Source organism: Pholis gunnellus (assembly GCF_910591455.1).
Source record: "Pholis gunnellus genome assembly, chromosome: 5".
Lineage (NCBI taxonomy): Eukaryota > Metazoa > Chordata > Actinopteri > Perciformes > Pholidae > Pholis > Pholis gunnellus.
Window position 1 is genome coordinate 3136688 of NC_136531.1, and position 141714 is coordinate 3278401.

General features: G+C 42.7%; 11 protein-coding genes across 13 annotated transcripts in view; 4 read left to right on the forward strand and 7 right to left on the reverse strand.

Moving 5' to 3' along the window:
- The first annotated feature begins 2991 nt into the window (after positions 1–2991).
- Positions 2992–5941, forward strand: LOC306696104 (uncharacterized protein). The gene is made up of 3 exons (XM_079159616.1): positions 2992–3163; positions 5245–5454; positions 5856–5941. Exons 1-2 carry the CDS (start codon positions 3125–3127, stop codon positions 5338–5340), a joined length of 135 nt encoding a protein of 44 aa, XP_079015742.1. The 5' UTR covers positions 2992–3124; the 3' UTR covers positions 5341–5454; positions 5856–5941.
- On the forward strand, positions 5325–9437 carry ptp4a1 (protein tyrosine phosphatase 4A1). Of its 2 annotated transcripts, XM_079159615.1 has the most exons (6): positions 5325–5454; positions 5856–5943; positions 6189–6281; positions 6407–6537; positions 7348–7422; positions 8984–9437. In XM_079159615.1, exons 1-6 carry the CDS (start codon positions 5450–5452, stop codon positions 9099–9101), a joined length of 510 nt encoding a protein of 169 aa, XP_079015741.1. In that variant the 5' UTR covers positions 5325–5449; the 3' UTR covers positions 9102–9437. The 2 variants fall into 2 exon arrangements, with proteins under 2 accessions (XP_079015741.1, XP_079015740.1); XM_079159614.1 differs by lacking the exon at positions 5325–5454 and having other exon boundaries at positions 5812–5943.
- A 1916-nt stretch (positions 9438–11353) lies between these two features.
- On the reverse strand, positions 11354–28500 carry col9a1a (collagen, type IX, alpha 1a; the record flags this gene model as incomplete). The annotated part of the gene is made up of 32 exons (XM_079159687.1): positions 11354–11559; positions 12911–12988; positions 13719–13907; positions 14013–14067; positions 14259–14405; positions 14711–14743; positions 15004–15048; positions 15157–15192; positions 16230–16301; positions 18581–18634; positions 19207–19260; positions 19494–19547; positions 19663–19707; positions 19799–19852; positions 19965–20018; positions 20296–20349; positions 20479–20532; positions 20619–20672; positions 21354–21407; positions 21533–21586; positions 21853–21906; positions 22479–22535; positions 23090–23122; positions 23311–23364; positions 23549–23602; positions 24209–24232; positions 24866–24901; positions 24999–25052; positions 26605–26667; positions 26760–26798; positions 27455–27529; positions 28426–28500. 32 exons carry the CDS (start codon positions 28498–28500, stop codon positions 11354–11356), a joined length of 2064 nt encoding a protein of 687 aa, XP_079015813.1.
- A 1448-nt stretch (positions 28501–29948) lies between these two features.
- Positions 29949–33232, reverse strand: mrpl4 (mitochondrial ribosomal protein L4). The gene is made up of 9 exons (XM_079159850.1): positions 33069–33232; positions 32749–32830; positions 32129–32300; positions 31964–32015; positions 31456–31573; positions 31082–31188; positions 30589–30698; positions 30422–30495; positions 29949–30173 (listed from the first exon to the last, which is right to left on the reverse strand). Exons 1-9 carry the CDS (start codon positions 33114–33116, stop codon positions 30028–30030), a joined length of 909 nt encoding a protein of 302 aa, XP_079015976.1. The 5' UTR covers positions 33117–33232; the 3' UTR covers positions 29949–30027.
- A 623-nt stretch (positions 33233–33855) lies between these two features.
- On the reverse strand, positions 33856–45366 carry LOC306695652 (uncharacterized protein). The gene is made up of 5 exons (XM_079158954.1): positions 45227–45366; positions 42726–42777; positions 42479–42593; positions 41734–41903; positions 33856–41636 (listed from the first exon to the last, which is right to left on the reverse strand). Exons 2-5 carry the CDS (start codon positions 42726–42728, stop codon positions 34629–34631), a joined length of 7296 nt encoding a protein of 2431 aa, XP_079015080.1. The 5' UTR covers positions 42729–42777; positions 45227–45366; the 3' UTR covers positions 33856–34628.
- A 1061-nt stretch (positions 45367–46427) lies between these two features.
- On the reverse strand, positions 46428–62383 carry abcc10 (ATP-binding cassette, sub-family C (CFTR/MRP), member 10). The gene is made up of 22 exons (XM_079158728.1): positions 62182–62383; positions 61329–61542; positions 59686–61057; positions 58836–59063; positions 58548–58704; positions 58101–58243; positions 57691–57770; positions 57084–57255; positions 56711–56809; positions 55867–56056; positions 55576–55653; positions 54620–54832; positions 53972–54113; positions 53351–53543; positions 52424–52767; positions 51411–51580; positions 51157–51317; positions 50708–50961; positions 49616–49761; positions 48894–48991; positions 47837–47949; positions 46428–47690 (listed from the first exon to the last, which is right to left on the reverse strand). The coding sequence occupies exons 2-22, from the start codon at positions 61502–61504 to the stop codon at positions 47537–47539; spliced, it is 4683 nt and encodes a 1560-aa protein (XP_079014854.1). The 5' UTR covers positions 61505–61542; positions 62182–62383; the 3' UTR covers positions 46428–47536.
- A 1432-nt stretch (positions 62384–63815) lies between these two features.
- sp2 (sp2 transcription factor) lies at positions 63816–77284 on the reverse strand. Of its 2 annotated transcripts, none has more exons than XM_079159526.1 (8): positions 77245–77284; positions 73248–73324; positions 71622–72356; positions 70199–70402; positions 69408–69693; positions 68265–68442; positions 67542–67735; positions 63816–66875 (listed from the first exon to the last, which is right to left on the reverse strand). In XM_079159526.1, the coding sequence occupies exons 1-8, from the start codon at positions 77249–77251 to the stop codon at positions 66775–66777; spliced, it is 1782 nt and encodes a 593-aa protein (XP_079015652.1). In that variant the 5' UTR covers positions 77252–77284; the 3' UTR covers positions 63816–66774. The 2 variants fall into 2 exon arrangements, with proteins under 2 accessions (XP_079015652.1, XP_079015651.1); XM_079159525.1 differs by having other exon boundaries at positions 77241–77277.
- A 6414-nt stretch (positions 77285–83698) lies between these two features.
- socs7 (suppressor of cytokine signaling 7) lies at positions 83699–96056 on the reverse strand (the record flags this gene model as incomplete). Its single annotated transcript, XM_079159987.1, has 9 exons — positions 83699–83819; positions 84240–84375; positions 84723–84851; positions 87506–87674; positions 88513–88658; positions 89349–89483; positions 91015–91119; positions 93658–93737; positions 94489–96056. 9 exons carry the CDS (start codon positions 96054–96056, stop codon positions 83699–83701), a joined length of 2589 nt encoding a protein of 862 aa, XP_079016113.1.
- Positions 96057–103676: 7620 nt separating this feature from the next.
- Positions 103677–124646, forward strand: gpr179 (G protein-coupled receptor 179; the record flags this gene model as incomplete). Its single annotated transcript, XM_079159359.1, has 12 exons — positions 103677–104593; positions 106499–106607; positions 110970–111066; positions 112824–113041; positions 113964–114032; positions 117706–117815; positions 118085–118323; positions 118951–119089; positions 119240–119342; positions 120657–120806; positions 121194–123611; positions 123990–124646. 12 exons carry the CDS (start codon positions 103677–103679, stop codon positions 124644–124646), a joined length of 5226 nt encoding a protein of 1741 aa, XP_079015485.1.
- Positions 124647–126577: 1931 nt separating this feature from the next.
- Positions 126578–132631, reverse strand: mrpl45 (mitochondrial ribosomal protein L45). The gene is made up of 8 exons (XM_079160299.1): positions 132551–132631; positions 131404–131599; positions 130800–130917; positions 130566–130664; positions 129917–129965; positions 129668–129817; positions 129335–129508; positions 126578–127003 (listed from the first exon to the last, which is right to left on the reverse strand). Exons 1-8 carry the CDS (start codon positions 132611–132613, stop codon positions 126905–126907), a joined length of 948 nt encoding a protein of 315 aa, XP_079016425.1. The 5' UTR covers positions 132614–132631; the 3' UTR covers positions 126578–126904.
- A 474-nt stretch (positions 132632–133105) lies between these two features.
- npepps (aminopeptidase puromycin sensitive) overlaps positions 133106–141714 on the forward strand; it is an 18130-nt gene continuing 9521 nt past the window's right edge. Inside the window, exons 1-10 of the mRNA XM_079159505.1 lie at positions 133106–133427; positions 136606–136690; positions 136835–136912; positions 137049–137170; positions 138866–138973; positions 139838–140038; positions 140242–140338; positions 140431–140464; positions 140878–140992; positions 141475–141639. Coding sequence (XP_079015631.1) covers positions 133305–133427; positions 136606–136690; positions 136835–136912; positions 137049–137170; positions 138866–138973; positions 139838–140038; positions 140242–140338; positions 140431–140464; positions 140878–140992; positions 141475–141639 — 1128 coding nt within the window. The 5' untranslated portion in view covers positions 133106–133304. The remainder of the gene's footprint in view (positions 133428–136605; positions 136691–136834; positions 136913–137048; positions 137171–138865; positions 138974–139837; positions 140039–140241; positions 140339–140430; positions 140465–140877; positions 140993–141474; positions 141640–141714) is intronic.

A 141714-nucleotide genomic window follows, 5' to 3' on the forward strand; every position in this document is an offset into this window, starting at 1 on the left:
AATGGCTCCGGCCGATGTTGTTTATCCTCACGGAATTACATTGGTACCGCTTTCTACAAGACAATTTCACCAAAAGGGTCCATTAAGTATTCTTGAGCTTTCTATTGTGTTGCACAGTCTTCATCAGGAAGTGTTTAAATCTCAAAGTTTAAGCCAACGTGAAAGAAGTTAAGCTCTCAGAAAAATGCATGACGACTGATTAAACTCCATCTGATGATGAAGATTTTGCGATACTGTCGAAAGTGTAAAAAATGAGGTTATGCTGAAAGCAGATAAACGCCTGAACAAAGGATCGGTGACTTTGTTTTACTGGTCCTGAGTATCCGTTTGGAGATAATTATGCAGAAATCTGAATTCCCTCAAAAAGAACAGCTTCCTTGAAAGCCAAATAAATATTCATGTATTATTCCCTCATAACTGGAAGCTGCTATATCGTCATGTGTGTTGAATGAGCTCTTTGCTTTTATAGCTGAAAAGACTCACTAACTGGAGCTGATCTACTGGAGGTGAAGATACTAAATGACTGCTGTCTCTATTAAACACACATCTCTTCAGGAACCTTTATGGAAAATATAAAAATGAAAGTGTTATATAAGGACTTTTTTTTACAACCCAACAGTTCTTAATGGTTTGTTGCTGATGTATTAGCAACATAAATCAATTATTCATTCATCTTTAATTAAGTCATAAGTTATAACTTACAACCGTAAGAAATGCCTTTTTTGGAAAGCGGTTCCAATACAATTCAAGTTTTACTTGAAATTCCTTAAATACTTTTATGTATTTAACAAACTACTACCACTGCTAATAGTCTCCTCATACTACTTTTGCTTTGCCTCTATTACAATTCCCCTTCTGGATCGGCTACCGTCCTCGACCTCTGTGCGCTGCTACAGGCCTCCCGTTGTAACGACTTGTGACTCAGCATCGGTGACTCAGAAATTAGACACGGACGACTTGGGAAATCAGACATCGAGTGTCCTGACAAAGTGCACTTAATTGGGAGTAAATCGCCCCAGAAACCCTCCTCACGTCTGCTCAGCCTCAACTATAATGTGCTGCTTTTAATGATATAGAAGGCTCCGTTCACACACGTTGAAAAACAAATCTCCTGTGGGTTCTGACAATGCAGAGAGTTTTAATTTGAGTAGGCAACATGATGACCTGCTGTATATACAATGTAAGTATATCTAATACCATTTGTCTCTCTGTATCATCTCTGGGTGTTTGAATTTTTTTTTTATCAATGTGATGATTTGTGAGGGATTTTATTTCCTGGATGCCAAAATAGACATTTCTGCCATTTCATTTTTTTTTTTTAATTATCCACAGTGTGTTGATTTGTCAAGAAAATGCATTATACTGTGAAATACTTAAAACAAAATATTGCATACAGGCTATACACAATATAACATGATGTATATCATAATTTAAGATGTTATCTACGTCTCTCACTCATACAGCTTGAAGCAGTGAGGAATTGCATCATGACAACTTAACAGGATGCGTATATGGCTAGATACAGCAACACGATTAGACTTATTTATCTTTATTTTGTGAACTGAGCCTCTAAACTGTGAAAATACAACAAGCCTTATAATATGTGTTGCCCTATTTTTCAATTAACTCCATAAATGTAAATGTTGAGATCCGCCAGAGTGGATGTTCAGTGAGTTCTGGTACTTTCCTCTCGTGAGTAAACTACTCGAACCTTTGCTTTAGTTTATAGTTCTAGATGTTTTCTGGAGCCCACGTGGTGGGTGCAGAAGGGCAGTCCGAGCCCTCACCACCTGACCGGTGCAGCACGGAGGCAGAAAGATGTCTGGGTAGAACACCTCGCGTTTTTCAGGGTGGGGTTTCAAAGAGCTGCATCAAGCTCGAGACAATTCAATATAGTACGGGACCGGAAGTTACCTGGGTTCCTCTTCAAAATAAGCTTAAGGTGTGTCATTCATGGGTACAACAATACATGCAAGAAATACAAAAAAAAAACATGAAAAGCATAATATATTACAGTAGAATTGTTGTGAGTCAAGCAGTAGTTTAGTCATGTGTAAAGTCACGGCTAACAATTGATGTATTTATAGCTGACGTTTCTTCTTAAAAGAACATGCACGTGCTTTAAAGCAGGAGTCAAGACTAACATAATGTTGTTGTTGTAAGGAGCAAACCCTGAGATTCCAGTTTGAACGTCGGTGAAGAAATCATGTGCAGCTTTCTGGATTCAGATCATTCTGATCAGACTGGTCGGACAGACTCTAGTGTGTCAAGATGAAACTAGAAGAGAAGACAGTTTCTCTTTTGTCTGATAACTGACGTGTTGACACGTTGGGTGACAGTTAAGTCACTTACCTGTCATGCAGCAGTGTGTTTAGTGACATATTGGCACGAACATTATGTTTCTTTCTCCTGTGGACTACACTGTCACACATTCACAAAAGTCCCCAAAGAGTTTATGAACGCCTGTTATTCTTCATCTTCAGTATCATTCTAATCATTCAGAGTCACCGAGGACACTGAGGTCACGTCCTTTTGTGGGATGTTGCAGTCATTATATTGAACAACTAGAAACGTACAAATGGTGAGTATTTCATAAACTGTTTCCAGTATTTATGCTCAGTTATTTTAAATTTACTGACTGGGCAAATTGGGCAACTGTCTAAGTGGCCCCAATACTGCAGGGCCACAATGACCACACAATAAACAGGAGTATGTATGTGTGCAGCATGGACACGATGTACACACATGGCAACAGGATGTGGGTTAGAGGCCCAAGAAGTACTCACATCTCTAAGAAACAGAAGTAATGAGTAGAAGTCTTGCATTCAAATGTTTGCATAAAATAATAGAAGAAACGTATTGGCATCACAATGTAGTAAATAATGTCTTGTCTCAATCCATAATAATTTATTTGTTGACTATCTGCAAAAACAATCGGCAACTGTTGTCAAACTTTGTGTTTTATTTTGAAAGTATTGACAGGAAGTCGGCTGCGTCTCTCTCAACATCGTGACGGTGTCGTCGCAGCGGATCCAGGAGACTTCGGCTCCGCTCGGAGAAACACACAGGACTGTATGGTGGAGAAACCGATTCATATCTTTACCTTTTTCTGAGGACCGGCTGTATGATTAAGCTACAATCTTCAATGAGTAAGCATATCCCAGTAAGTAACGTATTGTATTTTTTTGTGGCCGCCATGTTGTTTTTGTATTGCATCGGGTTTGTGTCTTGTCTGTGTAAAATCAGAATGTTATGGTCACCAGCTGGCCTTTCTTCTTCTTCGTTAAAATCACGGCCTGCTCAGCGTTTGATAACGGCCGGTGCGATGTTCGTCACGGTTTAAAAGGAAGCGACTGTCGCGAGGATGCGCAGCAACGAGCTGGTCTCACGAGCTACTCACTCGGAAGTTACTAACGGTTAAAAAAAAAAATCGACGCATTTTTTTTTCTTTCTTCTTCTTTACGTGAAATAAGTCAACACGTATAAATGTCGTCTTCTTCGCGGTTTCCCCACACATGCTGCCCGCCCGCTGCTTTTACGAGGCGTCGTATGTGTCGCCTTTGAAGCAGCGTAATGTAGATCGTCCACCTAAAGGCCTCTAACGTTAGATGATGGCGCCCGGTCTATCCTTCCTTCCTCACACAAAGGACACTTTACAGCCTCCTAGTGTCATGTCATCCGTTTAAAACACTACTTTTACGCTTCTCACCTCCTCTACACTTTTATATCACCTTCCTCTTTGTCATTTTAGAGCTCTCTTTTTATTCGCTTTGTCATAATTTTCTACCCAAAATGCTGCTTTTTCAGCCGGAAAATACCGGATTAACAAAGCACTGAAAAGCTTAGTGTTGTTGTTGTTGTAGTTTTTAGTATTTGGAGCATAAACTGCAGAGATACATGACATGTCAGTGGTTTAAAGGGGAAAAAAACATTACAACAGTAAAACATATGTGCAATATAAATACACTGTGCAATACTACAATTATTCTGTCTGGATATATATTTGAGTTATTGTGGATTGTTTACTTATTTAACATAATTTACTGTTTTATTACTTATTTATAATACCTGTTTTGATCTTGTTTTTTACTATGTCTCTTGTTTGCACTATCCACTATATATGTATATATGCATATATACACACACACTGTATGCTGCTGTAATCCTGTAAATGTCCCCGCTGTGGGACCAATGCAGGATTATCTTATCTCAGCACTGAGTGGTATTGAGTCAGATTTATGATGATAATAATAATAAGAGCGTCCATGTTTAAAGCCTGCTGAAGGCCTCGTGGTGAGCTCACAGTTATGACCTAGATGTCAGATATGACACATCCTTCCGATTGTACACCATCAGCCGTTAGGTAAGATATTACATGGTGTCACTTTATGTAACACACTCGTGTGTTGCCCTTTTTTATTTTGTCATCTTTATTTCTCCATCATATTTTGTTGGAGGCTCCTTTTTAAAAATAAAATAAAAATAAACAATCTGTCCAGTGTGGGAATCGAACCCGCGGCACCCTGGCAGTGATTAGTGCCTTGCTTATCGACATTTAGGGTTTCAATACAACACACATTCATTCAGCTTCACAAGTTGTTTCAGTGCAACAGTTAATAAAATAAAGACAGCTTTAAATGAGTTCAATATTATTACTTTACATTTTGTTTCTGGCAGGGCTGTGTTGCAAGAAACTAAATATATATTTAATATATATATATGGAAGCATAAATAGAAAACAGTAGACAAAGACATGTCACATGTCTGCATTGAACTCGTGTGTTTGGTTTTGTTGCTTCTTGTGAGAAACTAACATTGATTTGAAATTGACGCTTTTGGAAAGAAGTGATTTTTGTTCTCGTCTTAAATTTGACTGTAGACTGTGTGGCAACACAGAGGTGTCAATATACATAAATATATATATACATATATATATACACTCTCCAGCGTGAATATTTAGAACTTTATATTTCCGTCAACTCAATGAACGGATCCCTCAGAATGTTCTTACTTTACTGCTCGTGGTGTTGCTCAAATAAAATGCCTGAACTGAACCGAGGACGCCGCTCACTCAAAGATCTGACGTCAAACAAGTCTAATCATGGACGCGTTTATGACAACAACACAAAGAATACAAAACCACCAATTCAGCATTATTTTTGGCCGAATGAAGCCGTTTCCGTGGGCCTGTGTTAAGGCGCGGAGCCCTCTGTGAGTTTAAACCTGTGTTCTTGTCTCCTGCAGCAGTTCTGTGGTGTTCTGGGTCACACATTTATGGAGTTTCTGAAGGGCAGTGGGGACTACTGCCAGGCTCAGCACGCTGCCTATGCAGACGAGTGAACGGCCGAACTCGCCCTCGATCCGACGCACTTGAGCCACACAGGAAGGGGAACCCCGGAAAGTTGGCAGCACCGGGACGCCTCCCAGAACCAGCGACAACTCGGCCTGGATGGGGTAACTTCACCCGCTGCACACTGCCCTCGTCGGCTCTCCGCCTGGCCAGGACCAAGGTGGAACCAGCCTTGTTCTCCCTCTTCCTTTTCTTTTCTTTTGTTCCAAAGGAGGGGGTTCTCACCCGCTTTTCTGATTGTCCGCCCTTTTTTTCGGCCGAAATCTCCCTAAATTTGCCCGTTGCAGCCTTCGTTTTTCCCTCTTTTTTTTAAAGTTTTTAGCCGACCTGGAAGAAGACCGGAGGACTTGTGTCTCTGGGTGTCCGGAGGCTCGTTGGACATTTGTGTTCTGACATTCCCTCCGACTTTAACCGAGTGTTTACATTAGTGTTTTTACTCTGTGGAGGCTTTTGGCTTTTTGTTATCTTCTTCTTTTTACGTTGTCACAATGGCTCGTATGAACAGGCCGGCCCCTGTGGAGATCACCTACAAAAACATGAGGTTCCTCATTACCCACAATCCCACCAACGCCACCCTGAACAAGTTCATCGAGGTGAGCCTCAGTGTCATCGGTTCAAAGGGTTCACGGGGCGGCTGTAGTCTACAAGTAGTCTGTTCACATTACGGGGCTCTTTAAGACGATGGAGAATAACGGAAGATAATAAAACAATGTGTCAGCCGAAGTTTCCCTGTAATAACGGACACATTTCAGACTTAGAATCAAGTTGCATTGCTCGTGCACATTCGTGTTGCCTGAGAGAGCTTTCTAATAAACCCTGTGATGCATTTCTTTTACAGGAGCTGAAGAAATATGGAGTGACCACCGTGGTGAGGGTCTGTGAGGCCACCTATGATGCCGCTCTGGTGGTGAAAGAAGGGATCCAGGTTCTGGTGAGTTCAGGCCTCCGGACCCCCCCCCCCGCCCACCCCCCCCTTGCAGCTGGTTCACACTCCTTTTGTTTTGGTCTCCAAGAAACTGGATAGATGACATCATCCCCCCCCCTCTTCTCTTTCAGGATTGGCCGTTTGACGACGGGGCTCCTCCCTCTAACCAGATCGTGGACGATTGGCTGAACCTGCTGAAGCTGAAGTTCAGGGAGGAGCCGGGCTGCTGCGTGGCGGTGCACTGTGTGGCCGGGCTGGGGAGGTGAGCCCTTAAAGGGTTGTGTTTTATACAAGTATTATGAGTATTACGTTGTGTTTTATACAAGTATTATGAGTATTACGTTCTTATCATGCGGGACCTCTGCTGTGGCTTTTCCTTCTGTTTCTACGTTCTGCGACACAAACGGTTGTAATCTGTCAGAAATCAATCAAAAGTGTCAAACGTTCTGCTTCTCTCTGCTAAACAAACACGTTTAAGACATTAAAACATATATATGTATATATATATACATATATATGTATATATATATATATATATATATATATATATATATTCTATTGTTGAATAATCTGTTAAAATAATCTAAAAACAATAGAAAATATGGAGGAAAGCCTCTTACATGTTATTACATGTTATACATGTTATGATTCCCTCTTTAATTCCCTCTTTAATATCGATGTTGTTGTGAAATACAAGATGACGTGTGAACACATCATGATAATGTTATAACGTACCTTCAGCCAGTACTCTGTTCACTGAGCAGAGCCTGAAGGCATCGTGATGTAACCGTTGGTTAGCCGTTAGCGGTGCTGCTAACGTCACTAGCTCTCCTCCTGTTGGTTTAAACACTGATTGGTTGTTTACAATGAAACATGATCAGAGACCTAGAAACTCGTGTTCTACTGAATACTGGAGGACACCGATCGGCAGTAAAACTTTATTCACACTGTGACGGTGAACGTTGATCGCGGATCGCCGGCGGTCCGTTACACCGCGAGTGATAACCGGTGAAACCAGACGAGTGGCGTTGAATGAACACAATGTAAACCTGCTTTCTTGTGTCTCCCTCAGAGCTCCGGTTCTGGTCGCGCTCGCCCTGATTGAATGTGGGATGAAGTATGAAGACGCTGTTCAGTTCATTCGACAGTAAGTGAGACACGTGACCAGAACCTCTCCTCCTCCATGCAAACGAGAGAGAAAACGCTCAATAATCAAAGTTAAAGATTAACTTTCAGATCGCGTCATTATTATTTTACGCTAACTTTTTTTATAGATATATAATTTTGCCCACGATAATCCTGTTTTAAGCCCCGATTTTTGCCTTTTATTCAGAAAAAAACAAAACAATATTTATACTAAGCTGTTAACTTGGCTGTTTAACGTTAAACACCGCGGTCCTACGGCTATTTGTAAATTAATAAATGCTTATATCCAAGTCTTATATAATGTTTAAAAGCTTCTCCTTTGGACCAGATATGTGAGCAACAGAATAAGCCGTAAACATGACCTACAACACATTCATAATATTGTCATATTCATAATATTAGTGTGTAGACGTTGGACGGGGCTGCACGGTCGCTCAGAAGAGGAGCGTTTTATTTTGAAAGGCTGATACAGTCTCCTGGTGTTAAACAACATTCTGAGGTGAAACTAGACGTTTGAGGCTGATAACATAGCAGACATGACAGTATAGACGTTACACAAACACACAGTTACACAAACACACAAAGATTTCTTGAAGATCCTTTTAATTTGGATGTGTTGGGTCGTTGTGACCAGGATGTGAGCGTCGGGGCCCTCTGGTGGTCAAACTGTGTAATAGACCGTTCGCCCTCAGACAAGCTGTGTTTCTGGCATCGTACACACGTACACGCACGCACGTATATCTGTGACGAACACTCTGTGACTTCCTCACATGATACGTGTTAGTGTTACATAACGTCACATCTGTAAATAGCTGCGATATCAAGTGTGTGATGCGTCATCGCTTGAAATGTATTTTCAGGTCTCAACATTGCGCAAGAGTAATATTGAAGAATGCTGACATTCATCACAATATATGTAGTTTTATATTTAATATTCAACGTTTATCTTCATGTAATAAATATTCTAACAAATCAAACTGAGAAACTATTACTTTTATAATGAATCATTTTGACAAATTCAGGATATTGAATGCCTGACAACCCAAACTACTTTCATCACACGAAAACAAAATTAATACAAAAAAATCAAAAGTTGCCTTAAAGTTGTCTAACAGAAATAGGACGTGCGTGGTGTAATGTGTTTAACATTGTCTGTCTGTAAATATTAGTACGACTCGCCACTAATCACCATGTAGAAACGGTTAAAGAGCTGCTTAACGTCTCTGAACGTTTTCACTGTGGCTCTTCTCACAGCGCTGCACAGACATTAAAGAACATTAAAGGACATTAAAGGACATTAAAGGACATTAAAGGACCTGCTCATCACATCCACACATCAGGTTTTCACTTTACGAAATTTGTCGAAATTTAGAAAAACATGAAATTCATGTTAATCTTAGTTTTTTTTGTTTCCTTTGTTTGAAGACAAATGAATTAGACTCAAAATACGAGTGTAGGGAGGTGGAGCGGCATCATCCGCGTGTATTTTTTTTAAATATCTCGGTTGTAGATCCGGTAAAACTCTGTTGATGTTGAGCTGAACTTTGGTTTGTTTCCTCCAGGAAGCGTCGAGGAGCGTTCAACAGCAAGCAGCTGTTCTACCTGGAGAAATATCGTCCAAAGATGCGCCTGCGCTTCAAAGATTCCAACGGCCATCGCAATACCTGCTGCATCCAGTAGAGCCAACCCCCCCCCCCCCTCCTTCATTTTTAACCCGGCCAGCTGATTACCTGGCAGGCTCGTGTTCTTAGTCATTGTGTTGAAGTATTTTATTTTGGGAAACCTTGTCAAGCTGTCCCTTTCCTCTCCAGGTTCAAAATCAAGTGTCAAAAAAAAGAAAGAAATGAGTTGTGTGAACTGGAACCCCCCCCCCCCCTAACAAAAGAACCCCATAGAGCGGGTCAGCGCTGAGTCGTGTATCGTTGTAAAGATGTTGGATTAATTGTTTGCCCAAAGATTCTCGATTCGTACGTTTACATCTTCCTGAGAATGTGCTAAAAAAAAAAAAACTTAAAATGTGAGCAAATTTCTACCCGTTAAATTCTTTCCGGTCCCGTTTTCCAGGCTGAGGAGAAAGAGGAGAACGCCTTCCTTCAAATCAGATGGTTCATCCATAAATGCCTTACAATCGAAGTGGAGCGAAGGCAATGGAGGCGGGAGTCGAACCGCCCGCTTGGCGTTTGGGAAAAGGTTTCATTTTTCTACTCGGAACAACAACAAAAAAACACAAAAAAACAAACCTAGAAATCGTTGCCTTTGTCTTGTGCAGGAAGTCTTACACTCACTTACGCCCTTTCAGTAACTACTTTTTAATATACGATGCTTAGTTGTTGCAATATTTGTCAATTGAAAGTCTGGAATGTTATTTCTTTTCTCTTATCAAACCTTCTGTTTACTAATTAACTGCCATGTCCAAAATGTTTTATTTTCATTTTTTAAAAATCTTTTTTGCTTCAAACTGGACTTCCAACGTCTGCGATATTTTGTACGCCTTTTTATTTGATGTCTGTAACTTAAGACTTGGATACTTGATGATTTTATGTATTTGAAAATGTGTACTATTATTATTATTATTATTATTATTATTATTAGGTTGGCTATTTATACTATCAATGGATGTGTGATTTAGTACCGTGAGCGACAAAGTTGTACCTGTTCACCAGCCTGTGAGAGTACATTAAATGATACACTGAAAGCAAAGAGGTGACGGCTGCTCATTGGTCCTCATGAGTTATTATCAGGCTTCATTCGTCGAATAGTAAAAACATCTCGACTCAAAGTCCACTTACCAGCTCCAATCACATCACATTTATCAGCCACATACACAATAACCATAAAAACATGATGAGATAATAAATCATTCGAGCTGTAAACTGTCAGATCGACGCGTTGAACCTCTCGGGTTGATGTTTGTCTGTTTCAGACTGAATCACTTCACCTGCTTTCTTTTACATATTTTGGAAATGAAATGTTTCCTCTCAAATCAAATCATAATTTCTGTATCATTAAATTATTACAGCAGGAAGAAAAATGTTCTTTAAAGACTTTTTAAAGACCTTATTTCATACGAATCGTCTCATGTTATCGATGAGTCAAAGGTCTGAAGTTGAGAATGAATCGTGTTTTCTTAAGTATCATCATCATCATCATGATGAAGAATATCTATTTGACATTAATTATCTGTCAAAATGTTTTGGTGCAGTTTAGTTTGACTTTGTGTCTAAAACTGGTTCTGGTCTTGTTCTCTAAATGATGTCATTTCATTTATGCAGACAGAATAATAAGTATTTAGTGTTTCTTAGTGTATTCCTGGTTGTTTTTGTCCGCATGCTCGTCGATACAAAACATGCGAGAAGTTATCAAAACGTGTTTATTTCCTCCTCTGTACAACTCGAAGATGTCGCCTTGAACCTTGATATAATAAATAAGAAGTCATATAAAACTGCCAGAGAGGTTTCCACAAAAACATCGGTCGTCATGACAGAGCAATCATCAAACACATCCTACATGTGAGGGGGGGGGGGGGGGACAAACAACAGAAATACTCACAAACAAAACGAACGTCTTCCAGCTGTATAATTTGCATATTGACACATTTACATAAACGTACAGAAACTCTTTCAGACTCAGTTGTTTGGAGAGAAATGTGTCCAGTTTGTACAAACAGTGAGTTCTTCTTTCCTCTAATCTTACAGAGATGCCAACAACAACAACAACAACAACAACAAAGTGAGGTCAAATAACACTTTTATGTAAAGGAGTTTCAAAAGCTGATGTTTGCTTGTCAGTGTCCACCTTCATGTCAGTTTACAACCACAAAGATTCTGCTTCAAGAGGACTAAACGACTTCTCCAGACGAGCTCACACGATACACACTAAAGAGACGAACACGGACAGATGTTCCACGGTTCTCCGGTTCCTCCTCCGGCTCCTCACATGTCACCGGGGCCCTTCATGCCCGAGTCCTTTGCAGAAACCGGCGACGCCACCATGGCCAGGATGCACTGTGACGACTCGCAGTAGCCGTTCGCGCCGGTGGTGCCGGGAGGCCCGGGGACCCCCGGGACGCCGGGAACGCCGCGGGGCCCCCGCTCTCCGTCACGGCCTTCTGCGCCGTAAGCCGCTCGCCCGGCATTGCCTGAGAGAGGAGCAGAACGTTCAAACGGACTCCTCTAAAAACACACAGTGGTTCCCAAACACTGGGTCGAGACCCATCCGGTGGGTCGCAGGAGATTTTATTTGGGTCGCAGAATAAATTTGCAGAATTTCTTCCGTATTATTTTACTTATTTATCTGCAGTTCACTTTTTGTCCACATGAGGGGGCCTGAGTAGAATTGCAGCCGACATTGAATCTAATATGAAAGGCGAGCGTACGTTACGTTTGTAAAACCTTGTCATTTTTTTTAAAGCGTGTCCCCAGAAAACAATAAACATCCATAATGCATCAGTGACACGGAGCTTCAGACGTCTGCCCGTATAAAATGATAAATGGTGTCAGTATAGAGTTTTATAGGACATTTAAAGGACATAATCATGGTTGAATTATGGAGATATTAAAGCGTTTACTGTCACAATATCAGATTTTCATTACACGATTATCACGGCAAAAAAACTTCACTTTAACGATGTTATCGCGATATTTATAGAAACATTAGTATCTATAGTTTTGGTAAATTAATTAATTACACGAAATACGAGTGTAGGGAGGCGGAGAAAGAGTCTGTAACCATTTAAGAGGCGCTGAATAATTCACACGATATTATCATATGTGCATTATTAACACAATATCAATATCTCATTTCCTTTTAAATATCGTCAGTATGGGTTTATTAAGCGTTTGTCAGAATGAAAATTCATCCATTATATTCTAAATTATATATATGTTTTATTTTATTGTTTTTTCCTGTAAAGCACTTTGTGCATTTTGAAAAGTGATATATAAATAAAATAAAATAATTAGTGATTGTAATTATTATCATTATTACTACTGTTATAATTTATATATAATGTAAAATAATAGCTATAAATATAAATATTAATTAACTTATTTTGTATCATTGTTAAGCAAAGTGCTAAACATAATTCAGTCTATCTCTGTAATTATTATTTTAATGTCTTTATATAATAATAATAGTAATTAATAGTAATTAATTATAATAATAAGTATAAGTATTATAGTTATCATTATTATTATTATTGTTGTTGTTATTATTATTATTAATAATATTATTATCCCAGACCTAACTATTTTCATTTTTGATTTTGATGTTATTTGTTTGATGTTGTTTTTTGTTTTCTTTTTTTAATGACATCACTTGAACTTGTATTCAAAACCAGAAAGAGGGATTTTATAGTCGGGTCAGACGATAACATTTTGTACGATAAACACCGACTTGGCCTTAGTTGAATAATGCTGAGTGTGCACAGAGTCTAATATTGAGGACGTTTGTTCTAAAGTCGTGTTTCTTCGTCACGATGAGTCTTTTACCTGGTTGACCGGGGACACCTGGCGCTCCTTTGGGTCCTCTCGCTGTGGGTCCTCTGTCCCCTCTGTCCCCCAAGTCACCTGCACAGAGGAAACACAATCATCACCGAGAGCGAGACACATAATTGAATTTGACAAATTTAGCCGAGAGTTCGAGCTCAGACGTCACACCTCATCTGTTCCCTCGTTAACATTGAGATGAACCTGATTGATCCCTGAGGAGGAAGTGGGTCAGAACAGGATATAAATAAGAACACACAAGATAAAATAAAACATCTTTGGCTCCGGGCCAGAAGAAACACTTCCAACTCAAACAAATGATTCTTTCAAAGATGAACAGATGATGAAAGGTTTGACTTCCACAGGATCAGATCTGCAAACAGCTTATTCTTCCTGCAGATGCACCAATCAATATTACACTAAATTATATTCGTACTATATTCGTATATTATTAACTTGATTCAAGTTGAAATGTGTCTGTTTATCGCTATGAAACAGGTCTGTCAATCACAGTAAGCCCCGCCCCTAAAGCATCCCCTGCTTTATGGTCTGTGTGACTCTAAATGGACCATCATGTACTAAATGAGCATCATGCTGTATTGAAGAAGACTTGAAACTAGAGATTGAGACCATAAACTCATGTTTACAATGTTTACTGAGGTAATAAATCAAGAGAGAAGTAGAGTCATTTTCTCATAGACTTCTATACAACCAGAGGAGTCGCCCCCTGGTGGACACTAGAGAGAATGCAGCTTTAATACACAACCTTAAAGTCACATATCACACGCAGACCTTCCGGTCTAAAACTCACCTTTGTGTCCTTTGCGACCTAATAGCCCAGCCGGACCCTTCAGACCGGGCAGTCCTCGAGATCCGGTGTGTCCGGGGAAACCGTTCTCTCCGGAGGGGCCCGGAGGTCCGGGCGGGCCGGGGGGGCCGGGTATCCCAGAGATGCCGGACTCAGGCCTGCTCAGGCTAGCTGCTAGCTGGGCCAGCTGCTCTGTGACACAGGAGGAAAACGTCGGACGTTCGTATTTGAACGCACCGCTGACTAACGATCAAACATTTCAAAATAGAGTTTGGTGAAAAGGTGACAAACACTTACCTTGCATTACTCTCATGCAGACTTGTTTGATGTGTGTGTCTGTTGGGGATTTTCCCTGAACAAGAAAAAAAAAAAGATTGTTGACAGCGATGAGCCATTTGGTCACTTTTATTGGCAAACGTGGCCCTGAGCTGTTGCCTCTGCAAACCAAATGTATCTCATCTCATCCAGAAGAATCCATTTGAGTCCTCGGTCGAGGGAACATGTCGCACAAACTGAACATTTTGGAGATAAAACACGTCTCACCGCTGGTCCCTGCGTCCCCGGCAGGCCCGGTACCCCCATGTCGCCCTGCATGCCGCGTGATCCCGGTTGGCCCAACTTGCCCTCTTTCCCCTGCTGACCTCTGCCGCCCTCGCTTCCTTTATTCCCCGTCTGTCCCGGTGGGCCCGTCTGTAATCAACAGATTAAACGATGGGGAGGGATTATAAACACGAGGGAAGAGGTGTCGTTCAGGAGTTTGCTGTTGTTTAAAACAGATCCCGACACTAAATGTACCGAGAAGCGTCAGCTTTTCATGGCAAACTCAGGATGTCCTGCAGCAACAAACTGCAGTAAAGCGACAGATTTAAGCTCTTTACACAGTTGCAGGATGTAAACAACAATGATATCATGAAACAAACAAGCATCTTATGAGAATCATTCAGTCAGCTGAAGCGCTGTGATGTGGTTGTGATGGTTTCTTTCGGTGAACATACCGATCCTTTCTCTCCTGGTTCTCCTTGATCACCCTGTGAGGGAAGATATTTGTAGTTTATTGAGGAAAGTTGCGAGTAAAATGAAAAAATGATGCGTTCATACACGTTTTCCATCGCAAAGTACGAGACTTTTTTCATATCTTAATGAGTATTATTCCTCACAACAACACATTTGAGACTCTTTAGACTTTCCAGAACTACACGCTCTGATATCTGATATCGGCTGATGTTTCTGCTGACTGCGTGAAAACAGTCAAAGCAAAAAGCAGGTGTTTCAGTCGTCGATCACTCACCAGTTCTCCGACATCTCCTGGGGTTCCTTCAGCACCTGCAGACCCCTAAAATGGAAATGCATGACAGAATATTTTGGCATTTAATGTGCCACAACTCAACACTGCAATATTACGCCTGTTATTAAAACTCTGATTACAATCTGTGAAACACACCTGGTCTCCTTTTGGACCGTCGAGACCGACCGCCCCCTGAGGAAAAAGAACATAAGGAGTATTTCATTATGTGATACGACTTAATATTCTTCAAACAAAGACATCAACAGCATCTGTTCTTACAGATATATTATGATATCACATGTTAAAAATATCGGGTCTCATCACGCTGCTTCTGTGCGCTCGTGAAGCATCTGCTCTCAGATTCATCCTCTGCTCTTGGATTTTATTTTGTGTGTGCGATAAGCCTTTAAAAATCCCCCGACCAATAGAATGCCGGGTGTAGCGTTGACCAATAAATGATCCGCGCCTCGTTGCGGGTGCGTTCACTTTACTTCTTAGAGCGTCCCTGAGCTCACCGAGGCTTTATCATGTAGCCTACTGCCCTTGCTTTCTTTATGACTTTTGGAATAAAATGACAGTTTGTACTTTTTCTTTTACTATAATCACTAACGTTGCACCAGCTACTATTGCTGGAACTAGCTTTTGTGGCAGCGTGGATCTATTAAGAGGAAGGGGAAGTTGGCTGATTGACTTCTCTACTCTATGTGTCTGAAAACAGTCTTTTAAAGCTTATATGTATGACTCTTTTCATGTTGACATCTATAAATTCCCACCCGTGTGGCAACCGGGTCAGAAACGTAGAAGCCAATTAAGTGTCTCAAAGCTGCATTCTCTCTAATGTCCACCAGGGGGCGACTCCTCTGGTTGTATAGAAGTCTATGAGAAAATGACTCTACTTCTCTCTTGATTTATTACCTCAGTAAACATTGTAAACATGAGTTTATGGTCTCAATCTCTAGTTTCAAGTCTTCTTCAATACAGCATGATGTTCATTTAGTAAATGATGGTCCATTTAGAGTCAAACAGACCATAAAGCAGGGGATGCTTTAGAATATAACCATAGACTGTTCTATCCAGCAGAAACAACGAAGGATGGGGAGTTTGAACGAGACAATATGAGTCAGGGTACATCTGAAAACAAACCTCATGTGATAGAAATGATCGAGCACCTATTGACTCTCACATGGCTTCACCTTTGTGTTCGTGATGTGTCATTGTGCGTCTCTTACCCGGCCGCCCTTCTGGCCAAAATAACCAGCAGGGCCAGGAAGTCCGGGAAGGCCTGGGTCCCCTTTACCTCCCTGTAAAAATACACACACACACACACACACACACACACACACACATAAAAACAGTTAAATACACAGAATGTACCCACACTCAAATTCATAACACAAGACCGACTGTGTGACGCTGAGAAGAGTCACCTCCCCCGTCTTAACCTGAGCACATCCACAGAAAAAACATGTCCAGCTTCACATCATCTGATCTGTGAGGCTGGAAGGACCTGAACAGCCCCCCCCCCCCCCCAGTCATCAAACCATTCCCCCTCCCTCACATGTTTCTGGGTGTGTGTGGGTTCTGATTGTGGTGTACAGTGGGCCAACGGGTTTCAAGCATTCCTGGGGAACAGAGAGCTCTTTCAGGGCTTCTCAGCTTCTAGTCCTGCTCTGACCCCCCCCCCCCCCCCCCCCCCCGAGCTGCAGAAACAAGCCTTTGGCCCTCGGGTTTTCTGTAACAAGAGGCCATTCATGCCCGCTCACCGGCGGATTACAGACTTAACTGCAGCCTTAACTGCAGCCACATAAAGTTCATAAAAGACCTGCCACTCTTTAATAGAAGCATGGCACGAGGCTTCAGTTCCCAGATACAAGGTTTGTCTTGGTGAACGGTCCTCGTGTTTAATAATACGTTCAGGAGAGGAGTTGGTATTCATGAACACTGGTTGTATTTCGGGGCCCTGATCTCTTAGTTTGATATAGAGACGAGTTTCAGCGGGCACTTCAGCCCTATGCTGTCAATCCCGTCGATGGGATTATTATGTTTTGAGTTTAGCCTAAAAATACATATTTTTAACTGCTTCATGATCCATCGATGGTCTAATCTTCTCCTATAACAGTATTACTATAATCCGGTTGTTTTCCTCTCAGGTTTAATGAGTTCTTCCAAAAAAAGGAATGTTGTTGACGCCCATAGTTTGTTCGCCATCTCAGAAACGTTGTGGACAGACAGGAGTCGACCAGTTGATTATATCTTTATAATTATAACAATACCCTTCTCTTCATATTCGTGATTCAGGTTTTTTTATCCATGTGTCATTTATAACATTCATATTTATGAACAAACAGAGAAAGAGAGTTTCTAAATCCTGTGTCTGCAGGTTTAAGACATTAATTTATCTTAAGATGTACGTGTGTGATAGATACCAGCCCATAATGAATGGTATCACAGTAAATAGACAAGCTTGTCTTGACTTCATGAACATCATGAACAGCCTTTTTCTTTGTTTTAACATAACATAAGCCATCATTTCACATGACGACTTATAACTAATGTTTGGAGTACCACAGGGTTCTGTGCTAGAGCCACACTATTGTTCTGTGCACTTGATTAGAGTCAAATTTGTTGTAACTAAGGATGTAGTTAATTGCCAATATTGTATAGAGCAAAATGTGTCTTTTATCTACATTATGACTTGATAAAGATAAGCTGATTTTACACCTGGTTTTATGCATCTGATGGAGACTTACTTTCATGCAGCGCACTTGCTCTTGTAATTATGTATTTTTTTTCCCAAGAGTTTTCCGCCTCTCGCCCTACTGCTCTGTGATTGGCTAGTACTGTCTAATATCTCTGTGCTGTGATTGGCTAGTACTGTCTAATACCACTGTGCTGTGATTGGCTAGTACTGTCTAATATCACTGTGCTGTGATTGGCTAGTACTGTCTAATATCACTGTGCTGTGATTGGCTAGTACTGTCTAATATCTCTGTGCTGTGATTGGCTAGTACTGTCTAATATCTCTGTGCTGTGATTGGCTAGTACTGTCTAATATCTGTGCTGTGATTGGCTAGTACTGTCTAATATCTCTGTGCTGTGATTGGCTAGTACTGTCTAATACCACTGTGCTGTGATTGGTGGATTATCTGTGCTTCCACACGCTGCGACAAGATCATGGACAACCCTCTTTGGTGCGGATGAAGTTGTTAAATTTCCCCCATTTAACGGTTGGCTAGTTAGCTAGCTAGCTTGCAAACTCCACCATGCTTTCATGCTACACTGGTTACTGAAAATTAGTTGTACAAAGTTATCCCTCATCTGGCGATTGCAACGTGCTCACCTACGCTGTGACAGAAGTATTTGTATAATCACGCGGAACACTGTTTGACTCCGTTCTTCTGGGAAACCCACTCCGTATCATCTCTGATTCCAGCTGTTGTTGTTGTTACTTCTGTAAAACCTCTACGGTCACGTCCTGCTGTGCAGTGATTTCATCCTCTGACACGATGTCATTGGTGTGGTGTTCAGGCGTAGGAGGAGATCTTATCCCTGACACTAGACAGACGCTATAAGGTCTTACCCTGGGTCCTGATGATCCTAGAGGCCCGTCATGCCCTCTCTCTCCTCGTCCACCCTGGAGGAGAGAAAAGAAAATTACAATGCGGATAGAAAACACAAATACATGCCTAACTGTATCAAATCACAATGGAAAGAAATATTTAGTTTATCTGTTTTCTGTGCTCAGCTTTGGCAAACTGAACTTCCTCATTTGTTTGCATTGTGTCGTATTAGATGGTGCAGAAGTATAAGATGATAGAGTGTGGAATCTGCAAAATGAGAACACTGCACATCGATCCGGTTGATCCTCGAGTCAGTTTTACTTTCGATCTTCGAGACGATGGATAAATCATGTCAATAATCACGCGTGATCTACAAAATGCAACCTTCTGACACCGAACCGTCGTCAGTCTGTGTCCTGTGAGCGTGTGATGATCGAGCTACTGGACACACAGCAGGAAATCAGTGTTTGTGTTAGAAACACTGGAGGACATTCAGATCTTTTTGCCTCGGAGGCCTCTGGGACACCCGGTGCCTCATCGGGATGAGTGACGGGTGCCGAAGGCAGGAAGTGAAACCTGTTTCCTGTCCCAGGAAGATAAACCGCGTCTCGCAGATTTAAGTGAAACGTAGATGCAGCCGACTCACTGGTCCTCCTCGGGCTCCGACTGGTCCCACTTCTCCCTGATCGCCTCGCTCGCCCTGGAAGCAAAGACAGCATCGAATCAGATGATTACCATGAAAACAAAATACATGTCAGTGACATCACTTTGTGCTTCAAGTGAAGCTTGAGATGAGGAACGTATACAAATCTTAAAATATCTTAAACCAGTTCAAAATCCAAAGACCACATTTTGTTTTCGTCAGGTTTTATAATGTGCTTTTAAACTTACTCTGAGGCTCGTGTTTAAAAGTTAAAGTAGTTTTAAACGTACTTGTTTCCCCGGAGACCCCATCAGTCCCACAACACCTGGATCACCTGTGGTACCCTGGGGACAAAAAGAGAAAAACTTTTTAAAAAATCGTACAATCTAGAAATAGTCATAAGTAAAAGTTGTTGTGTTGGAAATCTCAGTTATTAATCAATATAAAATGGGATCGTACCCCTGCACCACTGACTCCTTTTTGTCCGTAAGCGCCTGGCAAACCCTGCATGAAGACAATGATATCCAACATCAACAGATCGCTGACACTGTTAATGATGAATCAGGGAAGCTTTTGGGTCAAAGGTCACACTTACAGGAAGTCCTTGTGGGCCGGCATCACCTGGAGCCCCGTTCTTTGCTGTAAGACCCTAAAAAAAACAAAAACAGAAACAAACGTTCAAATGATCTAAAAGCACATTTCACAAACAAACAAATAAGATCGACTGCTGTAAAAGGTATAAATGAATGGTCGGTTGTTGCCTTGGATCCAGGCAGACCAGGTATTCCCTCACGGGCATCTGGACCAGCGAGGCCCTGTGGACCAGAGAGAAGTGAGGTTTACGTAGAGAATTACACAAAAGTGTCTCTTTGAATGAAGGAACGTCGAGAACAAAAGAGGTAGAACCGTATAATAACAGAACAGCATTTAATATAAGATACTGTTCATAAGGTGGCATTATGGGAAGATAAATAAGTTATTATGTTGCAAAAAATGGTTGTAGCGTAAAAGAAAGAAAGAGGATGAGTGAATAGGAAAGCAGCAGGACAGTCGTTAGTGATCGATCGATTGATTAGATGAAGCGGTGCTCACAGGATCTCCTTCTGGCCCCGGCACTCCTCTGATTCCAGACGGACCTCCATCCCCCTATGAAGAATAAAACCAAAGAAGGAAGCGGAAACATATTGAATTCATGACATAAAACAGTAAAACATTGGTTCAGAGATCTTTACAGCAGCTCAACGACGTCACCGTTTGGTGTGCGTGAGATCTTACCTGCACTCCCGCCGGTCCGGGCTCACCGATGGCTCCTCTTTGACCCAGGTCGCCCTAAAAGATGTCATCAGTTGTTTTTTATTCAGCGTCAGTATTTATGTCTTAATAACAACAGAGCTGAGACAAAGACGGGGACTCACTAGGCCTCCCTGGATCCCCCGAGGACCTCCATCACCTGGTTTCCCACGAGCTCCCTGATTGTGGAGACGGAAACATTTGTTGTAGTCAGAAAAAGGTTGAATTTGTCTTGGAAGTTTTAACAATCCTTTTTCTTCAATTAAAAGATATATTGAGTCAAGATATCAGGATTGGATTTATGTGGATGTGGAGCTGTGACATAACGACTAGTTTCATTATCGGTTAATCTGCCGAACAGATTCTCGATTTATTGATTCATCGTTTGGTCTGTGAAGTGATCCATCCCAGTTTCTCAAAGTCCAAGGTGATGAAATGTCTTTAAATGTTTAAAACTGAGGAAAGCAGATAATCTTCCCATTTGAAAGGCTGAAAAAAAATTACTTTAACGATTAATCGAGTATCAAAAAAGCTGCCGATCGACTAATCAAATGGTGAAATAATCGTTGCAGCTTCTATCCACGTGTTTCTTATATGACGTTATATCACGTTGAATGCATTCTATTACGAGCTTTTATTTTGAAATGTCTCGGTGTCCTTGGTGTGTGTGTGTGTGTGTGTGTGTGTGTGTGTGTGTGTGTGTGTGTGTGTGTGTGTGTGTGTGTGTGTGTGTGTGTGTGTATAAACTGTGCTGGTCGTATAGAGTTTAGACTCTTCTTGTAAATCCTTCTGTTGGATGAAGCATAATGAACGTTCTCTGTATTGTTTCATGACTCCATGTGACCGTGTTGGACTCTTACCCTGTCTCCTTTGGAGCCACTTATTCCTTGGAGACCTCTTGATCCACCTTGGCCCTAAAAATCAGTCAGCGGGGTAGAAGGAGAAGAGACAGAAAAAAGCCCCATGTTGATGTGTTTGACTGTGAGGAGGAGACATCTCATTGTGAAGCATGTGGAGAGAGAGCGGTGGAATATTTTACTGGTAGTCCTTGAGCTCCAACGTCACCCAGCAGTCCTTGTTCTCCTTCCTCTCCCTGAAAGAGAACGTGAGTTATGTCATGCTGGGACAAACACGAATCCATGTTTTCATCTGCTCTCTTTTACTTCAGCGTCCTTCACTTTTGCAAAAGCTGCAGAGAAGCTGCAGAGAAGCTGCAGAGAAGCTGCAGAGAAGCTGCCTCATACCTTTCTAGAAACATATTCTAGAAATGTTATCTCTGCAGCATCTCACTTGTGAGAAACATCTTTGTTATCTGTTGCAGGAATAGATGATAGAGGCTGTGAGAGGAAAGGATGTTACCTTGTGTCCTTGTCTTCCGGGCTCACCAGATTCCCCTTTGACCCCCTTGTGGCCCTGCAGACAGACAGACAGACAGGAATCCAATCATCGTTTTGCAAAGTCACGAGAAGGTCTTTGCACTTAAGTCCCAAGTCCTGAACTACGAGTTTAGAGTCTTAAACAAGTCATAATGCGCCATTCACCAAATGTAAAGAGCGCAATTTTATCTTTGGTATCTTTTTTTCCAACTGGTCTTCAGTAAAGTAAGGTAAGTCCTTCGTGGTTTGTCTCCTGACACTTGATTGGATGCTGTCGGATTGGATCTGGGGAATTTTTTTTTGTCTTTGGGCTTTGAGGAAGAAGTATTTTCAAATCAACATTCCAAAGTGAAGTCACTGTCAGTTAATGTCCAAGTCTAGTTACGAGTCTTTTTTTGTTACATTACATTACATTACAGCAGCCGCTTTTATCCAAAGCGACTTACAATTCAGATTCTATTACATTTTCTAAATGTTACGGGAGCAATTTTAGGGTTAAGTGTCACATCGGCATGCGACTAGCGGAGGGCAAACGGGACGATGAGAAGGTGCTAATGAGCGGTTGAAATGGGACCAAAATGAAATCAGCCTCCGGGACGTTTCACTCACTTTCATGCCGGGGAGACCAGAATGTCCATTGAGTCCAGCGGGGCAGGCGTTGGGACACTGAAAAACACAACAGCCTACTTGAGGTCATGGAAGAGCCCCGCCACTAGGGGGCTCCACGGTCCAGTGAGTGAACCCCCCCCCATGAGCTCGCAGAGAAAGCAAACGAACAAACGCTTCTGATGGTTTACTACAATGTGTTTGTGCTTTACTTTATTGTTGATGATTCTAAGACGTTCAATTTAACAAAGGTTAGTTTGAGTTCAGGCGTTGATGACGATGAAGATTCTTGATTTAAATGAGTTGCTGGTTTAGTCTCAGATGTCCGAGCTTTCTACGAGCACTTGAACACATCACTCTGTCAGTTATATTACAACTCAACAATTATAGAACTTTGACCTAAAAAAAAAAGGTCTTTTAAAATGATGAAATCAGATAAATATCACACGCTGACTTTGTGGTACTATGTCAGCCGTGTTTTTAGGTTTTATTCTTCTTCCTGTCGACTGTGACTCATCCAGAATAGTCTTAATAGTGTACAGCATGTTGAACATTACACCAGGTGCTTTTATTTTTGACGAAATGGTTGTAAAAGAATCTGCTTTGGATCTTACCAGGTCCTCGCCTTGATACACACCCGGAGGACCCTACGACAGAAAACGAGCTCACATCAACTTTAAATCATTCATTCCGGTGATTTTCATCTTGTTAACAAATAAGAAACACATTACTCAGAAACTTGCATGAGTGGTTCACCGACCTTTAACCTCCCACAGTGTTACGCCCGCTCATTGACGGTCAGTGTTCATCTTTATAATATTTTAATAATATTTACCCGCGGCCCAGCAGCACCAGGAAGACCCACTTGACCTCTCTTGCCTCTGGCTCCCTGCGAGAGATTTTAAAAAAGATAAAAAGATTTGAAAATATCAACAGATTATTTCCATCTTCTGTTCTTTTACCGAATGTTTAAGTTCGTAGGACCTTTTATAAAATGTGTGTATTGCTTACCTTTGTGTAGTGTGAATATAAACATGACAGACTTTACATACTAACATCATACGTGTACTCACAAGTGTTCCGACTTTGCCCAGTTCACCCGGCAGCCCGTCGGTACCCGGGATGCCCTGTGAGCACACAGCACAACACCAACGTCTGAACAATGTGATGCAATGAAGCCTCGAAAACACTCTTTAAGATGTGTTAAGTATTAATACAGTGGTAATACCACAGTGTAGTAATACTCAGCTACTATATACATTTGGACTTAATGATACAAACATATAATCAACAAAATAATGATTTATTATTATAGGATGAAATAAGATTAAGATTACCAGCTGCATGATTAATCCGTCAATAGTTATATATAAATACATTATATATGTTATTCTGCATAGTGAGTACTTTAACTTTAAGAGTATTTCTACACTGTGGTGTTACTTCTTCTACTGAAGTAGCTCTGAATGCTTCTTCCAGCACCGCTGCCTTCCTATCAATGTGACCAATAAACAGATTAAAGGACCAGCGACACGTGTTTTAGGAAAATTCAGATCACATCTCACAAAAAAGGACTTTTACGGTATTTTTTTACTGCTCAGCCCGTCGTTTGCAGGAGACGACGTACATGCTGCTGTGGTTCAGTGATAATATCAGCAGCTGTGGAACAACCTGTGGAAGTGAACTGAGCTGAGTAACCCTGACAACACTGAATATGTTGTGTATATACTCACATCCAGCCCGTCGGGTCCAACACCCTGAGAGAGAGAGAGGTCAGAGATTCACGGTGTCAGATGTTGTTCAAATGAACGCAGCCTATTTCTTTGATTGTATTACTTCAGTGTGTAGCTTAACAATTTCACATACATTTGGCTTATTGTGACATATTTATAGATCTCAGAAAACATCCTTTTAATATCATGACAGTGATTCAAACCCAGCTGTGATAATATGTACGGGTTATTTAAAACACAAACGTAAGCAGTTACAAGAGAACAAAAAGACTAATAAAGAAGTTTACGTCTGCAGATCAGACCAGTTCTTCAACTTGCTGTTTATCATCAATTAAATTACATTTTCTGTTTATTGTCTCATGTATCCAAACTCTCCCACAGTTTGCACTAGTGATGGAAATAGGGCTGCGACTAATGATTCATTTCATTATTGATTAATCTGCCGATTACTTTCTTGATTCATCCAGAAAATACGACAAATGTTCGTCCCAGTTTCTCAGAGTCCAAAGAGTCTCTTTGAACCAGCTACGTTCAGTTTATATGATACAAAACTGCATAATTTGAGTCGCTGAAAACTTAATTTTCTGACATCTTTTGCATAGAAAATGACTCTGATGATTATTATAGAGAGTAATTCCGGTTTATATTCGTGCTTACCGTTTCTCCAGCAGGCCCATGTGGCCCAGAATCTCCCTGAAAACAAACAAACAACAAAACCGTTAAATTTGAACAACATCCATTTATTCAACAGAAAGATGAATCCAACAGAATGCTGCAATAATAATCGTACTTTTGGTCCCTTGAGGCCCACTGAGCCTGGATCTCCAGGAGGTCCAACGGGTCCCTACAAAGATGAAAACAAAACGCTTTAAATACGACATTCAACAATGTGAACGCTGAACACTAATACGTGATTTCTGTTGTGAAAACACTTTAAGTTCTGTGTCTGGTAATTCACACATTGTGATGTCGACTGTATTACAGGTAAATAATATAATGTTGCTGCCTGCAGAAGAACACTACAGTTGAACTATGTCATTCGTTTTGACTGCGAAGGGTTAAAACCAAAGAACCGAACACCGGGGACGGAGCGGGAACTTAAAGGAAATCTGTTTATCACAGCTGCTTTTAGTCGGTTATAATACTTTGTTGTTGTTGTAACAGTTTATCTGGATTATCTGAACTTCTTCTCCTCAACCTGAACCCAACGGATCCTGATAAAGTATCTGGTTTTGGGTCATGTTCAGGTTTCGGGTGGCGGGTTCTTGTTGTTCTATATTCAAATGTAATTTTATTATGAATCTCTGATTGAGCCGGTCGTCTGTGTCCGTGTGTGTGTAACGCTGGCAGCGCCGGTAAACTTCCTTCAGACCCGCTCACATTCCTATTTTATTTGCAGGTTTATCTGGAAAGCGAGTGCAGCCAAAATGTTGTTAAGAATTCCTAAATATCAAAAGAAAACTGCCCGATCTGCCCCGGAGTTCATTTTCTAACTGGACTTTGAATATGTTGGGCTAACCTGGGAGTTTCATCACAGGATTCCCAGATCTCTGCATCTAATGTGGTGAGAAGCTTGTCATAATTATTGGCTTGAACTATGGAAATAAAACGTAAAATACAACAAGAAATGATCCTCTTGAATCAAGACATGAGTTCAAAGTTTGGAAACTTCCTCTGATTACTTCCTCTGCCTGCGTTCATCTTTGGAGACTAAAAAGATATGATATCAGGAGGAGGCGTGGCCTTCCTTCCATTAGCTCCTCCCCTCACCTGCCTCCCCCCATAAATAACTCTCAACAACACTCCCCACCTGGTCAGAGGCCTCAGCAAGGACAGGAAACAGCAAGAGAAGCAAACAATCAGCCAGAGACCACAGTAACGAAGCCGTGTGCTTATCTCCTCATGGCAGTCTGGTGTATGTGATGCTACTGTAGGTGTAGAAAACTCCTCCACGTCTTCTCACCAAGTATACGTTTGTAAGCTCAACGCATTCTTTTTGGGGCATTTTCCACAAGTTTCAATCCACATGAAGCTCTGAATCTGTCACCGCCGCAGACACACTGAGTCCATTCTGCACCAGCTTCTCCCAGCATGCGGCCCCGTACTTGTCTCTGGTGCAGCCTCCCCCCCCCCCCCCCCCCCCCCCCCCCCCCACCTCCCTGGATCTCACACAGAAAGGACCCCTGTTCCTCGAGACTCTCCCCTTAAATAGCCAGATTGGTTTATTCAAGGAACTCTCAGTGGAAGCCAAGACAAGCTGCTCACACAGCAGCAGATCTGAACCGCTGCAGGTCTTACAGAGATTCAATACGTCCTCTTGTTTAACCTGCAGATCCAAAATAAACGTGTCTGGTATACATTTCTAAACCAGGTACCAGTCTGTGCTCTTCACTTACATCTGCGCCCGGAACGCCTGCAGCTCCTGCAGCTCCGTCTCTGCCGTTGTCACCATCGGGACCCTGGAAGCAGAAAGTTCACCTCACGTCTGGCACCGTTCCATCATCTCACACTTTGTGCATGTTGAAGAGAGAAAATGAAAAAGTCCACTCACTGGTCCTCCGTTCACCGTGGAGTCGTCTCCTCTGTCGCCCTGGAGATGCACGAGGAACACAATCAGATGAGGAGGAGAGAGTGAAGAACCTTTTGAAGACTATTTGCTTGGTGCAAAGAGGGCCCATCTGTTTTTCTTTGAATAAAGGGTTCTTTTAACCCGGCATGTGTTCAATTCTGCTATTTAATAAAACACACGCATGCTTCATATTTCAGCTTGATTCCAATATTTCTATTTTGTAATCTTCTCCACTGAAATGTGATCGCTGGACGTGTGAAAAGGACTTTGAAGACCTTCGTGTTGATAATAAGAATATGCAAAAATAAAACAAACCTTATACGAACTTTTAGTTTTTGGGGCATTGGGGGTATTTTAACTCATGAAACCCTGATTATGGTTTTGTTGTTTTATATTCAGGGATGAATGATACACATGTGAGACTGAATCTGTCTGTAGTTTCATAAAGCAAGAGCTTGTTATGTCGATTCATCTCGGAGCAGAACGTGACTCTGTTGGTATCATGATGAAGTCACGTGACGACCTTTTTCATTTCTAAAGGACTTCATCGTTAAAACAACTCAACAATAGAAACCTGCTTCACTGCTCGCTGAGCTGATTAACCCAGAAACACACTGATCCACAGCTTCAGCCCCACGTCTAAGAAGGACGTCTGTGCGACTGAAACGGCGACTCACATCAATGCCGTCCACTCCGGGCACGCCTGCTACTCCGATCGGCCCCGGGGGGCCTCTGGGACCGACCGGGCCCCTCTGCAGAACAAACACACACACATTAAAAAAAAAGAAGAAAAATTCACTTTTTACTCTCGCTGAAATTCATCTCTAAATATCTTCCAGTGCTGCCGCTCACACAGAGTCTCATTGTTCGGGTGAAGTGAGGGGAAAGGTCAGGAAACTAAACCCGGTTCATTAGAGTCCCATTACACCGGCTGAGGAGCGGCATGTGTTCAGATTACTGGTGCTGACTGGAGCCCGATTGGTTCCAGCTGTGGACACTGGGGATGAATGGAGCCCAGTTTGCACCACTTCTTAGATAAACTTCAGAAAGTAATTGAAGTGTTTTTGTAAAGAATGCTGCTTTTTTTTCCTGAAAAAACACCTCGAAGTCCCAAATTCAACATTCAGGTTCACGTGTCACTGAGTGATTTTATAAAATGGCTCGTCATGAAATCAACAAACATGGTGAAAGAAAATCCAAAACCTAACCCATAAATTAATTAAAGTAGACCTGAGCCCCTAAAACAATGTTCTCAACACGAGTCAGAAAGATTTAATAAAGATGGATTTTAAGTAAAAGCACGACAGCAACACACACGGGTCAGTTTAACAAAGAGTATATAGTGAAGAACAGGAGGAAATAAGTTCAATAAAGTACATTAAAGTCTACTTTGAATAGCAAAAATAAGCTTTAAGTGCCAACAGGAATGTAAACTATGATGCCGCAAGAGATTCACAGTAATGTCACATTTACAAACTCACTTTTTAAGGATCATACGTTGGCCTCAGATTCTCAAGTTGTTAAATTATTCGTACACTTCAGAAGTAAAGGACTATAAAGTAGAATAAGCGCTCTATAAACGCCCCCACTGGAAGGAATAACACAGCAGTATATGCGATGGAAAGAAAGAGCACCTATAGCTTCTCACCTGAGCCGAGCAAATCAGCACGATCTGCAGCAAAATCACCAGCAAAGCCTCTCGACAGATCCCGGAGAGAGCCATGGTCTTCCCAGGGCCGAAGGAAGACGCGAAAAAGTCCCTTTTTCCCAGATTAGACGGGGCTCACGGACGGTCCACCTGTCAGTCTGAAACCCCTCCGCCTGCTGGAAGGGGAGGACGTTAGGACGTCCTGATTATTCATAAGAAGCTGAGGCTCAGCAGGAGTAGGGGGGGGGGGCTCTCTATACAGGGTGGAGTGTACTTTACTTTGAAATTAAACTGATTTTGATGCCCTAGTCAGTAGAAAGCGACCATGACAATGAAACGTTTTGATATCGTCCTTTCATGGCTTCAAGATTTAAACCTAAACTTTTGTTAAAAACTGTTTTAAAAAAGGTGATTTAGAGGAGAAACAGGGGGGCTGGAGTAATTAAGTTATTGTGTCACATGTTCAGTCATTTTTAGGGTTTATTATCATCATCCAGGATCCAGCTGACAGCCGATCCACGAGACATCAGGACAGAGATCAGGACTGAGGGGGACCAGAGGAGGACTCTGTGTTCACAAACAGTCAGAGTTGATGCGTTTTCCTCTTTTTCATTTTTAATGTGAAGACGTCGGCCACGTTATCTGACCAGAGAATTGTTTTTGTTGCTGTTGTTTACATTCCTTATGATGCAAATTAAATAGAAAATGCACTTCAGGAATGTACAGTTTTTCTTTTTTTTGTTGTGTTACTAATAAGCTACAACTGAACTCATTTTACAACTTTTAAACTTTCAAAGTTCGTTAACCGAGTTGGTCTCACGGCTGTTGTCTTGGTGCCGTGTTCCACCTCTAGTTACTAACAGCTAAACACCTTATCCAGTGATGTCATCGTCATGAATACACCACAACAGCCGCTAAAGGCCTCACACTAGCTAACATTGTTTATATTTACTGCCAACTGTTAGCCTAGCTCGCTTCCCTTTGATACAAATCTTTAAAGGTCGGCTTGCTCATCAACTGTTGAATTAGATTGTTGCAGCAGCTCAAGTTGGTAGTCAGAAGTTCCTTCAAAATATTTTCTTGAACAAATTTACTTTTTGGTTTTTTTAGGAACGACTTGCACATCGAGCTGCACCAGCAAGTAGCTTCCCAAATATTCTAAGTAACGGTGCAACATGTTCAGTCTCAATTCTGCACCCAAACAATAACTCGTTAAAGAAATGTTAACGAGACACGTCGTCACCATCTGAACAGTGTGAGCCGCAGCGTTTACAGACAACTTCACATGATAGACATCAGTACAGCGTCTGTCCCGCCAGCTTCATCTCACACAGTGAGGCTTAGAAAGATAACCTTTCATAAGAGTTCATCATTCATCATTCTTGTTCTGAGCTGCGGCCTAAACCTCGGAGGGTTTACGTTCATCGTGCCGACAGAGAAGAAGCGCTCGACCGTCTGTGTGAAGACCAGGAACGATGAACTTTAGAAACTTGTATCGATTGTTTTTTTTTATAAATGGTGTTATTTATTGATGATTTCTTCTTTAAACATTTCACATAATAAAAACACATACAGAATATATTACAGGTGCTCTCGTGTGGTCTACGGGGTGTCGGAGTAGGGCAGCTTGTACGGGTACAGAGGGCTGTAGCGCTCGTCGTGCCAAAGCAGCTTGTCCTCCAGAAACTTCAGCGTTTCCAGAGTGAGGACGACGGCTTCGTGTTTCAGCATGCTGTGGACGTTCAGTCCTGACCGAGAGAAGAGAAAAAACAAAACCTTAAAAGTCTTTTAAGATTGTCCTGAAGAGGTTGATGAAGCTGCTAACTTCACATCTCATCTTAAGTTTGCACATTACGTGGAGATCACGCTCTCCTTGCACACTTTTTTCAGTGGAACTTTCGGTACCAATGCAACTTATTAACCAATAAAACACCAAAAAGGTACCGACGCGGTTCTGGCTCCGCAGCTCGTGTGACATCAGAGAGAAAAAACTCACCAATCGCTGGAATAACGTTCACCGTCTTCAAACTTGCCGTTGCCTGAAGGATGTTTTCAGAAAACTCTTCACCTCTGAAAGCAACAACAACAACAACAACAACGTCGTCAGCACCGAGCAGAGCACAGAAGTAAAGGTTGTTCTTAAGCCGAGCTGATGACACTCACACATCGACTATGAGCACCGACTCCCCCCAGTGTCTCTCTCTGATGAGGTCGAGCAGGTACTGAGGGTCGGGTGTGGGGATGTTCAAAGAGTCCACGATGTGAAGGTATTCCTGCAACAACAACAACAACAACAAAACAGCGCCAGAATAATCAGAAAACATGATTCGCGGTTATTTTTATGTTATTTTTATCACTCAAAAGTGCAAAACGTTCACCGGTTCCAGCTTCTCAAATGCGTTTCTTTGTCGTGAAAGACATTGTGCATTTTATACTTCATTACTTTGATTGCTTAAGTATATTTTTGCTGCTGCAGCGAACTACTTTCCCCTTGCAGGATGAGTAAAGTATCAATCTACAACTGCATCTTGTTGTGTGATGTTGAATATTGAATTACTTTGTTCTAGACGGGGTTTTTAGGGTTTTAGCAGATGAAGAAGAAATAGAAGAAGAGTGAAGACGATGATAACGCATCGAGTCCACGGGTCTGACGTACCTGCGCCATCTTGGAGCTCAGAGCCACTTTGAGTCCTAGGACTCGTACTTTCATGGGTAACATGTAGAAGTAGCTGGTCGGCCCTCTGGGGCCTTTGGCGACGCCACCTGAGAGAGAAACACACCAACACATCAACCCGGACTCCCTCTGAGGAACAACGTGAGAATCATTCCAGATGAAATGATCGCAGGAAGAAGACCAGCTCGTTACTGAACGTAGTTTCTAACGACGGAGAGATTTACACGACAGATACAGATTTTGTTGATTTTTCAGTGATACGACTCCTCATGGGTTGCAGTATAGTATGTAAAAATACTGATGATACAGTGTGTGTGGTATGTCGAAATAATAAAAATAAATAAGGATATATTTACCTCCTTTCCATATGGGGGATCGGATGCTTCCGTGGCGAGCTCGTCCACTTCCTTTCTGGTTCCACGGCTTCCTGCCTCCACCTCTGACCTCGGACCTGATCTTTGTGTTGGCGTGGCTCTGAGACCAAAACCACCGTTAGTGAGTCTCGACAAGAGTCGCTGTAGTTTCATAAAAGCAAATAATAATAATAATAATAATAATAATAATAATAATAATAATAATAATAATATATTATTCTTATAAATAGTCTGGCAGACAACATTCATCAACGTCAGATTTAACGGTAAGACTTTGCAATATAACAGTAAATAACATGATAAACATAACGCCTTATTGTGTTTTGCTTTTTAGGCCAATAATAATAATAATAACGATATGCACCACATGACACACTTTAACAATAAATGAACACAACTTCCTGTGTGTATATGGAGTGGAAGCTGAAGCCTGAAAGTGTCCAGAATTCATCTCTCGGAACCTTTAGAAATGAGTGAATCAGTAACTTACGATTCTTTTGTAGTTTTTCTGCCACGTCTCCACCTGGTGGAGAATATCGAGCCTGAGAGGAAACAGACGGACGGATTAACTGGACTTCCCTTTAGCGGCGGGACGTAAAGATTAGAGTTGTTGCTCCATCAGAAAGCTAACTACAGCCTCCGGATGACAGATTACCTCGGAGGCACCGCGAAGACGTCCGGGTGGAGCTCAGCCAAACCCAGCGGCTCGCCGTCCCGCCTCTCCAGAGTCTCCACCCACGTCTGGACGGCGCTCCGATGAGCGGGAACGACGGCGTCGCACTTCCTCAGGAGAGGCAGGGAGCAGTCTGCAGGAGGAGGAGGCCGCTCTGCAGGAGGAAACACACCACAGGCAGTCAGACAGTCAGACGGGGCCGCAACTACGGGTCATTGTCTGTTTATCCGTCTGGTGTTTTCTGCATTAAATCGATTAGTTGTTGTGGTCCGTGAAATGTCAAGAAATTGTGGATCAGCGTTTCCCAAAAGCCTAAGATGACGTCCTCAAGATGATCAGAGAAACCAGGAATTATTCACATTGAAAAAGCTGGAATCTTGTGTTTTTTAGCACTCAAACCAATGAATCAATTATCAAAACAGTTAGCTGTTAATTTAACAGTTGACAGCTAAACTGCTTCTAGATATAAAATCTGAACGCAAAGATAAACTCTCTTCTGGAGAAAACACAATATTTTGATTGTTAGGATTACATTAATGTGAAGATATTTAAATTATCAAGTAAAACAACTTCAAACAGCAACACGTTCAGTTTGAACCCACTTAGTCTGGAAGGGTCCACCAGGTTGGTCGGCAGCAGCAGATTGGGAGGCAGAGCGCTCTCACTGGAGAACGACGAGGCGAACTGAGGAGCAGATCAGTTACTAGTTAATTATCTAACTTAACTTATTAACAAAAGGACTAAATATAAGTTTTAACATTTCAGGGTTTTAGTCTAAATATTTAACATGAGATTAATAGATTCAGTCCATTCTTCTTGTTCATATTCCATTGTGTTCATCACATAAACTCAGATGTCACATAGGTTTGTGATTATTAAACATGAGTGTAACGTTATGCAGCTGATTAAACTTATAACTCACCCTTTTAACGACTCCTCTGCCGCAAACCACCAGCGTACAACGAAGCATTGTGGGTGTGTTGTCTCTCCAAAGTCTCACAAATACAATTAAAACATCTTAAATCATTGTTAAATGCACATTATAAACGAACTCGAGCCGTTTCGAAGCACTGAAAAGGTCGCGGTCGCGTTTTTTCCGTGGTGGTGGTGTGTCGGCGCGTGTTGATGACGTAGACCGGGCACAGTCGTGACAACGGTTGCGGCCCCTAGCGGCTGGAGGTAAAAACTTCAGCCAAGACTGTTCAAAAGCAATGACGCAGATTTCAAATAACATGTTTCTTAAAGGATATTATTTAAGTCTATCTTAATACAACACTCACAAGCCTACATTGACATTTAAACTAGTTATTGTTAGTGGTGGAATGTAAGTACATTCACTCAAGTACTGTACTTAAGTGAACATTTAATGTACTTGTATTTTACCACAGTATTTCCATTTATTTGTATTTCTACTTCGACTCCAATACATGTCATAGATAACTATTGCACTTTTGATTGCACTACATTTGTCTGACAGCTATAGTTATTTTTCAGATTTAAAATATAAATCATTTTAGAAATGATGATGTATTATTATAGGTTATGTTACCTAGCAGTATATATGTAAAGTAATTTTTAAAAAGCCACCTTTATCCTCTGCAACATTAAAGTGATGAACACAATAATCCAATGATGTAATGTATATGTTCCTGACGTGGGCCATCCTGTATAATGAGTACTTGAAAATATGAATCAGGAAACAAATAATATACAATTCTTTTGTGTTTATTATTTCATACAAAATATTAAAATGACATATGCTGCGCCCATAATAACCCATTTTAACAGCTTCATGGTCACCTCTAAAACAGCTGGTCAGGTTGTAAAGTTTAGAATATATAGTCAACTCAAATAATGTAATTATCATTATAATATTGCTTTAAAATGTTGACGCAAAACTCTGTTGAAGCACAAATGGTTATAAAAAAAATATTTAAACTCAGCTATATACTGTATATCTCCAATGAATATAAAATGAATTGAGTTTCAAAATGATAGACATACCGTATAATATAAACATATGCACAACTTTGGATATTTACATAGTTACATCTCCTGATCTTGTAATAGTACCCCCAAAAAAAGGTTATTACTCCTTGAGTAATAACATCAGCAGTAAGATGAAAAGAAAATTAGGAGATTGTTGGTGGCAAAACTTAACTTAAATGTAGATAGAAATAATACCTTCTTGTGAAATACAACAAAGTATGAATTACAAAATGTGGAAAAATAATGCATTTACATATAAAACAAGTGCTGCATCTTAAAGTAGGCTTCATCATTACGAAGCAACAAGATCGGCTTTATATACAAACAAACAAAAAAACTTAAATAAAGCAGAAAGTCAGTGACACATTTTAAAACTGCAGAAAGTCATCCAATAAACATACAACAGCGTAAGTCACAACATACAAACATAATATAAAAAGAACAATAAAAGAAACGTATGGTTCTGCTTATGGAAACATCAGTGCTTTAAAACCTACATGAGGTTGGACAACAAGAAAGTTCCTCCTTTTTGGTAACTTCTTGCTGGGACTTCAAGCTCCATGTTACGTGGACGAAAGTCAGGACCACCAAGCGTGTTATATTTGTTGATTGGCATTCTTTGATTTTGTGCTTGGTTGGGAAAAGCAGTGACGAAGTATCTGTCTGAACTGTCAGGGACTCTAATTCTTGGATCTTGAGATAAATGTGTCAAACGTGTGTTAGGCATCTGCTGCATTGATCTGTGGTGCCTTGAATACACATCAGTGCCAGCAGAAGGGATTCTATTGGTTCGTCTGGGGTCCCTCATGTCAATGTTAACACCTGACGGGGTGATCACCTGTCCATAGCCATGTGGTGCCTGGAAGTCTGGTTTTGAACCTCTTGATCTAAGCACATGATCCTTTCCTGTGAAATCATCAATGTTGAGATCTGGACGGTGGAAATCTACGTGGTGGCCGAAACCAGCATCCACCTGAGGGTAGCTGGACCTCACTGTGTGCGTAGTTGGATGTCTATCAGTGTGACGAAATCTGACATCTCCATCTACGTTCAGGTCGGGCATTCTCATGTTAACCCCTGAGATATCTGATCTGCGATTCCTATAAGAAGGTTCTCTGAAATTGGTTGAAAAATCATCAATGTTAAGGTCTGGAGATCTGAGATGCATCTGTGGATTCCGCATTGACACTTTTGGCATGTTTTGAGCAGTAACATGTGGACCTGTGAAATCCCCTCTCAACTGTTGTGGTTTCATATTCAGTTTTGGAGGAGAAAAATTCAGATTTGTTGGTCTCAGAGATCCACCAAAGTCAATATCAGACCCGAGCCCGTTAATATCTGGGCCTACCAACTGAGGCATCTTGAAGGAAGGGACTTTGAATTTTCTGTTGTCCAAATCATAACCAGTTTGAGGACCCTGGAAGTTTCCTGAGGGAACATTCATGTCAAAGTTTGGACTTCTCATTCCTCCTTTGACATTAGGGGCAGTAAAGTTCATGTCAGGTCGTCCTAAGTTACCATTTATCCCAAAATCAGGACGTTGAGCATTGAGGTCTAACTTGGGAGCTTTGAAACTGGTATCCGGCAAATGTAAATCTGGCATATTTAGACCATGGCCTTTCAGCTTAGGCCCTGAAAGATTCATATCTGGTAGTTTTGCCTTCGGTCCAGAGAGATTGAGGTCTGGTGTATTTACACTTGGCATTTTAAATTTTCCTTTTGGACCATTGAAATCTACATTTGGTATATTTAAATCAGGCCCCTGTAGGTCCCCATCTATGTCAACATTGGGGCCCTTTGGCATTCTGATCTTGGGCTTTTTGAAATTTATATCAGGCAAACCAATGTTGACATCTGGAGTGTCCATATCTAACTTGGGAGCTTGAAGGTCCATTTTCGGTAATCCAAATTTGGGGGCATCGATTCCACCTTTAAATTTTGGAGTTTTGAGATTAAAATCTGGAGTTTTAAAGTCTGACTTTAAATTCAAATTTGGTCCTTTTGGTAATTTGGCATTAAGATCAGGTGACTTGAAGTCAAAGTTTGGGCCATCTAACGTTGGACTAGAAAACCCCACATCAGGCAATTTCAAAGGCTTTTTTAATTTTCCAGATGGGCTGCCAAAACCAACATCTGGCATTTCAAAGTCACCTTTGGGCCCTTTAAGCTTGATGTTGGGTGCATTGATGTCGATGTCTGGGCCATCAAAGTTTCCATCAATCTCAGGTCCTTTTAGGTTTGGTAGATTAACTTCAGGCATTTTCAAATGTGGAATTTTGGGAGCTTTAAAGCCCATTTTAGGAAAGTCCAAGTCAGGGGCATCAATTCCGCCCTTTATCTTTGGAGCTTTAAGATCGACTTTAGGCATGTTTATGTCTGGAGCATTTAAACCACCACTGAGATTTGGACCAGATATATCTAGATCAGGTGTTTTGAGGCCCAGGTTAGGGCTATCAAACTTTGGACTAGAAAGTCCAAAACCAGGCATCTTAAAATTTGGCTTTTTGAATTTACCCGATGGACCAGAAATATCAAAATCTGGCATTCCAACATCAGCGTTAGGACCTTTGAGGTCGACATTGGGTGCATTTACATCAAAATCTGGGCCATCAAAGTTTCCGTCAATCTTAGGTCCTTTTAGGCTTGGGAAGTTAAATTTGGGCATTTTTAATTTGGGCATTTTAAATTTTGCTTTGGGTGAACCAATGTTAACATCTGGAGTGTTAACATCAAACTTGGGAGCTTTAAGGTCCATATTTGGAAAGTCCAAGTCAGGGGCATCAATTCCACCCTTTATCTTTGGAGCTTTCAGATCTGCGTTTATATCCATATTTGGTCCTTTTGGTAATGTACCTGAAAGATTGAATTTAGGCATTTTCAATTTGCCTGAGGGAGCTTTAACATCCCAGTCTGGAGAATGAAGCTCTGCCATTTTCATTTTACCTGATGGCATGCCTAAATTGAGCTTTGGGGTATTAAGGTCCAGTTTGGGGCTCTTAAGATCGACTTCAGGCATGTTTATGTCTGGAGCATTTAAACCACCACTGAGATTGGGACCAGATATATCTAGATCAGGTGTTTTGAGGCCCAGGTTAGGGCCATCAAACTTTGGACTAGAAAGCCCAAAATCAGGCAGCTTAAAATTTGGCTTTTTGAATTTACCCGATGGACCAGAAATATCAAAATCTGGCATTTCAACATCAGCGTTTGGACCTTTGAGGTTGACATTGGGTGCATTTACATCAAAATCTGGGCCATCAAAGTCTCCGTCAATTTCAGGTCCTTTTAGGCTTGGGAAGTTCATTTTGGGCATTTTCATTTTGGGCATTTTAAATTTTGCTTTGGGTGAACCAATGTTAACATCTGGAGTGTTAACATCAAACTTGGGAGCTTTAAGGTCCATATTTGGAAAGTCCAAGTCAGGGGCATCAAATCCACCCTTTATCTTTGGAGCTTTCAGATCTGCGTTTATATCCATATTTGGTCCTTTTGGTAATGTACCTGAAAGATTGAATTTAGGCATTTTCAATTTGCCTGAGGGAGCTTTAACATCCCAGTCTGGAGAATGAAGCTCTGGCATTTTCATTTTACCTGATGGCATGCCTAAATTGAGCTTTGGGGTATTAAGGTCCAGTTTGGGGCTCTTAAGATCGACTTCAGGCATGTTTATGTCTGGAGCATTTAAACCACCACTGAGATTGGGACCAGATATATCTAGATCAGGTGTTTTGAGGCCCAGGTTAGGGCCATCAAACTTTGGACTAGAAAGCCCAAAATCAGGCAGCTTAAAATTTGGCTTTTTGAATTTACCCGATGGACCAGAAATATCAAAATCTGGCATTCCAACATCAGCGTTTGGACCTTTGAGGTTGACATTGGGTGCATTTACATCAAAATCTGGGCCATCAAAGTCTCCGTCAATTTCAGGTCCTTTTAGGCTTGGGAAGTTCATTTTGGGCATTTTCATTTTGGGCATTTTAAATTTTGCTTTGGGTGAACCAATGTTAACATCTGGAGTGTTAACATCGAAGTTGGGAGCTTTAAGGTCCATATTTGGAAAGTCCAAGTCAGGGGCATCAATTCCACCCTTTATCTTTGGAGCTTTCAGATCCATATTTGGTCCTTTTGGTAATGTACCTGAAAGATTGAATTTAGGCATTTTCAATTTGCCTGAGGGAGCTTTAACATCCCAGTCTGGAGAATGAAGCTCTGGCATTTTCATTTTACCTGATGGCATGCCTAAATTGAGCTTTGGGGTATTAAGGTCCAGTTTGGGGCTCTTAAGATCGACTTCAGGCATGTTTATGTCTGGAGCATTTAAACCACCACTGAGATTGGGACCAGATATATCTAGATCAGGTGTTTTGAGGCCCAGGTTAGGGCCATCAAACTTTGGACTAGAAAGCCCAAAATCAGGCAGCTTAAAATTTGGCTTTTTGAATTTACCCGATGGACCAGAAATATCAAAATCTGGCATTCCAACATCAGCGTTTGGACCTTTGAGGTTGACATTGGGTGCATTTACATCAAAATCTGGGCCATCAAAGTCTCCGTCAATTTCAGGTCCTTTTAGGCTTGGGAAGTTCATTTTGGGCATTTTCATTTTGGGCATTTCAAATTTTGCTTTGGGTGAACCAATGTTAACATCTGGAGCGTTAACATCAAACTTGGGAGCTTTAAGGTCCATATTTGGAAAGTCCAAGTCAGGGGCATCAATTCCACCCTTTATCTTTGGAGCTTTCAGACTCAGATCTGGTGAATTCAGATCCGTGTTTATGTCCATATTTGGTCCTTTTGGTAATGTACCTGAAAGATTGAATTTAGGCATTTTCAATTTGCCTGAGGGAGCTTTAACATCCCAGTCTGGAGAATGAAGCTCTGGCATTTTCATTTTACCTGATGGCATGCCTAAATTGAGCTTTGGGGTATTAAGGTCCAGTTTGGGGCTCTTAAGGTCGACTTTAGGCATGTTTATGTCTGGAGCATTTAAACCACCACTGAGATTTGGACCAGATATATCTAGATCAGGTGTTTTGAGGCCCAGGTTAGGGCTATCAAACTTTGGACTAGAAAGTCCAAAACCAGGCATCTTAAAATTTGGCTTTTTGAAGTTACCCGATGGACCAGAAATATCAAAATCTGGCATTCCCACATCAGCGTTAGGACCTTTGAGGTTGACATTGGGTGCATTTACACTAACATCTGGGCCATCCAAGTTTCCATCAATCTTAGGGCCTTTTAGTTTTGGAAAACTAAATTTAGGCATCTTAAATTTGGGCTTTTTGAATTTTGCTTTGGGTGAACCAATGTTAACATCTGGAGTGTTAACATTGAACTTGGGAGCTCTAAGGTCCATGTTTGGTAAGTCCAAGTCAGGGGCATCAATTCCACCCTTTATCTTTGGAGCTTTCAGACTCAGATCTGGTGAATTCAGATCCGTGTTTATGTCCATATCTGGTCCTTTTGGTAATGTACCTGAAAGATTGAATTTAGGCATTTTCAGTTTACCCGAGGGAGCTTTAACATCCCAGTCTGGTGAATGAAGCTCTGGCATATTCAGTTTACCTGACGGCAAGCCCATGTTAAGCTTTGGTGTATTAAGGTCCAGTTTGGGGCTTTTGAGGTCAACCTTGGGCATGTTTATGTCTGGTGCATTTATTCCACCACTGAGTTTAGGGCCAGAAAAATTGAGATCAGGTGATTTGAGATCCAGGTTAGGGCCATCTATCTTTGGACCAGAAAGCCCAAAATCAGGCAGGTTAAATTTGGGCTTTTTGAATTTACCTGATGGACCAGATAGATCAAAATCTGGCATTCCCACATCTGCTTTAGGACCTTTAAGATTGACATTGGGTGCATCAACATTGATGTCTGGACCATTCAAATTGCCATGGATCTCAGGTCCTTTTAGGCTTGGAAGACTAAATTTTGGCATCTTTAATTTTGCGTTGGGTGAACCAATGTTGACATCTGGAGCATTCACATCAAACTTTGGAGCTTCAAAGTCCATGTTTGGTAAGTCCAAGTCAGGGGCATCAATTCCACCCTTAGGTAATATGCCTGAAAGGTTCAAATTTGGCATTTTAAATTTGCTTGAGGGAGCATCAATATGCATCTCAGGAGCATTCAAGCCAATATTTGGTTTCTTCATTGCTGGTACCTTGAATTTACCAGAGGGCATATCTAAGTTGACATCTGGGCCACTAAGATCTAGTTCGGGTTTTTTAAGGTCCATCTCAGGAAAATTCAAATCTGAGGAGCCAATAGCTCCTTTGAATTTGGGGGCTGAGAGATTAAGATCAGGAGTCCTTAGCTCACCTTCAAGCCCTTTAAGCTTTGGTCCTGACAGTCCAAAATCTGGCATTGTTAAACTGGGCATCTTTATTTTTCCTGACGGACTTCGAATATCAGCATCCGGCATGTTTAGCTTTGACCTTGGGCCTTTCAGATCAAGTGAAGGTGCATTAATGTCAAACTCTGGCTTAGACATGTCTACATTAAGACGACCTGATGGCAGATCTGGTCCATTTAGAGATGCAAAATCCAAGTCAGTTGAGGGTACTTTTATGTCAACATTTGGGTCTGCAATTCCAGCTTTGAGATTTGGTGCTGCCAACCGGACATCTGGTCCTTTTAAATCTCCATTAAAACCAGGAACTTCAAAGTTTGGCAAACCAAATTTGGGCATTTTAAACTTAGGAGCTTTGAATTTTCCAGATGGAACTTTAGTGTCAACCGATGGCATTTGGACTTTTCCTGACATGTCAATGTCCGGCCTATGTATATCAAGTTGTGATACATCAACGCCTGGCATTTCTAAGTCTAAATCAGTAGGTCTCCCAGACAGTCTGAGTTTAGGTGTCTCTACATAACCGGAAGGATTGTCCAGATTAAGATCTGGGTTTTTCAGTCTCTTGGAATACTTGAGACCGAGTTTACCCGAGGGACCATCTGGGGTTCCTACATCTGGTGTCTTGACCTCACCTTCTGAACCACTGAAAGAAGGTCCAGAGAGGCCCATGTCTGGCATTTTGAATTTTGGCATTTTGTATACATCAGTGTTTGGCAGTTGTATACCAGCTGTAGTGTTTGGACCCTCTGGTAACGTTCTGGACAAATGGAAGTCTGGAGCGTTAAACTGTGGATTTCTAGCATCGACTTTCAGTGTTGGTACCTGAGCTCCACTTAGAGCATTCCCATTCGACCCGAGACCCATAGGTGGAAGGTTCAGATTGCTGTCATATGTTAGTTCTCCAGCGTCATCAGATTGTGAATCAGCATCAATATCTGTGGTCAGAGTCTTGGTTTTCATAAGTCCAAAGTCAACTCCGAGGCGAGGCAACCCCATGTTGTTCTTTAGGTGGACCTTGGATGAGCCTGGTTCAGTTGGCTTGGCGGAAACCTCCTTGGTCACAATGCTCTCCATGGAACCGAGCAAGTCACGTTTCATAAACTTCCTGATTTTGGCATTGTAGAGTTTGTTGTAGGAATCATTCAGCATCTAGAAATATAACCACAAGTTGGTGATTGGAATGTAATTATAATTCCTTCTGTTTGGTTTGGTTTATTTGATTTGATAATATTTGTACTTCACATACCGTCTCAGGACTCTTGGAACACTCGTCCAAGTTTCCGAGGCTCTTGCTCAAGTTGTTCCTGGTGAGGACTCGGACCTTGTCATCAAACGGCTCCATCACCTTCAGTACTTTCAACACCTCAGCTTTTGAAAGTTGATCAAAATTTATTGTTGCCCCCAAAAGTTCATCCCCTGAAAAATAAAATTCAAGTGTGTGCATAAAACAAGGGTGCAGATCATAATGTATCACCTGAAGCATAGGATCCTAAACCTGGCACTAACAATGGCGGGGCAATGGATACTGAGTTTTAAATGCATCTTGAAACTCTGATTACACAGCATACAAACCTCCCAAACAAGTATTTAACATTTAAATGTCCTCAGAGAGCTATACTGTATTTCGATCATAATCTGCTAAACATAAATTTACACTGAGAAAATATGAAAAATATGATCCTATATGACTGAATAGTGATGTGACTGATTGTGTGAAGGTGTTCCTAGAATACCGTACACAATATTAAAGACAGCTTTCAAGAAGTAATAGTACTGTAAATTAAAAAACACAAACTACACTCCAATAATTACCATAAGACTCAACAAAAACTGCACATTTTAAGTGAGTATATTCTGCGCACTTAGTCTTAAGCGTATCGGGTTAACAATGTACAATGACTTCAACTGTTAAAAATCTAAAATCTAAGACACAAAACAGTCAAAAGCAATACGTGAAAAAAACAGCTTCAGTAGAAAGTCAAGGGACACACCTTCCCTCAGTCCCTGATTGGCTGAGTTGTTGATGCTGGAAACGACAAGCCCTCCCTCCTCTGATCGCTCCAATGTCAGGGCGTCGGACACACTTCTACCCCGGCGGTGTGACGGCTGCAAACACAGGCGTTCGATAAAGTGTTTAAAACAGAAGCTCGTATCAACAGGGTGAGCTTTTAACAGCAACACGCTCAGAAATGTAACAATTATTAACACAGAACTAAACAATATGTAGAAGTTTCGTACCATAAACAATAGATCTCTGTCAGTGGCGTTGAATCAACCCTTTAGAGTAAACCTATAGAGGAGAATAAAATGTTCATTAAACAGATTTACAGTCATTCTTGGACACTCGAGATACTGCATGTTTGTTACACGTTAAAGCTTCCATAACAAAACAGCAGGAACATGAATTGGCCTTCAATGAAACAGATGATCAAACAGCAGTGGTGAAGTGTAACGAAGTATATTTACTCCAGTACTGTACTTAAGTACAACTTTGTACGTTACTATGGTATTTCCAATTAATGCTAATTTATCCTTCTACTCAAATATTGCACTTTGTAACATTTTTACAGTATTGTTTTGATAACTTTGCACATTTCAACTAATAAAGTATGATCTATTTTTTAACTCCACCTTAACCAGCTGCAACAATCAAGTGATGAACACATTAATTCATCAAGAATTATAATCCAGATATATATACACACACGTTACTGAAATGAGCCATTTTGCATAATGAGTACTTGTACTTTTGGTTATGTAAGTATATGTTGATGCTCATACTTTTGTACTTTTACACTTAAGATGCACGACTTTTACTCGTAACAGGGTATTTTACACTAAGGTGGTATCAGAGAACTTCTTCCTCCTCCGTACAATAGTTTCACATCTCAAAGTAGTTTAAACCACTGAAGTAAAGGAAGACCAATTGGAAAGTTTCTGTATGACAATTTTTGTTAATCAATCAATGGCAGAAGGGAGAGGAAAAAACTGTGCAGCAATCTTGCTCTAACTTCTAACTCAGAAGCCCATTTTTCCAATCTACACTATGGCACCTGAATGCACCGCTCTGGCAGACTTCCGTCTCTTCACAGTTTTAAATGCATTTCCAAGCTGAGAACAAGAAATAACATTTGGGTGGGGCAAATCTACTGTGCCAACTAATCCATTCAATGTACGGGAAACACTGGTATCGTTCATTATATAACAGTCGCATGAATCAACAAACAGAAACTGCTTTTTAGAAAGCAATGTGTTTACAGCAGAAACAGAAAAGAGACATTTCATGAAATGCACATTGTTTCAAAGCTTTTTGGGTTACATTTGGAGTCATTAAAGTATGTTTTAATACGGTTTGTCTACATTTGACATCTTATCTCAGTGTATAAAGAGTTCATTTAGACTAAAATAAATATTGTGTACTATGAAATTCTCATTTAAGCAAATCTTCATTTTACTGAAGATTCAAAATAAATGAACTGCACAAAACAGTTTGACTGTATCGGTGGAAGAGTGACACCCGGGTCACTCCGCAGGTGCGTCTCGCAGGTATTTCGGTTGTTGCTTAAGAGGAACAAAACAGGAACAGGTTTATCGAGAGCGCTGCGAACAAGTGTTCTGTTGTTGGGCGTTTCCTTTTTTTTTTAAGCACACAAAGTTAAAAGAAAAAGAAAAAAGACAACACCCTCCACGTATAGAAGAAGACTGGCAGACATCCAGCAAATCCAGACACGCTATGTTCGATCAAGATCACGTGAAACGATGAGCTGGATGAATGAAGATATGCAGCAAACTGCAGTTTTAACTCCACACGTAAAAATAAAAAGTGTGTCACGGTCACGCGGGAAATGTAATCTATAAGTACGATTTCTCCACCATTCACACAGCATCAGTGTACCGTCATAGCAAAACATATTTAAGGACTAAATGAATAATCATCGCGGGATTATGTCAATATCAATGCGATATTTACGAAATAATTAAAAAGGACACGGCAGACGGTGATGCTCATCCCTTTTAAGGCGCATGAGCAGAATTTTAAGAAACATATGTTCTCCGGTGTTTAAGATGTCAAGCTGCTGTTAAAAGTCAACATTCATTCACACAAAATAACTTAACCACAAAATAAATGATGTCAACGAGATGAAAAGACACAATGTCAGTAATCAAACACAGAATATTAGACAGTAAACGTATTTATGTTCAGAACACTTTGTCAGTCGGTAGTTTTGTATCACGTGTTGTCGTCTGAACGGATTCTAAAAACCCAAAACCACTTCTACAAGACAAATGCCTCCTCACGTCCTGTGTGAAACCAGATTAATGACAACAGACGGCTCCAGAGGTCGTCTGAGCAGAGGAGGCAGCGGATTTACTACTTAAAAAGTTACATATTGTGCATTTTACAGGCAAGCCAAAGTGCATCTGCCTGCAGATATAAAGGGAAACTGTTCAGTCAGTAGGAGCTGATGCACAATAGAGATAGCGATCGATCAAAACACATTTTCTTTGCTGCATTAGCAACACTACATTCTGAGCCATCAGCACATTTGTGGTTCAGCAGCAGCAGAGGATGTGTAGTTAGTGATAATAAGAGGGTGCACACAGCAAGGTGACTCCAATGCCATCAACAATAACTTTATGTCAGTTATATTTTACATACTCACGCTTTTATGTGTTGTGCTTCTGCTCTGTGTGTTTTAAAATAAATAATAAAGGAAAAAGTGATCAAAGAGACTGACCTCAGGGTCCATCAGGCAGCTGGTTGGACCTCCGCGGTGTTGATGTTGCGTCGAAGAGTTTTCAGCGCAGAGTTACGAGTCCTGCTGTCTGCTCTGCAGGCTGTGACTGAGGAGAGCAGCTGCAGGCAGGTGGACCAATACCTCACCTGAAGCAGGCGAACAGGTTCCACCTCTGATATCCCGCCTCCATTAACTGTCAATATACACAAACACACACACACACGCACACACCCTCGTGCAAACACACCCTGACTACCACACGCCTGCGGCTCATATGCAGACAAAACACAAAAAAGTACAACTTGACCTGCTTTTCCTCATACGTCAACACATCTGTTCCCACAATATAAATACAGACACAGAAAACACAGACACACACACAAACACACTCTCTCTCACACACACACACAGTCACACACAGTCTCTCACTCTCACACACACAGTCACAGTCTCTCACACACACACACACACGCACGCACCATTTAATTACAAGTAAAAGTCTTTTAAGTAAAAGTACAAAAGAATGAAATCAAAATATACTTAAAGTACCAAAAGTAAAAGTGTTTATTATGCAGAATGGTTCATTTCGGATTAATATAAGTTCTATTATTGTATTATAATGAATGATGCGGCGAGTAAACACAGGGCTATTTGTAACTGCGTTGTTTACTGCTGGGCAGATAATACATTACTATTTATTATTGGATTCATATTTCGTATCACTAATGTGAAGCTGTGCAGAAACTGAAGCGCTCACATAAATGTAGTAAAAAAATACAATATTTTCCTCAGAATTACTGGAGCAGAAGTACAAAGTAGCATAAAAGGGAAGTACTCAAGTACCTTGAATTTGTACTTAGCAACATTCTACACACACACACACACACACACACACAGAGGAAAGGTAAGACAGAAAAACATAACCCAAACACTCCCCCACTGACAACGTGAGAAATGTCAACGTGAGAAGCTGCTGCCCTGTGCCAAGGGAGCGGCAGGCGTTCCCTGACGTGAGTCATTCTGATTACAGACACAAACACTGAATCTGGGTGGAAAGAAAAGGAGCCGCAGCCTCACCGGCGTTCACAGGCCTTATGTAACCGTACGGCAGCGGCTCCAGATGGACTCTGACGTTACAGAAGAACTGTGTGACAACAAGGTTTATTAGAAAAGTAACCGGTTTATTAAGAGTAAAGCAACTTAGTTGACAAAACCAAAAAACAACAAAAGAAATCCTTCTCAATTGACCAGCATTATATGTGATTGTGTTAAAGGGTGTGGTCCTATGAAGTACTTCATACGATCCACAGTCTGTGTATTATGACAGTAGATGGAGTTTGTGTCTAAAACACGTCGTCAGCAGAACGTGCTGGTTCTCCCGTCTGTCTCTATAAACACGTCTCCTGTAGTAGAACCCTGACTGTGGAGAAGAACCTCAGACACACACTTCATAACATCACATTTCACATACAGGAAGCTTAGTGTGTTCAGTGGCTCTTAACATTATACATGTGGCAATTCCAGAAAAATACATAATTTATTCTCACTCATTCAGTATTTGAGCTCAAGTTTACATGAGAGCTGCAACGATTCGTTGATTCATCCATCGGTCGCTCAAAAGACCAACGGATTCTTTCATTAACCCTGAAACCGCGCCACACAAACCCCCGAATCATCAGAAACAAACATGGCCGCACGACGACGGTCGAGTAGAGAGTCGTACGTGAGGCCTGCTGCCCGTTACCTGCTCGTAGTGATAAATGAAAACAAATCGAAGCAGGTCAGAAGCTTAATTGACCCCTAATGCAGTGCAGATTGGTATTGCTTCATAGTTTAAAAAAAAGAAAAGAAAAGGGACCAACCACGGTGGGAAGAAGTAATTTAAGGAAAGTACAACAAGAAAAACAGGAAGATGTCAGATAAAGGGTGCAGTCAGCGATTCTAATCCAATACACTTCAACCGAGTCGTCGACCGAGCCGCAAAAGCACTATTCCAGCCAATCAGCAAGAGGCGGTGTTCGTGCTCGTGCACATTGGATGCATGAAGAGGACGGACGGTGGTGCGGAGTTCAAATATCAACAATCTTTCTCGCTGACTCCGCCGTTAATGCTGTTTGAGCGTCAATTGAAAGAAACTAAGTGTCAGCACAAAGAGGAGGAAATATCCACAAACCCACATCATCACCTCCCCAGGGCGAACAGAACCCTGGAGCAAGGCATCGGCCCGCTTCTCTGCTCCAACAGGAGAAGAGCTTTTTACGAACCTCTCCGGGATCAAAATATCACAAATGTATATTTGCATATCCTCCTTCATCGAGTCTCTTTAGCCGTCTCGCTCTCCTCTCCTGCCGACCAGCCGGAGGAAGACGGAGCGTTCGGGTAGAGAGCGGCCGGGGTGTCGAACTCCACCACCTTCCCAGCATGCATCACCAGCACCCGGTCGCAGTCCATGATGGTGTTGATCCTGGAGACACGACGAGAGTTTAAAAAGAGAAGAGAAACACAAGAGCAGGAGCTTAAAATCTGTCACATCGGTCCCCATGGGGGGGGGGGGGGGGGGGGGGGGCCTGTAATACTACAGAGAAATAGAAATGAACGCATCAGAAGCACCTGTGTGCAATCGTGAGGACGGTCTGGTGCCGGAACGTCTCTCTGATGGTCTGTTGCAGCAGTTTGTCCGTCTTCTGATCCACGCTGGCTGTAGCTTCATCGATACACAGAACCTACACGAGGGGGAAACGGTCCAAAGCTGTGATTTCATTGGAAGCTGAGGTTTACACTGGGAAGTGGATCTATTGCGGGTTTTACTGTTTTCACTGAGTCCACCTCGGGTGTATTGGCTCATAGAGAAAGAGCAGCAGTTATAAGACAGCAGACACACGTTTTTAAACTGTAAAAACAAACATTTACTCACAGCGGGCAGCGTTGACAGACGCATGTCGGAGGTTAATTATTAGATCAACTCAATGAGCAGGGTGTGATGTTTGGCAGTCTAACCCTTTAAAACACGCGAGTAGTGTCAGGGCTCTCGTGGCGTGAACGAATCAAACCGTGATAAAAATAGATATACAGTAGGGTCGGGCTGTAAATCAAACCCAGTGTTCTAAACATGTGCGAGCGACGGCACCAATTAGCATCATTAACGGCCGTCTTTTGTGCATCCGACGACATTTAACGATCATAATTACAGGTTGACATTATCGAGCTCGAGCGACCGATTCCATTTGAAACGAGTGAACTCGTGTTCTGTTCTGCTGCAGCGAGCTGTCGGATGAGGAGCTGCAGGCGTCGGGCTCCCCCGGGGCCTCTGCTGCTGGTGTGTGTGGAAAACTACTCGCGTGCAGCTCGACATCGGATGCCGGTCGCTCATGATGCGACGGAAAACTTATTTTCAAAAAGAACGCAAGTTTGTTTGGTTGCACTGTAAACACGTATTGAAAAGAACCTGGTTCTCCTGTCTGTCGCTATAAACTCATCCACTGACTGTGGAGAAGAACCTCAGACACACACACACACTTCATAACATCTGAACTATCCCTCTAACAGAAAGAAAAGAAGACAGAAGAAGATAAACTAGTTACTGGAGCATCGTTTAAACTGCTGCATCCACACGGGCACCGTGTCAGCAGCTGCTCTGTGTTGGAGGAACTGCTTCGTGAGGTCTCACCTTGGCCTGAGTCAGCAGAGCTCTGGCCAGACACAGCAGCTGTCTCTGTCCCACGGAGAAGGATTTCCCTCTGTCCCCAACCTCAGCATCCAGACCACCTGACACACACACACACACACACACACACACACACACACACACACGGCATTGAATCCTCATCACCATCATTTCTCATTAAAGGCGTTACATCACTCTGAAGCTTGTAGGGTGTGAAGTGACACATCAAAATGTGACGTAACATCCTCTGCAGAGGAAGCCGCCCCAGGTCGTGTTTTCATGTTTAAAGTCTTAAAGAGTCCATTTCTCCTGCATCCAAAACTACATATTCAGAGTGTCTCCTCTTCTCCGTCCTCCTGTTTTCTTTCCAACATAAATGTAAAGAAAATGAGCAAGGAAGAGGAGGATGAGCAGAAGACAAGGATGATGGGTAGATCGTACAGAGAACTTGTTCTCCTGTAACCTGTCCTGGGTGCACCTTCCTTCACATGTTCCGATCAACAATCACGGCCACAGCAGCAGATGAAGGTTTGATCACGCCACCATGCAGGAATGATAGAAGGGTGGAGCGCATTTTGCAAATTAAAGGACAGTGAGTCAGGTGGATTAGCTGAAAACAGACACGCCTGACGTTGAGCATCGCTCTGCTCATCCTTATTTAATTCCCCGTGTCACCCCGTCTCACCGCCCCGCTTCACTAACGACTCCCTCGGTCCACCGCTCACCCATCCTGCTGACCACGGGGCTGAGGTGGCACTGGTCCACCACGTCCAGCAGCTGCTGGTCCGAGTGTCGCCCACACGGGTCCAGATTCTCCCTGACGGTCCCGCTGAACAGGAAGGGGTCCTGAGGAATGATGGCCAACCTGGACCTGCAGAGGGCGCCACCACAACACACACACAATGACAGAGGGAGAAATGATCAATACCTATAATCTGATGACTCTTATGAGATGGTTTTATGGTACGTTGTAAACAATGTAAGTAGTTTTGTGGGAGATTTAAGCTTTTGTCTTCACGTAACTTCATGTTTTATGTGTTTATTTAGTTTTATGTTCAAGTCTGCATTATGTGTTTTATCTGGCTAACAGACAAGTTGCCCCTTTGCTGTTAAAACAGTTAAAGTTTAAACTGGTTTTCAAGTGTTTTTTTTAGAGGCAGTCAGAATTAAATTTGAAGCCATTTTCTTCATCAAAATAAATGTGAAACTGAAAACAAACACAAAGAAACGGCATTTTCAAAACGTTTAAAACTGAATTCATGACTAAAGTAAATCAAGTAATTTATCACTTCCACCAAGGAGGTTTCGTTTTTATCAGTCTTATTTTTATCTATTGTCTTCGTGTGTGTGTGTGTGTGTGTGTGTGTGTGTGTGTGTGTGTGTGTGTGTGTGTGTGTGTGTGTGTGTGTGTGTGTGTGTGTGTGTGTGTGTGTGTCGCATCACAAGTGACCAGATCTTTAGTGAAGTTCCGGGAATTTCTTAATAATTTGAGCATTTTTAATATTTTTCAATATTTTTCTCATGAACAACTGCTCACATCCCATTATCGTCGATCACAGAGTGCATTTTGATGAATCTCTGGATCTCAAAGCAGATTCAGTATTTTATACATCTATTCAGATTCAGATGATTGTGCAGCTTTAGTGGAAGCATGTTACCTCTGAGTGAAACCTGGTTTTTAATATCACAATAACATTATTTGGTGGATTTACCAAATTAGACAGAAAACTGAACCAGAAAAATGTCACAAAGAAACGGAAAAAAGAAAATGACCCCCCCCCATCAGTATGAGGATGCATCCCCCCACCACCACATACCTGAGCTGAGCCAGGCCCACGGTGCTGACGTCCAGCCCGTCCAGCAGGATCTGACCCTGGTTCAGCTCCACCATACGGAACAGGGCCAGGAACAGGGTGGACTTCCCGGAGCCCGTGCGTCCCACGATGCCCACCTTCTCCCCGGCTCGCACCACCAGGCTGACTCCGTCCAGGGCGTTGGGGAGACCGTCCCTGTAGGCCAGAACCGCACCGCGGAGCTCCAGGCAGCCCTGCTCGGGCCACGCCGGCGGCAGCTGGCGGTGAAACGGGAGAGGAGGAAGTGAAACATCATCACATATACAGTAAAAAATATACTGCTTCTGCTTGTGGAACTCTTATCTCCTCAGGGCCCAGACCCCATGTTGGGAACCACTGCTCTAGATTCATGTGCTCCATTAAACCCCCCTCTTTAACTGCTGGTTATCGGTTTGGGTTCGTGGCGGTCTCACCTGCGTGTTCTGGTGCTGCGGCTCGGTAGGAAGGCCGGTGGAGTACTCCTCGGTTCTCTCCACGCTCACCAGCTGCATCTCGGTCTGGGTGAAGCTGAATATGAGGCCGCACAGCAGGAGGGTGATGGACAGGGCGTAGGACAGGGACAGACCCACCAGACCTGAAGACAGCGACACGCATCACGGAAAAACCGACCACATCTCACGTTACTGGCGCACAGCCAACAAAGATTCAGCGGCGGCGGCGGACTCACCTGGATCGACGGAATTATACTGGTGCTGGACGACGGCGAGCACCCCGAGGCCGGTGACCACAGCGACGCCGATCAGCTGCAGGCGGATGCTCAGCCACTGCATGGCGGCGTTGCTCAGGAACAGGCAGCGTTGGTTCTGCTCCAGACGCCGGGCGATCTCCTCCTCAAACCTGCAACAACGAAAAAAAGAGTCTGTGCGAGCGGGCTTCAAGTGACGCAGGGCTGCAACTTCTCTCGGAGCGAAGCAGAGCATGTGGGCAGGGTGTGATTTCAGGGATTAGATCAAATCTTTCAGGGATTTGGTGTCTCTAAAGTGTGGAGTTTCTAGAGCTACGCGGATTAGGAACTTTGATTATTGGACCAGGAAGCAGAAGAGAGATTCAACAATAAAAATCCACCCACTCAGCACAAAATCACAGCAACTTCTGGGAAGTAAAAAATAACTTTTTTGTCAGATGATTTACTAATTTATTCTCTAAACTTTCAGTCACATTCACCCTTGTATGGAGAAAGTGTGCAGCTGCCTTTCTTGTTTTGTAGTAGTGAGCAGTAGTTTGATGACAGCTAACAAGTGTGATTTGGATGGAAACAGTTGGCCGCTCGATCCAAATCAAAGTTCTGTATTTGTAATATCAATTTGCTTTTACAGGAAGAGCAAAGAGAGGAATATAGAGGAATAAGAGAGGATATACGAGTACTCAAAATAGCAAACAGCTAACAGTTCATACAGGGACACAGAATAAGAACCTGGAAAAGGTTGCTTTTCTTTAATCTCACCACGTTTTCTCACCTCATTTTTCGAATAATACATTTAAAAAACAACTGTTTTAAACAATTAAAACTGACTATTAAATGGCCATAAAGATTAATGCTACTCTAAAATTGTCGGTACATTTTCCCAAATATAAAAGTTGTTGACAACATGTGTGTAAAATACTCTGAAAAGAAGGTCTAGACGTCGACACATCTATAAGTTATCAGCAGATCTATCGTGACCTACACGTGTCTCTCACCTGGCAGAGCTGCCGCTGGCCCGGATGGTTCCCAGACCGGTCAGCGTCTCGGAGAAGTGCGAGTAGACGGGCGACAGGGTGATGCTGCACAGGCGCTTCAGCTCCCGGGAGGTGTGTCGGTAGAAGCGCTGCGTGCGGTGGTAGACCAGAGCCAGGGGCAGCAGGAGCGCGAGCACCCAGGGGAGGCCGTAGCTGATCACCACCAGCATGCCCAGCAGGCCGAAGACGTTGGCCAGCAGGATGTTCAGGATGAACGGCAGGCTGTCGTCCACGGTGTACAGGTCCGAGGAGAACCGGTTGAGAATGCGGCCCATCGGGGTGGCGTCGAAGAAGGACACTGTGGCCTGAGGGGGAGGATGTGAACGGGAAGTTCAGATGGACCAACCAAATGAACCCCGGGAGATAAAGTTCAGAAAAACGAAGAAAATTTCAAAGAAATTTTAGAAAATCTTTATATATATTGTGTCCCTCATTGTGATGAACCTGCAGAACCGACTCTGTAGTTGTTGTTTTTTGCTTTTAAACTATAACGATAGAGAGCCAAGCTAGCCGTTTCCCCTCGGTTCCAATCTCTATGCTAAGCTAACGGTCTCCTGCATGTAGCTTCATATTTAACTAATACGATCTACTCCTTTAAAGCCGTGGCTCAGCCAAGAAGCAGTTTGAGCATCACATGTCGTGTTCACGAGAAGACTGCAGTATTTTCACAGTGACTTGCTGGCATTCAGCTGCCAGGAAGTCACTGTAAAATCTACAGCAATCTTTTTACAGTGATGGTTTCAGTGACATCCTCCCATCAGCTGGTTCTGGAGTTTCATCCTTTCAGTCAGTCAGCCTGGTCCTCTAACCTTCCTCAGCTGCTGCCAAACAAACAACAAAACACTCAAGTCTGCTCAGGGGGGGGGGCTCGAAGCGCCGCCGACGCACCTTAAGGACCCGCTCCAGAAGCCTGTCGTGGATGGCTTTGGCGGCGCAGATGGCTCCGTAGGCAAAGAGGAAGGCCCTGAGGGCGGTGAAGACGGTGTTGGCCGCCGCAACGGAGCCGTACACCGTCAGGTAAAACCTGACATCAGAGCTCACGTTGCCGGAGGCGAGTGTTTGCAGAGAGGACGGAGGAGACCTGAGCGGGAAGACGTGTTACTGAGATTTCAGTGAAATGTTTTCACAAAGACTTAAAAATAGTCCCGTTTATAAAAACCAGTACAAAAACACGCATTCATGTTTCTACCGCTGCCTTTTCTGAGTTAGACCAGAATGTATTTTATTACTAATTAAAAAGCTAATTATAAACCGTCACAGATGATGATGTTTGTTAGACTAATGCTGTCTCTCAGTAATCAGCTTAATCTGAGCTCTGATTGGAAACCACCCTGAGGACACGTTACACCGATTACTGTTAAAAAGATCAGTAGAACAGCTGATTCCAGACTTATGAACAGTTGTGTGCATATTATCGTTTTCTCAAGTGACATTGTGAAACTCTGGTGTAATCAACAACAACAAAAAACATCTCTTTGAATGAAAACTTCTATTGATTCAATAACTTACATTAACCCTCCTGGTGAGAAGAGCAGCAGCTGTGGTGAGCTGAAGGCACACGAAGAAGAGGAACCGTTGGTTCTGCTGGAGCCGTTGTTTTTCAGCTCCGAGATCCAGTGAGAGAGCCACCAGTCAGACACGTTCTTAGAGGCTGAAGCACAAAAACTCAAGTATTGTTGCTGAACATGTCCACCATGTCCATTATAAAGCACTGTGTCACAAAGCTCAAATCATCTCAAACTGCTTTCTTGAACATGACGATGAGTTCACTGTACTCCACATCTCGATCCAACAGAGCAGCTTTGGGACAAAATCTGCAGCAACTGCGTGATGCTCTCATGTCAATGTGGACCAAAATGTGTGAGGAATGTTTCCAACACCTTGTTGAATCTATGCTACGAAGAATTAAGGCAGTTCTGAAGGCAAAAAGGGATCCAACCCGGTACTAGCAAGGTGTACCTAATAAAGTGGCCGGTACACACATACAAACATAAGTCGGATGTGCTTAGTCCTTGGAGACAAACCTGATGTGGACATGAATAAGTGTCTCAACAGTATCAGAGTGTAAAAACCTTTGAGCTGCAGTGTGAACAAAGCGTCTTGCCGAGTCATCACTGGACTCAGATCAAGCTGTGAAAGAGAGCGGTGGATCCAAACCTTGCATGAGGAGCAGTGACATCAGGATGGAGGCGGCCAGCACGCCGCCCACAGCGACCCAGTAGGTCTGGTAAACTCTCCACGCCAGCCCGCCCACCTGCTTCTGCTCCGCCCCCAACAGGTCAGGGTCATCATCCGCACACAGATCAGGGGAGGAACCCGGCTCCTCCTGCTGCTCCTCCTCCTCCTGCTCCTGCTGCTCCTGCTGGCCATCTGGTTAAAGCCAAGAGGGGGACGTGGAAATAATCAGATTACTATAAAAGACCACACTGTACTGAAGAGTTTACACAGAAGTTCTGAGCCCGCTGTAATAACACATGTACATTAAAGAGAACCGATACATAGACGCACACATAAATAGGCTAATATTAAACATTCATGAAGAAGAGGAGGTCAGCATGTCTCGGGTATCTTTCAAGATTCCAAACGCAAAGTTTAAAGTCCACAGTGTTCATTAAGAAAGTTAAACAAACGAGAGTACTTCAGCATAGCACAGAGCTAAATGGTAATAGCCCCACGCTAACATGCTCACAATGCTAACATGCTCACAATGCTAACATGCTAAAATGCTCACAATGCTCACAATGCTAACATGCTCACAACGCTAACATGCTCACAATGCTAACATGCTCACAATGCTAACATGCTCACAATGCTCACAATGCTAACATGCTCACAACGCTAACATGCTCACAATGCTAACATGCTCACAATGCTAACATGCTCACATGCTCACAATACTAACATGCTCACAACGCTAACATGCTCACAATGCTAACATGCTAACATGCTCACAATGCTAACATGCTCACAATGCTAACATGCTCACAATGCTAACATGCTCACAATGCTAACATGCTAACATGCCGATCAGCATCTGAAGAAGAAGAAGAAGAAGAAGCAGCTGCTTCATGGGCACATCCACACTCTTCAGTCCTAACTCCAGGTGAACAAACCTTTCTCTCTCATGTTGTGGTCATTCTTCCGTTTCTTCGGCACCGCTTCGACCAGAGGAAGGATTTCTGCTGGTGTGCCTGTTGAAAAAGGAACCCAGTCAGGATTCACAAGTTCTACGACAAAGCACTGCAGCATTTCTCAACTTAAACAGCACCTTCCAAATATCTTAAAAGGATAGTTCAGATGTTTAGAAGTGTGTTTGTATGGAGGTTCTTCTCCTGTCAGTGTTTTACTACAGTAGATGTCACATGATGACAACAACCACATGATGACATTTGTTTGTTTTCTACCCGTTTTGATGATCGTTCCGTTCTCCATGAGGACCACCATGTCGGCTTTGTCCACAAACTCCACGCGGTGTGTGCAGAGGATCCTGGTCTTCCCCCCGAGGAGATCCATGATGCACTTCTTCATGAGGTGTTCGGCCACATCGGCGTCGACTGCTGCCAGCGGATCGTCGAGGAGGTAGATGTCTTTGTCCTGCAAAACAAAAAAAGAAGAGAGAGAGAAAGGTTGCATCACATGAAACACCTGCTGATGACACGTGGACATGTTTTTCTGGCTTCGTTGTTTTATAAAAGTTTGATTGTTTGCAGTCAGTCGGCTGAGAGGACTACTTTATGTGTCTGAATGGACTTTCACGCTTGTAGGTTGTAGACAGACACGAGGGATTTTGTGTTGTACGTGGAGAACAAAACGCTGTACAATGATTTAACCGAACCGACAAAGAAGAACAAAAATCATCTTAAAAGAAACTGGAAGCTTAAAGCAGGAACATGTTTGCAGATTTAAATAGGAACAGCTTCCTGTTTCACAATAACGCAGCCTTTCACAAGCTGGAATTAAACAGGCAACATGGCTAGTCTAGAGTCAACACGACTGGTTTACCAGCTGAACAACAGTTTAAACCTCTTCAGTCTAAACACTGAGTAGACTGAGTAGTCTGTATATGTATGTAGGTCATATAGCGGCATCAGTATTACATGCTTCATAACCAATGCAACCTATTGGTGTCTCATTGTGAAGTGCTTTTGTCCTCGTCTTTCTGCACGTCTCTCTGGGCTTAAAGCAGAAGGCTGGTGTGTGTGTGTGTGTGTGTGTGTGTGTGAGTGTGTGTGTGTGCAGAGGACTGACCATGTAAACAGCTCTGGCGAGGGCCAGACGAGCCTTCTGTCCTCCGCTCAGAGTCACTCCGTTCTCTCCCACTTCTGTCCGGTCGCCGTTCGGCAAAACCTGAAGGAGGAGAGTTATTTTAAACATATTAAATTAATCACACAAAAAACAGATGATATCAGGCTCCAGGCGATCGATTGAAGAACTCTCACTCCGGAGCAAAGTGTTAGACCAACCGATGGACAGTCGTCTCCGTCCTTTGGAGTCCACGCTTCAGGTGCACAACGTGTCTCATTGTAAACAACGACCCAAAGAGTCGCTGAGACACTGCAGGTGAAGAGATGCAAAAGCAGGAAAAGACGCAGACATAAAAAAAAGGGCGAAGCAATCGTACGTTGAGGTCGTCGGAGAGGGCGCAGGCGTCGATCACAGCCTGGTAGAAGGCGGGATCGTAGTCTTTGCCAAACAGGATGTTGTCCCGCACCGATGCGTGCTGGATCCACGGCTCCTGAGACGCCAGACCGAAGCCGGCCTCTCGGTCCGCGACGTACACCACCCCGCTCAGCCTGGAGAGAAGAACACCCGAGCGTTATTTAATCTCTTCTGAGCTCAACGTCGAGGAGTCAAAAACGCTGTTCTAAGACCTAAAAGCTCTCGATGTCGCTTCTAATGAAGAAGAGTTTAGTCCTCACAACAGTCGGGATGAAAAGCATCATCAGAAATAAAGTACTTTTTAAATGAATTTGTATGATACTCCCTAACTTCCCCCCAATCTCTGGTGGTTTCTTCCTCTTTGTAAGCATTAACCTTATGAAAACAACCTCGTATCTCTAGAAAGAACAAACAGTTTTCAGCTTTGTGACGATGCATTTTCCAGTCGATCAAAGAGTTTATGAATCTGAAGAAGGAGGAAACATTTCATCAACACATCTGGAGATACGAGGTCTTCAATGGACAGGAAGGAGATGATTAGAAGTATAATATACAGAAGTGAAGCTGACCTGTTGAGTTCTCCAGTGAGAGCAGCCAGCAAGGAACTCTTCCCACAGCCGACCTTCCCCACCACGACAACCAGAGAACCCTGAAACCAGAACACCACACGTTACTGCTCTCACGCCGCACACCGACCCCGAGATTCAACATCAAAAAACATTTTATTAAATGAGTCAAATCATTTTTATTCAGTTATGTTGAACACACACTACCTGAATTTTAGATTCACGTTTTTTGGAATGAAAATACAATATTTAATATCCGGTTTTATCAACAACGTACTGGTGTTGTTGTTGTGTGTCGGTGTTGTTGTGCGTCAGTGTTGTCTGAGCACACTTATGTTTGAAATTGGATTATTAAATTCCCTCCTCTGCTCTTGAAAAGAACACGAGGCCACGGAGACGGTGAGATGATGCACCTTAGTGATGTGCAGAGTGAGACCGTGCAGCAGCAGACTCCCTTTAGCTGCTCCGGCTTCACTTTCTCTCTCTTTGTCGGGCCCCTGCCAGGAAAACGTCCCCTGGCTCAACAGGATCGATGTCCGACTGTCTTCAGGAGACACTAGAGCAGATATGGAGACGTAAACATTATTTCATATACATCTCTTTATATATAATAACATTTAATGAGCGTCAGAAGCATTCAGTGTTTTTCTCGTCCATCCAAAGATGCACTTCATGGTTTCCTCTACAGATCAGCGCTGACTAAATATCTTTGATTTTAATTCAGAGGGTGCGGTTTAAATTTAGTTCCATATTTATTCTCACTATTCTCTACCAAAGAGAATGAAGAAGAGCAGGATTCAGAGATCGGCTGAATACTAAACCGCGCCCTGCTGCAGGTCAAGTGGCGAGACGCAGCGTACCGAGAGCATAGTACGCCGGCAGATCCTGGTTGGTCAGTTTGAAGAAGCGTTGGATTCGCTCCAGAGACACTTTGGCCTCCAGGATGCCGTTGAGCACCCAGGGGAACGAGTTGAGCGGGACGATCAGCATCCCCACCAGAGCCAGCGTGGTGAACACCTGCAGGGGGACGAGATTCACCACGGAGACATCAGACAAGCTGCAACCGGCATCAAGGGGAAAGAACACTGTGGAATTATGCAGCCCCCCCCCCCCCCCCCCCCCCCATCTTCTGAAACAGGCTTCCTCACCTTGGCCGCAGTCAGCTGGTGTCCCAGCAGCACGAACGTGACGAAGGTGAGGATGGAGATGACCACCGGCAGAGCGGCCCAGGTGTAAACACACATGGCGTCCAGGTACTTGAGGGCCTTGAGGTGGGACAGCTCTCGTTTGCGACAGTCGGCGACCTTCTGAGTGAAGTGAGGCTCCCAGGCGTAGAACTTGATGACGCGAATGCCGAAGAGGATCTCCGTCATCAGCTGAGAGAGAAAAGACAAAAAAAGTTAACGAGAACAATCGACATTCTTCTTTGGTAATTACTTCGTGAATAAGGAAAACATTCACTCCTGCTGCATCGGGTCTTCTGGGAAACCTTCAAGCCAAATCAGCTTTTCACTAAAGTCATTAAGTCTTAAATTCAATAATCACTTAAACTATTAAAGAAACAACATATATGGATTTGGGCTCATACTTCTGACGTCCATATTTCTTAGTTTTTCATTGAAGAAATCTAATAATACGTCACAAACATTAGGAAGCCTTAAATGTAGATGTTAAAGGCTGAAACAGATGTCTCACTATTTTAGTTTTTAAAATTCTGATATATTCAATAGTAGACAGGAAACAAGGAAACAAGGAAACAAGGAGAGAAAGAGGGAACAAAGGTCCCCGGCTGACATCAAGTAAAGATCGATATCATATAATTAACTATGAATCAAAATAAAGTAAAACTATTTATGCTTGAATTAAGAAAAAATACATAGAAATGGAACCTATAGAAATGAATGCTCTGCTAGTTCATGTCACATGATGATGATGATGATGATGATGATGCTACCTCCATCATGTCAAACCGACAGGACTTCTCTGGGAGGCTCTCACCTTCACCCGGCTGTCCTTGTGCCGGAGCATGTGCTGGTTGTTGCTGAGGATTCGTGACGCGATGAACTTGTTGAAGGGCACCAGCAGCAGAGCCACGCAGAGCCCCCCGAGGAAAGCCACGCCCACCTGCAGGTACAGCAGGTAGAGGGTGACGGCGAACTGCAGGGGCAAGCTCCACAGCTCGTGGAAGCTGCCGAAGAAGTTGACCACGCGGTCGGCGTCCGTGCTCATCAGGTTCACCACCTCGCCCAGCGTGGTGCCGGCCAGGCTGCAGCCGCTGACCTGCAGGGCTTTGCTGTAAACGGCCGACACCAGAGCGGCGCGCGCCGACAGCGCCACCTTGGAGACCTCGAAGACGAAGATGTTCTGGAGGAAGGAGGAGAGAAGGGTGGTGGCAAAGAGCCCCAGAGCGCACCAGGCCCCCCAGCTGACTGGAGCTCCCGCGTCCTCCATGAAGTTCACCAGGCTGCTGAGGAGCAGGGGACCGGTGAAGCTCAGCATGTTCACCGCCACCTTCAGCACACCGAGGGCGTAGTAACGCAACCCAAACGCCTTGTGCAGCACCCTCAGCAGGCCCACGTCACCGTCCAGCTCCAGCGGTTCCTCCCGGTAGTGTGAACTCCAGGTGCCGCTCAGGAGGTTTCTGCTGACCGGCTGAGGCCACTGATCCCGCCCGTTACCGACCGCCGCCCCTCGTCGGCAGGCCTCCCAGCACTGGTGGAAGTATCGGCAAACCACAGTAGTCCGAAGTTTCCGAGGGAGGTGATAGACATCCGCCGCTCTGTCCAGCTCCCCTCGCTGCCCTCGCCTGAGGAGAGGAGTCAACCACAGGTAGAATAGCCGAGAGACGCAGCCGCTCCCGTCCTCGGCCACCATCTCCCCTGTGTCCGGCTGGGCGCTCTCTGGGACGAGAGGGGATCCATCCGCAGCGTTGATGTGCAAAGTGTATCCGGCATCGCTGATGCAGGGAAACGCAAATGCCAGAAGATAAACCAGAAGGGGGAGCGTCCGGGCGGAGGCGAGCACAAAACGGGCAAATTCAAGAGGCTCCGCGAGGTTCAAGTACTCCTGATCGTCGCAGTAAATCATCAGAGTGACGACCAGGTTTGGGACAGACAGAAGAACCAGTAGAAGCAGCAGAGGAGGTCCTCTGGTTCTCCTGAAAGCCGACCTCTGGAGCACCGTGACAGCACCGAAGTGGACCAGCCAGGCCAGGACGGCGCAGCCGTCGGCCAGGACGTCCAGGTACAAGTCCGCCTGCTGCAGGAGGCTCACCAGCACCACGTCGGCGGCGAAGAGCAGCGCCGCCAGCAGAGCCGACACCCGCCGGAGTGTCCAGCCACAGGGGGGGGGCGTCTGGAGGAGGTCGCGCCTACAAGGCAGGAGCGTTATTACAGAAAATACAACAGATGTATGATAAGAAATGAATTTCTGTGGCCAAAAGGCGGACAATAAACGCGAACTTTTAGATTGATAACTTTGTTTAGCCACTCATAAAACCAAAGTTTAGGGTAAAGACGTTTCCTCGATGTGGACACACTGCATGGTATGAAACTCTAGCGCAGGAAGAAACTGTCCGGACAGACCAAGAAAAGCTTTGTTGTCAGAGTGAAGTCTACGTTTCGCCGACAGGTGTGACCCACCTCTGCATGGCGAGGTAGCAGGCGCTGAAGACGGCCATCCCCGCGTGAGGCACGGCTCCGAGGACCAGTTGGTTAAAACACGAGCTGACGTGTCCATCCTGCCACACGGGGAAAGGATTCTGCTCGTCCGAATGGCAGAAGCCTGCGAACAGCTCCGCCGGCCCAAAGACCCTCATCGCTCCTCCTGTTTCACCGCCGTCATCCTAGAAAACACCTGAAGAGCACAAGACAGGAGTCGCTAACGGGAAGGGCTGGAGAGAGATAACAGAGACGCTGGTTATTCATTATTTGGCAATTTTGTTTCAATAAAAAAAGGAGAGGGGGAAATCAGAAAACATTCCTAAAAGTCTGATGTTGAAGCAAGTATAGTTTTGATATGTTGGCATTAATATTAGAGAAAGGATGGAAGTGTTAGCCACCTAAATGTGCTCCAAACACAATGATAGCATCATAAAGTGAACCAATCCTCTTTGATTGACTGTCTTTGTCTCGTTAGAACTGTGATATTTCACCACTTTCTTGCTTTTAAGAGGAATAATTAAGCTCGTTATTGTGAAACACTTGACACTGAAACCTGTTCCTCTTCAAATCTGCACACATTCTGATGCTATCTCATTTCTCATCTCATTCTTTCACCATCTCATTTAACTGTTGCTCGCTGGGATTTGTCTCTTTCTACCTTTTCAATTATCTGTCTGGTTGAACCATCTTACACCGAATAGTCATCTGTGTAAAACAAACCCCTCACTCAAGTCTATATATATATATATATATATATATATATATATATATATATATATATATATATATATATATATATATGTATGAACAGACTTCACATGACGTTACTTACATGAGTTGGTAATGTTCCATCACAGAAGTGTTTCTGCACGTGTCTTTATCTACTCGTGCAGCAGAAGAAGAGGAAAGCTGTGAAGACGACAGACTGAGAATGAAGTTCCCAGCTGGACCTACACATGTAAACAAACGAGGCTAACGTTAGCTAACTAGCTTAGCTAACACAAGATATCTTCTTTAAACATGCTAACACGCACACAATGTGAATAAGACACTAACGAGCTGAGGCAGTGATTAATATAACTCAATAACGACACAAATAGGATATAATTAAGATGAGCAACCTTTACGTTATACCGGTTTTTATCTCGCTAGCAGGCGTTACATTTGTCGACTCCTGATGACGCACGCCAGTGTCGCGCACAGGTTTTTCAAAATAAATGTCCTGTGCAGAAATGTTTTTATAAAGCAAAGCTTACAAACCTAAGTAAAACATAGAAATACGATGAAATAAAAAGTACTCAATGACAGGTAAAAGTATTTTATTCAAAATGTTACTTTAGTAAAAGTACAGCAGTATTATCAGCAAACTGTACTTAAAGTATCAAAAGTAAAAGTACTGGTGACGCAGCAAGGCTCCTTTCAAAGTGTTTTATTACCATAGAATATTAAATTGTTCTGGTTTTATCACTAACAAGTACATACATGTTTGTATGAAGAACAAGAAGTCCCTATAGAATGAATGCAGTGAAGTAAAAATATGCTACTATACCATACTAAATTGTAAATTGAGTTATCAGTAAATATAATTGGTTAAATGTCACCACTGCTAGAAATAAACACATGAACACAATAAAGGTTCAACTAGTTCTTATATAACATTTCAAACTTGCACTTGTGTGTCTGACACTTGGCTACTATCACACTGTTGACATATTGTTACATTAAAAATAGTTTGAATATTAATGTTAAATATATTTTATGAGTCTGTTGGTCACTAATTTAATCCAAAGTGTGTGAAAATGATATTGAATAACTGTCTCCGTCATAATGAAGGTGTGGACTGTTTAAACTTGACATTGATGGTAATAAAGCCAGGACTTTATTATTCTAACCCTGACAAAGTCAGACATGTTGTATCTTTACAAAAGAAAGACTCAAGGACTTAAAGCTCTTATGAAATGACTAAAAGTGTTTTTATTTAGCATTTACACTAAAATGGGAAAAGGAAAAAATCAGAAAGGCGACAAAAATGGTTTGAGTTGTTTATTGAGGGCGTGACTGTAAAAAAGGAGCAAATGTTATGTTTCAGCACCTTTACAAAAGTTATAAAATGAACTGCTGGTTCTCCATATAACCAGAACAATATACGACACACAGGCCTGGAGAAGGAGAAGCATTTCATTCGCCAAAACCAGCAATAAAAATGTCTAAATTTGGAAAATCTCCTCATATTTCATTAAAATTTGGATTACATTCTACAAACTTTGGAACCTGTGGATTTTAAATCAGTGCACATTACATTATTGTGTAACATAAGTTAAAAACACAAAAGGAATTTGACAAACGTTACCTGGAAATAGACAGAAAAAGAAACATCTTTAAATACTGGGTGCAGCTTTCTGAGGCATCTTTAATTCAATAGAAAAAAGATCTAGAAGTCGTATACAAAGCAGGAATGAAGCTATACAATGTCACATTATATTTTATTCCTTACACACTGTACAAAGTTCATTTCCTTCAGGGCTGGCCACGCCAACCCGCAACACTGGGGCAGCTCAACGTTCGCGTTTTAATATCCTACATTAATGGTGTCTACCAGACACGCACCGTATTTACATATTCAGACATGAAATACAAACATAAATATGAGCAGGCTCTGTCTATCCATCCTCGACGGCATCGCGTGTCTTCAGACACACTCTTGAAAAAATACACCAAATATTGGCCACCTACATGTAAGCTTTACGCAGTATTGGTCTTCCCCCCCCCCCCCGGGAAGCACTCTGATGAAAACTGGTTCAAAGTGCTTTAAAAAAAACACACATCGGACTTTTAGCTTTTTGGTCAAAGTTGTTGTTGGATGTCTGAGCGAGGCGGCGCCATCCATTTAACATGTATGTCACAGTATTAAAAACACGCCACAGTGAGAACTCAACACAGAGGTGGACACGCTACACCGCCGTCTGATTTGACCAAAAAGCTTATTTGACAATAAGTCGGTGCATTTTTTTTTCAAAAATAAAAAAGGTTCAGACTTCAAAACTGACTGACATGTTAGCGAGCGTTCGGCAAATCGTCATTATATATGAGCAACAATGTTTTTTTTTTTGTAAAGCCAAAGTAATATTGAAGTAAACGTGTGTGAATACTGTACAGTAGGCCTAATGCTGGTCATCTGCATATCAACAAAAACATCTCAAGTGTTAATTCAGAATTAAAGCTATCACATAGCTGGGAAGAAAGAAGGTTCATGTACAAAGCAACCGATCAAAAGGCCTGAGAAAGAGTTTTCTGTTTCCATCTCGGGACGTGATTGTCAAGTCAGGCCAAATCACTGAAAATCTGATCACACACACACACATACACACACACACACACACACAGCAACGCACAGGCTTCAAATCAAAAATCATACCGTGAGTAAAGCAGAATAGCAGAGTTACTCTGGAATTTAGTTACTTATTTATTAGTACACACAGTGTAAGTAGGGCTGGGCATCGTACTGCTTTTTGATACCTTACTGTGAGAAGTATCAACATGTTGTTTCTAACATTTTATGCCACCAATGAAAATGCAAACCTTTCAAGTAAAACAAAACAATCTTTTTGTTTAATAAAAGGAGAGTTAAAAACTAAACGTCCAACCAACACGCAGCCGTTTAAAGAAGTAAACAGAATACTGTCGAAATGTTTCGATTCAAATCAGGAACCATGTGATAGGAGAACAAGTTAATAGAGTAGAATATCGGAGGCCAACTCTCAATACTCGGCAGCTTCGATACTCAGAGACTGAACGTATGGAAGTGGGATACCCAGCCCTAGACGTACCCGTTGAGGTATCCAAGATGGACGCCATGTAGCGACCTGGTTTGGATCGCAGAGAGAAAAGAAGGGTTGTGAGCGCGTTTATCACCAAAGTGATCACTAAGATTTCACTGATTTAAACCCGGAGACTCAAAGAGACCTCTGTGAAAATATTGATTAAACTTCAAAAAAAAAAAAGACTCTTTGATTTGTTTCAGCGTTATTAACTCAGCGCTGCAGCTTGACGACACAGGAAACGAAGTTCTCCAGAAAATGTTTGCAGTAGAGAATTTTAGGTAGTATAGATATATCATAAATTAAATCATCACTCTCCTTACACATCAGGTTATTGATGCAGCCTATGAAACACGATTCATTGATGAAGACTTAAGAGTGAAGCTACTTAGCGGTGTTTCCTTAAAGAACATTTCTGAGGTATTAGTGGAGTCCTCCAATCATCTTGAGATGTTACAAACAACGTCCTGCTAACAGCTGATAAAAAGGTGACGTCACCACGACCCTCGCAGCCCGTCGTGTGGTTTATCTCAACACTCTGGTGTTCCACAGGGATCGATCCTGGGTCCTCTATCAGTTCACCCGATCATGACAGGAGACGTGCAGCGCCTCAGGGTCTTCTCTCAGAATAAACCAAATGTGCTTCACGTTCATGAAACATGTCTCCATAATGCTCCATCAACCAGAAGACATTTGAAACATTTGCTCAGCTTTAAGCAAACCAAATAAAGTCATTTCTTTTGTTACATTACATTCACTGTGTGAATGTTTTACAGCAGGAGTCGGGATTTTCACTAAGATGAGATCAGATCAGGTTCGGGTCGCTCTGCTGGAGGAGCTCAGCCTCATCAGTGCCCTCAAAGCAAATGTGATAAAACGTTCTTTCTACGTCCTCTTTGTAGTTCTACTGTCAAAACGTTGAGCATCCCGTTTAGAACTACGAGCCTCGGGTAAAACAATTTCTAACAATTGTATGGAAAATGTTTATAAATAGTTTATTATCAATATTAATATTATGTATGATCGTATGCGTACACACACTTAAAAAATAGTCACGGTAAACCTCTAAAAGCTTTTCAAAAGTCTTGGAAGTTGAGTTTTTATGTAATATATATTGTATACAGTATGTTTTTTTGAAAGCCAATTTCTGTGATCTCCGAATAGTCCACAGCAGAACAACTCATAAGAATCGAGCAGGATTTTGGGGGAAAGCAAAGCAAAACAAAAAGAGCGGGAAACTGTGACTGGAGTCCTGGGGGTCTGAGTCCAGAGGTCATAAATAAAGAAGCAGGGTCGAACGTCTGCGCGTGAAGCCTTCGGTCGGAGCTGGTTCTGGACCAGACCAGAGGAAAAAGAATAAAACAAAGATAAACTATTATTAATACATTTGCTGGATCAGTTTGAAGTCCACCAGGAAGGGTTTGTTTGTACACCGCGCTACACCGTGTCCCAGAGGACAGGGACCTGTTCTTTGGAGCACGTCCCATAAAAGGGGGAGGAGTCACAGACGCTCCCGTGGCGTCGTCTCCTCTGGCCCCTCCTTCCTCTATAACACAGTCTTTTTAGTTTGAGAGAGTTTGTCTGCGTACACGCTCGGTATATACAGCTCACAGGTTCTTGGTGTTTATGTGAGTCTTGTAATGCTTCGTCAGGTGGTCGCTCCTCATGAAGCGTTTCTGACACTGGCTGCACTCAAAGCGTTTGTCTCCTGCGGGGGACGAAAGAAAGGAAAGGGCCGGGGTCACGTTGGTAATGTCAAATACAAAACAACACAACATCATTTGTATTAAAGAGAATGTTCTGCAGAGGATTTCAGAGTCTTATTGTTCTTGCAGAACTTTAACTATAAGAACACGCAGACCAGCTCTCTGTTTGTCTTTACTTCAGCACCATGTTTGACCTCAAACAATATTTCACAGTTTAAGAATATACAATGGCAATTTTTTCTGTAACAATTACTTGTTCATTAAAGGCCGACATACAGTCTATGCCATTAGCGAGATATACGAGATAATTTAGGCGGATTTATCTGAAGAAATAAGTTTGACAAAACATCGCTGCATCTCCTATCGCTGATCTGAGTTCATTAACTGATCCTTCATAGATTTCTCTGGATCTTTCTCACTTGAGATAACATACCTTCTCCTTTTGTTTGGATTTTATTATTTCAATTAAGCATTTCCTGTTTGTTAAGTGGTCAAAATGACCTCATTTGTAGCTTTTTACTTTACTCAGTCTCATTCGTCTTTGCTTTAGGTTGAGTGTTGCGGGGATCTTGTTCCATTTTGCAGTGAAGCTCCCTGAGAGGAACTCCATTATATGTGTGTGTGTGTGTGTGTGTGTGTGTGTGTGTGTTTACATGTGTGTGTCAGACCTGTGTGCGTCCTGGCGTGCCGCTGCAGCTCGTCGCTGCGTGTGAAACGCTTCCCACAGAACACCCAGTTGCAGACGAAGGGCCTTTCTCCGGTGTGCAGCCGGACGTGAGCTCTGAGCAGCGACGTTTTCCTGAACGTCTTCTCGCAGCCTTGGACGTGACAGATGTGCTTCCTCTTCCCCACCTCCCCGGGCCTGCACACACACACACACACACACACACACACACACACACACACACACACACAGTGAGATATACAGCTTCCAACAGTAGAGCTGAGCTTTCGAAAGGAACAGCTGACAGCATTTCATTTAGCATCAAAACAAACTTAAATGCATTAAGTTTCTAAATGTTCTGTTCATAAAATACATTTAGATTTTCAGGAGCAGAAACTTTATTAATAAAGTAAATAAAGTATCTACGAATACACATTTTTAATTGTCAAAGCAAACTAGTATCTCTATGTTTACTAAAAAAATATTTTTATTTCTTACATAAAGTTCTCAGAATGACTAAGAGCAGGTAACTAATTTCAGATTTCAACAATTAACTGAAAATCTGGCAGTGATACACATTTCCAGTTAGTAATATTCCCGTTACAGCCTCATAATTCTAAGTTATTGTCTCTTGTCACTTCGCACATGAGCCAGAATTGAACCTGGCCAAGTAAAGAACGTAATAATGTGATATTTATTTCTGTATCGGTCGTCTTGACACGCTCACCTCTTGTCCGCGTCTTTACAGTTGGGGCAGGTGCAGGCCATGCGTCTCTTCTTCTCTCCCGGCTGGCTGGGCAGCTCCAGGGTGAGGGTCTGGTCCACCTGGATGGCCGGCTGGCCCGGCGTCGCTGCCAGCTGGAGCCCTCCGCCCTGCAGCGTCTGCACCGTCAGGTGCTGCTGGCCTGACAAACACAAGAGACGGAGACACTGTAAGACACAAACGCAGGGCTCCGGCCAAGCTCTTCCAAATATCTAATTAGACTACAGGCTGACTGCCACGAGTCATGAATGGACTGAAATTCTAATTAGTGAAACATTAACATATTGAGTAGGCGGCAACCTCCGGTTCTGCCGAGTGAAGCCGTTACTTCATGTCTTAAAGCTGCATTCTCTCTAGTGGCCACCAGGGGGCGACTCCTCTGGTTGTATAGAAGTCTATGAGAAAATGACTCTACTTCTCTCTTGATTTATTACCTCAGTAAACATTGTAAACATGAGTTTATGGTCTCAATCTCTAGTTTCAAGTCTTCTTCAATACAGCATGATGTTCATTTAGTAAATGATGGTCCATTTAGAGTCAAACAGACCATAAAGCAGGGGATGCTTTAGGGCGGGACATTGTGATTGACAGGCCGTCTCTGTCACTCCTCCACATTTTAAATATGGTCACTTCTGTTCATTGGCTGCAAAAACAACAACATGCTGACGCCGAAATCGCCGAACTCAAGGCTTCAAAACATCAGTCCACAAAGCAATGAGTGACGTCACAATGACCACGCCCACTTCTGTGATAATAACACATGAAAGCAAAGAGTTGACGACATGTTCTAAGCAGAGGGAGTGTTTATTTGGAGTTAATCATGAGTCACAATGTTTGTGCTTAAATAACAAGACTCGTGATGATGATTCAAGAGAATATCTTGAGTCATCTCATCTTCATGATGGATATCTTCTTGCCCTCTAGGAATATCAACCTTCAGGATTATAGGACCACAAAATATGTCTAAATTAATTAATAAATGTTAAATAAAAGCTGTTGATTGCTAACGTTTTATATGCCATTAAAATAAATGGTGCCCCTGCCTTGATCCCGGGACTCTCGTTGTTAAAAACCATCAGAAACCCAAAAGAACCAACTTCCGCTCACCCCCTGCGTTGGTGATGGTGACGGGAACTCCCTGGACTTGGACCCCGTTGATGCTGATCGTCTGCACCGCCTGCGTCGTGGAGGACAGCTGCGACGTGTTCAGCGATATCATCCCGCCCGCCGGGGCAATTTTTGCCAGAGTCCGTTCCTTCCGCACCCCCGCCTGCGCCCTCTTGGTGCCGGCCGGCGGCGAGGTGGTGACCGAGGTGGTGGGGGTCGATGTGGGGGAGACGGACTCCTGGATCTGAACAGACTGCCACTCACCGGATGCGGTTTTGAAGAGGATCTGAGGGAAGAAATTTGTCGTTAAACTTGGAAGTTTGTGCTTTCCGTCGCTGCATCCTAACTAAACTGAGTAGATATTTTAGCTCCAAATGAAATGATAAGAAATAAACTATTTTAATCAATTAAAAAGCAAATACAGGGATTTCATTTCCATTATAACGTTGTTTTATCCTGATCTTCCTCCTTTACCAGTGAGTGCCGTGGTAGCGGCTCAATCAGGCTGCTAACGCACACTAGCGTGCTCTCAACGACGATGCTAACAAGCTGATGCTAAGCCGGTCGAATGTTTACCATGTTCACATTCTTTTGAGTACCAGCATGCAAACATTTGATGCTGAGCACTAAACACAGAGTGTTTGGTCATAAACCACAGTATTCGACAAATTGACAGTTAGCATGGATGTAAATCTAAAGGAATAAGAGCACTAAATCTATTTTAACACCTAAAGCACTGCATGATTATCACACAGGATGAGCAGCTTTGAACGGGTCAGAGGTCCTCGTACCTGCGTCGGTGTTGGCTCTGAGACCTGCAGGCTCGACTGTCTCTGTGGGACGGGCGGTAGTGTGGCGGAGGCGGCCTGCACCACCTTCAAGGCCTGCTGGGGGATCTGAACCACCTGGGACTCCGGTTTGGGCTGGACCAGCTGGACCTGCTGCACCATAGGCGGCTGCCCGGGACTCTGCACGATCAGGAGGTTGTTACCTGCCTGCAGATAAGAGAGACGGGAGAGGTTTACTCTGTGACCGTGAATGAAAAAGGGGAAAAGATTCAGCGTGTCGGGCAGTTATGGGACCGTCTCTCTCATCAATAGGCCATCACGGTCTGAGCGTCATGTGGAGCGCGATTGCTTTAAAAGCACTACAAACATGTCGGAGGGTTTGTTTGTAAATGCTTTAGAAACCGGAGGTCTTAAAAATAAATATAAATATAGGTATAAGTTCACAGTTAATTACGGTTCCTCCTCGACAGTGAGGAGGTCGGTTACACTCCTTGTCGTCTTGCTTCTTCACACTACGTCTTTTGTTTGTGCGCCTTCGAGCGTTTCTGAGAATAATATAACGAGCGGCCCGTTGAGCTCGCAGCTCGCTCACCATCTGCGGAGGCACCACGCGCAACTACAACAAAGCTTTACTTCATCACTATTACTGAAAAGCAGTAACACAACATCCACATGTTGCTGTTTAGTTGTGAAAAGCAGGTCTTCTACTCTGATACGACAAGTAATGGATCACATCACACAAGCAGGAAATCCTGTTTGTGCTTCTTTTTACGAAGGACGCCGAGCAGACCTGTGAATCCTGAAGTTGACTAATCGTTCAATATATGAAGGAAATACTCACAATACTATCTCTGGTAAGTTTCATCATGAAACCAGTTTAAATGTGATGTTTTCTGTAAATTAGTAAAATTAATTTGTTGATATATGGCTATACTATGCTGTAAATATGAAAGTGGTCTGTGTGTTATCGACTTACACGGGATGTGGATTTGATCGACAAACATGTTGATGACGACTGAATGAAATGAATGTTATTCAATGATAATTGTTAAATTAAATTAAATAGGAAAATGTAATATTATGGGGCTTTCCACAATTGTTCAGTATTCTTTAAATACTTAATTTTTGTATTTAAAGAATATATATATATTTAGCAATTTTAGGGGTTTAGAGCATTTTTGTAAAACAGCAGCTGGAAGCAACCTACTAATTAAATACTGAATAAGTTTGGTTCACAGACTTGTTCTGTCAAAACACAGTTGATTAGCTCCAACATTCAACCGTCGGCTGAATACACATTCTCTCAGAAGTGAGTAAACCTCGAGTGTAGAACATCACAGATACTGTACGTGTTCCCGGGTCAGGCACTTGATCTTTGTAATGCAAACGATTCTGTTGCTTTCAGGGGCTTCTCTGCCAGACGTACCTGGATGATGTTGTCGCCCGCTTCTATCAGGATGGTATCCATCTGCTCGGGGGGTGGAGAGGCAGGATGACAAGCAGCCAGAACCACTTTCTTCTTCCTCCCTCGTCCTGCCTTTCCTGGTTTGTGAAAGGCGCCCGCCATCTCCGTGACGAACTGAGCCCCGCCCATCTCTCCGGTCGCCACGTTGAACGGCAGCGTCAACCCGCCGGGCAGCTGCAATATGTTCGCGGCGGAGTTGTTTGCCTTGCGCGACTTCGGGGAGGGCTTGATGGCCACGGTCTTCTGCGGCGTGACCGGAGCGGTGCCGGCCGCGGTAGCCGGCACGGTCATGGGCGTGGTGATGATGGCCTGGTTGGTGCCCGGTATGAGCTGGATCTGACCTCCCTGTGGCATCATCTGGATAGTCTGGGCCCCTTGGATCTGCGGCATCATCTGGTACTGGATGTTGGTGGGGGCCGAGTTGTTGGAGCGGGCCGGGCTCTGCTGGATGGTGAGCATGATGGGGCTGCCGGGGGCCGTGGAGCCCAGGCCGGCGGGCAGCTGGATCACATTGCCCTTGGCCGAGAGGAAACCCAGGTTCTTGGGTGGAGCGGGGGCGATGGGAGCCGGCTTTATGGGGAGGAGCCTGCGAGGCTGCGGCTGCGCTGGAGGAGAGGTGACGGGGACCTGAGCAGCGGGAGGGCCGATCTTACTACAGGTGGCAGCCAAGAGGGCCAGAGGAGAGGGCTGGGCGTCCTGCATGGAGACAAATCACACACAGACTGCTTTAGAACCAGCCTGGACAGAAACAGTTAAGCTCTAAGAGATTCTAACAGGTCATAAACGACGTTAAACACGTGGTGGAGGCGATGTTTCCATCGAGCTTTTGTGCTCCTGTGTCGTCCTTATGTGTGATTATACACACTTCAGTTATATTAAAAGAGAGAGAGCAATTAGTTTTACAGAAAGGCAGATTACAACACATAAAAGCCCAGTAAGGAGAAGAGGGGGGGGGGGGGGGGGGGGGGGCGTCCTGAATACAAGTGGGACAGAAGTTCAACAACAAGAGTCACTGGTGTCTGACTCACAAAAGCACAGCAGCAATAACATGTAAAACTAATTTCATGTCAGATAGGACGGACAGCGGCAGCGTTCGGGGGATTTACATCCTGATACAGATACCGGTATAGCATCCCTCGGCAGAATAGGAACATATAAATACAGACATACAGGGAGAGTAATTGGGTTATTGGAGACAGCGAATGCATCGTGGGTTATTGGAGACAGTGAACGCATCGTGGGTTATTGGAGACAGTGAACGCATCGTGGGTTATTGGAGACAGCGAACGCATCGTGGGTTATTGGAGACAGTGAACGCATCGTGGGTTATTGGAGACAGCGAACGCATCGTGGGTTATTGGAGACAGTGAACGCATCGTGGGTTATTGGATTTAGCGAGCGCATCAGGGGTTAATGGAGACAGTGAACGCATCGTGGGTTATTGGAGACAGCGAATGCATCATGGGTTATTGGAGACAGCGAATGCATCGTGGGTTATTGGAGACAGCGAATGCATCGTGGGTTATTGGAGTGAAGTCAGGAGAGAGCAGACAGTAGCGGGAGACGGCGGTCTGGCTCATTACTCACTTGCGAGGAAGCGGTGGAGGGCTGAAGGTATTCACAGGGACTGACAGCAACAGTGGTGGCCATGCTGTCCTGTTGTTCTGGAGAAAACACACAGACACAGCAGAGTCACATTCAGGCTGCCTTGAAGCTTCTATTTTCAGCTGTTAGGCTGCTCAAGGACATCACAGCACATTCCTACAAAACAGAAAGAGATCGAAGAAAAACAAGCTCGGTAACGTCTCGCTCTGACGACCAACGTTAAACATCATCAGGTACACAAATGAAGCCGGTCATCAGTGCATGCACTTGCAAATATCGTGCAGTATAACTTACAAATATTAAAGCAAAAGGAATGCCAGAGGTTTCAATAAAACATGTTTCCCTCTATGACTCAACGTTGAACCATGAAACGACAGTACTGATGTTTTGCAGCCCTATTTAGCCGTCACTAATACATTGGCAGCTAATCATTTTCCAATGCGTAACATGTTTTTTTAATATTCCATTGCACTCCAAGTTAAAAATTGACTTACAGACACTTGCCAGTTACTTAAAATAGCGTAATGGTTGTGTTACAGTGAATATAATGACGTCTTTGATGTTTTCTTTCTTTGTTATAAAAGCTAATTTACTTCATTAACTTAATGCACACTTTCAAAAAGTGTTTAAAACGTTTTTAACTTCATTTCAATGCCAAAATAAAAGGGGAGTAACTAACTAACACTGTGATGAATTATCTATTGCAAACACCTCGCTAGTTTATGAAAGTTATTTTTCACACCATAACCTAGAGCTGTCTGGGGAGGTACGAAAAAGAATTGGTAACGTATAAAATCATGCTTCTGTAAATAGTCAACAGTACGACAAAACAATGAGACGGAGCTATGACCTGTGATTAAACACAAGCTCCTTTAAAACCGCACTTCTATCTCTGATATGTAGTATTTGAAATGTTATAAAGCGAACAGGTACACACATCTTTTTGGTACATTTAGTACTACTGAGTGTGAAAAAGCAAGAATCATTTTTGATGATTTAATAATCAACATAACGATCACACACACACGTTTAAATATCAAGGACAACAAGTTATGTTAGAAACATTTTCAAAACAACTGCAGCCCTTTGGTTCTTGTGCAAAGCAACGGACTTTGTTTAGATGAAACATCTGTCCAGTGGGCCGGTTTACTGACAAACAGCTGTTATGTCTGGCCCTCGAAAAGTAAACAATCTTTGAGCAACAAATATCAAAATACTGATAACGATTGAGATGCTCTGTAAGCAAAGAAATGCACCATTGGACCGCTGTCTTTACGTCACAAAAAGATTATATTTCTGTCAGCATAAGAACATTTGGGTCAGGCTGCCCAAATGTTGAAGCAGTCTAATGACCCAAAGAGGTCGAGGCTGTTACTGACCAAAAGATTTGTAACACAGCTTGTTCACAAATTAAAATCCTTTATTTAAAATATATACGCTGAAATAAATTGAAGCACAAAAGACTCAACATATGTCGTCTTTCACAAACTGAAATATTAATATTTGCAGTATTTGAGTGCATCACGGTTGATCCTGAGGCGCGTCCGCTGGCAAACACTTGAAATCAAACAGCAGGTGACACGAAACCACATGACTGCCACAGAGCTGCTCTGGGAAAGTACCGAGTCATCATAGATGAGCTGTAGCTGTGATGCACTCATGAGCCATTAAGTAGAGCAGCTTGTTCCTCTAAAAGGCAGAACGTCGCTGTTTCATTTCAGACACAGTGAAGCACTTGTGTTTTTCCTTTTTAATCTTAAATAATAACATTTCTAATCAATATTTTTCTGCTGTTCTGAGAGTATTTTCCAGAATCCTTGAAGACTATTCTGACAATCTGAATTAAAATAAAGTTGTGTGCTACAGAAGAGGAAGTAAGGTGTAGCTGGAAATAACATCCTTGCTCACCTTGAACACCACAAGAACAATACGGAGTTGTGTTATTTTGCATGAATATATAAAAGAATAGAAAGTAGCATCAACATAGATCAATAGAACTGATAATAAGACATTTACAGTTTGCTTTGTGGAAACTGTGCGAGGACATGTTCCTTACAGCGACCATCTTTGTTTGGATTTGTAAGTTGGTGCATTGGACAGAATGTTTCATCTTTGACTGATTGTCAAAGATTGCCATGTATGTTTTCTGCAGTAAGGAATACAAGCTCAGCTCGGTGACTCCAATGCACCGTGTAGTGGTAATACATGGGGGTCCTTTACAACCGCATTCAAATAAAGAAAATTAAAAACACGAGTTGGTTGTTATGAGGGAAGTTCCTACACTGCAAAGGATTCTTAACAGCGTGGACTGACAAATTCTACCACCTCGTCAGTAGAAAGTGAACTTCACCCCCGACAGAAAGTAAACTGTTGTGTTGTGGCTGCTGATCAGCAGACCAAACAGGAAATGTTGCTTCTGTCAGAGCCGCCGGCCTCATTAAGAGGATGGTTTATAAATGCAGCTGTGGCACCAACACAGAGATACCACAGCATGCTGAGGGACTAATCGCTCTCTTGCCTAACATACCTCTTTGGCAGTGGTGGAGAAAAAAAAGTATTTAGAACTTTTACTGAAGTCAAAAATACTAATACCACAGTTTAAAAATGCTCTATTATGAGTAAAAGTATGCAAATATTAGAAGTAACATGTATGTATCAAAAGTAAAAGTAGTTCCCTGTCAGTGTTTAACTATTATTTATGATGTCACTGCATTAATATTACAGCTGCATTGATGTGTATGTTGCCTTTTACTGCTGTAGTTTAATCCACAGCAATACATCATATTATATAAGATCATTATATGTTTGTAACGTCCTAAGAGAACCACTAATATCTAAAAGGTTTTCATGACCTCAGAAAAACAGCTGTTCCAGCTGATCCAAGACGCTTTTTAAATAGTTTATGAAGTTCAAGAAGGAGCCGATTTCAATTTATAAAGCAACACTTCATCCTTCAGCTCAAAATGACCACATCTGGAGATGCAAGACCGGTCAGGTATGAAACTGTAATCTGAGAAGTAACTCAAGCTGTCAGACAGAAGTAGAGTAGAAAGTACTACATTTCCCTCTGAGATATAATGGAATATAAGTATACAGTTGCATACAATGGAAACACTGAAATAAAGTATTAAGCCACCAAGCATGAGCTCCATCTTTACCAGCTGCAACATTAAAGCCATGAACACATTAATACATCAATAATTATAAAGCAGTGACATAATATAAACTTACATGATTCTGAAATGGGCCATTTCGCATTATTTTGATTCCTTAAACCACATTTAAACGCTAATATTCATATACTTATGTACACTTTACTTGAATAAGCTTTTTGGATGCAGGACTTTTACTTGTAACAAAGTATTTCTACAGTGCAGCATTGCAACTTTAAGTTAGTGAGTACTTTCGTGCACCACTACTAGTAATGCACACATATTTAAAAAAAAAACAAAAAAGCAGTGCGGCCTCAAAACAGCGCCGCCATCTAAAACACTGTTGGTTTGCTGTGCACAACCAGCTAACGGTAGCTAGCTAGCAAGCTAACCAGCAACACTAGACTAAAGTGGCTAGCAGCTAGCAGCTAGCTTAAGCTGATTTGGCCCGAGTGCAGCTTAAAGTTTGTACTTTTAAACGAACCAGTATGGGACCGTTACTTGCACCATCACTATGTGTTATTGTGGAATAGATGGGCGGCGGGGGGTGGGGGGGGGAGTAAAGAACAACAGCTACACTCGCATATGTGGCTAGCTGCAGCGTAGCTAGCTGGCTAGTCAAACTCTCTTTGAATACGTTACAGTAGAAAAAAGGCAGCCCCTTTTTTACCGGAAGTGCTTATTGTGGTTCACACAACTGGCCGAGCCACCCACTAAAAACACATTTATTCGTGCCGCATAACGTCCAGTGCGCTTCTGTCCAATGCAAATACAATGTTTAACGAAGTAGTAATATAAAATACACCAATGTTTTAATTCCTACCCACCGCTCATGACGACATTCGCTCTCCGTGAGCCTTGAAGACCGAGCCCCGTGGAGGAACCCGCCCACGCTGTCGCTGTGCACCAATCCACGCACAATGGAGTGGTTGAGCGACGCGCGCGCCGACCAATCAGCTCGAGCTTGTGTCCGTTGTGAGTGAAATTCAAGCGAGCCAATCGCGGAGCGAGATTTCACGCACGTCACGCGAAGGACGGGAGGCTCGACCAATGGGATGTCGAGATTTGTGCTCGGTAGGAGGCGTTTCCCTAAGAGTGAGCCGAGAACAACCGAGGGCCCTAAAACAGCGAGGTTAACGGTTTCACTGACGGGCCCGACGACCAATGTAAGAAGTGAAGGCAGAGCGACAACCGCGTTCATCAATGAGCTCTGAGTCGCTGGAGCGTGTTTAAACTGTCCTATGTTTCATTATGAGGATCAGTCCGTTATGTGCGATAACACACGCTGCAGTAAAGCCAGTGTGAACGGATTATACATGTATTTATTTTAAAGTATTGGCCTGTTAATGACTTCCATCAGGTTTATTGGCCATGTACGTATGTGTACATTGCTCTCAACGTACATACACAGAATATACAAATAAACAAGAAGAATATAAAAACAAGGACATTAAAGACAACAAAGTAGAACAGAGAAACTAAGCATAAACATTTAACTACTATTCTACTTAATCACCGTGTAGATAAAGATACCACATCTGGCTGTTCATATCATGGTTCCCACTTGTTGGAATAAGTATTTCACATTCTTCACTTAAAGGAAAGTACTCACACCATACTGTAATAAATACTACATTTAAAATGTTACTTAGTTAGAAGTAAGTAAGTATAACCAGGAAAATGTCCCCCTATACTTTACTATATTATATTATATTATATTATATAGTTAGATTATCATTACTCATGATAATGATTCATGTAAGACTGGATTTTACTGTTATGTGGTTGTGGTGGAACTCATTTTAAACTTTTAACTGATGATTATTTTCCTTATGGATTAATCTGATGATTATTTTCTGCATTAATTAATTGAATATTGGGGTTAAAATAAAAGACAGACGAGAAAGTAGTGTAAAAGGCCATCACAATTAGCCCAAAGTGACTTGATAATGTTTGTTTTGTTCATTATTATCATTACTAATACATTCACTTTTTAAAAAGGAGAGCACCTCAGATTTGTGAAGCTGGAACCATGAAATGATTTTTCTGTCAATCGACTAATCATCTCAGCTGTACTCGTATAAACCGTCGGGTCGTTTAACAAGAACATCTTCAAAACAGTTCCTCCTATTTTTGTGTGTCAAAATCATCATTTGTAAAGTAATCAATGCTGTCAGGTAAATGTAGAGGAGTACAAATGTGCAGTAATTCCCCTCTGAGATGTGGAGTAGAAGTATAAAATGACATCAAGTACGAGTACCTCAAATGTGTACTTCAGTACAGAAGGTACATTCCACCACTGCCTGGCTCTAACATGCAGAGTTGTGTGTTGAATCCTTTTGTTATTCAACACAAACCTGCACAACAGTAGAACAATAAATGCCTTTTTGGGCATTTTGTCCCAGCAGCCAAAAGAATTGACCATAAAATGAAAACTTAAACCAGTGTTTTTTTTTGTTATTCCTTTGTTTTCTTCTCACAGAGATGAATCAAACTCAAACGTGTCTCACTTGGACTCAGACCAGATCTGAACACCGAGGACTCTGCACTTGTCTTTCCGGTTTAGCGTTGGTCGCGACCCCGACGAGGAAGTGCCGACACGAGCCCGGCTCTCTGCCTGTGGGTGAAACGTTCCAGTCGTGGCTGTCAGTCCCGTCTGTCGGCCACATCGGCTGAGTTGCCTGCCCTCCAGCGTCTTCAGCCAAAACGATGAGCTGTCCTGTTTCTCACTGGATCACTCTTTTCACATCCACAATGCATGCAGGGCCCTTTTCATATAAACCCCCACCCCCCATAGAGTGCACTTGACCTTATTCACCATACATTCGTGTCCGTTTCTCCATCCGTTCATCCTCCCTGCATCACTAGAAGGTTCTTTTTTTTTTTTTTAAAGTGCTTTAAAGCAACGAGAGTCCTGCTTTTAGCTATAAAGCCCTTTTCTCCCTCTTCACCTCAAGTGTGCTGTAGTTAGCGGTTGGAGGATGCAGATACTGTCTATCACGTCTCCCCAGGCACCTCTGTGGAGAGTCTCAGAGAGAAAGAGCTGCATAATTTAACTTCTTCATTTCACAAGCTTCACGAGCGAGCCCGAGCATCAGCCAGAGAGTATTCAGCCTTTAAACATTTCAAAGTGAATGGCCGCCGTTAAAGAAATGGAACAGTTTCTATGCGGTTAAGCGTGGATAGAGTGTTAACTTACATAGTGTCGTATTAATTGGATAATAAATTAACCGTTTAAGTCTTTTTTTTTTACACATTCAAGCCGCTGTTTACGTCAGACTTCAGTATCTTATAAACTAAACATATAAGAATGTGTTTATTTTAGGCTTTTCAGATAAACCTGTGAATTCAGTGTTTAAACGTTGCACTTATTAAAGGTTCATTCTGGACTTCACAAACAGCAGCGAGACCCAAAAACCCCCCCAAAAAACTCATCACAAAAGTCCAACTTTCTATTTGTTTCTGAAGCTTTCAACCCCATCGTGCTGCTATTTTGTTCAGTTGCCATGGAGATGGTTATCACAGTGACCTAAGTATAGACTTCATCCATTCATCAAAACGTCTCCATGACAACTGAGCAGCTCCACGCGCCGAGCAAGGCCGTGTCAGAAAGTACGGTGGACCGTAGATGTATATTCTCAAGATACAACAAAATATATTCAAGACAAAATGAATCCAGATAACTAAAACAGGACCTCGTCCTGCCCTTCATTGTGTTGTTTTTTTCTTATTATAATATAATTATGAAAGCTTGAAACATGTTCAGACTCCAAAATCAATCTTATTCAAATATTCAAATGAAAAAAAACGGATGCCACACACACACCTGTTTTATTTTTTTACTGAAAACACTGAGCCAGTAGTCCGCTTCAGCAAAACACAGCTGGGCATGTCAACAAATAAAACGGACAGGTAGAGATGAGTCACGGCAGATATACACACTCTGAGGCAAGGCATTGTGGGAAAATGAGGCTCATAAAACTCCCCGATACAGCAACGCCAAATTCAGAAAACTGCTTCTGTGCAAGTGAATGAAAAAATTTTAGAATCTTTTATTTTTGTGCATGAATCATAAGGACTTCGATGATGAAAGAACCTCTGCTGAGGACAAAATAAAATAATCTGTATCATCCTAACATTGTAGAGAAGTGACATCGTTCCCTTTTGTATTATGTTTGCCTTCAATTCCAATGAGCTGTTTGGAATCAAACAGTGTCAATATGCGCTATTTCTTTTTTTTAAATTGCATTTCTGAGGATGTTTTCTTTTCTTTGGTGTATTTTTTCTATGAACACCTGCTGAAATGTAAACAGCAGCTGTGGACATCATGTCACGTAAGAGCAACAGAAAACAGCCTCAATAGACCACAATGCAATGCAGCTCCAGGACATGTGGTGCTACGAGTATCGGGACGCGGTTCATAAGATTTAAAACGACAGCGCTCATCTAATGGTGGTCAAGGGGCATTCTGGGAAATGTAGGAAATCACTGCAGTACTACATTCCAAAATATCTTAGGACATCTGAAAGTGATCTAACAGAATCTGAAGGTGGAGTTTTTCCTTTTTAGGAGAGACGCAAAGCAACAGGACACGGATAATCTCTTCTGAAGTGTTAGTTGTTGATAACGAGAATGGCCGAACTATTAGAGGTCAGATGTTTCGGAGACTGTTGAATGAACAACAAAGGTACAATCCACCAGGTTAGAGGAGTGACATCAAAAGATGAGAAAGTGACGTATGTAGTATGTTCTACTACATCTGGTCGTTTTTACCGAAGTTCAAGGTGGAAGTAGTATGTCCCAATTAAACTCATACTGCATGCAACACTACGTACTTTTTAAGGGCCGCTGCAGTATGTCCTGAAAGTAAAGAGGAAAAGTAAACGATGTGGAACGCAGCTTTTGTGTTGTGTGGCGGTGCCACCTTCAACAGACAAATGCTAGAAAGCTGCTGTGTGGTGGGATGCACTACCAACAGGGTAATGACCCCAGGACTATGTTTTTATAGAGGATACAGAAGAAGAAGAATGGGAATGTCAGTTTAGGCTAACTATATGTCAGTTAGCTAAAACATTCGGACAGACGATGCAACTTGTGTTAGAGTGGAATGTGAAAAAAGGATAAAGCTGCAGTTTTATGTTTGCAAGAGCCTTAGCTAACTACAGTAAGCTAGCATTAGCTCGCTAACAGCTAACTCATCCCATCATCATTTGAATTATCAGTTTAGTTTAATTCATTAACTGCACCCCTGGTAGACATATGGTGTTAAAATAACAGTTTAAAGTGCTGAAATCTATTGTTGTTAGTTAGCTGAAGGCATTTTGTTAGCGTTTCAGCTGTTGCTTGCATAAGAAGCGCCACCCACCAATTAAGGGGAAGTAAAGCATAGCCTTTTATCCAGACGCCTGAATCACCGCTCACGTGTCGGGTTCGAATGGATCCGGGTGTTGTGCTTGTTGAAGGCTGTTTCTGATGGCAGAACAGTCAGGACTTTGTGGGATGAGACTTACGCATGCTGTTCGTCAGTGGGCTAAGTGGATCTGCTAGCAACCGCAACTTCCGTGCTAACATGACATCAGTGGGACAGATCCATCTCTCACTAAGTAGTTGAGGCGAAACAAAACACCCCTTCTCGCTAAACAGAAATCCTAACGTCGAACCTAATCGCTTCAGGGAAATGAAGTGGCAATTCGGTCTTAAAATCAGGCTAAAGACAGAAACAAAACACCAGAATGTGGAGATGTTTAAGTATAAACTTTAAGATGAGAGGTTAAGATTTCATCAAATCCGTCTGCGTAAAACAAGCAAACATAGAGAAATAGAATTGAGTATTGAATTCAATTTTAAACCAATTTTTTATGTCCGACATGTCTAATATACATCTGCAATACATTAGCATTGTAGCTAACATTACAATTTATTTATTTCCAGGCAGAAAAAAAACAAACCAGGTTCCCCAAAATGAGATTATAGGTCCTCCAACATGGTGACTTGCTCTCTTGCTGCCCTGCCTCTGTGTGTACATCTCTCCTGAGGGCAAATTTGTAATCCATAAACCCTCTTTTTGACAGCATGGAAAGGAAAAACAAGGAAACGGCAGCAAACAACAGTTGTACAAATTGACCAGTGCATTTTGTGTTTTTAAAAGTCCAGTTCAGTAGCTTCGGGAAATTTTGACAATGAAGTTCACAATTCTCCTTTTGTTTCAAACCGACACGTTCGGCAGGTGAGAACATGTCTGCAGTCCCTCTGAAGACGAGGCTGAGTCCTCTGCACCTGAATGTCTCAATGACTGTTTTCCCGCCGTCCAGCTGCAAACACTCGTCCCTCTTTTTTGTTAGTCCAAGTCAAGAGAGAGGCCGGTCCATCCGAGTCCAGCTGGAGACCCAGAAGCATCCAGGGACTGTGATTGGCTGATGCTGGAAGACTGGCAGACCAGTACAGTAGCAGTCCTCCATACAGAAACCTGGGCAGAGGTACAGGGTTTAAAGTTAAGGCTGCTTTTACATGTTATCAGATATATTAGGAAAACAAAATGTCATATGAATTCATCGTTATAGTCACATGATTAACTACATATTCCCTTTCACCCGTAGACTGTATATAAGACGTAGTCATCGTGACGTCACTCTTTGGTTTGTGAACAGATGTTTTGAAGCGTCAAGTTCGGCGATTTCGCCGTCGCCATCGCAAACCAATGAAGTTACCATATTTGGAATGCAGAGGAGTGATGTAGAGACGACGTATACGTCTCTGGTAGAGACCTGTCAATCACAGTAAGCCCCGCCCTAAAGCATCCCCTGCTTTATGGTCTGTTTGACTCTAAATGGACCATCATTTACTAAATGAATATCATGCTGTATTGAAGAAGACTTGAAACTAGAGATTGAGACCATAAACTCATGTTTACAATGTTTACTGAGGTAATAAATCACGAGAGAAGTAGAGTCATTTTCTCATAGACTTCTATACAACCAGAGGAGTCGCCCCCTGGTGGTCAGTAGAGAGAATGCAGGTTTTAAGATATTGGCTTTACTCGGCAGAACCGGAGGTTACTGCCTGGTCATTATGTTAATGTCACTTGTGTTTTTGTGCTTTCATAGAGCCGACTATAGCACAGCAGACCAGAAGGAACGGTATGATTTTTAAAAGGAAGTGGGGACCTCTAAGACGATGAAGAAGAGAGGCATTCAAATTCACTGTATATATATATATATATATATATATATATATTCACAAACTCCCAACCAACACTCACTTGAGCTGAGAAGATCTCTGCTGCTACGTCTGCGACACGGCCTCTTGCGCTGCTCCCACCACCCTCCGGATGCTCTTGATTGACAGGTACGTCTCCTCCTCGGGGTCGTAGTAATAAAACTTACTCAGGTAGGATATTAGCGGTCTGGAGAGAAGTGACGACAAACACGGGAAAAACAAAGTCAGCAATCAAGCCAAGTGTCCCTGTGTTTGTCATATTAGTACATTTTGTACTGTGAAATGACAAATCACTCAACATAGCATATGCTATGAGTGTTAGCATTTAGACAACACAATTATCTTTAAACTAACAAACCTTCTGTGGCACAATACAAAGTTAAAAGTGAGAGCCTACAGAATCAACTTAATAAGGTTAATTGTGAGCAAAGAGCGTCATGTTTGATCTCATACAGCGAGACCAAAAGTCCTTTCAGTATCAAAGAGGCGGAGGCAGACTGTGGATGACTCCTCGGAAGTCCTGACACAGTGGGAATGCGAGCTTTTAAATGGTTAAACATTAGTTTAAGTGTATATTTTGAGCAGGCGGAGCATCTGAATGGAGTACCTGGGCAGTGGAAGCTCCTGGATGTGGTCGATGCGGACCATTTGTCGGATGCAGAAGCGACAGAGATGTTGCAGTGACTTCACGTTGCTGAAGCGAGACACGGGATACAGCAGCTGAACCGGGGTGGGAGGAAGCCCTGCAACACACACACACACACACACACACACACACACACACACACACACGCACACATTTCCGGGTTAAAGGATGAAGCAGGTGTTTCTCTATATGTGGTGTTTATAGTGGAGTAAAAAATTACAGTATTCGCCTGGAGACACATGCAAAATTTATTTTCAGTCCTACTTACGTTGAGGATAAACTCCACACATATAGATGCATTCTCACAATCATAAATGATGCTCGGGCTGCATGCAGACATACAGACAGAGTCTCTCAAAGCACTTCTCACTAAGTGGCAGCAACCACATCCATTTTTGATCGACTAGGGGGCTGCGTGCAGATATATATGACCCATATTTTTACCTGGGACTCTGGAGCGGAGGAAGTAGAGGAATTTGCCGTTCTTGGAGTGCATGATGGCTCGCTCGATGAACTCCACCACCGAGTGGCAGCGGTCCTCAAACTTCGGGTGACACCACAAGCTGAACGTCCCTGGAGAAGCATTTTCAACATAGATAAAATCATAAACCACATTAATTATGAAACGTTGTATAGTTACAGTAAACGCGCAAGACCATCCGGTACAAGCTAGCCGCCTCTAATCGGCCTCTACGTTTTTTCAGGATGGTGTGCAACAATTAAACGATTCAGCTTTGCAACAGTAGAGCTGTTTTTTTAATTAAAGTGTTTATGGAAACTGAATAAATAACAAAATATGCACATTCGGCACATGCTTTTCTCTGGACAGCATCTAAACACAGCTCCCTATGGATGGCCACATCGACCCTAATCCAGCGAGTAGATGTCAAGCTACTTCGCTGAACGAGCGATAACTTTGACCCGATGACGGCATCCGGGGGAAAGTCAGAAGTTCACCAAAGTCAGCGGAATTTATCCTCCAGGGACCTTGAATGTATGTTGCAAAAATTCCACAGCAATCCATCTAATAGCTGTCAAGATGTTCCACTCCGAATCACCGGGATTCGTCCTGAGGGGACTTTGAATAACTGAATCAAAATTTAATAGCAAAAAAACCTGCCTAAAATGAATGTTTCGTATAGAATGTTCCTCTCTAAAGATGCTTAAAAGACTATTTAATTGTTGTCTTGTAATGACTTTCTGTATGTGTTATTGTCCTTGTATTGCTTGTTTCAGGTTTTATATTATATCTCTAGTTGTTTCACTCATGTAGCATTACTGTTGTTGAGGAGTTAAAGCAATATCCCCTAAACAACACACACTCGCACTCACACACAAACACACTCATACACACAACCACACATTTATCTTTTGTTGTTGTTGATAATGTATTGTTATTGTTGTTATTATATATATCATATCTTGTAAAAATACTTTGTAAATAATAATATTACGTCGTCATATCTTATGTAAATGTTGCGTTCTCTATAATATTGTGAAATTGTAATATTATACAGGTGGAGGCTTCAAATAAGCCCAGTGGGCTTTCTGCCTCTTCCTGCACTGTGACATTATGTATCTCTGTTGTATCTGTATTTCATTATTAAATTGTGCAAAATAAACTAAACTTAACTAGGAATTTCAGAATAAAAGCCTCTAATTTGGTCAGAAAGCCTGCGATCTACAAACGGCCGATCTGCGGTGACACACGTGCAGAGTGAATAACAGACGCCTCTGAATAAGATGCTGCGTGTGGTTGTTGACTTCCTGTTGACTGCTCGGTGGTTGTTTATCTGCCCTCGATTCCCGTCAGGCCCCGATGCGTTCATGCACACATCATCGCGTTGATGTGGATGTGTTGTGTCAGTCGGGGCTGGATGCCTGAATAATGAATGTTTTTTCCAGGCATGACTCTATAGCTTTATTATGGTGACTCATTAATATAGAGCCTTGTTTATGTATGCATGTGTGTGTGTGTGTGTGTGTGTGTGTGTGTGTGTGTGTGTGTGTGTGTGTGTGTGTGTGTGTGTGTCTACACATGTATCTTTCATGAGTCACCTTGGTAGTTTGTCACACGTGTGCAAACATACATGCGGTGTCGTAGTGTGACCTTATTGGATCTCGACAACGTCATGTTTGAGATTATTTTGATGTATCTGTGCTCTGTTGTTTCTTTATGAGCCGTTTTGATGTCCTATTGTTATGTTCTTGTTCTTGTTGCTGTGTGAACAATGTGTTTATGGATACAGACACTGCCACACACTCGCAGCAGGTCATAAGTGATAATTGAGAGGAATTATTTTTGTACAAGTCTAAACATTGTTTTTAGGGGGAAAATGCTGCAGAGTATAAAATTCCGGAATTATCATGTAAGAAAGAAAATCATATCATTAATTATTTTGGCCAGGAGAATCGTGACAGGAAATATTCATATTGTCCTATTGTCTATTTTGTGTGTGTGTGTGTACTTGTACAGCAATCTTTGTGAGGACCTATTTGAGTTTCAGACCTTCATGATGAGGACATGTTTGTCAAGTGAGGACATGTCAGCCGGTCTTTATTTCAAAAGGCTTGTTTGAGGGCTCAGACCTGATCTTTAAGGGTTTAGGTTTAGGTTAGGGTCGGATATTTATGTGATGGGTCAGGGAATGCATTATGTTAACGAGTGTCTTTGAGGGAGGACATTTACGTGAATGAGGACATTTGATCTGGTCCTTGGTTTTAGGTTATACATTTAGAGGTATATATTTTTTTATATGTATATACCTACATACACATATATTACTGTATACTCCTTAATATTTACTTATAATTCAGTTTTCCTCCTTATTGCTTCCTTCGTTGCCACTTGTCTATAGTTTGTTCTAATTCATTGTCTATTTTATTGTTTGTATTCTATTCTAATTAAAATATTTAGAACATCTGTGTATGTGCGTAGCGTGGAGGGGGCTAAAGTGTGTAATGACATAATAATAATAAAACATGGAGTCCTTAAATAATTAGGTTTAGGGTCAGGATTAGTTTGAGGGTAAAGGTCAGGCAGGTGGCTGTGATGTTTGGGTTAAACTATAACAGTTAAACTAATATGAATTGCATCATCTGCACGCCTGCAAGTGTCTGCAGCTGAAAATCTAGAACTGTACAGACCACGAGTGAACACATTCATCTGTGAGGATATCCGCAATATAGTATAAACATGTGTGTGTGTGTGTGTGTGTGTGTCTCACCTCGGTAATGCTCCATGCGTGTGTGGTGTGTGACTCCCTGCGACCTGAAGCTGAGGCTCAGGATGTATCGGGGGTCTGAACTGTCTCGGACCAGGAAGGATCCGTCCGGTTTCCCCTTCAGCTTCATCTCTGCGTCCTCCCAGTTCATCGGACCCCAGTACCAGCCACACTGGGGAGAAACCAAACAAGAACCTTCAGGAAACCCTGCGAGAAACAAGACTCAAAAAGGATTTTAGGTTCAAACTTTTAGCCGACTGATGTTATACTCCTTTAAATAATCCCGTGAAGGCCTCATTGGGTGGAACTCTTGTCTCAAAAAAGTATAGATTGCAAGTCTCCTTCACAAAATAATCAAAGGCACACAGTCGGGTTTGTGTAGAATTAAAATGCCTTTATCTGTTTTTGTCCAAACAGCTTGAATAACAAAATAAAATGTTTGATGAATAAATCTGTGTCATATACTGTATTCCTCTGCTTTCCTGTTGTGTTTATGTTCCATCTTTAATCCTTAATGTTTCAGTGTGAATGGAATATGACAGACTGAACACTTATGTGCCATCTTTGTTTACCTTTTTTGCTTTATGTCTCCGGCTTCAAAGCTTACACTGTTAACCCGTGTTTGACGTCATATTGCTATGAATTGTGGGTAATTCCCTTCGGCAAAGTCTGCATCTAATGCTGACTCATAGAAAGGGTTCATAGAGGACTCAAAATGTCTGTGAGAGCCTCAAACACTCGATGATTTGACAGAACTAAACCCTCACCGACTTTGCAAGAGTGTGCCTTAAAATCTTATTTTTTGCATTTTTTTATGTTTTTTGATCAAATATTAATAAATTAAATGAGAAAATAATCAATAATCAAGATTCATATAATGAAAATAATCATGAGTTCAGAAGATGCACAGTGCAACATGCTCCACCCCTATAATAATATATACATATATGATAACGTGTGAACGTAGGAAATGAAATCATCAGGAAAAAATCTTTTTTTAGGGGTCTTACCTTCTCCAGTTCTCTCAGACTGGCGGTGAAGTTGCTGGCTTCAGATCGTCGCAGGGCACACAACATGGGGGGCGGGGCATGTCTGGAAGGGGGCGGAGCATTAGCCGGTGACGGGGTCGAATGAGGGAGGGCCCGAAGGAAGGCGTCTAAATCAGAGGAAGAATGTCAGAGAACATTTAAAGGTGACCAGAAATTCAAAATCTTTCTTTTCTTTTTTTTTATTTTAGTGTCAGAAAAAAAATAATACTATAACAATGCCACAGCTGCATACATTCTTGCATCTATTTTCCACCATATTTAGACGTATTTGTGGAAACTTTGAGGACATTAAGCGCGTATTTAACATTAACAACCCCAGCTGGTTGACTTAAAGTGATATTAGGAGCAACTTTAATGCCGACCCACTCACATGCAGTATTGCACTAATCATTAATCAATCAATAACACTTATGTATGGTGTGCTATCACGGCACACAAAATAAATAAAATGTGAAGTTCTTCTTATTTGTATTTACAGTTTTCCACAAACCAATACAAATGCTAATACAAATGATACATTTATTTCTTAACACAATTCTAATTGCAGTTAGATTTTTTGAAAACAGCTCATATGAACATAAATACATTTAGTGCATTAAAATGAGAGCGTGGAAGAGACGACTGGTGACTTTTCCCATCAGCTCGTTGCTTCGTGATAAACATCTCGGAGGTAAATGATCCATCGATTGTTCCATCTGCTACACCAGAGACTCTGTTTGCTTCGTTTGCTCCACAGCGGCGCTCACTTCCTGCTCAGCGCCAGGAAGCGATGGAGTAGATTCAACGAAACGTCTTACCATTGAGGCTGAGACTGTGCTGGATGGTGGCGTGGGAGGGAAGAGGAGGAGGAGGGAGAGGCAGGGGGAGGGACTGCAGGGAGGCGCCCATGACACTCACTAGGAAAGGCCCAGGCTGAGGCCCGGCTATGTCATCTGGAGGAAGGACAGGAAGGGAAGGAAGGAAGGAAACAAGAGCAGGATAAGTGTGGGATGGAAGGAAGGAGGTAAGACAGGAAGGAAAGGAGAAAGCAAGGAGGGAAAGAAGGAAGGAAAGAGGGAAGGATACAAGGGCAGGTGAGGAGAGGGATGGAAGGAAGGAGGTAGGATAGCAAGGAAAGGAGAAAACAAGGTAAAAGGGAAGGAGGTAGGACAGGAAATAAGGGCAAAAGCAAGGAAGGATGGTAGGAAGGAGGGAAGGATAAAAGGGCAGGAGAGGTGATGATGGAAGGTAGGAGGTAAGACAAAGAAAGTTTCAAGAGGGGAGGAAAGAAGTAGAGACAAAAGGAAGGAAAGATAAACAAAGGAAGGAAGGAAGGAAGGATAGAGCTTTTCAGCACCATCAGACAGGAAGCCTCAGACCACCAAATTAAAAGACTTCACCTCTTTCTTAATATTGAACAATAAATATTCCTCTATTTTACGGGTTTACTCAGTTTCTCTATTTGTAACGTCAACAAATATCACGAAAAGACCAAAAGCAACGTAATGTATCTAATATCGTCAAAAAACACACCAGTGAGCCTCACTGTTGTTCCTTTATCAATACTAACACACACGCTGTAGTTTATTTTAACTCAATCACACACACACACACACACACACACACACACACACATCGTCCTGCTGCCACAAATATTCACTAGAGCACCAAATGAATCCGCCGCTGAAAATAGTCCCTAAACAAATGCATGATTTCCTCCTGTATGTTTGATAAAAACTACAGTGACCTGTTTTTTTTTTTTTAAATGAAACTATACACAATCAGGGAGGGGTGGTCGGAACGTATTGAGACTAACACATTGTCGGTTTTTGGTCTTTTTGTGGCATTTTGTAGACGGCAACAGAAATATATAATATTTCCGACCTTTTCTTTTAAAGCAAACCCAGAGGATGCTCAAGTCAGCTGCATATGTGGGTCAGAAAATAACACCAGGCTCGGAGCAAAGATATGCATTTGAAAGGTCAGAGAAATTAGACAAAAAGGGCCCTGACATCCAGGAATATCACTCTTTACATTTCACAATGTTTCCAATAAACCTCTCGTCCCATATTCATGCATTAGTCTCCCATCGATTGGTGGGGGCCTCTGATTTGGAGGTTTGGTTCTTGTGCATTTGCTGTCGCTGTCCCTCAAACAACAAACAATTAAATTAAAGCTCACCAATTGAGTCATTGCTCTCAGATTTTAAATTAAATCTGCACTTTGTGACCTTTCAAAGCCGACCCAATCAGATTACAGCAGATTGCAAAAACTTGTCTGTGTGTGTTTTTCCAGAAACAAAATTGATCAGTAAGAATATGACCAAGAGGAGCCTCCTTTACATCTAAACGTAGAGAGGCTCTGTAATGTTTGGCTTAAACTGCTCTCTTGCCACCACATTGTATCCTTTTTATGTGTCTGTAGAAGGAAACGAGATGAGGAGAGAAACAGAAGAAGAGACAGACAGGAGGGAGAGAAAAGTACCTAACAAACTGAGACTTCGGCGTGGAGGAGGGGGAGGCGTGGGAGGGTGTGGCGTGTTCGCCCCTCGCCGCGAGATATCCACATCCACCAGGGAAACTGTCTCACCTGAAGCCGGGGGACGAAGTAACAGAGGAGGAGGAAAGGAAGAAATAGGAAAAGTGAATTAAAGACAGTAAGTACAGAAAGTACTGCGGGTTTGTGTTTCTGTGTTGTTTTTTCGTCCGTGCCGCAGAAGTGCTATTAAAGCTGCACCGAGCAGGCAGGATGTTTATGGAAAATTACACCCAGCTAATCAGCCTAAATCACCGCAATGAAGAAGAGCGGCCCAGCCCGGCTAATTGAGGCGCTGCAGATTCACAGTTCACAGATATTCTGCAGTTTTGGGGATGTTTCACTGGCAGCGAAAAAGAAACACATTGAAGCATTAGAGCCAAATCCAGCAGGGAAAGCTGGACTCTTTAGATCTCTTCCTCCAGCATCTTGTTTTTGGGTGGGGGTTGTGAAACATCACAGACCGGCTGGTACGACACCAGCACGCTTCTGCACAGGACCCCGAGATTTCTTTTAAAACACATCATCACCCGCATGGTGCAGCTTTAATGTTTCTGTTTTAATTGGTGGTTCATTAAACTACAAAAAACCATCACATTCAAGGAGTGGATTTTTTTTGCGAAACTGAAATCCACGAGCAATGTGGGACTCCAGAGCGTACTTCTGAAGCCCTGCGGACGTTGTGGGGACGATTCTCATAAAGTCAGCTGAATAATGTTTTAGCCAACTGAGCTGCAGACCTCCTCGCCCTTCTCACCCACAGGCCTTTGTGTCTCGTCTTATCTGGTGCACCAGTTATAGCGTCTGACTGGTGAGAACAGCTAAAGGTCTCAGCTTTAGAAATACCACAAATGCTCAGAAGTAGAAAGCTGAAGTTAGGAACTCCACCACGGTCACATGACTGCACATCTCCACCACTAAGCTGAAGGAGGACTGGTGTTCTAGTGAGGACGTTTGCTCGTCTCCTTTAGACTCTTTTTCAAGACACGTAAAGCTTTAAATTCACCAGAGGGGCTTTACTGACATAGAGCAAAACCTTAAAATCTCTTAAAGACCTTATTTCAAGCATCTAAACAAAAACCCATAAAAAAAAAAAACTACATTGATTTGAACCGGAAGTGCAAAAATGCTGACTCATCCTCAATGCTGACTCATCGCACCAATGTTACCATGGGAACATTGAACAAAATGCTGATGAAAAGCCGATCGATCACCTTTTTCGTTTAAGGAAAGCATGAAGCTGTGTCTAGTATGAAGATGTAGAGATGGAGAGCCGGGTCGGCTGGGACGACACCAAAGAACCTTCAAGTACTCAAAGACTTGAAGATCATTTGATCCCTGAACAGATACAGCGATCTGCTAACAATTAATTAAGAGACAAACACACATGAAAGGCACAATTTTTGCTTAAATAAATGAGTGCTTTTCCCCCAAAATTCTGTCTCCGCGGTTCAGTTGGAATATATCATTAAAATTGAAAGAATGACAGTGTTCATTTGAACACATTATATTCACAATGTCACTTGATCACAAATCTCTTTGAGAAAAAGAAAACATTGGATGAAATTGTTACATTTTGATACATTACTGAGTTTATGGAATTTGGTCAAAGATTGTTTCTGACTTGCAGCCACTTGAGTGAACATTCACTCCTCCAGTGGATCTTATTCAATTAGAAAGAAAAGTCTTTGTCTTGTTTTTATTTGCTTTTTTGTAACAAGATTTGCAACAAAGACTAAAAACAATACTGTCCCAACCGTCACTTTGTGTACTCGTGTACCAACAAAGACTCAGACAACGAGCATCAACCGATAGGGAAGAAGATAAGCTTTCCACCATTATGCTTCTTCGTAACTAAACGTTATACGTTATGCTCAAAGAAAAGTAGCAAAAGAGCCATAATTTGACTTTAACACGCTGTAGGTTTCAAAACTGTGAATAAAATGTGAGGAATAGTAAGAAGGTCTCCGCTTTGAGGATGTGGCTGAGTATCGCGGTGAATCATATGGGGCGTTAGTTACGTTCTCATTTGGTAAAAAGACGTTCTCCCCTCATGCTTTCCTCTGTTTTCTGTGACAGGAAACAGAATATTTTGGAGGTTTTGGACTGTTGATTGGTGGGAAATTATGATGGGTATTTTCTTTCACAGTTTTCTGACATTTCATAGATAAAACTATTAACGTACATTTAGCTTTATTTTGGTTATTGGTGATTTTTATTGCAAATGTTTTTATCTTTTTTATATATATATATATATATATATATTTTCTTTTTTTTTTTTCAAATATTTGTGTACATAATAGCCCTGTCAGTTCTTTACATTAATTTGTCCGGCTTTGTTGTGCTTGTTCTTTGCTGTTATGTCTATCTCTGTGTAATCAAAAGCAATGCAAAAGAACTTCCTTATGTGTTCACATACTTGGCCAATAAAGGTGATTCTGATAATCATGAAAAATGAAAATAATCTTCAGTTGCAGAGAGTTTGGAGTGGAGTTTCATGTGTCAACAGGCTTTTTTTTGTTAGTTACCAAAGAAAGAAAGCGTTTTCTGGGGGAAACCAGAGTTACAACCGAAGCAGCGAGCAGCCCTTACCAGTGAAGGCAGAGAGGGAGGCAACGAGGGAGGCGGGGGAGAAGGCACTGTGGGCCCTGGTCAGTCTGGGCTGGCTGTGGCTGCAGGACAGACATCAAGACATGCAGAAGAAGAAGAAGAAGAAGAAGAAGAACATGAGAAGAGCGTTAGAGTGCAGAGAAGAAGAGGTGTTAGTCACTGCAGAGGTTCAGAAAATGTGCTTCTTTTCCAGTATGAGTGCAGTTTTGGGTCCTGCAGCTTATTTAAAAAAAAAAACTTTTTTCTGTTTGATGATCTCAGCTCTGGCAGTCAAGACTTCTGAAGCTATGTTTTTTTAATCATAGCCTTCCTTCAGTGTGATGCTGTGAATAATGACTAAGCAGCGAGAGGGATATAGAGGGTGACAAGCCACAAAGGTTTGGAAAATCTCTGCATCTAATAACGTGCAGCACTGAGAAAGTTTTTTGGGGATGTCTGAGGGGACGGCCGAATATAGCTGCCAGTTGAAGGAGCTAATTCAAGAAAAGGAAGACTGCCCCAAAAATATTGTAATAAACATGTCTGGACTCTGAATGAGTTCTTAGTGCATCCAAAATGTTTTGCTTCTGTTCAAATGTTAAACATTATGGAGTTCTGATCAAAAATCAAAACACAACAGAGGCAACTCATGAAGGGACACAATATTGCACATATTTGTGGGTACAATGTCACATCTCGGCCTTGTTTGCTCCCCTATAATGATTCCACCAGGTGTCATCCATGGAGGCAGGGTTTGATCTTCTTCTCACTGAATGAGGGGAATAAGAATATCACATTCCGACCTTGGGCCATTTAGGGCCACGTAGAGCTCACCTGTCTGCGTCCTGCTCAGCGCCAGTGGGGCTCGCCATGTCCACCAGACTCCCGGCAGAAGACACTGAGTAGGTCACCGAGGGCCTCTTGTCTAGCAGGTGGTTGGAGCCACTGCAGCTTTTAGTCCGGAACAGTTTACTCAGGCGGATCTTTAACGAGCCCTTTTTGGACTTCCCCGGAACTTTGAGCATCTTTTCCCCGCCCGCGGACCACCCCGTGGGAGTCCGCGGTGCGCTGGCGCACCGCTCCGGCCGCCTCCTGGGAGTCGACGCCTGGCTCGGGTTCGGGCTTGTGGCCCACGGTGAGTTCTGGGCCGGTGTGTGCGACTGAGACGTGGCCGAAACCTGGGCGACAACCTCTGAGTCCCCGGAGCTTACCTGCGAGAGCCGGCTGGCTAAATTCCCGTGGAGGCTGCACACCTGCGCACCAAGGTGCGCTGCCGCCGCCGCCTCGGTCGCCGCCGGGGCCATCCCCTCCACCTGCCTCCTCAGCTCCGCTTGGAAGCTGCTAATGGAGAAAGCCCCGGACATTTTCTGAACTATCTCCCGTTTCCTGTTGAGTAAAAACTCGCGACGTCCATGCTCATCATCCGGCTCACCCTCCGGGCACTCGTCCATGCCCAGGCCGGCAACATCCCCGCTCCCCAGTCCCTCCAGGACCAACAAAGCATCACTGGTCTCTGTTGGGTCATCTCCGGGCTCCACTCCCCCTCCTGCCGGCCTGTGTGCACCCTGACACGAACACTGCGGGAGCTCCCCAGCTTTGAGCAGCATCTTGGGCACCGCACCGACCCCGAGCTCCCCGAACCGTCGGGCCAGCTCAAACACGGCTCCCTCTCTGTCCCTGGAGGTGCATCCCCAATTAGAGTCAATCACGGTGAGAGGGTTGGATCTCTCCGTCAACAAGGGCCACTCGGGCGGGGTAGTGATGAGTCGGTGCCGGCGGCATAGCTCCGCAGCTCCCTGCATCTCCGCGGTTACGACCGGCGGATGCACTCCCCACGTCCGGTCCAGCAGGTCCTGCTGCTGCTGCTGAACGTCTCCGGGACTCAGGGTGTTGTTATTGACAGCCAGGCCGGAGTGGCCAGACCCCGGGCTCTGGTCCAAACCCAGAGCATCCCTCGGCTGATTCCGACGGTCTAATTCCAAAATCCCTTCCCCGTTCCGCATTATGTTGGAGAAGACCAGCAGCTGAGGCCGTAGGCCGGGGCTGGGGGCGAAGTCAAAACCCTGGGCCTCCATGGGGCTCTGCGGCGGAGGAGGCGCGGACAGCGGGGCTCGGCTCTCCGTCACCCCGGAGTCAGGTGCAGCCGTGCCCTCGCCGCTCTGCTGGGCTTTGTTCAGGCGGCCGCCGGGATGCTCGAGGCCCACCGTCAGATCTCGGCTGATATCCAAGCCCGTTTTGACGCCGCTGTGAGCCAGGACCTCCTTCCCCATCCCCAGCCCCGCCACCACCACTCCTCCTCCCGGCGGCAGATTCCCGTTTTCCGCGTCCAAGCGGTCGTCCTCGGCCGCGGAAACCAGGCGCATCAACACGAAATCAGGCGACATATCTTGCGCGTTGTTCATAATTTATTCCTCGGGGAATCGCCAAACGAGAAATTAGTAGGGCGATCTGCTCTTCACATAGCAAAACCGCGGAGATCTCTTTCCTATAATAAAGAAAGGGCCAAGCCGCCGCTGCCTCCCATAAGTAGGCTATGAGCGAAAATGCCAAAAAAATATATCAGGCGATTGTTTCATCCCTCCTCCTCCTCCTCAACGACAGCTCAGCATCCATCTGGTAAATATCGGGGGAAATGAGCGCAGTTCGCTCCCGGCAGCAGGCGGACCCCCTGGGTCAGACATGCGGTCTGATTTGAGTAAAGAATAAAAGCCAGTAGAGTCTCCTGGTCAGTGACCACAGTCTGCCTCTGTGTTCCCAGCCAGGCCCCACCCGCTCCTCCTCCGCTCAGCCCCATAATACCGCTTTATGAGCGCTGATGATGGGAACTATAAATTAAGACTGAGGCGTTTTTTTTTTTTTATATCACAGGGCTGTACCTAAATCAGCACCACATCTGAACAGCTGATTTCGGTTTCCATTCTTTAAAAAAGGACAGTGATAAAAAATAATAATAATAATAATTTAAAAAACACTGTATTCCTCTTTCTAGAAGATTCAGTCAGGGATCAACATCCTGTCGTGTTTCTGGGGTGTAAGTTTACATTTGTGTAGGTTTTATCTGCAATATTTTAATAATTCTGCCCCAATGCTCATCTATTTTTAAGGGTTTGAGGTCTCTTATATTTATTTATTTTATTTTTTGGCAAACTAATGTCAGTGGGAAGTTCATATTCTAAACTACAACAATTTATATCTTTCAAAGATATATCACAGAATATTTGGAGAAATATTTTTATTTTCATTACAACAGAAATATTATAGAGCCACCCCCCCCCCCCCCCCCCCCCCCCTCCCCGATGATGTCATAGTGATGTCATCAGGGTTGTCATGCATTGGTTTTAAGACGTTTTACAGTGTTTAGGGTCGGCAGTTTGAAAGATCAACTCTGTCCTCCTGGTAATTAGGTTTCACACGACTCATTTATACAGAAAATGTGTTTTTTTATAGAGTGCTGCAGGAATGAGTCCTTCAACCCTGAAATGAGTTTGAAGTTTTGCACTTCCGGTTCTGTGGTCTAAAAGTCAATGTTTTCTTTTTATGGGTTTTTGGTTGGACACCTGAAATAAGGTCTGTGGTCAACACAAGTTAAAGAGATTTGAATGTGTTTGAGTCAGTAAACGCCCCACTCGTGAATTTTGAAGCTTTTACATTTCTTAAAAAATGAACAAGTGGCACAAATTAAAACGAGAAGAGTGTTTATTTAAATAGTTGTTCTTAATGCTTGTTATCGGTGCATATGGCGATGAATCCTGTGCGAAATCAGATGAAATCATTCAGGTTCACCAGAAACTCCTTCAGCTCAGACTCCAGAGGGGCCTCCAGCAGAGACCAGTCCACCGTGGGCAGACCCAGATCCGGCATCTTTGCAACCTTCGACCTGCAGTCTGAAGCTCCGGATGGAGGAGGAGAGCTCAGCTCCCGGCAGCAGCAGGAGCAGAGCTTCGCCTTCGCCGCTCCGCTGGGAGCCGACACCGACACCGCGCTGCTGGAGACCCAGGACGTATTGCTGGACCCGCTGGAGGGAAGGGAGGCACGGGAGAACCAGAACCAGGACTGAGAGGGGCAGACTGTCAGACCCTGCTGCAGTAAAATGAGAGGTTTTCTAAAGAGTCTGGTGCTCAGGAACACTACCACCTTTGTCCAAAGGGACCGCCAGAATCAACACAAAATCAAAGTTGCTCACCGTAGCTTTAAACAAAGTTTGATATAATGCTAATACAAGGAATGCCCTAATACATGGGAATGCCATTAGATTAGTAGGTATTTGGGCTTAAACCAATGTATTGGAAACACTACCGCTTTCATCCACAGTGACCGCCGATATCAACACTAGATTAAAGTTCCTTGTATTAACTTTAATGAAAACCATCTTTCCCAATTATTTAACGAACGTTTTGTTGCCTTTACTCTGCAGAGTGCAGCATCCTTGAATGTAAAGTCCTGCATTTTGTACTAACACGACCACCTCCTCGTGGCTGCTGGTGCGACACAAATATTATGCTTTACTCACTCGTAAGAAACTTGGCCTGTGAACAAAGGTTTCTCACCACAGCACGATGGAGAAAAACAAAATAGTACTCGTAAGTTCTTGGAGACAAGGTTTAATGGAGGGTCTAATGAAAGACCCTACTGCATCATGGGAAGTGTAGATCAGTGTTTTTACAGGTAATAAAAGTCACAATATCTCGCCCACTGCTGCTTCAACTTTGACTTAGATTTTTAAATCACTTTCTCTCAAGTTCCCTGACTGTGTAAAGGAGAAATATTAAACTACCAGAGTACTTTTTTGTGAGTTTTCATGTATACTGTATATATTTTTTAAACACAGGATTCAACCCCGACAAACCCCCAAAAACATGACTGCATATAAATGATATAAATAATATTTACAATCAGCTATTTCAAACTATTATTACATTCTCCTGGTCATAGTTGAAGTAACATTTCTTTCTATGCAGGACTTGCTTGTAACAGAGTATTTTTACAGTGTGGTATTAGTACTTTGACACCACCTACTTTAATGTGTCCAGGACTATTTTTATCGCTCAGGTTTAATGAGGTGTTGAGAGTAGAGGTGGTTTTTCTCTGGCTTTCTCCCAGATATCTGAATGAGTTAAGAACAAGTTTATGAAGAGACCGCTCTGCATTCAGTGAGTTGTCTCATCTTTTCTGTGTTATTAATCTTCTTCTTATGAAACTCTGGTGCAAAGAATATAGAACACATCCATACTTTATCTAAATTGCTGTCACAAAACAGGAGGTATCGAAATATAAAGTATAAATATGAACCTCAAAATCACACGTTTGCCTTTAAAATCAACAAAAATGTGTGTGAGCATGATCGGAGGCGTTACATGTAAACGTCTTCTCAAATGTGTCCTACAACAGCTCATTGATACAAGATGGCCGCACTGTAACGGGCCGGTTGTGGGCTGTTGCAGCACATGGCGGCTCTTCACCTCAATGATCTTCTGAATGTGTCCGTTCAGTCAAACTGTCGGCTAAAGTGGCTCAGAGTGGAATTTAATGAGAGGAAACACAGCCAATGACAGGATGTTCAGAAGGACGGGAAACAGAAAAGAACGGCACAAGAAATAGAATAGAATAGGAAAATAAAAGAGGATTAGAATAGAATCAAAGATAAGCAGAGATGTAAAATGAAAGAGAACAATTGGAAAAGGAAGCAAATTAAATACAGTGAACAAAAGAGTCATAACATTCAGTTCATGATGCAGCAGGTCTTTAAAGTAACCGTGAGGAACTTTTAACAAACTCATGCCTCTATATCAGAGGTATATAAAGGTATATATCAGAGGTATATAAAGGTATATATCAGAGGTATATATCAGAGGTATGTATCAGAGGTATATAAAGGTATATATCAGAGGTATATATCAGAGGTATATATCAGAGGTCCGGAACATCACAATAATGTCCCATATATATTGTAGCCAACAGTTGTATTAACGTCTGTGTGTTGTCAACAACTGACTGTCAAATCAAATAAAGAAATTATTAAATAATATCTCCACATTATTTATTCTCAGATTTCAAATTGAACTGGATGAACTATAAATAATAAATACTCTAAATAATAAATAAATGTTCAACTCATTTCAAGTAAAATACGGGCTGATTAAAAAAATAACTGACATAACAGAAAGCGTTTGTAAAATAAAGTACTTCATTTTAGAAAAATGAATTTAACCGAATTGTCCTGCAGCTTTAAAGTCAGGTGTGAAGTGGTCGATCATAATATAACATCCATATTATATCCATCGAGTTTATGGTCTCAATCTCTAGTTTCAAGTCTTCTTCAACACAGCATGATGTTCATTTAGTAAATGATGGTCCATTTAGAGTCAAACAGACCATAAAGCAGGGGATGCTTTAGGGCGGGGCTTACTGTGATTGACAGGTCTCTGCCACCACCAGAGACGTATACGCCGTCTCTACGTCCAAGTATGGTCTCTTAGGTTCACTGGTTGCAAAGAGCCAAGATGGCGACGGTGGAATCGTCAAACTCGGGGCTTCATAACATCAGTCCACAAACCAATGGGTGACGTCTTGATGACGACGTCCACTTCATAGACACAGTCTGTGATGTCACCGTAGTTCTCCGACAGACTTTGAAAGGGAGAAGGCAATCTGCAGACTCATCACTAGTTGGCACTAAATCCAACACACTCCTCCTTTAAGCGATAGAACACTTTTTCTGGGACCACCGAGAGCCGCGGAAGGTGAGTATTACGTACAATTGAAGTTGTTTTTGGGTGAACTATTCCTTTAATGTTTCTTACAGGAAACTAAAACGTATTTTGGGGTTTCTTGTTCTTTTGAGGTGCTGCAGGGCCTCGAGGAGCAGCAGCTGATCTTCATCCCACTCAGACTGCATGAAGCTCAGACAGACAGCGCCCATCAGTGAGTCTGAACAACAACAACAACAACAACAACAACAACAACACTGACCTGGAGTGTTGCATTAATGCTGTGTGGCCACCAGATGGCGCTGACGGCCACACGGCATCGATGGATGATGATGCTGCTGGTGGATCCAGTTAATGATGGGAGAGTGGATGAAGGGCCATTAATCCTTACTGTGTGTGTGTGTGTGTGTGTTGATGTTTGTACAGCTATCTTTGTGAGGACCAATACCAGCTTAAGGACTCACTTGTTTGAGGGTTCATGCTTGGTTTTATGGTTCAGGTTAGAAATAGGTTGTGATGATTAAAGTTAGAGAAAGAGGATATAGAATGCATTATGTCAACGAGTATCCTCACAAAGATGCAAGCACAAGGTTGTGTGTGAGTGTGTGTGTGTGTGTTTATATGTAAGCCACAGAGAAGAAGGCAGTGTTTGCTAATACATGAGGTTTACGTGGAGTAATCAAACTAACAACCTGCCCTGCAGAGCTGAATATTGATGTGATGCAGCCCGGAGGTCAGAGGTCAGCAGCATTAACACTGTTTTATATCGCTGCAGTGTTTCACGCTTGTTTTTTTTGTGTCGGCATGTGCATGTAATCGCATCTTATGTCACTATAATAGTGATTTTGTTCGGCACCACGTCGTACAAACACAAAGCGTTTCACGGGGAACATTTTAAAAGCAACGGAGGGACAAAAAGCATCGAGCTTGACTTCTCTCATTTCGTTTTCACACCTTCTCTTACTTTGACTCGTCGCATCTCTTCTTGACTCGTATTATTACATCTTTTCATTTTAGTTTGTCTCATCTGCTCTTCAGTTGATAGTGTTGTGTCAACCGCGCTCTTTTACTAAACATTACGATGTGGTTTTGTTTCCCTGAACCCAACTTCCTGTAAACGGGAGTTTATTTTGAAAAGACACAACTTACATCTACACCAGAGGGGAACCGAGAGCGTCACAGTTTAAAGCTCAGGTTCACTGACCAAGTGTTGGTGTTTGACAAGTTGGGAGTGAGAATAAGCTGTATAATTTAAGGGATCATGTCATTTAAAATGCTTTTTTCTGGATGGTTGAGGATTTAAAAAAAAAGTTGTGTTTTTGTGTCAGATTTTATTTGCAGAACTTCTTTGTTTGCCTGATTCTTTTATGTCTGCAGATTTGTTCTTTCACCGCTGCAACGGTACTTTTGCTGTCCTCTAAGTCCAAGTGGGCCGGACACTGGAGCTCGACACAAAAACAAATATGAGTAGAAAAGTAAGACTCGGAGAGAGAAGAGTGAGTGAAAAACACCAAACAGGAACTGAAGGAGCGGAACGTGACTCATGTTGTGTTCAACCGTCTGCATCTTCTCGTCCTCACGCTTGTTGTTTACATGTTTTCCTTGGAGGCAACATGAGAACAGACGGGATCACGATTACACTGCAATGCTGCATGTGTGCACGTGTGACACACACACACACACACACACACACACACACACACACACACACACACACACACACGCCTTATTGTCGTCCTCTGGATTGACTGCAGCACCGTTGCTGCTCTGCAGTGAAGTCCCAGGGTGGGAGGTGGGAGTGGTGTTTGTGTATGTATGTATATGTGTGTGTGTGTGTGTGTGTGTGTGTGTGTGTGTGTGTTGTGTGTGCATATCGGGGGGGTGTTCTCGGAAACTGGTTGCCATGGCCACCAAAACAAGGATTCTTGCCTGCATCACTCCTCCCAGCGAGCACGCTTCATTTTCACCCCTCTCTCTCTCCCTCTCTCTCTCTCTCTCTTCCCTGTTTCTTTTTCTTCTCACGCAGCATCTCACACTCATCCAGACTTTGGTGCACCCCCCTTACACACACACACACACACACACACACACATGAAGACAGTGTATGCTGGTGGTCACACCTGCGACGCACACACACACACACACACACACACACACACACACACACACAGAAGCAGGGGAATTCCCTGACAGTGCAAATAAACAATAATAAAATGAAGACCCGTTGTTGTTTTTTTATACCTGTCATGATCTACTTATGTCGACACGCTGCATTTACGATCTCCTCCTGTGTGTGTGTGTGTGTGTAAGTGTGTGTGTGTGCAGTAAAATAACAACATCATCCCCTCTCTCTGTGTGTGTAGGGGTTAATCCATTCATCCATTCAGCAGTGGGACTCTTGATGGACGCTGAAATGCAGCAGAGCTTAACCCTAAACTCTGACTGACTGCATCATCCCCTCATCACACACACACACACACACACACACACACACACACACACACACACACACACAACAGATGTACCACTCTCATCACCTTTTAGCACTGGTGAGCGTCCCTGTACATAAGAGGGAGGCACAGGGTGGAGGGAGGGGAGGAGGGAACGATGAGAGAGGGAGGGAGGATGGACGAGCATCACAAGTCTCCGTCAGATGGGCTGGAGGCTCTTTGGAGCAACAGATAGCAGCGCGGCAGACAGAAGAAGGAGAAGAGAGAAGAGGAGAGTGTGTCTCCATCCCTCCATCTATGTCACACTTCTCTCCTCCCACGTGAACACGAGGACCCCTCAACTTTGAGGATTGTCCCTCTTCCTCCTCCTCCTCCTCCTTCTCCTTCTTCTTGTGCACGCTGCTTTGCCCCAGAGCTTTTGGCGCACGCCTTTGCGACTACAGAAACGGAGACTTGAGCGGCACCGCCGGCGGGAGACACACGGACACACAGCGGAGATGAGGGGATCGCTCCACGGCTCCTCGGACGTTCACCACAAACACCACCACGTAGGACACGCGGGTTTAATGATCTCTTCGTATGAGTGTGAGTGCGCGCATGTCCGCGCGGTGCGCCGATGGAGCTGTGCGCTCCGAGCGTGAGCGCCGCAGACCGAGTGGCCGCGCTCCTCCTGGACACCTGCTGCTGCTGCTGCTGCTGCATGTGAGGATGAAGAAAGTCCAAATCTCCGTCAGCATGTGACATTCATTTATTTTATCCTGAGGGGACCTACAAAAGGGGTCAAGCGCCAAAAAGAGAAGGTGTAGGAGTGTGACCCCCCCACTCCCTCCCTCCTCACCTTCTTCTTCTTCAGATTAAATTCAGGATGGGTCCTGTTTGGCTTCTTCTTCTTCTGGTCCCGTCCCTCCTCAGAGCGCAGGTGACTCCAGACCCATCAGGACTCTCGGTGGACGCAGACAACGGCACCAACTCTTTGACAAACAGCACAGGAACCTCAAATGTCTCCCCCTCTAGTTCCTTCAGACCCACAGAGCCGCCTGGGTTTGCAGCGACGCCTTCAGAATCTCCCACACAGGAGGAAGACGACTGGTCACCAGCAGAGACCTTCCTGTACACTAGAGACCAGTTGGCTCTGGAGGCCGCCCGCTGCTCACGGGCGTACAGCCCGCCGGGGCTGGCCGGCTCGCTGCCCGTCAGCTTCAGTGCCCCCCTCCGGCCGGCTCTTGATGCGCTGGCCAATACGGCCAACTTCCTCAACATGATCTTCCAGGCCAGTGACCTGCGGGAGAGCACCGTGCAGGAGGACATGGAGTGGTATCACGCCCTGGTCCGCGCCCTTCTGGAGGCCGACCTGCTCATCCGGCGGGCCCTGCTCACCTTCGACGCTGACCCGACGTCCCCGGTGCCGCAGCTGGTGCTCTGCGCCTCGCGCAACCCGACAGCCAAGGTGCAAACCATCATCCTCCAGGACTTATCCAAGGCCTGGGAGAGCCTGCACCCGCCCGCCCCCGCCCCCGACGACAGCTGGTTCCGAAGCTTTAAATTCCCGGAGTCCAACCAGCCGACGGCGGCCCTGTCCAAGCGGGTGCTCCTCAACGACCTCAGCACCTTGGACACGCCCAAGTGGAGGCAGGGCGACAGCTACGTCACCAATCACAGCGGGGTGCGCTGGGGCAGCACCCCCTTCCTCGACTGTGAGGACGGACTCTTCGTCTCCGACTGGGTGCTCACCCTGTCCACGTCCTTCTACGGCCTCAAGCCGGACCTGACGCCAGAGTTCAGGTTAGGACACAAACACACACACATGAATGCTTTTACAGTGTCCATTTTGTCAGATTTTTTTAAAATCTATTCTTAGTCCTTTGTCAAAGGCCTTGTTAGTTTTTGTCATTTAGTCAATCTCATCCAGAAAACCGTTAATGTTTTAGTTTTGGTCAAAGTAGTCTGTTGACATTTTAGTCTATTTTACTCATCAGATTATATTGAACATTTCAGTCAACTTTAGCCAAAGTATCGTCTTGTTTCTTTCTCGGAAGTTGTCGTCGTCATTGTTAACTTAAGTAAGAACTCATTGAAGCATCAAATTCGGTGATTCCGCCATCGCCATGTTGTTTTTTTCGCAACCAATGAACGGAAATTATTATTTGGAATATATATTAGAAATAGATTTGGAATGCGGAAAAGCGACGTAGAGAGACGCCGTATACGGCTCTGGTAGCGGCAGAGACCCGTCAATCACAGTAAGCCCCGCCCCTAAAGAATCCCCTGCTTTATGGTCTGTTTGACTCTAAATGGACCATCATTTACTAAATGAACATCATGCTGTATTGAAGAAGACTTGAAACTAGAGATTGAGACCATAAACTCATGTTTACAATGTTTACTGAGGTAATAAATCAAGAGAGAAGGAGAGTCATTTTCTCATAGACTTCTATACAACCAGAGGAGTCGCCCCCTGGTGGTCAGTAGAGAGAATGCATAATGAAAGACACTTCCGCATCGGCTTCACTCGGCAGAACTGGAGGTTGCCGCCTGGTACCGACAGCAACAGAAGGTTTGTTGACCTGCTGGGTTTGCGATGGCTGAATTTGAGTCGTTTATAAAAACGATAGACGCTGTTGTTTTAGTCCTGACATGGAACTGCTGCCTTCAACAAAAAAAAGTTTTTGTCAACCGAAATTGTTTTTTGATAAAGTTCTTATTTTTGATACTACATTTAGTTGTATTGTCCGTCTTCGCCAACAATATGTCAATATTTTGATATAGTGACAGTTGGTGTTGAATGATGTCACGTCATCATCCCGTCATCATCCATCTCACACTCTAATGAAGCAACATGTGAACCACTGAAATATGTAAATCAGGGGTTCATTTCATAAGGCTTCTCATATGTTTAGAATTTATTGTTAAATTCTTCCCGTTTTATCGAAGAGCAATCATTTAGTAGAAGTTTTCTGCAAAAGTTCTTCCCTCTGACAGAGAGAAGCACGGGAAGTTTCAAGAGAGATGGACAATTAATATGTTTTCTGTGAATGTGAACGCTTCCTGTCTCATCTGCAGGCAGAACGCTGCTAAGTCTCTGACAGCGTCACTACTAAACATGCAGAGCAGCATGCTGTGTGCAAGGTAGAGGAGAGAGAGAAGCTGGTGAGCTTCAGACTCTCTGAGGGTTAAATTGTCCACTGTTGACCAACAACTGTCCATTATGGGTTGAATGAGACATTATGGACCATCTCATGCTGTTGATTATTGCTCGTACTTGTGTCCCTCACTGAACAGTAAAGTCTCCTTTCTTTCCTGCCGGTAAAACACATTTAAAACATAGGATAACATTCCAGGAAAACTTGGACGCGAGTCTCAAAATAAGCTCTTTTTTTCCATCTAAATCCCTGAAAAGGATAAAAGCTTTCAAGCTGACATCTTAACTTATTTTGTATTTCACCTGCTGTTCTTGTTCTGCGTCGGCCCTGTGACCGTCTGTCCAGCACTGTGGAGAAAAGTTTGATGAGCATGTGGAATAAAAACATTGTTTGAATTAACAATCTGACATTTGAAAGGGAATCCTCATGAAGGCCGTGCAGAAAAAGGGATTCTTCAAAAGAGTCTGATGATATTCGGAGTCCCTCTTTATTTCTTTACTCTGACTCACGTGTGTGAACCTCCCTCCTGTGTGTGTGTGTGTGTCAGAGGTGTGATCCGTGTGGACGTCAACATTCAAGACATCGACTTGGACCAGTGTGCAACAGGAGACGGCTGGTACGCTGATACTCACCAGTGCAACCGCACCACCATGGAGGTAAACCGAACGATCGGACCGGAGAGAGAAACATCCTGCTGCTTTGTGTCTTTGAGCTGAACAAGAAGAGAAACGTGTTTCATCTTTTGTATTTAGTCTTTTAACCACCAAACTGCCCAATTATATAGGAACCAATGATCGGTGATAAAAAGTCACAAATAGCTGGTTTATTTCCTCTGCAAAGGAGGTGACGTCTCAAAAACAACTTAACAGATTTCAATGAAATTTGATGCAATTAGCCAAGAAACAAGTGGTTGTTTTGGGGGCAGATGTAGATCCTGCAAGAATTTGATGGCATTCCACCAAACAGGTGGGTTTGATCATTTGTATCGGCCATTATTCAGCGTGCAGCCCCCTCCTCTAACCTTTAAGCTGCCTCCCAAAAGGGCAAACTGCCCCACAAACAGCATGCTAAGTGTTACCTTATACCTGTGAAGCAACACAGCCGGTGAACTTTCACAAAGACAAAGCGGATGGTTTGAAATACAACAGGTTAACTTTGAACGTGAGGATGTTCGGTTGTTACCAAGATTCATATTTAAATTGTTGAATTGTGAGATAATTTTAGTTAAACACATGCTTCCACTTGTTGCATATTGTGTCTCATTTTCTATTATGTTCTATTTAGTCTGTGCGTGAGTTGGGATGACATGTGTTACCGCTGGTTGTACCCGGGACAGTAGATTCATTCTGTCCCGTACCGTAGATTAATGAGCCGCCACGATGTGCCCTTTTTGTGAAACACTAAATCACTCTCAGGCCATCAGCCTCGTCTGTTAATGATTCACAGGAAACAACAACAATCCATGTGCGGCCTGTGATGGGGAGTTTTAATTAAAAAGGCTTAAGGACTCCCAAGATCAAAGGTTTGCGTCTTCTTAGATATTTCTCAATTTAAAAAGCAGCAGTTTGGTGCCAGAAAGAGACTGATATCTTTTACCGACCTGTGATTTCAAGCAGGTCTGGTGTTGTTCAAAACAACCAACCGGAGCTTTTTTTTTAGTGTCACAGCACAAAGTCGTGCCGTCCTGACCTGAACCCCGGTGAGTCTGACTTTCTGCAGTCACTCACGCTGAGCGGTGGGAGCAGGAGAAATGTCTTCTGGTGCGTTCACAGCTCTGCGCTGGTTTCAGATCCGTCAGATTAACGTTTAACATATAAACACAGACAGACTTCCGGGATTTTGTATTAATTGTGGCAACATTTCTCACTATGTTCACTTTCTTTTTACAAAACAAACAATCAATCGTTAAACGGAGAAAATCAGCAGATGAATCCATAATGAAAGGAGGAAATGTTTCTACTTTTAATGCTTTAAGGACATTTTCCTGGTTATACTTACATACTTTTACTCAAGTAACATTTAACTTTTTGTATTTTTAAAGTGTGGTATTAGTACTTTAACTTAAGTAAAGTTTCTGAATACGCCACCACCTGCTACCTTCATTTAAATACTAACTAAACTGTGGACAAGCTGTTTAAACGCTCGAACTCGTGTTTGTGACTTTTAGTTACGAACACACTTTGTGACCTCTGAAAATGGTTTAAGCTCTTTTTGTCTGTGCTCGTTTGTTTTTTTGCCTTTTATCCTTTTGCTCATGCTTTCACGTATTCACACTTTCACTCTTCCGCCACCTCCTCCACCCGTCGTTCAGCTTTCCCTTTTCCCTGCCGGCCAGTCTGTGCAGACCCAGTCCTCCACCTCTCGTCTCAGCCGTCTATTTAAAGATGGATGCGCTGGCTGGCGGACTGCGGGGATGATCTGATGGATTATGGTGATAATCCAGCCCGCTGACATACTTCCCCTTTATGCACCGCACTCACAGAGGGTCTGAAACACAAGAGAGAAGAACAGTCCATCAAAAACAACCACATCCACATGGCACCCGTTGTCCCGTCCTGTCCTACCTGGTTTAGAACAAAACTTGTACCTGGTTTAAAATGAGTCAAAAGACGCTCCATTTGAGCAGACACAGCTGATATGTTTATCGCTAGATATGCTAACTCTGTTAATGGAGCTGTCTTCAACATTCTGAACATGAATATAGCAGCAAACTGTTAGGATATAGAGGAGTAATGTCTTCCCCGAGCAGAGAATGCAAGCGTAGCACCCACCCGCTATAGTTCCCCCTCAGGTGAACACTGTAAACTCCGTCACCGCTTTCCCCGTAGATTGCACTGTTAGCTCTGATAGGCTGATGTGGAAATGTTGTGTTTTAAACGTTCACTGGGGAGACAAAAAATCCCGTCAGACTGAACAATCACATCTTGTAACCTTCCTCACAACAATACATGAAACAAACATAAATGGCATATTTACGTCACGTTTTTCTACATTTCATTCCATCGTCTTTGTTTCTTAGGAGAAATGTGTTAAAGCTGCATTCTCTCTAATGTCCACCAGGGGGCGACTCCTCTGGTTGTATAGAAGTCTATGAGAAAATGACTCTACTTCTCTCTTGATTTTTTACCTCAGTAAACATTGTAAACATGAGTTTATGGTCTCAATCTCTAGTTTCAAGTCTTCTTCAATACAGCATGATGTTCATTTAGTACATTATGGTCCATTTAGAGTCAAACAGACCATAAAGCAGGGTGTGCTTTAGGGGCGGGGCTTATTGTGATTGACAGGTCGCTGCCACCACCAGAGACGTATACGTCACTCCACTGCATTCTATGGTAGCTTCTGTTCATTGGTGGCGAAAAATAACAACTGATGAATCTGAATCTGATGCTAGTTAAACATGCACATCACTGCCTCATTCAAGCTTCCGCTACATTGACGTTGACAACAGGCCGCCATGAAGCGGTAAAGCGTTCGCAGTGTTTGAATTAAACACAGCAGATGACTGAACCCACTGACGTACTACGACTATCTGACGAATTGAGATGCGACCATGAAGAGAATTAAGTTGACCGCTTTGTATAATCCATATCACATTAATGTTCAGCCCGTGCCATTAAGTCTTTGAGTATCTGATAAAGGGGTTGTGGGTTTGTATATATATATACATATGCAAGGCCAGCGCGCGTGTGTGTGTGTGTGTGTGTGTGTGTGCGTGTGTGTGTGTGCGCGCACTTGTAAACAGGATTTCTCTAGAAAAGGATAATGCTCTCAGTGGAGGCATTATGTATCCATTTAGCTTTTAACTTAGATTAACACACAGAGTATCCAAGTGTGTGTGTGTGTGTGTGTGTGTGTGTGTGTGTGTGTGTGTGTGTGTGTGTGTGTGTGTGTGTGTGTGTGTGTGTGTGTGTGTGTGTGCATGTGCGTGCGTGTGCGTGCGTGTGTATATTTAGAGCGAAATATAGCGAGAGAGTAAATTGACCCCCTTTTTCTCAGCTTCACAGCAGCATCAGCTGGGAAGCGATGCTGATTCAACAACTACTCTTTCTGGGCTCCAGATAACAAATTAAAACGAAACGTATAAAGTCAACAATGTCTGCGCTTTGTTTATTAAACACTAAAGTTACTTAAAATATTGCATTCAACAATAAAACGACATCAAACCCCTGCACACTCTTTAGTTTCAGTTGAACTGTTACTCTCATGCTGTTGGATGCGTGTTATTGAACCTAAACTTTAACCGTACTTAACGTTCAGATAGTGGACATATTATTAGCAGGGATTTACAACATAATGTTAATAAAAATGGAATTTAACAGGAGCCCTCCGCGGAATAACTAACAAAATGCAAAGCAGCTGGTGCTTATGGTCACCACACTATAGTGTTGAATTGCTGGTTCGTCATTTTCCAAAAAGTTCCCAGAAAGTTTCAAGGAGAGAACTTTGTCATGTTGTGCAATTTATAGTGAAACCACTGTTTAATGGGCTCTTTAAACCACATTATTTGCAGAAATCATATTAAAATGATTAATATTAGTAAATGATGGACCGAAGTAGTATTTGCTGAAGGGCTCTTTTATTGGATTAATGTTGTCTCTGTTATTTTGTTCGCTCCCTGGTGTAATAATGCAACAAAGACTCATCCTCCGTGTCTTTCAGGTCACAGTTACGGTCGATTCTGTTCTGTAACTGAGCAGCTGTCTGTCTGATATAGTTACACACCACAGTGTGTAGCTATATAAACATGAAACATGGTGTAACTATTGTCATTTCTGTTTAATCAAGACACTTTCTCTATAATGTGTGAATCCACATGGGGGCAAGAGGGAGATGAGTAAATAAAGGACAATTAAAACCAGTTCAAACTCATAAAAGAAGCACTTAATTAGAAAGAACTAGCACCGTTTGTTCTTATTGTTGTTCGTCTTTAAAGGAAAAGGACGGACAATCTAAAACACTTCAGACAAGAACAGAAAGACAATAATGAGAATAATTCATCTCTCCGTTTCCTGCAGTGCGTACCGAGTCCAGGTCAAGGCTTTCAGCTGGGTCAGTACTGCTGCCGCTGCAAAGAGGGTTTCTACAACCCAGAGATAGCCCCTCGAGACCCAGGTGAGTCTACGGCTAACCTCTGCTGCCCAACAGGAGGAATCACTTCTTCACTGCACGTTTAAACACAACCAAGAGAGAAGATGGTATTCCTGTCCAGCCTTTACTAAACACAGGCTTTGTTTGATGTCCTTTGTTTTCCTATATCTATATCTTTCTCTTCTATAACAGAGAGGAGAAGACCGTGACGGAAAGTTAAACTAATTTAACAATAATCGAACTAGTAGCTCAGGTTTGCAGATTTGCTCCCGTTTTATTTAGCATGACCGAACTTTTTAGTATCTTTTAGTTTGTTGCTTTTTAAGTTCCTCTCACGCTCCCATCACCACATGCTCGGTAAAAAAAGGCTTTAAAAACTCACTGTACAGACGTACACAGTTAGCTGGCGAAGAAAGTGGAACATCGAGCAGCTGACGAGTCAGATATTTTTCCGCAGGAGTTGGTGGGGACCAAAAAAAACAGAGTTAAAGGTCCAGTTTGTAGGATTTAGTGACATTTAGCGTTGTGGTTGCAGATTGCATCCAACTGAATACTCCTCCGCTCAACTCCTCCTCCCTTTCCAAGCGTGTCAGAAAACTACGGTGGCCTTCAAACACCCTGGAGCCGGGGTTTGGTTTGTCCGCTCTGGGCTACTGTAGAAACACGGCGGTGCAACATGGTGAACTCTGTGTAGAGGAACTACCTATGCAGATATGAAGGACTCATTCTAAGCTAGCGACAACACAGCGATTCTTAGTTTAAGGTGAATATATTCTAATGAAAACATAGTTATATTATGTTCCATTTCTGCTAATAAATCCCCCCAAATCCTACACATTGGACCTTTAAAAGAGAGTGAATATTGGACTTTGATTCAAGAGAAAATATGAACAAACTAACCTAAAAGTTGAAAGCTGCTGAAATGGTGATAAAGCTGCGTTGAGTCTAAGAATGAATTGTGCAGCCTTAATTGAATTGTGGGTTGTTTTTTATCCACTTACTTTTATTATGGATTATACTCTTACGGATAAAAAGCACATGGTTTTTAACATGTACATATCGTCATGTCACTGTCTTTATAAATCCTACAGGCTGTAGATTGTGTATGTAGACGTGTGCTCTATACACGCATATACGGTGCATATCCACCCATTTATTTATTTTATAACTAATTATAATGTATACAACTGAATCACATATAGATGTTATTGGTGCTTTTTGTATATACACACCTATTTCTTCACATACTTGTGTCCTGTCTATTCTTTGTTGGTCCAGCTTTGCTGTCGTGTCTATTTCTGTGCAAAGTGCATTGAGATCAATGCAGAAGCCGGAGTCGAATTCCTGCACACAGCTTCATATATTCACTCGATCCTTTAGAAAACTTTAGATTTTTGTCTCCATTTTCTCCCATTTTGAGTGTTCAATCAACTATGAACCTCGTCTCTGCTCCTCAAAGTGGAACATGGACTCACTGTTACTTTAAAGCTTTACCAGGAGATCGGAACATGCAGTTCACTAGCAATCATCGGGAGACGCAGCGAAAAGCACAGGACAGGACAGGTTTCCCCTTCTTCAAACACAGGCATGTTCGTAAGGGTGCATGACCAAGATGGGACTCAAACCCGGTTCTTTTATCGTTGGCAGGCTACCTTTCATTATTTTCTAATATAGGAGAGGAAACATCCTTTAGAGACATGAAATGCTGTATGTAGTGTACTGTTTTTGGAAGTCACATGTATATGAGGTCTTCACATGGGTTTGTGTAGGTGTCGATGCAGATGGTGGCCCTGTGAACAGGAGTGACGGCGGTACGTGTTACCCGAACATGCCCATCTGTCTGCCGTGCTGGCCGGGCTGCGAGAGCTGCCAGGACGGCACCCCCTGCTGGGTGCAAGAGGCCTGGCTTCTCAGGGGCGGCGTGCTGGCCGTCCAGGGCGTCTTCATGCTCCTCATCTTCGTCAGCATGCTGGTGGCCTACAGGCATCGTCGCAACCGGGTGAGTCATCAGGTCTTTTTGGTTCAACGGGGCCACCGTACGGATGGGGTTGGATGGAGGAGAGCTGTTCCCGGCGTTGAGCCGTGATACATTATGTCTTTCTATAGCATACGAGTCTACATGTGTTGCTTTTGAATCAATCTTTCAAACTAAATCTTTTGTTTTTTTCAATCGCGGATGTTACAAAATGGTTAATTTCATCATTCTCGTGACACAAAGGATGCAGGAACAAACTGAAACCTTTTTCCAAGCCTGTGCTGCATTAGCATTAGAGGGTTACTTTCATTAGTCTTCCTAAAAAGCTGAAACATGACGCCGAGGTTTTCTTTCCATATTAAGTCAAATGAGCATCTATACCGCTGTGGAAGCCCAAATCCTGTCCTGCAGAGGATTACTCTTTTTAAAATCAGAAACTATCTCAAAATAATGTCTTAGTCAGTCACAATAATGAGATACTAATTCAAAATATTGAGGAAGTTTGTCCTTTTTTTAAAAAGTTTGTTATTATAATGACTAACAGGATTATCACAGTGGCAGAAATGAGCTTCCATACATGCTGTAAACTGTATTTGAGTTAAAACAGTTAAAACAACACTTGTAATGTTACCGTAGCATACAGTTCGCATTGTGATTTGTTAGCTAAGACTAATGGGAGTTGTAGTTTTTAAAAGCTAATTGGATAATCATTGGTTTATCTTGGTTGTGGGAAAAACGCTCTTTTGCCCTTCCAGTGGAATAATTGTGATGAAGTGCCCTCAAGGATGCCCTTCCAGTAGAGCAAACAGGATAAAGTGCCCTCTCCTAAGTCCTTTGACAGTATATTATAACATGGAACTACACTGTTCAAGTCCTTTAACTTCTCAACGAGCACCACATCTTCTTTTTTTTAACTTTCTAACGGGTTCTTTTTCTCGTCCCTCAGAGGATCCGGGCGTCCGGCCTCCTGCTGCTGGAGACGATCTTGTTCGGCTCTCTGCTCCTCTACTTCCCGGTGAGTGTCTGACCGAGCTGAGAGTGTCAAGAGATTAGAGCTCTTTACAGATCACTGCACAGCACAGCGCGCCACGGATTATATCATAATGGACCATTTTGTGGGAGGGTGAAAGAGGGTGAGGGCGTGCGAGTGTGTAAGTGGGAACGGGTTGGGCGGTAGTCGACAGTTTACATAAATCAATCTTTAGATTCATTTTACCAATTAATGAGCCGTTGAAGTAAATCAGCCGTGACTTTGTACCCATGTGACTGCTGAGCTGGTGCTCTATACTGCAGGTTATTGATCATTGACTTCGTTTAAGATGTGATGTGTGAACACGTTAATGGGCTCCTCTTAACTGCACACTGGTGGGACGATTTCAAAAGATCGTAAAAAATGATCGTGTTTTTATTTCAATCAAGTGTCGTCTCCATAAAGAGTAACGTCAATGTGTCTTCCAACACACAGCGGTGATTGAGTTCCCCGTGCACAGGAAGTGGCTTTTGTCGTTGGTTTAGAATGAATTAAAGGAGTCAAAGGTTCAGTGTGTAGCATTTAGTGGGATTTATTAGCATAAATGGACTGTAATATTATTGAGAATCTTTTCTTTACTGTATAATAATCTGAAGATAAGAATTGGGTTTTTGTCACCTTCGAATGAGCCGTTTATATCTACATGCAGGTCCTCATCACGGAGCCGGCCGCCGTGTTTCTACGGTAGCCCATAACGGACAAACACAACACGGGCTCTGTAGGGACATTCGTGCTTTTGCGTTTACGCATCGGCCACCGTCGTTCTCTTACGCGCTTGGCAACGCGGGAGAAGCTTCAGTAAAACTTTTATTTCACACTGTGATGGTTAACGTTAAACTATCCGTACAGATCACGGATCGACAGCGGTCCGTTACACTAGTAATCCTGATTCATTTGCCCAATTAAGGATTCTTTTAGGATCATGGTTTGTATGGGGTTTAGTTGAGGTTGAGGCTGGGTTTGATAGGCTGAGACACCTGTCAATCAGGCAAACCTGCTCTAAAGCATACGCTCAGCTGCCAGTCTGTTGGGTACATTTAGATAAAACTGTTCTCGAAAGGTGCTGATTGAGCTCTATGATGATTTTGAAGGCGTTTGTTATTGTCAGATGCGTCGCTAATCTTCAACTTCATATTAGCTCATCCAGTACTTCAGTTCCACACTGCAATGAATACAACTGTTGGATATTCAGTGAATACATTTATACTATTTCTTTGAGACACTTGCACGATGGATCACTAATAATAATACTGTCTGTCTTTCATATGAGGCAAGAGGACACTTTCCTCTAATATACTATCATAGAATATTAGTGTCGCGGTTGTTCATTTACTTCAAAGTTTAGTTGAAACCCATCAAACCCAAACAATTTTCTTCCTTCTTTTATATATATACATGTATATATGTTCCGTTTGTCACATACACAAGTAATATTTGTCACAATTGTAAGCAAACCAAGAAATATCATTTGTACACGCTCGAGTACAATAAGGGCAATGCAAAGGATTCATTGAGGACGACACAGAGGATATACAACAGACTGACATATGAGTAAATAAAGCACAAAGTATACATTGAACTTATATTCAAACTATGACATATTTACCCTACACAGTGACAGGAAAGGAGGGCAGGAAATGAGCTAAATCTTTTACGGGGCGTTTGTTTGGAGAAATTCAAAGGTAAATTGCAGCCCACATACCTGAGTGTAGTTCTGAACGTCCCAGATAAAAGGTCAGAGTTCACTCTCTCATCTCGGCGAGGGGTCACTGTGGTCGGGGCGGCCATTTCATCTACAAACAGATCACCTGCTGAAGGGCTCGTTCTGGTGTGCAACCTGGAGAACCATCTCAGTGATAGAAAGTGATGCTGATAGACGCTGATTGTACGGATCAAAGATTAGAAGTATACATGCGGGACAAATTTGACGTACTTTGAGAAATTGGAGAAAATGGAGAATATAATCAGCAGATTAATCTATAATGAAGAGAACCATTAGTTAATTAGTTACAAATGAGCTCCACCTCAAGCAACTACAGTTAGACCCTGCTTATATATATCTTTATGCATGAGTATTGATTCATTTATAATATTATTTTGTATTGAGTATATTTACTTTATATTTTCCGGGTTATTCATATATATATATATACATACAAAACATACATATACATTCATATATATATATATGTATATATACTTATATATGTATGTATTAGTTCTGTAGGTATTAAGTCATAAACCAAAGCGTTGGACAAATTCAAATTGTGACCTGATGATGGCGCTAGATGGAAAGTCAGAGTATTACAATTCATCGTGAGGGGAACATGAGTTTGTGAACCAAATTTTGTGACAATGCATCCAAAAGCTGTGGAGACATTAAAAGAACAAAGTCACGGTGGCGCAGAAGAAAAAGTTAGAGGTTCACTTCTCATTCAGAACATTTCGGATTCACGGAAACTTCACGAGGTTATCGAAGAGCACCAGGACTTTTAACTTGACTCCGCCCACCGTAGCTTCAGATCAACCAATCAGATTACTTCTCAGACTATATAGACACCAATCTGACTCTGAGTGCACGCGGGCCTCATCTGCTGATTAAAGCTGCATCCGGTTGGGTGTTTACCGCACGTCGTCTCTGATTCCATATGTATTCACTCTGAGCGGTGTGATCCTCCCCCGAGAGGTTCGAACACAACAATGCAAATTTGCATTCACGTTTGAGGCTTTCGGCTGATGCTCTTAGTGACGGAGACGGACTGTCAACAGCAGCATGAGCTTTAATTCTGGGATTACAGTCATTCGCTCTACTGGTACTGTTGAATGTGACTGAACGTATTTACAATGCAAAATAAAAACATATTCATTCTGATGTGATGCTTTTTGGCCATTGATGCAGATGAGACGTGTATGACGTGTTTATCTGGTCGTATACAGGAAGACAGTAATAGCAGCAGTAACACTACTAACGGCAGTAGAAGTTATAGTAGCAGCACCAGCAGTTGCAGTACTACTACTACTACTACTACTAGTAGTACTTAACTTGTGGTGGATGAGGTATTCAGATCCTAAAGGTATACCAGACGGTAGAAAAATTACAAGTACCTCAACTACAGTACTTGAGTTAATGTACTTAGTTACATCCACCACTTGTACTTGTACCACTAGTAATAGTAGCAATAGTCGGTGCAGTTGTACTGCTAACAGTTACAGTAGCTCCAGTATTAATTACGTTAATTATGATTAGTTTCATAATCAGGTTCATTTGTAGATTATTCGTGATGTATCGATTTTTTTCGTTTGGTCTACAGAATGTCAGACAATGTCAGTGGTAGGAATAGTAGTAGTTGTTGTAGTAGTACTAATATTAAGGGTACCTATTAGTGGTCTAGTGCTAGGTTCTTGTAATACAGTAATAGCATTTCATAATTGCAGCTGAGGTTGTAAAAGTAGCGGTTATAGTACTAGTTTTATGAATAGCGATATCTATAGTAATAGTATTAGCAGCAGTAGTAGAAGTAGTGGTTGTAATAGTAAGTTTAGTTTAAGTTTAGGTTTAGTTTAAGTAATTATAATACGACTTTTAAGCAGCAGTGATCGCAGTAGAACTACGAGTAGATCGTGTAGTTTGATTTACAGGAAGCGTCTGTCCCTGCAGGTGTTCATCATGTACTTCAAGCCGAGTACCTTCAGGTGTATTCTGCTCCGCTGGGTCCGAATGCTCGGCTTCTCCATCGTCTACGGGACAGTCACTCTGAAAATGTACCGGTAGGTTTGGTTTCCGTTATTTTACAGTAACATCCCGTTAGATTTCAACACAACAATGATTCCTCCAACGTTCAGTTGATTGAAAACATTCAAGTGTTCGAATCACAGTCTGTGGTCTGTACTTATACTAGTATTACACTTACGGAATTATTGTACTCACAGAATTTGTATTATTTATCGTCTTAAATGCCAACAGTGCTTCGAATTGGCTGTGTTTGAAATGTGCCATATAAATAAAGCTGCCTTGCCTTTTTTTTTTTGCCTCGCAGGGTCCTGAAGGTGTTCCTCTCACGCACGGCCCGGAGAGTGCCCTACATGTCCAGCCTGCACTTGCTGAGGATTCTGGGAGTGATGCTGATGACGGTCAGCTGGTTCCTGTGTGCGTGGACGGTCGGCATCCTGCAGAACCGCGACAGGAACATCCCGGTGTTCATCACAACCACCACGTCGGACGGCCAGGGGTTCAACCTGTGTTACCTGGACCGCTGGGACTACATGATGGCTGTGGGTGAGTGGCAGCAGAAGTGAAGATGAGCCTGGACACCTGAGAAAGATTGATAGATCCTTTCCCTCCAACAATGCAGTTATTTCGGTTTTTACATATGTAATAAACTAGATTTTGAATACATTTATTTTCTCAATTTGCGTATATTGTGACCTCAAATATTGGTCATGAAATTATTACGTTGAAGTCAATATTAACTTTTATCAACATGGAAGAAAAACATAGTAAAACACAGAAAATAAATATTACAGGATAATTCCGTTTTTTTATAATTTGGGTGAAATTTTCATCATTTTAGTCATCATTTCTCTCAGTAAAGGCAGTCTAAGAGCACAGACCTCCAGCAAGGCCATGCCCAATCACGTAACGTTAACGAAAGTGAAAAATAATTATCCACCCCGTGATTCGGACCCACTTTTAAATGTAAAAACAAAATAATCTCTCTTTGCACAGGAAATCTGTGTGCACACAACTACAGTAAGTACGTTAGGTCAAAGTTGAGTCGTGAAACTACAGTACCACGGCTAAAGTTGATACAGTAACACAATATTAAGCATTTGAAGCAATATCGGAACGCTAGAACCGTACTAAACTCTAACAAATTGAAAAAAAACCTTTGTTCTACCTCAGCCGAGCTTCTGTTCCTGTGCTGGGGCAGCTCCCTGTGGACCGCCGTCAGGCCGGTTCCCTCAGCCTTCCACGAGCCTCGCTACATGGGCATCGCCATCCACAACGAGCTGCTTCTCTCCTCCTTGTTTCATCTGTTCAGGTAAAACCGTGAGCATGTAGCTGAACCTCAGAAGGTACAGGACAGATAACATCCCCCAATATGCCCAAGCAACATACCCTCAGCAATATATTTGCAAAAACAGTGCACTGATGTGACATGATTTTGTGTTTTTTTTCTGTTTGACCTCAGGTTCGCTTTTTCCTCTCTCCATCCTGATTGGATGTTGCTGCTCTCCTTCACGCACACCCATGTGACCATCACTGTGACACTCGCCCTGCTCTTCATTCCTAAGGTACTCGTAGCATCTTGGGGTGGAAGAAGGAGTCAAAGTAGACAAAAGGTCATCAATCAAGCATTAAGTCATCTCTGGAGATCTTCTTGCCTTAATCTGGGTTTATTTAAATTAGCCATGCCATCTAGCTAAATACTACCAGCATTCTCTTAAGTTAGCAGTCAACTTAAACAATTTAGCATGTGATATATTGCATTAGAGCCCGTTGTCGTGCATACCGTTAGCATGATAACAAGCTAATGTTTGGCATGTTAGCGTAACATGCTACTATTCAGCGGTGGACAAAGTAGTCAGATCTTTTACTTAAGTAAGAGTAGTAATACCAAAGTAACTAAAAGCCCTGCATTCAAAATGTTACTTAAGCAAAAGTACAAAAGTATCAGCATCAAAATGTACTTTAAGTACAAATACACTCTGCAAAATGACCCATTTCAGAATAATGTATATTATTGAGTTATAACAATCAGAAACGGTTTATGGCCAAGAATGTTTGCACATTCAATAATTTGACTCGGCCTTGGTGCATAAAAGAAAACTAGTTGATGTGTAAATCATTGTCCTGGGGATGTAAGAGTGAGCCAGTGGGGGTTCTGGGTCTTGTTGATGATCCCAACTGCAGTTGGGAAGAAAGTGTTTTTGTGTCCTGATGGACCGCAGCCTCAAACAGTTTGTGCCCAGGGTGGGAGGGGTCGGCCACAATCTCTCTCTTGAGGCAGGTGGAACTTCTTCAGCTGCCGCAGGAAGTACATCCTCTGCTGTGCCTTCTTGATGAGCGAGCGGATGTTCAGCTCCCACTTGACTTCGGGGGTTATGATGGAGCCGAGGAATCTGAAGGACTCAAAAGTGTCAACTGGGAAATCACACAGGGGGATAGGGGCTGGTGGGGCTGCATTGTTCAGGAAATCCACAATCATCTTCACTGTCTTTAGAGCGTTGAGCTTAAAGTTGTTTTGTCCGCACCACAATTATAACTCTTGATACATTAATGTTGCAGCTTGTAAAGGTGGAGTTTATTTCCTACTATATATACTGCCATTTTGTTTTGTTTTAGAACAATCAATTATTTGTTGATTATATTTTGTTTTCTGAATCTTCAAAGTAACTTAAGTTATCAGATAAATGTAGCGGAGTGAAAACTATGAGAATTCGTAGACCATGAAAGTATTGAATTTCTTTTACAATATTCTGTGATAATGCATCCAATAATTTCACCGTGAACTCAAGTGTATTTGAATGTGTATGACTACAAACAATGTTGTTTTCTAATGCCAAAAGTTAACATGTGTATATTTTACTCCTGTGTGTCCTCCACAGTTTCTCTATGTGTCTAAGCCGGGGAGAGCGGAGATTGCAGCAGAGGTGTATGAAGATGAAGTGGACCTGCGGCGCTCCGGCTCGTACCTCAACAGCAGTTTTCACTCTGCTTGGAGTGAACACAGTGGAGTGGACCCAGATGACTTTCGGGTAAACTCTCTTGTCGCCTCCGAACGATGTTATCACTTCGCATTGGGAAATCATTTACAAAATGTGGAAGAAATTCCTAAGATCACGTTTAAATAAGGAAAATAAATGTACCTTAATTTCAGTCATGATCAGATGTAGACTCACTTAAACAGATCTTAAATGTATTATAATTCAAATAATAAATTAACAGTTAATACAATCAGCGGTAGAATGAACATATACAGTATAACCTTTCTCCACCCTTTATCCTTAACCTAAACGGTGTTCTTCTTACATGAAAACGTGTCTTTTACCTCTCCTCTGACTTGTTACTCTCCATATCTTTTCCTCTCCTCAACCATTTCCTCAATCCCTTCATCAATTTCCTCCCTTCTTCATATGCACCAGGATGAACTGAGGAAGTTATATGCCCAGTTAGAAGTCCACAAGACCAAGAAGATGACCGCAAACAACCCACATCTGTCAAAGAAGCGAAGTTCTCGATGTGCTTTGGGGAGATCCATTATTAGACGCATTGCGGAGATCCCAGAAAGCATGAGCCGGCAGTGCAGCCGTGAGGACAAAGATGGATCCTTCCGCAGTAGGATCAGTGTGAATCAATCTGAGTCTTTCAGGAGGACCCCAGATAATCTCAGTATTAGTTACAAAAGTTCCATGAAATCACCCTCCATGCGCAAGTCCCAAAGTGATCATCACTATGTCAGGGAAAGAGACCCATCCTTGCGTGACTCCATGTTAAAGGCCAACGCTGTGAAGAGATCTTCCCGGCAATCTGAGACAGATTCCTTGGATTTGCCACCAGGAGTTTGCAAGTCAGCCAGTGCCCAAAATCTGTCAATTGATACCAATCTCCTGCATCCTGATCACACCAGGCTTCATAAGTCCTGGAGTCTAACCTCAACTACCACCCATTCTATGGAGAACATACCGAAGATTAACAGAGCCAGCACAGTGCTGACAAGGTCCCGGCAGAGCATTTCCATTAGTGACCAGACCCGGAGTGCTCTCCAGTCAGAGTCATTTGACAAAGCTGAGGTCTGTCCTTGGGATGTAGATCAAGAACAACCAGGGGATAAGAACCAGAAACATGTTACCTACGCAAACTCTGAGGAGGGGTCGGACAAAGGGCCAGCATCTCCAGAAGTGCTCGTCTGTCCCTGGGACCATTTTTCACCCGTAGAAAAGCACCCTTCAGAGGATAGGGGAATAGGTGGAAGTGACTCCCCCAAACCACAGGCCTGTGTGTCTGCAAGTGCACCAGGCACTCCAAGACCAAAGGTCACAAAAGATCAGCGCGTCTTCTCCTTCCGCAACACCAGCAGTAAGTGGCTCGCTGTGAAAACAGTTGTAGATTCCTTTAAGGAGGGGATTTTGATTAAAGAGGATTCTGTTTCACAAAAAAGTCAGGAAAGTGCTTCCACCATGCCATCTAGTCGACGTCCAAGCAAGGAAAAGAGGTCATTGCAGAAAAGAAGTATGACAACAGCAGAAAAACCATGTCTCGTGAAACAGAATGCCATCAGACTTTCTTCTGGGGATTCTTCTGACAGAAGCCCAAGAAAGCTTGCGATCGTGAAATCTGCGGTCTACCCTTGGGACATGGATGATATGCAAAGAGATGGCACTTATGAAAATGTGTTTTTATCAAGGCAGAACAGCAAACGTAGTAGTATTAGTTCTTGGGAAACTGCTAGCAGCTGTAGAACTCCTTCAACTCACAGAAGAGGAAGCAATCGAATTACACCAGTCCCCAATACTACCTTCACAGATGTGTGTCCATGGGATGGAGCTGGTACCTCCAAGGAAGGAGAGGGACTTATGAAGCAGCAGAGCATTAAAGCAGACGTCTGCCCTTGGGACTCACAGGTATCTCAACCATCTAATGTATGTCCATGGGAATCTCAAGAGCAAGGGAATGTGAACAGGCAAGGAAGTGGTCGTATTGAGGCGTGTCCTTGGGAATCACAGGATATTCCAGTCATTTATTATACTAACACATCTAAAGATTCACAAGGACAACAGTCTTTGAAACGTAAATCAGCAGATGTATGTCCCCGGGAGACTGCGGGAAGTCCCCAACCTTCAGTAAAGGAAGATAACGAATATGCTAATGTTTGTCCCTGGGATGTTCAGGACAAGGCTGAAGTTGTATATGAAAACCTGAATCCTTTGGAGACCAAAGGAACGCTGTCTGTGCCTCTTCGACAAGAAATTATTAAATCTGCCATCAATCCTGGTGCGTCAAAAGAAATTTTAGGCAATGAACAGCAGCACCATGCAAAATCCCCTGCCCTGCATTTGAGTAGGCAAATGTCCAATGCAGCAGAAAGTTGTCCGTGGGATTTCCCCGATCCCCCTAAATTCATGGGAGACATTTGTCCATGGGATGAGGGGAACACAGAGCCAACAGATACAGGCTCAACGACACAGATGACTATCAAGGTAGATATTTGTCCCCGGGAGACTGGACATCAAGACAAACCAGCAGATTCACAAAAAAGTATCTCACCTTTGAGAGCTGCTTCTGTACAGACTGATGAGAAAGACAGCACAAGAGTAAACATATGTCCCTGGGAAACTGACCCCCCTGATAACACTGCAGCTACCAGTATGGTTTCACAAGGACCGGAAAGGCTAGCAGATGTTTGTCCATGGGATAGTGGCGAATCAGATTCAGGAAATCCACAGACTCCCAAAACATCTGAGATTAATTTAAGGCAAGACACGGCTCGTGCAGGGGCAGTCAAAACGGAAGTATCAAAAGCATCAGAGAACATACAAAGACAAGGAAATTCCAGGGAAGATGTTTGTCCGTGGAATACAGAAGAGCCTAAAATTCTCAAAAAGCAGGAAAGCGCTCTGGGACATGTTTGTCCGTGGGAGATAGAGGAACCAAAAGTTCTCCAAAAGCAGGAAAGTGTTCGGGGAGATGTTTGTCCTTGGGACACAGAAGAACCAAAGGTTCTCCAAAAGCAGGAAAGTGTTCGGGGAGATGTTTGTCCTTGGGACACAGAAGAACCAAAGGTTCTCCAAAAGCAGGAAAGTGTTCGAGGAGATGTTTGTCCTTGGGACACAGAAGAACCAAAGGTTCTCCAAAAGCAGGAAAGTGTTCGGGGAGATGTTTGTCCTTGGGACACAGAAGAACCAAAGGTTCTCCAAAAGCAGGAAAGTGTTCGGGGAGATGTTTGTCCGTGGGACACAGAAGAACCAAAGGTTCTCCAAAAGCAGGAAAGTGTTCGGGGAGATGTTTGTCCTTGGGACACAGAAGAACCAAAGGTTCTCCAAAAGCAGGAAAGTGTTCGGGGAGATGTTTGTCCGTGGGAGACAGAAGAACCAAAGGTTCTCCAAAAGCAAGATAGCGCACGGGGAGATGTTTGTCCGTGGGAGACAGAAGAACCAAAGGTTCTCCAAAAGCAAGATAGCGCACGGGGAGATGTTTGTCCGTGGGAGACAGAAGAACCAAAGGTTCTCCAAAAGCAAGATAGCACTGGAGGAGACGTTTGTCCATGGGAGTCAAAGGATCAACAAACCTCAACCGAAAGCAAAGTTGATATTCCCAAAAGCGACCAAGATGAAGTCACAGAGAACCAGGGGCCACTCAGTGTTGAAGAGAGCCCAGCAGACGTCAGCACGGAGCAGGTAAATGAGTCAAAAGAAAACTTAGCCCTCGGCCGCCGTGATGCTTTGTGTCCCTGGGAGATGGAACGGAGCCAATCAGGTTCATTCACAGACAATACCTCGGATGTCTTTACATGGGAGCCAGAGAATATTCCTGAGGAAGACGAGGAGGACGATGCCGAATTTGCTGCCGAAGCTCTTGTATTCCCATCTGACTTGTGATCTAAATCTAGCCAGCATTTGTTTTAACATTTGACCCCTTCACCTGTTCATGGTCAAGGGGAACTTTGCAGGGTCAGCTCACAAACAGCTCCCTTGCAGCTGGCGGAGCTGAAAGCCCTTTCTGTTGGAACAAGTAACTGCGTTAATCAAGGACAGAATTTAGGGCTTTGTTATTTCAGGTTGGACTTTTGGGCCATGCCGCTACCCGACGAAGAAGAAGCCTTTAGTAAAGACTTGATGAGCTGGACACAATGAGTGGAGCAAACATTAGATTTTCTTTCACCTGAAGTACACATGCGTTATGTCCCTCATTAAACCAGCAGTGAACTACAGACAGACATTTCTTGGCTGATGGAAGGGCATCTAAGGCTTTTAGATGAAGTCCCTTTTCTTCCTGCTTCTACCCCCCATTTTAAAATTGAAATGTTTTTTTGTGTCTTTGTATGTTTTTAGGTGACAGTGACTCATATATGCCATAAACGTCCACATTGCTCACAATCACAAAATACAGCACCTAATGGATTGAACTCTAAGCTTAACCAGTATTCACCCGATAAATTCAGTCTAATTTATTTTCAAAGTAACAGAACGTGTTTAGTGTGAAGCACTGGATGTCAAATTACATTTCTAAGTTGTATTAATAATTGATAAAACTATGCATACTTCTTTGCTTAAGTGACTGATTTAATGACTAAATGACAATGATTGTTACTATGCTCTGGTTTCTGATTCAGCCACAATAATGTAATAATAACATTCCATTACTTAAAGAAACAATGCCAAATAAATTCATAAATCACCATAAACTTCAAGACATACACCCTTAAAACCCCCTTTTAGTAAAGTGAAAACTGCATAATTGTTTTATGATCGAAGCATTTGGAAAGTAATGTCAGTACATAAAATACACATATGCTCCTTAAATGTTTGGTAATGGCAAAGAATATCAAATTGTACGGGACATTTGTGTTGCAGCTAAACGGACCTGTTGAACTATTGCAAATAATGTGAGTTATGCAGATGAAGCCTCATTGTCAATAACACACGGGGCGGCCCCTTAGGAGGTTTGCTAGTTAATGTTTCGGTCAACTACAAACGTTTTTGTCAGGATTCTTTCTGCAGGTATTGATATTAGTTATTAGAGTCATTATAGAAAAAAGTAACATCTTCGGCACCAAAGTAATATTCACAAATATTGTTATTCTTGTTCTATATGAGATTCTTCTGCATGACTTCATTGAATACCGGTAACACCGACAGATGTTTGAAACTAAATTGATTCATGGATTAGTCAAAGATATCTTATGACTATTAGATATTATTATTAGCTTAGTTTATTGACCTCAAGAGTGGCCCTACATTTCACTGTCTGACATTAGTGAGTACCATTTTAAATAAATACAACTTTTTTAAAAGCAGTATTATGATATAAACTTACAATATTAACAGTATTCTCTATGGATGTAATTAAGTTACACGTCTATGCCAGCAATTTGTGAAATCAGGTGTAATGTGTGTTTCAGCACTTCTGCTACTAAAGTGTCATTCTGTTCCAGACGACTGCAGTGATTCTTTTTTTCCCCCCCATTCAGTGATGTCATTGTTTAAACACGGCGCCAAGTTTTTGTTGTCAATGGAGTGACCTAGTTTTGAGCATTGTTGCATGTTAGCGTGTCTTTTGAATGAGCGTGCTGTAATTTGATGTCAAGTTAAGAAAAAAAGAAAAGAAAAAAAAATAATTTGTTGTAACACATCCCTTGATAAAGATAAAGAGGCCATGTTCTGTTATGTATGAAATATCTTCTGTGAAAGATTGTTCTGATAAAGAAAAAAATGAATTGACTGGTATGAGGAGACGCAGGTGCGACTTTATTTTTGTATTTCCTGAGGTCAACATGCAGCATATTCATCACAGAAATAAACCACTCACATTCTGGAGATCTGTACAATTTATTTTTTGAGTTGGTCTTAAAACAATATGAAAATGTATTGTTATTATTCCAGACTGTTGTACGTTGCAGGCAGAGCAGCAGCTTTATTGGCTACAGGACTCGGTAGTTTGCTGATCCTAGAACTCACCTGCTGCTTCCGTCGTTTCAGCATTTCTCAAACAGATAAGAGCCTCCAAAGGAAGCCTGGTTTCCTGCCAAAGTGGACAAACTAACCAGCCACAGACAGAACTCAAACAGCATTTGGCGCATGACTGCTCATAATGTCCCAGTGTGGTTTGATTACTGAGAGCAGCGCCACCCGGTGGCCTATTTGTTCCACTGAACCGCCTCTGGTTTGGGAACTTCATAGTTGAGGGCCTCAAACTCTTGTCCTGGCTTCAGCTCCGGACCTGGAATCATGACAGTCTGGAGGAGGAAAGAAGCGGATCAGAGTCATTCGATAAGCAGAGTCACATTTTTAGTCAAATTAATTGAAATCAACAAATAACTAATATCTCGAGCGACCATCTATTCAATGCTTTTAATGCCGTTTCTTCTTCTTCTGAGGGAAATCAAGCTTCAGGACAAAGATGGGAAAACCAGTTTACAATGTTCACAAAACATCGTACCTCAACAAAATAACTCCTGCTTTCCCCCTCTGTGTTTTATCACTATGGATGGTTTCCTGTAAGTTTGCTATTCACCTTTAGTTGTTTTTAAATGAAAGAGTTAAAACAAAATGAACCTTTTTACCAGTTACAGACTCCAAACACAGGAGCAGCTGTGTTAATGGTGCTAGTTCTAAATCTACAGCTGGTGGACGTGTCCTTGTATCTGTCAGATGGTTTGACAGACTGATCGACGGGTGTCAGAGACTAAAATAACCAGAGATTAGTCAAACTTCAGAGGTTTGGTGCCGCTGATTTTAAGATATCTGGAGCATTATGCTTTGGGAAAAAATGTAAAATATAGAATATAAACTCTTTGCGACTGTCAGTTCTGTGTAAGACACTTGATAAACAATGAAACATTATCCATCTGTATTTATATATAGATACATTCGTATACACACACCATTTTAGGCTTTAAACGGTGTGTTACCATTACATATGATGAATTACATAAAATAACTTCCCCTATTTTCTTACTATAAATGTGATCACATCAACAACAAGCTCCTCATTATTTGTATTATCATTATTAATTAAAAAAGTAACCGTGAGAAGGGAGACGGTAACTGTTGCAGAGCACTGATGGCGGAGCTTTGTCAGAGTAAGAAACACCTCCCGGGCAACGTTACCGCTCCATCTGTCTGCTGTAGTCGAGCCACAGCAGGGGCTGACTCACAGACTTACGGTGATTATATTCTGCGTTTTTGCAGCGATGCGGATAATGCAAGTCCACTTCTATTCCGGTCTTGTGTCGTGAAGACTGACGCAGACACTGAACTCGACTCAGGTAACCAGAATCTAACAGAGCTTTGTTCATTTCACTGAGGAGAGTCGTATCGCATCAGAGAGACCCTCAGGTAACAGATCACATCATGATAGACCCTCAGGTAACAGATCACCACATCATGAGAGACCCTCAGGTAACAGATCACCACATCATGATAGACCCTCAGGTAACAGATCACCACATCATGATACCTCAGGTAACAGATCACCACATCATGATAGACCCTCAGGTAACAGATCACCACATCATGAGAGACCCTCAGGTAACAGATCACCTCATCATGATAGACCCTCAGGTAACAGATCACCTCATCATGATAGACCCTCAGGTAACAGATCACCACATCATGATACCTCAGGGAACAGATCACCACATCATGAGAGACCCTCAGGTAACAGATCACCTCATCATGATACCTCAGGTAACAGATCACCACATCATGATACCTCAGGTAACAGATCACCTCATCATGATACCTCAGGTAACAGATCACCACATCATGAGAGACCCTCAGGTAACAGATCACCTCATCATGATACCTCAGGTAACAGATCACCACATCATGATACCTCAGGTAACAGATCACCACATCATGATACCTCAGGTAACAGATCACCACATCATGATACCTCAGGTAACAGATCACCACATCATGATACCTCAGGTAACAGATCACCACATCATGAGAGACCCTCAGGTAACAGATCACCACATCATGATACCTCAGGTAACAGATCACCACATCATGATAGACCCTCAGGGAACAGATCACCACATCATGAGAGACCCTCAGGTAACAGATCACCACATCATTTTAAATCCCAGAAACAGGGATTCATACGTTGTAAGTCTTTTTTAAGTTTAAGTAAAGGACGGTGCCACAACAAGACGCTCATATAATCGTGGAGATATTCTAGTTAAATGTGGTTGAATCATAGTGAGAAACACAAATCGGCTCATCAGGAGTCGATCAGGGAAACCCAGATTGATCTATTAAAGCTACAGTAGCAGAGACCAGCCGTGCTGGCAATTGATTTAAAAAGGTAGGACTGTTGTGTTTGCCTGCATCAGTCTGAACTAGGTTTAGCTAATCCTCCTGCCACATTCCTTCTCCTGGAAGAGAAAATTAATAATTTAAAACATAAGAAAATGATACTGAAATGCTTGAAACACCTTTGTTCATGTGGCCGTTAAAGTGACGTATGGACTGGCTAGTTAAATTTACTTTTTGCCTTGAACTCTGCCTTCTTCTTCTACTAAAAGATAAATGTAGTCAGCCAGTGCAGAGCAGAGGGTCACCTTAATAATCGGGTCTTTGGCCGGAGCCCAGGACGGCACTATCTTCCCGTGTAACCTCCATCGGCCGTAGGGGTTGACGAGGTGTCGCTCTACGACCAGGTACTCCAAGACGTCCTTCGGCTGGTCCTCGCTGCCCAGCATCAGCCTCCCGAAGCGGTCGTAGATGGCCAGAATCTACGGGACGACCGCACGCAAAAGAGTCGTCACAGAGTCTCCTAAATCCTGATTGTAACACTGTCTCGAAATCGAACACACACTTTGAAAAAAAAAGCTCTGCACACTTGACTTGACTTGACTTGAGTCGACTACAGCGCGTTACCATACGGGTCGTACCTGTTTGGAGTGCATGCGGACCGTCACCTGGCCGTACAGGTTTCCTTTGGTGATCATGTCAGGGCAGCGGGCGTGGACCACTTTGGGCGGCTCCAGGGACTCGACGAACCTCCAGCTGATCGTCTTGTAGCGGTTCCCCCTCGTCATCTCCTGAGCACGGGACAGAGGAGTCAAAAACCAAAATAAAACGGGGATTTGAAGAAACCGGATTGGTGACAAACGTCCGCAACACGAAGAAGAACCACTTACAGGATAACAGCGTTCCGTCACCAGGGAGTGAAGCTTCTCCTTGTTGAACCTGCAAAAACAAACAGCAGTTCATCTTCCCGTCTAAACAGTCAAACATTCAATCAAACAGTCAATCCTCTAGTTAACAGCAGTTCATATCAAGCTCATTTCTAACCGTAAAGTTCATATTAATTATAAAAGATGTGTGTGTACAGGACTGAGGAAGTGGGACCTTAGTTATTTATGATATTTTTGTAAAATGTGCTGTTTTGTTTCTAGTTCATACACAAATTATATATATTTAAAAAGGGAAAATTCACCACCTTATTGACTCTGAGGCAAATTTGTGATTTCGGGCTAAACAAAATAAATTGAAGAGAACTGTTTATTTGTAAAGCGCTCTCCTGAATGGAGGAAATAAAGTACGAGACCGGTTTACTGGGATCAAACTGGCAACACGACCGTCTTAACAACACAAGGACGAACCAGCTAATTAATTGTCTATGTAAATAAAACAAAGTTATATTTTCTGTAATGCTTTCCCACTTTGGAGCAGCGCTGAAGGCAGCACGAGTCGATCCCTAACTTCTAAAACTAAATGCCTCACAGTAATATTCAGGCTGAGTCGAGCTGTGTCAGCCGGCTGAGAGACACCAGGTCGTGTTCTTACTGTGTCAGGGCGCCGTGGGCCTCCATGAACATCTCTTGAGCTCGCTCTGCAAAACTCCTCGTTGTGAACTGAGAGTCGTGCTCTTTGATTTTACGAATCCTGTAAGAAACAACAACGAAGAAATTAAATTCCGCTTTCTCACGTTCACTGCAAAGTGTGTGTGAGTAAGATGATCTGGATGAGATTCAGTGAAACGAGGTGATAAGAAAGAGGAGTTAAGAGACATAATCTTACGCTAGCTGTGAGCCGGCGCTCTGTCGCATCTGTTCAGTTCTCTGTTTCAGGCCTTCTTTAGACAGAGTGGACAGACGAGCGTCGCCCTCCGGGGGGATGTAGGGGTCAAAGATGCCCGCTGGTGAAGACATCAAACAGATCAATCAGTACAATAGCAGGAGACCTGGGGTTGACATTCGAGGACAAATGTGCTGATGTCGCCAATTTTTCTCCCTACTAACACACCAGTTTCTTTATCGAAATGATTACTGGACACCTGAGCTTCTTTACCAATTACAAAAACGTTTGAACTTATGAAACCATGTTTTATTTAACAAAAGAAGACAAACTTCTTCTTCTTGTCTCAACACAAGCAGCTGATATATTGTTCAATGATTCAAATGGAATACATGAAACGATTAATTTAAGAGAAATGGCAATTCAGTCTGATTATTAGGTTACGATTAAAGGGTCTAAATGTGACACAATTCTGATTCATATCAGAATGAGTCTAAAGAAATCGTTTTGTTTTCGCCGCACATTGAAGTTTTCGAGGACTCACACATACACCAGCAGTATACCTTCACGTATTCCCGTTAAGATGAAAAAGCAGCAACATTATTACCGGTGCAGGCGATGTTGATGGGCCTCTCAAAGTACTGCTGCCTGAAGACGAGGCCCGCCGCTCGGGCCTTGGCCTCCGGGTTCTCCTCCTTCTTTTCCTTCAGCCCGGCCGCCGGAGGGACGAAGTAGCGCTTCTTAGTGCGGACCGGCAGGTACAGCGGGACGGGATGCCGCACGTCCAGAGACGCCTCAGCATTCTGAGAGAATGGGTTTCAAGATGGAACTTTATTTTTCCCAAAAGGGGAAATTGTTGTGCAGCAGTTGCAACACAAAGTGAGAACATTTGCTAAATATATATATAGAGAGTGCAAATAAAACTAAATGAAGGCTAAACAATACATATTATTATGCAGGTGCCAAACTAAATATAAATAATGTCAGAAATGTAAAAGCAGCACATTTCTGTAAATGGAAGCGTGGAGTAAAAAAGTACAATATTTACTTTTTAATGTTACTCCACTACATCTAAACGTACAAAGAAGCATAACGTGGAAGTACTGAACTAGTACTGAAGAACAGTACTTGAGCAAATGCACTTAGTTAAATTCCACCACCGCAAATAACTAATGTTCTAAGAAGTCGAAAATGTGACTGTTACGTTAAGATTGATGGTAAATGACAGTAGGTCAGAATTTTAACTCGCTGAGAGTTTTTGCATGTTTTGCTAACATTTGATCTATTTTTCCTTTTTCCTAAACTAAAACAAAACTATAACACCGTCACTCTGTTGTTGTTATTTGTTGTTTGGTTAAATATTTGCACTACTGCTTATTTAGTTTGTTCATTTAATATTATTCTGTTTCATTGTATATATTGTGCATTTTTATATCTAATATGTTTACTCTGTTATTCTTATTGTATATATTTGCATTTTATATTTAATATTTTTTTAAATGTATTACTTATTGGTGCTGTAGTGAAACATGTCCCCTTGCAGGATTCCTAAAGTAAGTAACTATCTATTTATCTATCTAAATATCTAAATATTGTTCCATGTCTGTCTGATGTCCAGTCAGCTAGCATTAGCTAAGCTAGCTCCCTCAGGACTCCCTTAAACCTTCATAACAAGCCAAACAAACGAGCTGCTTCAACAACATACCGACTGTCTTTATTTAATAAAGTAAAGTGTCATTAAATGGCTAAAGTACCTTGAAACTGCTCAATGTTGATCTGTGAAGAGCGACCAGTGTCCTCCTCATGGGCGTCGCCATCTTGCCTGCATAAGAGCACTTCCGATTTCCGCTTTCAAAATAAAAGCGTGTTTTCTGCGTTGGTCTTTAAAACGATATTGTACATACATTATTTTACATAAAGCAAAAAAGTGGATTTAACTTATTCACAGTGTCAATTTTAGTCGTACGGTTCAGTACATTATCAGATCAATGCGTGGTTATGGACGTTAATATTAGTAGTAGTAGTAGTAGTAGTATTGTTTTATTTTTATTGTATTATTATTATTGTTATTATTACCATTGCTGTTGTTGTTGTTGTTTATTATTTTGTTATTTATGTATTTTTCTGTTCTTAACTTAGTTAAACATTTTAGGTAAACATTTTTATTTTATTTTATTTTATTAAGTACTAGACATCCTGATCCACACTCCATACCAGTTGGTGGCGACAATGCACCAACTCATTGTTTGCCAACCTCCAATAAACCTAGAAGAAGAAGAAGAAGAAGTCTACGGGTAGAGAAGTGTTGAGAGGCTTCCAGTTGATGTCGCTGCTCCTGGGCCGCAGGGTTCCGCTGTCATTCGTAAAACAGACTCACTACTTGCTGTCCACCATCATCACTGTCGAGGCCCGTTTTTGCTTTAATAAAACTCAGAACGATAACTGGAGTTATAACACACAACAACCGTCTTCGTTATTAGCGCAACTGGCCCAAAAAATACAGGAACCATGCCCGAAAGGAGGCCCTTCGTTCGGTTACCAACTGACGTTTACCCCGTCAACTACGGCTTGTGTCTGAAGCCCGACCTCATCGACTTCACCTTCGAAGGCAAGCTGGAGGCGCTCGTGGAGGTAACGGTTACGTTGAAACCCGAGCGTTTATAGCGTCATACATGGATGGATTATTTGTCTAGTCTGTGCATGGCGGAGGGATCTTGTTATGTAATCTGACCACAGCTAACGTTACCAGTAGCTAGCTAATATAAACCACTAGCTCATCAAGTAGCAACCTAGCTGACCTGTGTTGGCGTTAACGGTTAGCTGGCGGTTGGAAATCTAGCCAACCGTTTCACGAAGGGGGCTCTCGCGCTGGTTGAAGGAAAAAAATAAACATTTGTATGGATATGTCTGACTAGCCAGAAGCTAATTCATAGCTAGCTAGCACAACATTAGCAACCTAGCTGACCTGTGTTTGCGTTTTTAGCTAATGTTAATGATTAGCTGGTGGTTAATAACCTAGTCAACCGTTTCACCACGCTGGCTGAAGGAGACCCACGAATGGACAAAAATAAAAAAATGTATGGATATGTCTGTGACTAGCCAGAAGCTAATTGAAGCTAGCTAGCTAGCTAGCACAACAGTCCCGTAGACAGCAGAAGACTTGCACTCTCATGTTAGCTTTAGCCATTAGTACCGAGGACATTAGCCCGCTAACAGGCGCTTAACGTTAATGTGTTTCAAGAGCTTTTGTTTGTTGTATGCCAGCAACTTTAACCCCTTTAGTACACCAATGCATTGCTATGAATCACGATCAATTAATCTGTTTTAAGGTCACTGAGGTTGTCAACTAGCCAACTAGCTGCTAAGCTATAAGCTCACTAATGTTTATGCTAAATCATGGCAACATGTTGCCTCACTTACAGTGGTAGAAGAAGTATTCAGATCCCTTACTTTAATGCCACACTATGAGATTACTTCACTTAACCTTAACGTAACTAAAAATACACACGTATTAGCAGTAACATGTACTTAAGGTATGGAAAGTGAAAGTATTCATTTAGCAGTAAAATGTCAGTGTTATACTATTTTACATTATGTTTTTGAATTAATATTACTGCTGCAGTAATGTGTGTTAAATTTTTACTTCTAGATGTTTAAGGTTGTTGCTGATTTAAACTCTTTCATATACTGTTGGGTAGTTTGATATACAGTAATGCATCATTCTACAATAACGTGTTTGTAATTGTGAGAACAAAGTATTGGTCAACTTCTCAGGATTTCAAACAGCCCTGTGCATTTACTATCTGGTTTTTAAATAGTCTATTTAACATAATTAGGGGGATTTTGTCAGCACACAAAGGAACACTTAATCTTTCAGTTTAACCTTTAAAATCAACATATCTGGAGATGCATGTTGTTTTTTACCAAAAAATGGTTTTACTGAACTGGAATGATATGAAACATAGTAATCTGAAAAGTAACTAAACCTGTCGGATAATTCTAACCGAGTAAAAAGTAGAATATTTGATGTGTTAAGCGTAGAAGTAAAAGTTTGTTCCAAATTGAAATACTCTGGTGAAGTATAAGTACTCAGTAAACGCACTAAACTGTCCTGATGTTGAACATGACTTGTCAGTGAATGTATGCATGATAGTGTCTTCAGAGCAGCTCTAGTTAAGTTCAAACTATACTCTTTAAACAGTCAGTCTGCGTAATGTGAGGAATGCGTTTGCTAATGCTGGTTAGCTTTCAGTTGACTTAAGGTGATAGGCTAGTGAATCAGTTTGGATCCCTGAGGCTTATCTCAACAGTGGGTGTAGCTACTATGTAACTAACACATAAAACAAACGCACCAGCTTACTGTGACTGTATTTCTGAGGTGAAGTTGTGCCTCTAGTGTGTAAGTACACTTGTCAGCTGTGTCGTGGTAAACACTCACTCAACACACATTATCAGAGCAATCAAGATACACGGCGTCATTATATATATTATGGTCTAAATTTGCATTGCTGCTATTGGTTTTTCTTTCTGTATACAGCACCCTTCACTGCTGGGATATAAACGGCTTCCCTATCAAGAGCAGATCATGTTATGAGTATTACATTAACAATGATAAGATAACACTAACTCCAAGGAGCATGAGTCAAATATGACAAACAAAGCAGACGGCTGGAAAACAAAGTAAATAATGTTTTGCTTGAGCAGCAGTCCAAAACTCATAGAAATCCAGTTTACAAATGTTACAAAACAAAGACGAGCAGACTCACACCTCACACAAGACCTGACATGTTTCCTCAAAGAACCACTTCTACGATGACTTATCAAAGAGGTTGATGATTATCTTTCTGTCAATCAATTTATTGTTTCAGCACTAAGACATTGAAAGTTGGCGCCGGATGTTTTTGAGAAGTTTGTCTTCTTTTCTTTGGTGTCTTATTGGCTCCAGCACAGACATGACACCTAGCACAAGGCACGTATATGTGAGATCATGTGCGTATTACTATTTAGCATATGATCTCTATTAAAGCGGGACATATTCAAACGGATTTAGACCAACCCGACTGATAAAACATGCTGTCACGATTTGAATGTATTCAAACATTACGTCATTTAGATGTTTGCCCGGACTAAATGCAAATCCTCATTTCAGCAGCTCTTAAAAGTTGAGTCCTCCTCAAAGTTTATTTCACTCCTGTGCTTGCTGAGAGGTGAACATTCTTCACCAGTTTGGTTCAGTAACACCCATTTTCCCTGCGGTTTGTACAAAGCCTGGGTGAAATACAATGGACCGGAAGAAACCAAAGCAATGTGGCGCTTTGCCATTTGCCTGGCATGTTTCACAATCGCGGCCTCGCTGCCAAAGTGTCGCCTCCAAGTGTATCAAACAGCAACAGCAGCGTCCGGCCAGCAGTGCCGCTATTTAACAACCCTTTCTGAAAACTGTGAGGCTTCAAAGTGCGTTTCGCCCTCAATAAATCGGGCAGTCACATCCACATCACAAGTCAGAAGCCCCATAGTCTGTCTTCCTGTCTTTGTTTCCATCACTTTCTTCCTTTCCGCATACCCCAACTGGTTCTTTATGTGTGCCCAGTTTGCGGTTCAACCTCTGTGTGTTTAGCGCTCAGTAAGCAGATTCATTCCCGTCTCGGCTATCTGATGATCCGTCTGCATACACCGTCACAATGGTGGTGTTTTATTGGAGCTTTACACTTCATTCAAGCTTCACCTTTCCCAAACATGTTGGGATTTGAAATGATGGCACCGCAGAGATTATCGAGGATAAATTGTTGTTTTATGTCAATATTTACAGGTCACACAAGCCACCAATCAGATTGTGATGAACTGCGCTGACATCGACATCATCACGGCGTCCTTCGTACCGCAGGGAGGAGAAGGTGAGGGTCAGACTCTGCTTTTTACGCTCTTTTATTAATAATGACGAACATGTTGTTTGTAGGCATCTTGATTTTTATATTCCTGAAATAGTAAGAGTGAGTATTTCATGCTCGTGGTCTCGTGTCCTTTTCTTCTCTTTTTAGAAATTAATGCCACAGGATTCAACTACCAGAATGAGGATGAGAAAGTCACCCTGTCGTTTCCTAGTGCTCTACAGAAAGGTAAGAAGGGACTCCACTCGTCTCGGCTGTTGCTTGTGTCTGCTTTTCAAACATTATTGCACTTGAAGAATGAAATATTTCCCTCCTTTGGTTGTGGCTGAATTAACCCCCCCCCCCCCCCTTTCCTCCCCATCAGGCTCTGGCACGTTGAAGATCGACTTTGTCGGGGAGCTGAACGACAAAATGAAGGGATTCTATAGAAGTAAATATTCGTCCGCTGCTGGAGAGGTCCGCTACGCTGCTGTCACACAGTTTGAGGTGAGCTGGTGGCCTCAAGGAAATGCTTTCTTCTGGGAAAGTTGTGTGTGTGTTGCTTAACCCACTACTTGCCCGTGTTGCATCATAGGCCTGGTGGTCATGTGACTTGTTGGGTTTTGCCAGATTTGTCTTAGAGATGAGGCAATGTCTCAAATGTCGTCCTATTTATACGTATGTTTTGAAGATGTTTCTGTGAAAAAAACAAGTGTTTTTGAGAAAGTTTAGCTGAAAACCAGGTCATTCCAGTCTGGACTCTGACTGGGGGGCTCTCATTAGAACCTGCAGGGTATCCACCTGATGTTTACAGACACAGGTTTGTGTGTGTGCACAGAGATAAGTCAGAGAGAGAGAGAGAGACGGGAGGGAGGAGAGAGAGACACAAGAGAGAGGAGAGAAACGGGGAGGGGAGATGAGAGAGCGGAAGGTGAGAGACATGAGAGACAGACATTACACAGGAGGGAGACAGAGGCAGAGAGACGGGGGAGGAGAGGGAGAGAGAGAGGAGAAAGATGGGAGAGAGGAGAGAGAGACACGGGAGAGTGAACCATTGGAGTGTCGCTAACTCTACTTGTGATGGCGTAAATGTTTCTCATTAAAATGAGAGATGTCTGTTTTTGACAGAAATAGATATTAAATAATATATATTAGTATAAAATGAATACTTTGTCAAATAAAGTTCCGGTTTCTCTTTGATGCACCAATCCTAAAATCATTAACAGTTTATCAGTCCGGCTGCGTGGAACCAGATAGTTAGGAGGAAGCGTCGTCTGACCTTCGGAGTGTTGAGCTCGGCCGGTCAGACGAAAAGCGACAGAAGTAGTTTCATGAGAGAAGTTCAAGCCCAGCTCTAACGGTAAATAACGTATAATAAAGGATAATAAAGTATAATGGCATTACTTTTATCACCGAATAACAAGGCGAGAAATCTCATTCAGAGTAACTTCCTCAACACTACTTCTGTGTAATCTGTAGCTCACGCTGTGTGTTCAGGACGATGTAACATGAACTCCGGTAGCGACTCTCAGTGACCGGCAGCACCGGTTGGTTTGACGCCTGTGGTGACGGAGCCCAAAGTGGTAAATGTTTCAGGCTCCTCACTGGAAAACAAATTAAAGGCCCCTTTGTTCCAGGGCTGGTCAGTAGATAAAGTCATTGGCTCCGGGGCTTTTCATTTTTTAAATATAAAGGAAATGCCACAGCTACATTTGATGCTTTGAAAAAACAGCTGACAGGTGTTTTTCCACCTGTCGCAGATAAAACCGCTGGACCGCAGCGCTGCCTGAAACAAAGGGCGACAGGCCCGTGCTGCTCACACAGCAAAACGACTTCTGAGAGGACAAATAGCCGGAAGTCTTTAGGTCGGCGTGATGTAATGTGAAAGCTGTTCCACACAGGAGGACCAAATAATAGGTTGCATAAAACACAACAACAGTCTCTAGATGAGGCGCTCTCTCTCTCACGTCGTTTATTGTCATACGCACAGCAATTACAGAGATGCAGTCGTTGGACCTCAGCCTCCCTCCAGCAGACATAAAGTAGTGCAGAAGTTACAATGTAGGCATATTTAAAATGTAAAATAATATATATTTGTGTGAGACAGGAGTACTGTAATTGCAAAGTGAATAAACTAATGTAAACAGGATATATATATAATTGTTTATTTCATGTACCCCCCCCTTTTCTTTCCTCCTCCAGGCCACGGATGCTCGCAGAGCTTTCCCCTGTTGGGATGAGCCAGCGATCAAAGCCACCTTTGACATCGCTCTGATAGTTCCTAAGGACCGCGTAGCCTTGTCCAATATGGTACGAGTCACTCTGACCGAGGCACTCTCTGCTCACAAGTTTATGTGATGTCTGTCTGTCTTTCTCTCTCTCTGTCTGTCTGTCTGTCTGTCTGTCTGTCTCTCTCTCTCACTCACAACGTGTGAAATGCCACTACTGTACAGTCAGTCTTCCTTAAAAATAACCAAAAAACATGAGTTTGTTGTACGCAGTCACTGAACACGTTTGCAGCCAAATTGCATCATAAATCATAATCTGTCTGAGATGATTCCCCATCAACAGCTCCAGGCTAACGCAGCTCGTCTGGTGCTGACCATGAAGCTAAATCTGCTCTTTCTGATGACTGAATGAATATGAATGTGTGTTTATGTCCAATCTTGTTGTGTCAGATTGTGTGTATATAAATATATATATTATTATAGACAAATACTGAGTATTACAGACAGAGTGCAGCACCAAAAGGAAGGACATTAGATTATTATGTCCAGCAGCACTGAGCTCTGCACAGACGGATGCCAGTCAGCTCCTGACCTTCTGTGTCCACATACACACTCAGCAAGTCTCCTGTGAGCAGTTTAAACGTGAGGGTTTACACGCTGGGACAGATGTCTGCAGGTTCTTTATAGAACTACTGGACATAAACGTCAACACTGATACAAAAGGAAACAGTCTGGTGATTTATTACCACGAACACACACACACACACACACCTCCCTGCTGTCACTAGAGCACCCAATGTGGATTAATCCGCCGCTGAAAATAGTCCCCAACAAACTGCCAGACCTTTTCTCTGTTAGAATGAGCATCCCATTGTTGCACCATGTTGGCGGTTAAACTCATTCTTTGTTGTCGGTGATCACTGAACTGAACCTCTCCTTCACCCAGAATGTCATTGAGCGAAAGCCATATCCGGAGGACGAGGACCTGGTGGAGATGAAGTTTGCCACCACGCCCATCATGTCCACATACCTTGTAGCGTTTGTCATCGGTGAATATGACTTTGTGGAGAGCCAGTCATCAGACGGTATAACGGTACGCGTCTACACGCCAGTCGGGAAGGCGGAACAAGGGAGATTTGCACTGGAGGTGAGAACCCACAGCAGTTACTTGATGGTTTCATTTATACAAACTACAAACACGGCTGGAGATGAAGACAAACAACATATACCAGCATGTCGTGGTAGATTCTCTCCTGCATCAGCTTGATCCGTTCTGTCTCCTTTTAGTCTTTCTGTACAGAACACCAAATCATTCATACATTTTAAAATACTTTTCTCTTATTTTTGCAGGTTGCAACTAAGACCTTACCTTTCTACAAAGAGTACTTCAATGTTCCTTATCCGTTGCCTAAAATCGATCTCATAGCTATTGCTGATTTTGCTGCTGGTAAGTAGCTGCTGATTCCACATTCAGTACTTTTGAGACGTCTCCACTGAAACATGCTGAAAGTGAAACATCTGCCACTTCCCTCCACTCAGGTGCCATGGAGAACTGGGGCCTTGTTACCTACAGGTGAGACCTAGCTGCTGTTGGTTGTGGGGAATTAGGATAAATGTTTATGTTGGAAAATATAGCAACTCTGGGGAGTTAGTGTGTTTCATTACTTTGTGATTCATCTAGAAAATAACTTCAGAATGTTCCCTCCTTTCTTTCAGACACAGTTCTTGTTGCCGTTTTCTCTTTTTGGTTGACAGCCGTGATGGCTTTTTAATTGCCTTATGCTCAGCTCGGCGTGCTGCCACCTCTTAGGTATTCAGGCATGGGATTAGCGCACAGCAGCAGGCTTCATTCATCGGCCATCTTCAGCCACCTGCATGCAGGTTTTCCTAATAAACAGCCCGGGCAGCTGATGGTTGATGGAGGGAGAACCCCCCTGCTGTGTTCAGAGGAGGTGTCTCACTCACACTCTGCTGTTGTCTTTCCAGGGAGACGGCACTGCTAATCGACTCCAAGGACTCCTGCTCGTCCTCCAGGCAGTGGGTGGCGCTGGTGGTCGGACACGAACTCGCCCACCAGTGGTTCGGAAACCTGGTCACGATGGTAAGCAGCCAAAATCTCCCCAACGGCTATTTGTGAAACTGTAGAAGAAATGTTTGAAACGGAGAAAAAAGTTTTTCTGCAGCTGTGGGTGAAGAAGCCAATACTCAAAAGCCAAAATAGAGACAATTTAATACACGAACGTCCTCAAAAAAGGGGGAATGAACTCCCCAAAAACAGGAAAGTTACGCTGCCACCTCTTTACGTGGACGTCTCATCAGTGTTGATGGTAAATGTGGTCGACTGCAGTAATAACTTCCTCAGAGCCGGCTACGTCGACCGAGAAAGCTGATTTCTTCAGCAAGCGGAGCCGTGCCGGCGGAGCCTACATGTACCAGGATGCATTGCGTGCGGGCTCCTGCCAGCCATGTCCTCTTGCAGCCGCATCATCGGCCGCATTTCTTTATAAAACACTGTGAAATATATCCTCGTCCACAGCTTTAAATGTTTAAACAGTACCGGTGTCATCTTGTGTGTGTAAACAGGAATGGTGGACCCATCTGTGGCTCAATGAGGGATTTGCATCCTGGATCGAGTATCTGTGTGTGGACCACTGCTTCCCAGAGTACGACATCTGGACCCAGTTCGTCTCGGCCGACTACACCCGCGCTCTGGACCTGGACGCGCTGGACAGCAGCCATCCCATAGAGGTGAGCTGTGGCCCCGGAGGGATCCGCTCGATACGCCGGCTCACGTTGGGGGAAGAATGTTTTTACACTGCGATC

Excerpts from the sequence above, each read along its gene's own strand:
- LOC306696104 (XM_079159616.1), top strand. The coding sequence starts at position 3,125 with ATGATTAAGCTACAATCTTCAATGAGTAAGCATATCCCA. Across the intron at positions 3,164-5,244 it reads CAATGAGTAAGCATATCCCA|CAGTTCTGTGGTGTTCTGGG; the intron begins GTAAGTAACGTA and ends TGTCTCCTGCAG.
- ptp4a1 (XM_079159614.1), top strand. The coding sequence starts at position 5,839 with ATGGCTCGTATGAACAGGCCGGCCCCTGTGGAGATCACCTACAAAAAC. Across the intron at positions 6,538-7,347 it reads TGTGTGGCCGGGCTGGGGAG|AGCTCCGGTTCTGGTCGCGC; the intron begins GTGAGCCCTTAA and ends TGTCTCCCTCAG. Across the intron at positions 7,423-8,983 it reads GCTGTTCAGTTCATTCGACA|GAAGCGTCGAGGAGCGTTCA; the intron begins GTAAGTGAGACA and ends TGTTTCCTCCAG.
- mrpl4 (XM_079159850.1), bottom strand. The coding sequence starts at position 33,116 with ATGCTTCGTTGTACGCTGGTGGTTTGCGGCAGAGGAGTCGTTAAAAGG. Across the intron at positions 32,831-33,068 it reads GCAGAGGAGTCGTTAAAAGG|TTCGCCTCGTCGTTCTCCAG; the intron begins GTGAGTTATAAG and ends TCTGCTCCTCAG. Across the intron at positions 30,174-30,421 it reads GAACGTTATTCCAGCGATTG|GACTGAACGTCCACAGCATG; the intron begins GTGAGTTTTTTC and ends TCTCTCGGTCAG.
- LOC306695652 (XM_079158954.1), bottom strand. Across the intron at positions 41,904-42,478 it reads CAATCAGGGACTGAGGGAAG|GGGATGAACTTTTGGGGGCA; the intron begins GTGTGTCCCTTG and ends TTTATTTTTCAG. Across the intron at positions 41,637-41,733 it reads GTTCCAAGAGTCCTGAGACG|ATGCTGAATGATTCCTACAA; the intron begins GTATGTGAAGTA and ends TTATATTTCTAG.
- abcc10 (XM_079158728.1), bottom strand. The coding sequence starts at position 61,504 with ATGAGGGTCTTTGGGCCGGCGGAGCTGTTCGCAGGCTTCTGCCATTCG. Across the intron at positions 58,705-58,835 it reads ACCAGCTGACTGCGGCCAAG|GTGTTCACCACGCTGGCTCT; the intron begins GTGAGGAAGCCT and ends GTCCCCCTGCAG. Across the intron at positions 48,992-49,615 it reads CCCCGTGGTCAGCAGGATGG|GTGGTCTGGATGCTGAGGTT; the intron begins GTGAGCGGTGGA and ends TGTGTGTGTCAG.
- sp2 (XM_079159526.1), bottom strand. Across the intron at positions 69,694-70,198 it reads CAGAGCCAACACCGACGCAG|ATCCTCTTCAAAACCGCATC; the intron begins GTACGAGGACCT and ends TTCTTCCCTCAG. Across the intron at positions 66,876-67,541 it reads GCACGCCAGGACGCACACAG|GAGACAAACGCTTTGAGTGC; the intron begins GTCTGACACACA and ends CGTCCCCCGCAG.
- mrpl45 (XM_079160299.1), bottom strand. The coding sequence starts at position 132,613 with ATGGCGACGCCCATGAGGAGGACACTGGTCGCTCTTCACAGATCAACA. Across the intron at positions 130,665-130,799 it reads AGCGCCGGCTCACAGCTAGC|GATTCGTAAAATCAAAGAGC; the intron begins GTAAGATTATGT and ends TGTTTCTTACAG. Across the intron at positions 129,509-129,667 it reads TCCGCATGCACTCCAAACAG|ATTCTGGCCATCTACGACCG; the intron begins GTACGACCCGTA and ends GTCGTCCCGTAG.